This window comes from Metopolophium dirhodum, chromosome 1, assembly GCF_019925205.1.
Source record: "Metopolophium dirhodum isolate CAU chromosome 1, ASM1992520v1, whole genome shotgun sequence".
Taxonomy (NCBI): domain Eukaryota; kingdom Metazoa; phylum Arthropoda; class Insecta; order Hemiptera; family Aphididae; genus Metopolophium; species Metopolophium dirhodum.
This window is the reverse complement of record NC_083560.1, coordinates 72,803,915-72,937,624: the sequence shown is the minus strand read 5'-3', so window position 1 is coordinate 72,937,624 and position 133,710 is coordinate 72,803,915. Positions and strand designations below refer to the sequence as shown.

The window sequence follows — 133,710 nt, the reverse complement described above, 5'->3', positions numbered from 1 at the left end:
TATTGGATCTAGTATTTATTATACTTCGACTGTTATGACAAATTGTAAATGATGATGGATTAATATTAGTCACCAAACTGTTAAAATCAACATAACCTCATATCTCCTAAACCCATTACTATGGACCCATTATCTTTATTACACAGGACATTAACAGAAAAACTACAAGTTCGAATTTTTAATTAGTTACCGCTACCACTATTACCTTCATAAACATTTTCAGACAAATTATTCGCTAAATAATTAACAGTAGAAAAGGGAGGGGTTCTCATTTAAAAAAAAATAAAAGTTATCTCCACAAAACACTTTATAAGTAGCCCAAAAAATCTTAAGAATTTTAAAATATGGCCTCTAAATATATCAACAATTCTAAAATCTTATTTTGTATATTATCGAAAAACTAAAAGGGGATGAACATGCTTGATGAATCACTCAGTATATATATTAAGTAAAATATTAAAATATTAAATTTACAAATTAGTTGATCAAGTAAAAACAATAGTTTATTGTCAATTAAGTAAGATATAATATTGTGGAACACAGAAATGTAAATTGTTATTGGTGCATTTGTAATTTGGCTACATGTATAGGTAAGTACAATACTCACGTATAAACAATTATGCAAATAATAATCGTTTTGTAAATTTTTGGGTACAGGTTTGTTATTTCGCCGTCAATCAAATATATCACGTTATTAATCTAATATTTCAACGGAATAAAAAAAACGGACCATAGGTATTTTTTAAGGAAAAATTGAGCCACCATCTTAAATTTAATTTTGTTTGTATAATTATTATTATTAGATAAATTACCTACCTAATTTGTATTATTACATTTTTTATTAATTTACATATTATTATTATACAAATTAAAAAATGAATTATTATCACTTATATAATATTATGATAATTATTATTATTATAATACATATTAAAAAATTAACTATTGTCACTTGTATTTTATAATTTATACTACCTATAATACTATAATATTGTGTTATTATTATTATAATATTATGGATAGCGGAAAGATAACAAACCTGGCGTTAGGATTTCACGCGGCTGGGGGTGTTATAACAAACCAGTGAAACTACCTACCCATTTTTACTGCAAAAAATAATCTCTGTTATATGTTTGATTTTTTTTTTAAACGAACTTAGTTCCTTTCTCAATAACTATGATACTACCTCAGTGGGTAGCAGCAGAGCCCTACTTAGGGGAGCTAGGGGGCTGCAGCCCCGGGCCCTGACATAATTAGGGACCCCATATGAGACGACGACCGATAAACGAAATTCCGTACCGGGTTAAGCGTGCACTCGGTGGCGACGTACCGTGGCCGTAACTATATACAGTGGCACGATAGTTACACATGTGCATCGCACTGCAGGGGTCCTCGGAGTTTTATGATAAATTGTACTTACATAAAATATAAAATCAGAATTAAAATGATTGAAAATTGTTTAGTTAAAATCTTAAATCCACCTTATATACAATATTATATTATCCCCTTATGACCTTTATCAATTTCTCGATGCGTGTGAAATGGAAATTACCGATACTATAATCTTTATTGCGCACTTCGATACTACGCACAGCGCAATAATTATTGTATTATAATAAAACATATCACTTTACTTGTATTACAAGAAATCGTACTAACGATGTGAGCAGAAAAAAACTAATTTCACAAAACAACTTTGATACTGCAAGTACAATTATTATCCATTTACATTATAAGGGGGACCTTGGCACCTTGTCATTATAACAAATCGTTTACTAAACAATTTGAAAATACGAGTATTTTTAAATTTGTTTATTGTCTAATACCTAAACACTAAATAAAAGTATAATAATATATTACCTACTCGTATAAATCGTAGAGCTGTTAAGTTGGTATAATTATAGATTCTGAGCGGAGTGATGAATGCATTGGTTTTACAGTGATGTGTTGTTTTTGTGCCTGTCATCACCTTTTGAAGGAGTAAAAATGCTTCAATATTCATTGTTGAAGTACGAGGGTGGTTTCTGAGCAAATTGATTTGTTGATTATTGATATTGTTCAAAAACATGAAAAAGTAGGTACCTAAAACAATATTAAACTATTATGTATGAAAATTATGTATTAAATAAAACATCAACTAATATTTAACAAGTTTATTTTATTTAACAACAAATTGATATAATTAATAACACGATATGAAAAGATGAAAAAGTGAACACTATATGTTCGTTGGCTAGAATGGTGATGACTGATGATAAGTGTGTTATCACATCATCCCATTTTATCAAATACAATATCTACCTATATTCAGTGGCACCAAAATATATATTTACCTATGACAATTGTCATAGGCGATTTTAGTAGGTAGGGGGTCACCTTTGACGTTCTATAGTTATTATATGAAAATTTGTTTAATAGACAACATGAAAACTATACTTGGTGTATGGTAAGGTAATTATAAGAAATAACTGGGTGTCAAAATTTTATGTGGAGGTGTCTAATGTCATAGGTAAAATTTTGGACTTCGGCGCCACTGCCTATATTAATACATTACAGAAAATACATTGGCACAATAATTGTTTTCTAAATACATTTGAAATTCCAATTTTGACGACATTTGATAATTAAACGAAAAATAACGATTTAATAAGACTTTAATTATTATATTGTAATTCGAAAAATATTAATTACTAGTTTGAACAAGTAATTTTAGTAATATCACTAATATGAGAAAAAACGTTGAATATTTCTCCATCATATTTTTTTAAAACCATACAAATCGAAAGAGTTTCTCTTTGATTCTACCTTTCTTTATTGTTTATACTTGATAATTATTTAAAACTTGGCGAATCTTAGTTTCATTAAGTAATTACATATTATGCTAAAATTGCATGTGGCCAATAGTTTATAGTTACGCCACTATATTGCTGTAGGGCATGCGGATTAGATGGCTTCGCGAAATAGGCACGATACAACTATTTGACGTGTGGTTCATAGACGTATTGGCATATATGATATAATTATATGACTGTATAAGTAATAACATCAAATATTATCACCGATGTTTCACGTAATTTCCGTGGTCGAAGACTATTCGTCCGCTTTGCCATTTTCTTCGTTTTTCCCGTCTTTTTTCTCCAATCACGGTTATAGTAGTTTTCTTTTTCAAGAATACGAGTGTTCAATCCCCTTTCTGCACACTCCAAAAGCTGACGACACTTGGGTGAACCGTAGAGTCTTTATCTTCTGATAATAAATAAAATATCGGTACACGTGTCAAAGGCGGATCTTTGGTCTAGGCTGGCTCGGCCCATGTGTAATCCACATCGTAAAAAAATATATTTAATCATTTGTATGAATTATTTTATGAAATACAAATTAATTATAATTACTTAAATTTTCTGATCATTAAAGGTATTTTTGAATTTAGTTCCGATTAGATACAACGAAGCGTATTACTAATAAATCGCTAACTTATAGGTACTATAAAGTATATACCTACCTATATAATAAATACCTACCAACCTTGTTATGTGCTAAATATAAGATAAATCTTATTTTTTGAAATTCCATAAGTCATTGTATACATGTACTTAATTACACCATTATACAAACGTGTTTCACGTACAGTGTCTAAACTGTATAATTTGAATATTGTATAAATATAATGCAGTTATACTATTTGTCGTGTCTTGCAGAATTAATTATTTAATGTCCATCAACCAAAAATATGTCAAAATATAGGATAGCCCCTTCGGGAGGGTTATCTTGTGTGGATTTATTCACCATACAGTAAGCTACAAAGAAAACTTAATGGAACCAATTACTGCAAGTGAGTTTCCCTGGCACCTCAATGTTTTAAAATCTACATTTTTCCTGCACCATTAATTATACCAATTTGTACCACATAAGAGCTTGAATTTTTAATTTACTTAAATAATTAAACATTGTAACAGCTTAACGATGAAAAGACGACAAAATACCAAAAACCAGTTGTCCTGGATCAATTTTTAGAGTTGGCAAAACAAAGTTAGTACTTAGCCCCCCCCCCCCCCCCCTCCCCAATAAAAACCTCCTTGGTATGCCCCTGGAGGTATTGTTACCTTAATGTATTATGTAACAACATCATTAAAACATTATACTTACTAAAGTGTTAATACATAATATTATTATAATATTAAACTACATATTGTAATTTTTAACGGTTTTTAAACTCATAAGAAACCACTGTGACATATCACATATAATATATAATATATTATGTTATTTTGATTAGAGATTGTAAAATAATGAGAGCAAATCTAAAGATTTTAAACCTTAGATGTGTACTAAAAGAAAATATCCTAGAAAACCGCAAACCACACTGAATGAAAAAATAAACAAAATAAAATTATCCCATAACAGGAAATGTCAATTACAAAATCGATAATACACTATATAGGTATATAATATATAGATATTATAAGGAAGAGAAATGGTGAATTTATATATACTGTGCAAATTATATATTACTTATGTTTAAATATAAATATTTAAAAAAAAATTGTGTATATATAAGCATACATAAACATACCATGACAAGAAATAATTATATGGATATAATATTTTACATAAAACGATTTTGTAGGTAATTATAATTATCTGAATTAAAATTAGTTTGTCACTATTGACGATACACGAGAATCGTGTAATTTATTTTCAGTTGACCGTGTATCTAGTTAAGAATTATAATTGAAAAATTTATTTTGTATAAAAAAAATGTTGTATATAAATAATAATTGTTTATATAATATAGCTAAAAAAAATAATACTATTGTTTAAATATAACTAAACTATTATATTGTTGGTTTTATGTTTAACTTAACAACTTTTAATCCTTTTTCACAAAAATCCTCTGAAAAGGCTAAGGTACATATCCTGTCACTTCCTGGAAATCTCCGTCGCTGACTCAAAAGAAAATAGTGTTCTGAAAAAGGTTTAACTTAATCCTATAATAACGTAAATTCCACATTATGTGCTATTTTTAATTATAATATATACCTACAATTGTACCTAAGTAGGTACATAATTTATAATTATATTTTGAGATTTTCTTCAAAATGAAATTGTTGGCTGACGTATGTCGACTGTCTTATCGTTTATTGTTATAAATAATTATATTTTATATAGGTACTCATTTCTATATAAATTATAACTTATAACTTATGAGAAATTTTAATACAGTTACTAATGACTTATGAGTAACGATTAACATCGATACTCGATAACGATCACCAATTGGCAATGCACATTATACACATTAAAAATAATATATCTTAATTTCAATTATTTACATATCTCTGTAAATTATTGGAACTACAAAGGAGCGAAAAATTTTGTTATTTTTCCTTGAAAAAAAGAACTCGTTCATTTGCTCGTTCTTTTTTTTTAAAAAAGGAATTCGTTCCTTTTGGAATTTGTTCCTTTCAAATATTGTAGCAAACTCGCGTATTTGTCCTACCACTGCGCATGATGTGTGCCGTATAGATATATAGAACTACTTGATTAATATATCTATGGCATTTGTGTGCCTCAGACTTGTGATAAACGATAATTTAAATCTCAAATACTCATTTGGGACGTTGATATAAAGAACTCGTGATTAACTCGTTTATTCCATGTCTGGGGCACACTTTATGCGCAGAACAATTTTGCTGACACGCCTGTTTATTTAGTCATATGTGGCGTTACTCTGTGAAGCGACCCCAACAGTGCTATTTTTATTCCTTTTCTCGCATATACTTATTATGCTTAAATGTATGGATTGTATATTTCTTAAAAAAAAAACTGAACAACCCTTACAAATATATTATATAATATTTAATCATCAAAAGGTACATAGAAAAAAACAACCAAGACAAGTGTCAGCCGTGTCATATATAAATATAATATAACACTATCAACAACAACAATAATAATAATAATAATAATAATAATAACCTGGTATAATCGAGTGAATAATATGTTTTGTTAACAGTCAATAGACGCATTATTATTTGATCGTGAACATCACACATCTATGGCGGTACCTACCTATCTTTACAATGTACACTACCTATACAATATTACTGAACAATTTAAGCGTGAAATATCTATTAAAAAAGTGTGTTATACCTAATAGGCATGCTTCGCTACTTTCTAAGTCGGTACACGGAACTCTCCACTCATCTGAAGGTCAAACTTTAGAATGTTACAAAATATCTGTAATAATATTATTATGATTATTCCGATACACGAGTCGCGTGTGTACATCCTGGAGCATTTCTTAATTCAGGGGAAAGTTATAATGGATATGTAATAACAAGAATACCGGATTATTATCCTTTCCAGGTTACCACTGAGTTTAGATATTTTTTTTTAATCAATAGCAATACGATGATGTTATTATATATATCAAGTTACGTTTTCAATGTAGATACATTTTAAAAGATCGACGTGAAATTATAGGTTTAAATCTGTCTAGACAACCTGTATAGGTATAGGAGATGCTGTTTACAGTATTCGATTCGGATAAACGAATTATAATTGTTTAATATGTGCCAAAAATACCCTTCAAAATGCAAAACGAGTTAGGAAATGTTTCACTTTTTAAAAATGTAATAACACGTTACAATGTGATTATAATATGGAATAAAAAAATAGCAATATCATTATATTCAATGACATAAGCACTAGGCAGAACCTACAAATGGTTATTTATTTACAATACAGAAACAACGGTTCTGCATGGAAAAATACCTACGCAAATTAATTATTACTCTAGTTGAAATAACAATTTAATTATCTTATAATACCAACTTTCGTATTTAATACACATTCGAACAAATAGGAAGGTATCTATATTAAAATAATTAACATGTATCATATCGAACATTCAAACGTAATAGAATAGAAAAATATATTTAGTCACTTAACCGATAAGATTATCTAGTTGGGCAGTGACATGCCACAACAACAAGCCGTGAAATAATTTACCTAACTTTCAAAAAGAAAATTCTTATTAAATGGGTAAAAAAATAACGTACATTGAATACTGTTTGCCATAAAAACCCTATGATAAAAAATAAAGGCATCGGAAATACTTCACGAAATGAAGTAATTAATATAAGAACCATGTCAAATTTTATGATTCGTTACACGAGTATAATATCATATTATATTGATAATATACTGTAAATTAAAGTATTCATTTTTTTTTTTTTATGAAACACGTGCTGATAGTTTCTTCTTCTTCTTTCTAGTATTATTATTATAATTTATAAAAAAATAAATAATCAAAAATAAATTAAGATTTATAGAAAATAGAAAAAACATCTGGAACATTTTGACCTCAATGCAAAGTTCTAAATATTTATTACAGCACTTCAAATTTTAAAATATATTAGCATATAAACGTATAAAAATAAAGTAAAAATGTTTCAAAGGCTTTTAGTTTTAAATGTTACATTTTCAGTTTTGGCATATTTACGTTACCCCGAATCTAATACATTAATTGTAAGTAAACTTATTCCATGTATTTTAAATTACCTTAATAATATTATATTGTGTATCTTTGGTAATGAGACATATCATATTTTTTTTAAAGTACCTAATCATATTTAACAATAAAAATAATATAATATATACAATATTATTGTTAATACTTTCTGCAATCAAAATTAAACTTTAAATTGTGGTTATTTCCAAAAAAAAAAAAAAAATTTAGAATGATTAATGTTAAAAAATATGAAAATAAAGTCACGAACCGTCCCTACTATGTTATGATGCTAGCTATCCATGAACCTTAATAAATTACGTTGCTATTTTAAGATTTATGAAAATTTAAGGCTTGTACCAACACAACGTTGGGAATGATGATTCTTATAAGCTATATATTTTTCTAATTTAATTCTAAACAATTCGTGTATAGAATAAACTATGCTTATTCACTTACTGTGTAGTGTGTACAATTAATTTTAATTACAATAACTAATAATTGATTGTGCACTTTATTTTTACTAAGGATTTTCAAAAAATATTTAAATAATAAAGCATAACAAAGCTGGGCATTAATGTTATTCATATTTATATGTATATTGTATATACTACCTATGTAGTGTATCTACATATTAATTATTATTTATTAACTATATGGAATATACGTTTATAAGATTTTATAATAGTAATTTGCCTTAAAAACTGTTAAATTTCTTTATATTTTACAATTTATTAATAATCAGCAGTTTTGAAAGTGTGGATCTACATTAATTGTAGATAAACGATAGGTACATTTGTTGTGTACTACATTTTAAATAATGATTTGTATAATATAATAAATTATTGCCTATCGTACCTATAACCGGTATGTTATTTAATAAGAATAATAAAAATAAAAACGCTACGCAAATGTTTTGAAGCTGTTTTGATCAAACACGTGCAACAACACTCATAATAATTATTACGAATACGATGTTGATTTATTGTAAAGAATTACCTCCTGTATTAAAAAGTTAAAATTAATTATCTATGATTTTGACCCACATTTACAGTATAGGCTTCTTATTTAAACGATGTAATTAATTGTACGCCAAATAAATAATACGACCAATACGCTTGTCGCTTTGTGTGTATAAATATACAAAACTTTCATTTTATGTTTACATACAGACAGTAAGTTATTCACCTTGCATAATCGTGACGAACATAAATTCAATTCGACAAATCAATTAGTACATAATATCTGTGTGTTTAAAAGCTGTGCAGTGCAAGTGTGTAACACAATTTTACAGTAACGTATACAGACAAGTGACAATATAATATAATCGTCGTTTTTTTTATTACATAATATACTAAATTTGCCCAATGCAATCTAAATTTATCAATTGTATTAAATAAATAGAGCTTTGGTTTTTTTTTTTTATTATTATTGTTAAAAGTATATTTTATACCTTTAGTAAATTGCCCATTTGATAATATTCTTTTTTTCATTCGACGCCAAAATGGCTTTATGCCAAAATTTCCAATGTCGAAATGGCCTCGCCCAAATGACCCTTACTAATGAAATTGGATTAAAAATGACTAAAACTGTCTGATCAGAGTAAATTTCTTATACATTTAAACATTAAGTACTCAACGTACATTTATTAAATATAAAAAAATCGTAATACTTACAATAAATATATATTTTTTTTTTAATGTAATACAACGGCGAGAATGATTAATACATTATTTATAATTTCTGTTCATTTATTATTATTTTAATTATATTTTAAGGAGACTATGAAATAAACAAAGTAAATCTCTACGTTTTATTAATACATTTTGATATTTCGTCATTTATAAAACTTGATAAGACTAAATTTACGATATGATACTACTGAAAACCATTAATAATATTGTTCATACATTTTCCCGTAAATGAATCAACTAAAATTAAATTAAATTTAAAAATATTTAACCTCACAAATTTAAAGGCAAAATTAAGATCAATTAACAAAAATTCGGTGTACTCTCTTTGTTACAAAGTAAATTTCGAGGGTACTAACCTCGTCACTGTAAAGGATGTGCTAAATTTGAATTTAATGATAAATCATTGTAAAGAAAAAACCATTCTAAGCGGTGACGGTGTATCACCATAATTTATTTTTCTATTTATAATACAGTAAGTTGAACTTGAACTTATTTTTGACAAAATCATCGCATATATTATATTATGTATTAATTATTATATTATTAAATCATACAGTATTGTAATTGTTCATGAGACAAAAATCTTAAATTAGTTTAAATATTTTTAAATGCCATTGTGCATATAAAATAATAAAATATACATAATGGTTAAAATTTTCATGTCTAAACTAGTCTCAATTAACTAAAAATGTTTGAAGAAACATTTTTATTTTTTGTTTGTACAAAAAAAAATGTGCAAATGTGTTTTTGATATTTTTAGACCTCTATAGTTAAAATAATAACCTTGTATTAAATGTTCAATGCATTATTAAAATGTAAAATTATAGGATATTTTTAACTACAAAATAATTTGCATATTTTCGTGATTTTGACGAATATTTTCAAATATTAACTTCAATAGCTTATACAAATGTTGACCATGTATTTTATATATTTTTGAACCGATAGTGCAAGAAAACCAAATGAGGTATTTTATGTTGAATTTTCAAATGTTTTTACTATAAACAAAAATTTGATCAACATAATATAATAAATGGAAAAAAAACTAAAATAAGTAGACAATTTAAAATATGTACATATAGATTATAGATAGCTCAAAAGAAGTAAAATATTTTTATACTTAAGTGAAAATGGTAAAACAAATATTTGGTGAAAATTTTTAGTCTCTTCGGTTATTTCTTTTTTAATTACAATGAGAATAAAAAACATCGATTTGGTCGAAAACTAGTGTTGCGCAGACGGTTTCATCGATTTCGGTTACAAAAACCTACCAAATTTTTTACGATTTACGACCAACTGGCGTTCATGATAAATCGCTGTATTAAAAACATTATATTTAAGTGGAAATCATCAGCTCAAGCATCTCCACTTAAATTATTATGATATTATAAAAATATTATAAGATTAAAAACATATTAAGAAAACACCCACACATCGATTTATTATATCCAACATTCGTGCATCATAGACGTAACATTTAGCATATATTTACTGTTAGAGGATTACCACTGCTGGCTTTGGATCAATAAAAGAGTAAAAAGTCTACCAATTATTGTCAAATATTTAGATTGATAACTATAAGTGATAACGGACGATAACAATATGTTTCTTTGCAGTATAAAGCTCTCTTAAATATTTATTTTAATTTTAAAATGAGATACTCACTATCTATATCTCAATTTATTTCAAACATATTTTATTTACTTAATAGTATTTATAATTAAAACAGAAAATAATTATAGGTACTTTTACAATAAGTATTTAAGCTAATTTATACTTAAGACATTGGCACTGCTTGATCGAATGCCACCGATTGACAATACCTACCTACTTCGTCACTTGAGATGACCATAGGTACTAAAAATATAATTTGGAGAACCTCCGGTTATTTTATGTTACCGTTTTCCATATATATTTATATATATCCTGTTATCCTATTTCAATGAATATATTAGGTGCGTTTTAAAGTTTTGTAAGGGTTTTAGTAATGTGTTCTGTACCTCTGTAGATATTTCATACATGGACTTCAAAAATTATTTAAGAACTAGGAGAGGATCATAATTCATAATAATATATGAATGAAATGTCATTATTTGTATAATATCTGTGAGGAGATTGGCAGTGGCGTAGCCAGGTATTCTGTATTGAGCACCCCGGGTATATAGGGTCTATGTAAAATCATTTTTTTAACATGATACTATGATAAGTATTATAATATAGGCTTCAATAAATCCCTAATATTGATATTTTAAATTTGAATAGGAACTTAAATGATTTTCAATTTTAAAATATAGAAAAGCACTCTTTGCTATATCACAGATCATATTTTCATCTTTACATTTTTTTATTAAGTAGGTCAATAAACTTTAGTATTATATATTGACCCGAAGCCAACAGTATAATGATTATACGATAAGCATGTTTATTTTATCGTGCGTATGATAGATCAAAATACTCAAATTTAGTAACTATCGTATTTATTTTCGTTTTCCGGTTTTCAATTTTTTTTTTTCATATTATACACATATTTCATATTTATTACCCACTCGACAGTCCAACATCAATTCGATTTTCTATGAATTGGAGATATTGTTTATTTTATAATTTTTACATATTATATTATCCAGTGCTACAACAAGTTATATTATAGGCAAAATTAAATTAGGCAATAAATAGAGTTATTATACAGATAATAGATATACCTATCGTGTTTTCAATATTTCGATACCATAAAAATCAAAATTATATAAATATTGTTAAATATCACTAATAGTTAAATAACCTATGGATTGAAAGCTTCGCGTTTCTTGGCACATCATGAGTGTAGACAGTAGACACTGTATTATAACGTATAATGATGAAGCTAATATCAGCCACGAGGCTATTCATTTCTTTTTTTCTATGGACTATTATTAAATGATTCGGGTTTATTTATATAAAAAAAACTTTTGTTAATAGTATTTTTACAGTCGTCATTGTAGTCAAAATACTAAATGACGGCACTGAGACATACAATAATACCCATACATACAGATTTATAGAGGATATAATATTGGTAGGTATAAAGTATATTTGATTTTTAGTAATAATTGTTCTTTTGTATTTATATCGTATTATAAATTTTAACTTATTTAAGTTGTTTTGATTATTTTTAAATAATATATATTACATATTATATTTAATATTTTTCTTCTTAAACCTAAATTGATAGAACACTACGCATATTCAAAATATTAATATATATTAATATTAATATATGCCTACCTATAATAATGGATATGACTTTTCGTATACTTTTATAGTATATACCAACAATAATATTTTGATCTTAAAAAAAAAATCACATATTCTTCAAATTACGTAGGTATATTGTATTACATAACCACACGATGAGTAATATTATTCATTTATTCCATAGATATAGGTATAAAATATAAATTAAATGAACCTTAGATAATATTTTGCACGACCAAAAAGTACGTTATACAATTTTAATTATATGCTTTATTCGTGTCATACATTTTTAAACTGAATATATAATACCAATGTAAATATGTAATAAATATTTTCAAAATAATATAAAAAACATTTATAGGTTAGTGGTTGCAAACTATGTGTAACAATGGTAAGAAACCATTGGGACAGTTAAAGAAACAAAAAATTAGATTTTTTTTCAGTTTTAGTTGAATTAATTTTATTGACGCGATAAAAAACGCTTTATTTTACCTGTATTTGGGGAAGTGGGGCATATCAATGAAATGAAACTGAATTTCAGAATGAGAACAAAATGTGTGATTATCGAGCGTGAAACATCTGCCCTTATACAGTATTTCCAAAAACTTAGGCGATTCCCACAAAAAATTAATATTTGCTTGAATAGTCATACAATTTACAAAAATATAATTTTCGAATCATAACTTAGGTAATATGATGTGATACAGTAAAACATAGGTATATATAAATACCGACTAAGACCGTTTGATACTCATCTGCAGATCGAGTTGAAGGATCTTTTCACTTCTTGGCTTTGATCCATGTGTTTAGTGTCTCCTTTTCATATATATAGTATAGTTACTTTCTTCCTCTGATTACTCTAACGATTATCTTTTCTTTTGTTTAGCAACATACGATTATACAATATGAGCGTTATCATGCATGATATCATAAACTGGAATGAAAACATTATATAGTTAGACTTTGTGTACAAATGATTACCTACTACACCGTGTATATTATATATTATTGTTATCATTCATTACTAATACCTAGCCTACAAGTAAGGAAAAGAAAAATTAATCGAAATACAATTAAATGTACCTAATGCATTCATAATATGTTGAGTTATGATATTGAGAAATAAAAAATACTGACTTAAAAATCCAAGACCCAAGCCCTAAATATAAATGATAATAATATAAGAATAATATAATATTATGTGTGATATAATAAAATTGTAGGATTTCCGTGATAACTGGTGGTAGGGAGAAAATTAAAAGCTAAAACAGTCACAGTAGCGAAGATATAAAAATTTCTAGTAAAACGTTTTTTATAAAGTCTTTAAATAACATTCGAAATATATTATTATAACCAGTGATGCATTTAATGGTAGAGCAAGGGATCCCCACCCCGTCATTTACCATGTTTAATTAATAATTTATTTATGTTTTTTTTTTTTCACGAGCAATAAAATATATTACAAATATTATTATGATTATATTTCAATTTTGTAAAGTTGATGAAACTGATTGAAATTGTTTATAGTTTTCCTCCTCAAAATTTGCTATTTAATATTACAAAATGTAATTACAAATTACAATGAACTACTGAAATAAGAACAATAATAATATTTATTAAATATATACATAAATGTACCCATTTATTTATTAAATTTAATAAAAGTAAAAACGCTGTAATATAAATGACTGCAGCTGATTTAAAAAAAAACAATAAATACTCATCTAGTAAGTAGGTAACGTGAGAATATTATATATTTTTAAAATATATTAATCATTTAAATCTATTACAATTATTTATGATTGTTTTATTAGATACTCAAATGATTGAAGGAATTAAATATTGAAATAATGTGATTAAAATAACAGCGATTATTACATTTTACACTTTTAAAACATAATAATTTATAAGTACTATTTTAAGTTGCAGTATTAAAGGAGGTATATATAATATATATATATATATATATATATAAATGTTTCTTTTGAAGTTTAATGTCAAAACGTTCAAGTTCAGTTTTGTTAAAAAAAAAAAAAAAAAAAATCATAACCTCGACGAAAATAACAACTGCAGCCTATTTCAATATATTTTTGAATTTATGTTTGCCTACCACAACAATATAAAACGCACTTCACATGCCTATAATAAATAGTCAATAATAAATCAGTCAACACAGTTTAAAAAACAGTTTTAAACTTTTTTAATAATACGCATGTTGCGGGCGTGTTGATGTTTTACACGCATAATCCAGTCGCTTGGTGTCACTTGCACACTACACGCATGTGATGATACCACGACTGCCTTCAAGTATTTAATCTGGCGAGTTGTGGTGTGGAATCATTAAAAAAAAAAACACACAACCATGTATTATGACGTGTTCGTACAAGTATACGCTATTATTTAATTGGAACGTATTTATTAGTCGGACCATTGTTGTCGGACATATTATGAACGCAGAGATCTTCTCTCGCACACATCATCGCACTGACACGTCATTTATAAATATTATTATATTGCATTGAGCTGCTCTCGAGTGTAACGACGACGACGATGATGATGATGATGATGATGATGTGCTTAAGGTTAAATAATTTCGATTTGACGTCCGAATCAATATATTATGACGTGTTGACAGTGTCGTCTGCCACGGGCGCATCGTGTTAATAAAAAAATAAATCGTAGGTACGTCGTTACGATAATTTATTATCACTTTTATTATTATCACTATTATTATTACACTATACGTGCCCACAACCTGCCTACCTATGTGCGCTATAATATTATCATAATTATATTATTGTCGGACACTATACTCGGGCGCAATGGGTATTGAATTCGACATTTCGACGTGATACAACGCCTAATATTATTATAATTTTTACACGTCGCGAATGACGAGTTTTGATGTCGCATAATAGTAATGATTATGTGGAAAACCGTATCGTATTAAAAACTCGGAAAATACCTATGCTTCCTATTTTCTCGGTTGAAAATCGACTGGCGTCTATCGATTTCGTTCCTCATAAATTCGTCCGACACATCAAACGAAATAAACGTTTAGTAGTAAGTACCTAAGTGTTAGTAATAGTATTAGTATTAGTAGTAGTAGTAGTATTGGTAGTATTAGTAGTAGTAGTAGTAGTAGTAGTAGTAGTAATAGTATTAGTAGTAGTGTGGAAGAGGGAAAAAAGGATAAAAGAAGAAGACAGATGGTGGTACGCAAAATAGTGGCCAGTGTATCTATAAATATAATGGTATGCGTCGAGATGACGGTTCGGCTGGCGGATTGTTAGTAGTCAAGTGTGTGCACGTTTTAACGTCGTCGCGTAATGTGCCTAGTGTGCGCGTGATTGTGACGTCAACGTGTGTTCCAGCATCGTTTTCTGTACGTCGTCGTATACATAATAATATAATAATTGTTAAAACACATTACTTATTATTTTAACTGTTTCCTACCTTTGTCGTTACAATCGCTATTGTTGTTCTTGTGTGTGTGTGTATTCGTCCGAGTGCGGCGCAGTGTATGCGGAAAACAGTAAAACCGGTGAGAATAATAATTTTGAAAAACATTTTGTAACGCAATATTAATTTTATTTAGTTAAACAACGGATTTGAAAACGTTTTAGAGCTTCGTGAGTTTGAGCCGTTTGAGGTGTGCCGTCGTTTTATGAGTGTGCATTTCGATAATATATTATATTATATTATGCATTCGTTGAGTGTGCGTAACGACCAAAATGCAATGCTTTACGCCACGTCGCAATGACGTTTGTTATTCAAATATTATACTATATTATGTATTTGTTTTTTTTCCAAATTTTATTGCGAAATTACTAATTATTAATAATACTGACAACAAAATATTTTGTATTGCTTCCAATCGCCAAGCAGTCATTAACGGTGTGACAGATTCTGTACGGCAATGATGATACCCGGATGTTGTTTTCATATTTACGTGAGAATAAGCAATGCGGTTGTATGTTATGATAATAGCCAGGTACGTCACAGCCTTTTTAGTCGGTTAATTGTAGCCTGCTCTATTATTTTACACAATGACACAACAACGGACTGTTCTAAAAATATAATTAATTTCAAACATTAGACTTGAAGACCTCGAAATGATTTCATATAGCATAATATTCGTGTTATAATGTGACAATAATGACGTGTACTATGATCTAAACGTTTAGTAAAAAAGCATTTTTGGTGTATAGCAGCTTTGCCTAACCAGTTAGTGTAGGTACAAACCTGGAACCCGAATGGCGTTTTCGTAAGCTTTCGATCATCTCGATTATTCAAAAATAATTAAATTAAAATATATCCAACACCTGTGTACAATGAACCACTGTATGCGAATATCGCTAAACAGGAACTCTACTGGTCCCTATGACTATTTCTAAATAAATATTAAACGCATATAATGTATTGGGTACACTAGCACTTATAAAAAATACCAAGAAGAGAACACGCGTGCAGTACGTGTACTAATATAGTACAAATCCCTTATTCTATTTATTAAACTTAATTAACCGTTTATGTGTATATGAGTATATCATTTGACAGTTTAGCTTTTCTAAGACATGTTTCAAACTAATTCAGGTCGTTGCTCCCTGTTTTGATTATAATTGGCCTTGAGACAAAGTTTCTACTAACTATTTTAAATTTTTAATTGAGAGCTCCTTTGCTCAGGATTCTTTATTAAATTATGTCGTTTACATTGTACAATTTATCTTCAATTATTATAACCATCGTCGGGTGTACCCATATATTAATAATGGGGGGGGGGGGGGGGGGGGGTCGAATCTATTATAAAATGTTTGTATAACTAACTTCTTTTAATAGGTAATAACATATTATTTCATATAATGCGTTTTAGGATTACCATTTTTCATTGTGATACTTTTACAATAAAGGATTCTCTATAATACAAATTAAAAATTCTACAGGTGTTAAACTGTGAAATTTATATTTCATATTATGTTGTATAGGTCCTGGGTACATATTTATTTATATTTTATACACGTTTTTATTTAATTACTATTTCTGGTAACAAATTATTGCAATATTATTACAAATTAATAATATAATATTTATAAATTTAATTATTATGGACGATTAACGTTAATGTGAAAAGTATATAGGTACTTAAAGAAAATATCATTATTTTGTACTATTAAACCATAATAAACTGCAATAAAAGTCAAATATCTGTACAACAAATTGAATTGAAACGATTTATAGGTTCAATAACTAACTCAAGTTTATATTATGAAAATCAGAAAAAATGTGTTATTATTTTTATTTGCACTATATAGAAACACAATATTCAGTGAATTTTCGACCACAAATATTTATACATATAATCATAATATGTGTAATTTTACTGATCGTACACAAAAATTATAACAGCATATTAAGTATGAACAAACTTTTACCGTCGAAATTCATTTAAAATGAAGCGTATAACATATTATACATGGACCTATTATCCAATTTTTTTTTTACATATTTCAAACCTTAGACAGTATTATTACGACACTTTTATTTAGTTTTAAAAATAATATAACCTGTGTATTTTATATAATGGTAGGTATACCTATTATGTATAAGCTATTAAGTAAAGTTAACAAACCCAGTTAGAAATCACAAAATAAAATATGCAAATTTGCAAATATAATACAATCGGCAAACAAAATTTTTTATGTTTAAAAATAATACATAATCATTGAACAAAAAAATTTCTTTTAAAATTACCTATTTTAGATAAATTTAATTTAAATAATTCAATACAAAATATGGTCATTAAAAATTAGAAATCGCAGTTTTTTTTAATTAATATATATATATATATGAATCTATAATATAATATTATTATATAGTTATGTATTAAACAGGGTTTCCTTATATTAGTAGATAACCTTTTTAATTAATAACTTCGTAGAAATTAGAGATGTCTTTATAGAGAGAGTGCGATCTCTGCTTATTAATTTAAGTCCATTTATTACCTAACGGTAACGTTTGTACGTACAAATATTTCAGTACTTATTGGAGCCCCACAATACATCTATGGTTTGATCACAACAAAAATAACATTATCAATTTGAATAATATTTTCTACGATCCACCGTCAATGACGATAAAATATCACGTATTCAAATAATGTAACGTAGGTAGGTATTTAAATATTTTCTTTCTAAACATATTTTCTGTTCTTAATTCTTAGAACTATATAGTATTATATGTTTATGATGCTCTGAGCTAATGGTCGTCATAAATATAATGTTGAGAAATGGTTCATTAGTAGTTCATAAAAAATACACGATGTATGGTTTGGCGTTTTTATATTATCATTAATATTCATAAAGTAGAAATCCCGAAAAGAAATCTTTTTAGAAAATGAATGGCATTTTTTTTTATTTTTTTTTTTTACTAAAATCATATTGTACAATACACGCGGCTGTTTCTATCTGTTGACTTTATAATAGTTAACTTTAGTAACATTTGGACATATTTATAGAAAGACTACTAAATTGTTTTACTATTCTAATGTGTGTATAATATATATAGACAGTATTTAGATATCTAACAATGACGTCAGACCAATCCATCGTATACGTTTTTTTAATTTATTCTAGTGATTCGTAAACATTTAAAATGCCGTCTTGTGTGTTAAATATAAAACTCATATGAATAATTTTTTTGCAATAGGTCAGGTTAAATAACTTTAAACAGAATATACTAAAATATAAAATTATACGTCAGTATAAATTACACATTTTCAAACATAATATTTATAGAACTATTAACTATATATTATATGATATGTCTGAATAAAAAAATTGTGTTCCCGGGAAGGCTTACCACTATATGATGTACCCACCATTATATTTTTAAATTCAATCACGTGGTTTGATCGCAAATTGTATGGTTAATTTAAATAGCGATATTTTTTTTTTAGAGCATCCTTCATTTGGACGGCCATCAACTTGTCAATCGAACATTTATAATAGTCTTGCATATTGTCTTTGAACTAATTAATGAATGATCAAAGGAAATAACAGTCAGTCTCTGACGTTATTATTTCAATTCAAAAAGTTTTACACGTTTTTAATGTCGTTTAACGCATTAATAATATCAATAATGACTAAAATATTATCGTTATTAAATATTATGTATTATGTATGTACCTATACCTTATATTAAGTATACTGTATTTGAAACTACCTATCTAATTAAATCTATATAATTATGTACTATATTTTTCAATACTTAACTACTTAAGACATGAATTGAATTCAACAGCACTTACCTATAACAAGTATAGCTTTGGTATTTTAGGAAAACTGTTGATTTATTAAAGGTGCAGTTTTTACCTATATTTCTTTAAAATTATAACATACAATTTTAAAACACGAATAGTAGCAATTAGCTAAGCGTAATATATATGTAATGATTTTTGGATGACTTATGCTAATTTTAGTCTTATCAACAACTTAATATTTTTTATAATTATTATGCGAATTTAATTCAAAATTACGGTCGTGTTTATTTACAATATAAACATTACAAAATAAAAGTAATTTGTTTCTTATAAAATGTTTTGTGTGCTCGCTAGTGGATTTATACGTTGCACATTATGAAACAATAATGAAACGAAATGGCAGTTTAAAATATAATTTAAATCCTGAGTGGTATTTGGAAACAAAGATAGGTACTATTTCTTTTATACAACGATGTCTTTTGTTTATGGAATACATAATTTAGAGCTCAAAATTATTCAAAAGTTTTAAATAGAATTTTTTTTTAGAAATTAGTCATTAGATATAGATATTATAATGGTGCATGTATTTAGAATTGTAATAAGACAAAAAAAAGTGATAACTTTCATGTTTGAATACGCTGTTTAGGAAGTTATAAACATAAATAATATTAATAAACTAGTTAGATTTATCGCTCAACGTTTAGTATTAATTTGTTTCAAGATAAACGTTATTTTGTAAAACAAATCAAGATAAACATTATTTTGTAAGACAAATCTTAAAAATAATGAATGGTCAAATTGTTTATTAAATCGTTGTCCATCATAATATTATCCCAACTCTTATTAGGTATATTAATCGTTGTAAATCTATAATTATTAGTAGAAAATTGCCCGTTTGGAATCATTTTTATAATGAGTTCATAATAATTATTATTAATTAATTATTAATATACTACTTTTTTTCCAATTTATGGAGTTAAGTGCAACTGTACAATGATTATAATAATATAATATGCACCATATTACTCATCCAGTAAACCCAACCCGATTTATAAATATTGTTAAATTATTTGTGTTTTGTTGATAAAAACCTTTGATCACTATCTATAACTTAAAATGTTATTTACAAGTTTATGACTACTAATTTCCAATTTATCTCATAATATAGGTACTTATACATCACATTGAATTTAAATTAATCCTGTATTCATAATGATAGTATAATTTATCATATATACATTTAATTACCTATTGAATAATATCTATTGTATTTTCGAAAAAAAATTAATAATTTAAAATATAAATATTCAAGTATTTAATTTATTTTAAAAATTATAGTTTAGGTAATTTCACAAAAATTGATACAAGCGCCTTTAAGCGTTTTTCTAATTGTTTTTAAATATAAAATAGCTTTGGTCTATAACTATTAGCACAAAATAATAAAATATAGGTAACATATTATTATCTCACAGCCTCTCTAACCTATACATACCTAAATGAATGCACCCAATTGGTCCATTCAAAAACCAAGCATGTATCATCAAAATTGTGTTTAAGTGTGAAACATGAATGTAAATATAATGTGCCATAATGTATTATATTATATTAATATAGTTTGTTTATCTATTATAATATAGGTACAGATACAGCGGAATCACGATAAGTCGAACCTCGATAAGTCGAAAACCGGAAAACTAATTCAGACTTATTGAGGTTCCACTGTACTTAATAGTATAATAGGCATGGTTTATTTGTACATTTTAATGATATTATAGACCTTTTAAGATTAGTTTGTCATAGACTCGAACTAGGTACCTACCGGAATTTATTGGTATGCTTTGCATATCATTGTTTTCTAGTATCTACCTAAGTACTTGGTTTAAAAAAAGATTTGCTAACAATTTAAATTTTAATCTGAAGAATTAAGTGTAACATTTTGACTATGCATATTTTGCCAGTTTTGAAGTTTTATGCGTATTTATATTTTCTAATACTATAATAACATGCATGTTGTACAGCCATACAGGTAGGTGGTTTTGAATTGTATAATATGTTTAAGCATATTAAGTTTATTGCCAAACTTGTCAAGTTTATTTTCGACAGGCCCTATAGTTATATCAATGAAATTAATTTCAATTATAAAATAGTGATTTGCCTAAAGGCATCATTTGAAATTTAATAATCTTGTCTTAGTTTATTGTAATACGCCTATACTAACAAGTAGCAATACACCTAATAATGGAGATATACCCTATAGACCTATATAAAAATGTGCAATTCAATTGATCCACTACGTTCTTGCGAATTACGATATCTATAGTCATTGCTAATTTGGTATAAATTATTTTGTGACTAGGTATAAGTATAATAGGTCCTGTTTAATCAGTATTTCGTATTTACCCAAGTATATAAAGCACACAACGAGTTATTGCTGAGTTTATATAAATAAAAGCAAAATCTGTTCTTAAATTCCACGACCAATCACGAATGCATTTTTAGATAATAATATTCAAATACTTCAGTTTTTTTTTATAAAACTGTTTTACAGAATCGTGTCGATTTTGCGCCTCATTTCCGTATTTCAAACACCGATGCGTCGATTTTAAAAAGAACGTGAATGTGGTTATTTTGAAAAATTCGATTAATTTCGGGAAAAGAAACTGTAGACCGTCCAACAACGAAATAATATAGTTATATTTTACGTACGTGGAAAAAAATAAAAATCACGGTCGCCTGGTCGTCTCTGTCGGCTGATATATATATATGTATAAATATATGTACCTAATATACGTACTGTACTATACGGGCGAAATGGTGTTATTTAAAAAAAAAATATACATAGTCCGCAGTGTCTAATATACTATATAAAATATATCATGTAGGTACTTGATATATTTATTTTCATTAATAGTAATATTTTTGTGTACGATTTTTTTTTTTCCCCGCAGATATGGTTGACGTGTTAAACTGTACGCGTTGAAAGCGGTTCATTAAGGCGGCTGTGCGGCACAGTTGGTATATCTAAAATTAAATACGAATCTGACCCGTCTCCGTAATATACGCGCGCGAACTGTAAAAAACCATTGCAAACCACTACTAAAGAGTGCAAGAAAAACACATGCCACACGCCGCACGAGCGTACATCTTTTTTATATTTTCCTCTCCCACCCCTCCGCCACCGCGGCCGCCGCCGCCGCCGCCGCCACCGACACCGGCGCCCGCGTTTTATCATAACCCGCCTTTGGTCCGCCGCGCAACCACCATGAACAGACGGCCGGCCACCGACTGCTGTTGAACCCGCCTGTTTGGACGACCATGAAACGTCCGAAACCACTGACCGCACATTTCATGGATACGACACACCGCTGCAGCACTCAACGCCGCCGTCCGCTCGCCGTCGCGTCAACATTCAACGTCGCCCAACCGTCCGTCAGTAGGTAAGTTCCAGTGGGTCTCGACCGTCACGCCACTAAGCACGGGCGCCCGAGTAGAGTAGAACGGGTGCGGTGTGACGTCATAATAAGGCACCAGCGGGCATTGTGGCGCAGTGTTATAGAACGAGTCGGAAAACAATTACTTGACAAAACGATTTTCAAAACATACGCTGCACCATATTAGTCGCACCGCCGTAGACGGACACGTACGGACGTGTGTGTGGGGTTAGACGGGCCACATAAAGTATGACGTACCTATGTGCAAAACCAACTGTTTTGAAAACAATATATTATGATTTTGTTAATGTAATATAGTTTTTTTATAGTGTGTAGACCTATAACACAACTGGGCAATAATCGAGTAAAAACAATATTATTAGACGTTTGAGGTAAATTAAGCCGTTCAGAATATAGCCCATACGGCCCAAAGAGGGGTAATTTTATCAGTGGAGTGATTATGACGATGTTTGATATATTTAAACGTGTTGTAACGATTTCCCCCAAACGATTTTTGTAAAATATATTTGAATACCTGGTTGAAATGTTGACAAAATTGGATATTTAAGCGAAAAAACAGTGATTTTAGTTATTTTTTTGTAATTCAATAGATAGGTATACAAATATTCAGTACAATATGTCAAGGTTTCAGTATAGATTATCCTTATACGTCACGAACTCATAAGTATCATAATAATATCTAAGTTGATATGCTATGATCACGGAAGTAGAATAATAAATTGTAATTACAATTGCTAATTGCGATGCTATCCACAGTCGTGATTATGACCACCAGTACTATAGGATCCATGCTTATGACCACGGACTAAGATATATCTTAACATAGCGTAACATTGCAAAATCACGTTCACGTTTAGTTTTGTTAGCTCATTTTTTGTTTCCCAAATTATTTTGAAAACTACCCGGAACGTTATAATTTATACCTCCCAGTCTAGTGCCAACTAAATCAAATTATCTACCAGAAACCAGCCTCAGAGTTGAAGATTGAAGCATTAAACTGCTCCAAAAGCGTGTAATTCCCTTTGCTGTATAGTAGGCGTCGACTGTACCTCATCATTGAGTAGGTCACTATAATGGATGTGTTAAATTTGAATTCAATGATGAATCATCGCTTAAGATTTTAAGCGGAGACGGTCTATTAGTCTATATTTTTAAGACTTTATAATATATTTATATTTATATAATATGTATATAACTAATACAGTAAGTAGAACTTTTTGCAAAAAACAAATAGCATAATATAGCATAAAAGAGTAATTATTATACCTAATAATATTATGTTGTATCATATTACTAACTGTTATTATCTTATAACTTATAAGTCAATATCGACGTACCGCAGCCAAGTGTGAATAGAAAAATGCAAGGTTCATGGTAAAATAGCTTAAAATGTATACAAATATTTTGTAAATTTATAATAATACATTAATACCCACTATACGAAGTGGTGAAAAGTTGTAAGTTCCTATGAATAATAATATAATGGACTTACAACAAAATAATATTTTATCAAAATTAAAATTAAAATTGATTTTTAACTAAAAATAAATTGTACATTTTCGTAATTTTGATCAAATTTTTAAAAATTTGAACTTCAAACACTTATAAAAAACATGTTGCATAATATGTATTATTGATATTTTTAAATTTCCAAAGTTATAATTTATTGGGATCTTGTATTCAATTTTCAAAGTTTTAAACCAAACGCGAATAACAATTTAAATGGCTACTTAAAAAAAAAATTTAAGTGCTATAAAAAGCACAAAAATAAACAGAATATTTTTAAATTTATATCACATTTAGTAATTGCTAATATCAATATTTATTTTAAATGTCAAATCTGTGAAGTAATTAATTTTTGAATTAAAACAAAATTAATTTTGTCACTGCTTTATAATTTTTTTTTTTTTTTTTTTTTTTAATGGATGATTTTAAAACGTACTTGGAATTTTATTTTTTCTCCAAGTCCCAACTAGATCTTATTTTCTATCTGAAACCAACTCCAAAGCTAGAAAATAAATCGAAGAATTCCCTTGTTCTGTTGTTTTATTTTTGCAATGTTTATTTTGTAATTCTATGGATAAGTTTATTATATTTTAGTATACTTCATAATATTTTCCCTAGGCATTTTGCACAACCAGGCAGTAGCGTAATTTTAAGTATGTGAGGTCCCACCTCAACAATTTTTTCTACAATTCCCATTTGGATTCCTGCAGCCAGTGGCGTGTATCATAAAAAAAAATGGTAACTATTTCCTATTTGCTCTAATAGTTTTAGATGGTGTACCCCCTTATAATACTGTTATACCGACCTATAAAATATCCTATTTTTCTTCTATCAATTCCCACTCATCCACCCATGTTTATAATGATTAAATGATATTGAGCGTTCATATTATTATTATTATATAATTTTTTTTTTATTACGTGTTTTTTTTTTATATCACAGTTTCAACCGCTAAGGTTATTTGTTTACAAAAATAAATATTTATTAATGTTACAAAATAGTATATACACTATACAGTGTAGTGTCTAAATAGAGTTAAACATATTAATTGTTTTTAGAAAGGAAAGCATTTTGGATGTCAGCACAATATTTGTTTCCTCACCCAGACCCACGCACAACATAGATAAAATGCATTCATGTAAAATCGTTTTTTATGATTTTTGAATTATCTTGAAGTGAAATCCCTATATTACTATATTACTATAAAAATAATAGAGGATAATATTTTTGAGGTTTTGACATAACAATTTTATATTTTATTATTATTTGGCTTTAAGTTTAACTTCAATAATAAAATAAAAATTATTTAATTAAATTTAATTGTTTTTAGAAAATATTCAGCCAAATATATATGTTATACCCTCTTGTGTATGCGTTTGTAAATTGTTTCACATGGGCCAGATAGATGGAGCAAACAATTGGCTGACATAATCCTAAAGTTTTACTTCTTAGGGTTGTCTTCTTATGGATTCAGAGCTTCATAATATAGGTTGTCCGGAAATTGTAGGTTTGTTCTAGTTTCCGTGTGATTTTGTATTGGTTATTAGAAATAAATATATTACAGATGGTTATTAATAATAACTTATTATTTTTGTAATATTAACGTTTGTTGGAAGTACTTACAGATTCGAATTAATGATAATTTCGTCCAAGATATAGTTTGAATAAAAAAAAATAGATTTGAATTTGTCTTCATGTCTACTTGAGATCGACTTTCCCTTATTTTTGATTTTATCCTCTAAATCCTAAAAAAATCGTACTAATAAAGGAAATGGAATATTTAAACTTTTGGAGAAATTAAAAACAAAAAATTAAAAATCTAGGAAATTCGATCTCAAGTATTTTTGACTTCAAATCCAAATCTGTTTTTAGAATTTATATCGTTTCACTTAGAAAAGTAAGTTTGAAAATTTGAAAATTTTTTTTTTAATGAAATTTTCTGAAAATTTTGATTTCTAAGTTTATTTTTAAAAATAATTTATTTTGTAATAATTGTACAACAGTTAGTTACACTGACTCACACTTAAGTTGTCTAAAGCCTACAAAGGTACTGAGGTACCTAATATAAAATGTTAGGCTTGATGTTATAAACTTACTTGACAGCCATTAACTATGAAATTTTCAAGAAAATTTTCATCACTAGCTTCACTAGATCAATCGGTACGTTGGAATGAAAATTTATCTGAATTCCTCGTTAGACAAAGTCAGAAAATCACCACTTCCAATAAATTCCCTTAAATTAAATTATTTACAGTAGTCAGTAAGGATATGTTTATAATTAAAGTATTTATTATTCATTGATTTATTAACTATTTCATTGCTGGCCCGCATAATTTATACGCAAACTTTGCATTTTTTTACTTTAGATTCATGAAATGGAGATTGATGTCCAGTACCTATTTTTTTTCTATTCGTTTTTAGGTCAGATATCATTAAATATTTTTCAGCACTCGCATTATTTTCAAATTTAAAAAGTTATTTTTCATAGTACAATTTATATTACTCTTAGTATTTTAATATTTTAGCGCCATATTACATCTACAATATAAGCCAACTTAATACCTATATGGGTATATGTAATGCCTATAGTAATTTCTATTTCATTTGTGATTTGGGAAGAACGTAAAGAAAGTAAGGACGTATTAAAATATTTATACAAGGCAACATTAATAATTTATCTATTTAATAGTCTTTAACCAAATACAGTTGTGCTTCGTTTATCGGATGATATAATAATATGTAGGTAATTTGTTTGTGACATTGATTAAGTATTATCTAAAAAAATATAATTTTTGTTGGTATCATCAAATCCATCGTTGATTTTTTGAAAATATTTATTATTTATTTGATATATTTATGTTATATATTATCATATAAATGGGGGGGAGGAGAGAATTTGTCATAATTAAACAATTAAATATTGTTTTATTATTATTACTATTGATGTGTTTCATCAAAAAACTAAATAAAATAAATTTCTTTAGTTGATACTTACCTATTTATTATTTTGATGGTGTTTAGTCATAAAGTATTATAAATATAATTTTAGTTTCTAAACATAAGATACCCTACGGGCTATGACTTCATTCCCGTTGTGTCTGTCCGTCTGCAGTTACTGCCTACTGGTGCATAGTTACGCTTACGTTTGTTGATTTAGTTAAAAACAGGAGATAGATATTATTCGTATCATTGATATTAAATAATAATGTGGTATTACTATGGCACTTATTTTAAACGAAGCAAGATGAGTGAGTGTGACAAACAACCGGTCTCTACTATCTGGTAACTTATTTAGGTTTCTACGTTTAAGTATAGACTAGGATAGTAGGATTACTAAATTATATTAAAATTATAAATAGAATTATTGCTGATACGTTTAGAAACCCGGGAATTTAGAGCACTCCTAACTTATTTGAATTTAAAAAAAAAATTTGCATACGTCAAAATATGATCTGACTAAATAAAATAGATACCGAAATATTTTATTTGTATTTATCACTATCATAAGTCATAACTAATAACTCATCATTTATTATTTTAATTTAAATATGTGTTTACCGAGTTTAGGTGTGTGTTCAAGGAATGTGACATTGTGACTATGCACTTCCTAAGATTTTGAAATTGAGGCCTAAAAGTAAAGCCCCCGCCAAGTCAGGGAATCGTATTTGATCTGTTTTTAATAAATAAAAAACAATTTTCCCTAAAGTTTAATATGTGATTTAAAAAAATTTACAATACAATTTTTCCGTATTTTTAGTTTTTAGTTTTTACTTTTTACATACCTAAAGTATCATAGATAGGTCGTAAGTAGGTAGGTCCAAAATATTTTGATATTTGCATTTAAAACCCATCGTTTATAATGGGAGTAGTAGGTACCATGATCCAAAATTGTCCGGAATCATTATATTTATTATTTTGATATTTACAGCAGTAGAAATGATTTCAAATGTCGATTTAGATTCAAATATAATAGTTGTCTTATACCTACATTTCAATGTTATATTATTTATTTTGTATTATTATTATTATGATACTTATTGGGCTTGTATTATACTTATACTACACAATGTATACTGTATACAAATAAATTGAATTAATACCTATTCATATTATATATAACAACTGATTAACCTATCTTTTTAAGGGAAGAGGTTGAAAAATTCCATTGGCTGCATTCGGAATAATAAATACAAGTCTGCGCGCGAATGTGAACATATTTTATTATAGTTTTAAAACATTGGTGAAATTGTATTGCAGATTTGAAAATAAACATCCGAACAGGAAACCTACCTATAAAAGGCTATCATAATAATTTGAATGCTATTTTTAATATTTTTTACCATCCTAAAGATCATTGTTTAAGTTGCAATCACGTCATAACTCACTAGAACCAAGTACCTACCTATATATAATTGATATTTTTGCGACTTAATTTTATGATTTTTCGACGCAATGTGGCTGTGGAAGAAAAGCTCTGCCCGCCGAATGCGACTCAGTTCTCCAAAATATTATTAATGTTTTACTCACTATAAGAATACACACGGCGTTCGTTTTTCTTGGCAATTTTATAGTTTTATTTAACGCGAAGACAACTGTGTTGCCTATACTACATCATTCACGGCGTTACTGTTTTCGTCTGTGATGTACTAATATTATCAAATTAAAATACACCAAACAAAAATACATTTCGAACGCAAACGGTTCTTATGTTGCCTATATTAAAAACTCGCGGCGTTTCGGTTCAACAATATTAATAATATATTTTTTTTAATATTGTAAGGAATATTTTCGCAACTCACGGCGTTCTGGTTTGCATGAATTCATTTAATTTTGTAATAATAACGAATACTCTCGTTTAGCCTATCTATACTAATAATATATTAATTATAGTTGTGTATAATAAAATATGATTTATTTCAAATTCATTTTTATTAATGATGGTAATAATAATAATAATTTCTTTATTACGGGAAAATATATTCCAATTACAAATTTATCTTTTGTATACACGTGATACAACACAAGTGTATAATAATTTATGAATTTCCAGGGTTTGGAATCGAAATAAGATTTTTTGATTTTAATTGATATTTTCCTCATTGGTATTAGTTTTTATAATTTAAATTTAATAATAAAATATTGATTTTATGATTTTAATTTTTATAATATCACCTATTCACCTTGACATTTCTATGGTTCCAATATTGAAATGAATAGTCTGTAAGTATGTGTGTTTCCAAATTTTGTCTTATTATAACATTTATACTTTCTAGTTTATTTTGTCATGAGAAAAATTAACCAACTATAGTTGGACAATGTTCAGACTTCAGGGAAGGAAAATATTATGTAGTGACCAATTAATAAATGTACAAAGTTATGACAGTCATGATTTTATGATAATATATTATATTATATACTATATTATTATACCTACATAATAATATTATACGGAATGTCCGGTGTATCACATGATATGTTATATTTGAATACAATTTCAATTTCCAATGTAAAGATGTAAGGACTTATTGATACACCCTATATAACTGTTACTTGCTCTGCAGTATCATACAAAATGTCTGTATACAGAATACAATGTCGTGAACAATAATGGAAAAAATATTTTTCCGAGCATTTTACTCGTGTGTAATAATACAATAATTTCAAAACGATTGCTAATCGAACGCGCGGATTGCTTATCGCACCAGTAATCAGTATATATACCACATAGAGTAAGGTTATAGCTATTATTTAATAGGAGAAAAAGAATTACGAACTACGAAGGATAGCTGTCATAGACCTTATACCTGAAACGGATGTAAATGTATATGAAACCGATGATATACTTATGTATAAGGTCTATGATAACTGTCCACACTGCGGTGTCATCGCTGTCGAAACGGAACGGTTTTACAGCTGTGGTTTTTACGTAACCGTCTAAACAGCCGTTTTTAAATCGACTGAGCCATACTATGCGGAATTATCATTTTCCATCGATATTAATATTTTTTATCAATGATTATTATTATATTTATGTTTAATATACCTGTTGGATATTATTGTTGAATTAAAATTTTTTTTTTAATTTCAAATTGATATTGATCTAATGATCTGTTAATAATAACGGTTATTATTTTGATATAAATATTATCTTTTTACAATTTCGATATACATTTTGAATATCATAAAGAAAAATTTTGAAAATTATGAACTATTATTTTCAATTTATATATAAATATTATTAACAAACATTTTTGGTTTTGATATAACTTGATTTTTTAACGATAATAATTTAAAATCGATTTCAAGCACTGAATTTATTATTTAAACGCCCAATGGATACGCGGAATGGAAGAAAATGAAATCCAATGAACTCGTATATAGGCGTACATCGGTTAAGCGGTCGACGTTAAGTGCCGGAAAATTGCCTACATTTATGTGATACGATATTAAAATACAGATAAAAAATATTATCTGCGTGTGGCCTATCCTTCGGTCACTTTTAGTTAATCTAATTAATTACAACCATCAGTTATACAATTATTTGTATGATAATTAGGTATGCTTTTGAGTATTATTAGTTTTTCTCTTTTTCAATACTTCGGTATTTTTATAACGATTAGTAAATTAAATAAATAAGTTTACAGCCCGAATAGTATTTGAATATTTATTTTTGTAAAAATAAAATAAGATGATTACATTTTTCTTAAAAATGCCTGGCTTACGATATCATCCGAAGTCAATTTGTTAATTAGTTACATATTGACTATTACAGTTGATTAGATACATTTGTTTTTTTATAATATATACATTTAAGCGTAGGTACAGATGTTGTAAATAATATTCCAAAAAAAAATAACATTATAGGACTGGGGCGTAATAATTAATAGTTAAAACTAAAAATACAGACGATTATTTTTAAATGAGTAATGAGTTATAATTTATAACTTTACTAGGAACTCCAAGACACCTCTCTGTTTCTCGTTATAGAAATTATGAAAATACGATGTCCAATATAAGTAGAAAAGTACATTACTAAGCAGACCCTGCGTTATTTGTTTCAGAACAAAATCAAAAGCACAAAGTCAGCTGATGGGGCACTTGTTAAGGGCTAAAGTCTACCCATCGAAGCTGTATCTATTAGTACTGGATTAATTTTTATGATCCTGCATATGTTCGTCGATCATTTTACCGGGGAAAAAAATAAGGTGAAAGCATACATTGCGCATTGTGTGTGCTTTTCGTTTAAACGACATTTTGCTCATTAGACAAATAAATAGGTCTTAGACGTTTTAGTAATAGTATTATCACATATTATGTATATTGTATATAAACATTTTTTAAAAGTATTTTAACAATAGATATATTAATCAAAAGTATGATAATCGCATATTTATTTTAGTTACACTTATGAAAAAAAAATGTACATTACACGAAACTGCGAATCAATCGTACCATTCGTAATCAGTAGAACGCTTTCAATAAAAATTGAATTTTTACATAAATACAAAATAAATAGTATAAATATATAAATTTTTGTACCTATACATTTACCATATTATAAAGTTTTGCAGACACATTTTATATCTGAATTGGCTTTTGAAAAAAAAAATAATAACTCTAAGCTAATAATAAAACCTCTTTGATTCATCAATAAACATACGCAAACGCTATCGAGTAATATGTTAGCCAAAAGTGACAAACCTACGCATTCCGAATTTTACGATAATATACCTAGGTTTAAAAAATAATTTTAATACCCACAAATATCAACTAAAATAGGTTTTTAATCTTTAACAAAAAATTATTTTTAATCCGTTAATTTAAAATAATTTATATTGATCGTTAAATAAAATTCGTACGAACATAGCCAATATAATGCATATATAGGTTTTTTGTAACTAAAAATTAAAATGTATAAATAATTTCAATCTATATAATATGTACCTACGTCATGTACAGATGGTCTAGTAAAATGTGTAAAATATGTTCTATATAGCTGTTCAAACGCATTACGTACTAATAGTATACAACGTATATATAATAATATACTTGTTAAAAATACTTTTTTAAAGTATTGTAAATAAGTATTTAAGTGCTTGAACTCAAAATTATTTAAATACATTTTACATTATGTATTTATATACAAATACATTTAACAGATATGTATTTAAAATGTTTTAAATACTTAACAATTTTTTTTACATTTACCTACTTCATTCCTAGGCCTATTGTCTTGATTTAGTTATTTTTTAATGGGTAGGCATTGCATGTGAAAAACAAATATGGAGATCCTGATATTGATCTTGTACTCAGCGCGTGTCATACTCAAACAGCCCTATAAATAATATGATTGTTATTTATTTAAATAATATTTTTTTGACCTATGGACTATGTCTATGGATTTTTACATCACTGAATACCTATAGTGCCGGGTATGCATGAACAATCCCTAAACATTTATTGAATGAATAGTGAGGCGTAATGGTCCCTTAAATATGATTTGGTGGCCATGATTAATCTATTAAATTTAATTGAACAATTAAATTAATTAGTATTTTATGCAGCCCAGCTTTTGTATGGCAAGTACGTATAACCTCCTAAAAAAAAAACATTCGTTACAAACTACAAGAATTATATTTCATCAGTTATAATCCTTTTATGCCATACAAGAAAAGTATACTTAAAAAGCATCTAAGGTACGTGTAAAGGTGACCAGCCCGCTATACAATGTGATATAAATGCATATGTTTAGGAAGGTGTATGAAAATAGGAAATTATTACTGCACATATAATGTTCAAGGTTATGTGACATTTAGTAGGTACTACTGGTACTAGTTAACTATACCCAGAAAAATTTAGTCGCAAAATTGTATTAAGAGGACGCTACACGGCCATTTGTTGTCTCCGTCTTATAAGTGCATAACATACCAAATTTACGCTCAGCAGATTACGTTTAGCTTAATTAGTTTAAAAATTAGAATGAATCGACCTATTATGAAACTTCATGTTAACAACACTATCTGTGTTTGAATGTAGGTTTCTTACGAAAGTTCAATTTTTTAGCAAGTTATGCGTATATAATATAACGTAAATTAAAAATGCTCATAACTCACTTAAAAACTAAGTTAACGTAAAAAACCCAAGTACAAGCACAGAAAATGTTTTTACCATCAAGCTTCATAATAGGTCGATTCAATCTAATTTTTAAACTAATGGAGTTGAACGTGATCTGCTGAGCATAAATTCGGTATGTTACGTACTTGTAAGACGAAGACAATAAATATTTGTGTAGAGTTCTCTCAAGTTCCAAAATTAATAAAAAAAAACAACCACTTCGGACATGTCGCAGGGTATGCAAATTAAAAGCCACTTTTTCAGAACGGTAATTATCATGATATACCTTTTTAAGACCTTTTTGACTACTACGTTTGATAACGCTTAATTTTTATAATTCCATTCAGCGATGCAGCGTTAATCCAAGTATATATATAGTTATCAAAAATATATTGTATACATTATAGAAATCAAAACTTCGAGTTTAATGATTATTGATTACCATTTGATAATTTGAGATAACATATTACTCAATCCATCAATAATGATAATCTATATAAATTATAAATATAACAATAACGAATTGTTCGCAATGTTAATAATCGAAAAATACTCATTACTCAGTATACTTGGTTTCCCGTACTTGCCTTATTTCAAAAACAATACAATCGTATAATATTATATTAAGTAACTGTCAAAATAACTGTTCGGAAGGATTAGTAAAATATTTAACGTTTGTGGGGAACCTATATCGGGGGAATAAAATATAACTCATTTGTTTTTATCTATATTTAATTTTTGTACAAGTCTGTGTAATCATATTTATGTATGAGTTTTGACTTCAATTTTTAAATTTGAATTTTAGGATATGAAATACATACATACCACTTATACATGGAAACATTGCACATAAATTTGTTTTTTAATAGTACTGTGATTTGGGTCGGTGGTTATTTCATTTCTCCATTCCAAGAGTTCTCAATCGTATATTGTAACCATATTTTCGTAAACACCTAGATACCAGGTGGCAGGGTCACGTCACACAGTGTTCTAAAACGCTATTTTAGTGAATCAAAAGTCCCATTTCAAAATAAATTTAAAAAAAAAAATATCAAAACTCTTTTAGCATAAATTCTTTAAGTCAAATATAAAATTTCATAACCATACGTTTATTTTTAACTTGTTTATAACTATATCAACGTGGAAATTGTAAGTCTTATGACATTGTTTCCCGTAATTTTTATTGAAACTAACCTATACATTTTTTGAGGGAAATACGTTTTTACGAATTTTTTTTTTTAAATTGTTTATTTATGATATTAGGTAGATAAAAATATATTTATTATAATTTTTATTTTTGAACCATCTATAGTTATTCAAAAATATTTAAAATGTTAAAGATATTTTTTGTTTTTTAGCGTGTCAATGAAAATTGCTCAATTTTTCCCAAACTCATATATGCGTACATAAAATAAAGAAAGTTCCCAGGATTTTGAAAATTTTATTCTTTTTTGCGTCCATAAGGAAATATTGCGTACAGAAATTATTTCAGTTTAAAGTTTGTTGCAACAAAACAAGAATTTAGTTATTTCTTAATTTTTGTAAAATACATACCTGAAAAACAAATATGAATACAATATATCTAAATATACAAATTAAAATGTATATATATGCTTATATATAAAAACATAAATATTTTTAAATAATTAAATAATAATTATCGGTGATAAGAATAAGGAATAACTAAATTCATGTTTTGTTGGGATAGACCTTACAGAAATATTTTTTGTTCTCAATAATTTCCTATGGACGCAAATCAGTGTTTGGAAGGAACGAATTCCTTTTTATGAAAAGAAGAACGAGAAAATGAACAAGTTCTTTTTTTCAAGGAAAAATAACAAAGTTTTTCGGTCCTTTCTAGTTCCAATAATTTACACAGATATATAAATAATTGAAATTAAGATATATATATTTTAATGTGTATAATGTGCATCGCCAATTAGTGATCGTTATCGAGTATCAACGTTAATCATTACTCATTAGTCATTAGTAACTTTATTAATATTTCTCATAAGTTATAAGTTATAATTTATATAGAAATGAGTAAACATATAAAATATAATTATTTATAACAATAAACGATAAGACAGTCGACATACGTCGGCCAACAATTTCATTTTGAAGAAAATCTCAAAATATAATTATAAAATATGTACCTACTTGTAGGTATATATTATAATTAAAAATTAAAGAAGTATGCATATGAAAAAAAATCTTTATGATTCAATAAGAATTTGTATTTTATTTGGAACTAAAAAAGAATTCGTTCACTTTCCAAAGGAACAACAAAGGAATGAATTCTTTTTTTTAAGGAACAAGGAATGAAAATAATTCCTTTTTATAAGGAACTTGCCAAACACAAACGCAAATAAAAACAACGTTTTCAAAATCCTGGTAACTTGCATTATTTTATTTACACATATTATGAATTTGGATAAATTGACTAATTTTTATTTACGCGCTAAAGACAAAAGAAATCTTTAATAAGTATTTAAATAATTCTGAATAACTTTAGATGGTTTAAAAAAATTTTAATAAATATATTTTTATCTTCCTAATATCATTAATACACCTAAAATAAAATAATTTGAAAAAAAAAATTCTAAAACGTATTTCTGTAACAAGAAAAATATATAGTTTAACTAAAAATAACTGAAAAAACGTCATATTAAGACTTTTAATTTCAGCAATATAGTTTATTCGTTTTTTTACGGTAACCACTTAAAAGTACTGTAATATTCATATTTAAATGTTAAAATATAATTTTTAGATTTTGTCGATAAAGAAGGTAATTTTGGCGTGGGCCTTCCATTCTCAAAAATATTTTTTTTTATTAAAATTCAGTGAACTGGAAGGCTTTAAAAAATAGTTTTTCAATTACACACTCGCAGACTGTATTTTTAATATTTGTTATCAATGAGTTTATAGACGAAATAAATAAAAACTTAAAAATATGTAACCTGCAGAGAAACACTGATGTCATATTTAAATGATTGTTCTTTCAGACATACTTACATTTTTGGGGGAACCAGCTATTCACAATGTAACAATGGACGTTCTTAAAGTAAGTTCGTAAATGAAAAAATCTCTGAACTTTGTACTATGTGGAAGGATTTGTAAATAGTTAACGGTTAGAGTAATAATACAATTTTTAAAAATATAACACAAGAAAACAATTTGTTTTTATTTACTGTTAAAATTTCCCGGTCTGGACCCAATTCCGGTATTCCACATTCCCTTTAACATAATATATGTTATGTATTTATATATATTCGTAAATATGTGTAAATAATAAAAAATCATTTTTATTCTAATATTTTTTTTTCAAATCTATCTATAAGGAAATTATCAAAACCGAATTCAATTACAATAGAGGTACTCAATAATTTTAACATCATCTGTGCAGAAATTTTGTTTGTATTTTATACGTCATGTCTAATAGGTAAAAACTAAGGACAGTAGGGCATTGAGTAATAATATGACAAGCAAAGCCTTGCGCACGTACAACAACAACTCTCGAATATGTTTGATTTGAAACGACCTAAATATTATTAAACTGTCAACGAAATAAAAATTATAACGTCAGCTGATTTTAACTTTGGTAAAAAAAAATATTCAGATTCAGTAACCAGATACCTATGTTTACAAATCGTGCGTAAATACGAGTACTATTAAAAAATTGTATATTAATATTTATTATTTATAATGAATCATAAAAGTATAATAAATATATTTTTTTTACAATCAAGAAAATTTTTTTTTCCTTTATTGATAGAAAATGTGTATATGAATCTAAATATTTTTTCAGAATTACAATATTGGGTCATAGTTTTTCGGATAACAGTATACTTCGAATTTCGACGAGAGAACGAGTGAGTAACCACCATGCAAAACCATGTGAATGTATCTGCCTACGAAATAATAATAATTTAATTGAAATAAACTATTCTCATCGTACCTGCTAATGGCACAAGTGCAGCGATATGAGAACACACGACCGCATAATCGTACTAACACAAATATAAATCTATTAATATTTCGTACATCACACTGACACTGTTAATACAACACTATATTATATTATTATACTTGTAATGTTCGGTCATGATTAAAATCCAGCGGATATGATACAAGCGATAGCACTGGGCCCGTGAGATTATAATATTAGGTTTCCAAAAAAAATTACTTACACTTTCATCAGACTTAACATAAAGACAGGATAAAGTGTGTTAACTGTAGTCAACAATATTTAGACAATTATTCTTATTGGCATCAGGGTGTCGAGTGGTATAAATTAATAATACATTTATAAATAAGTTGTGTAATATTGGTTCCTAATCCACAACCACGGAATATCTATTCTGAGACATTTTTTTTTTAAATTATCTGTTTTTTGACTAAATACTAAATTGGATATCACAAATCCCAATAATTAAACCTTGGGACTTGTACCATATAGGATTATGCTATAGAAATACTATCTTAAATATTTTATGAAAAAATAGGTAGGTACCTACCTATATCTAAATATCCAACTTTGCAAAATAGCATTATCACATTAAGTTATTATGAGAATAATAATATATATTAACATAATATAATAATACAATTCAGTCATTCTTAGTAGTTTGTTATATAATATAACTTATAATTTTAATTATGATTTTGTGTAAATAATAAATATTGTGTAAAAATACTGAAATCGGAAAAACTAATCATAAGCTAAGCCGAGGGCTCCAAAATTTTAAATACGCCCCTAATTGGCATTGACATCTTCCACAGGTGTTTTGATTTTGTACGTTATGATATTATACAAGGATTGCGGTGGCAATAAATATAACAATAGTAAAATACACGCCCACAGATTTATATATTTTGGTTATTACTTACATTATTAATGATATCTTATTATATTAAAAAATATTACTATACCTAATGAACATTTAATACTGACGACGTATTATATTCTGCGAAGATAAAATATGTGCTGCAGTGACTTGTGAGTTACATTTGAAAATATAAGTAACGTACAAAAAAACGTTATACACAAAATTAAAAATAAACCGTACAAATGCGAATGTTTTCAATTAGTGTTAGAAATCAAACGATCAATACAAATTTCAAATGTAACGTTACAATAAATAATATTTGGGTGTTAAAGAGAAAACTTATTTTGAAGATAATATTTTTATGTTCCTTTACGTATTTCTATGGCATATTTTTAGGAGATTTTATTAATTATAAACAATATTTTTTTTTATGTTATGTATTAGACACCTATATTGGTCGGGCTATACTCTACGTAGGTACATTGTCGAACATTAGAGGGGGGGGGGGCTTAGGTCTCACAAATATCCTACAAGCCCCCCCCCCAAATAAAAATATGTATACAGTTTCTTATTAGTGTGGGATCGAAGATCCCCGCTCACAATGATGTTAATAATGTTAGCCCCTCTGAAATGTTAATAGATTTCCTCTTCTGCATATAGGTATGTACTATTTATACTGTATGGAGATTACTGATAATATATTGTACTCAATTAGTGTTTTAAGGAAGGTAACAGCGAACGACAAGTGGAAAATCTTGGCCATTTCATTGCCCAAGAATATTGTCATGTTATAATTATTTTATTTTTATTTTATGACCATCAATCAATTTATTTTGATAACTTACATGCATTTAATCGATAATTAAAATAATATCTATAACAGTCAAATTAAGTGTCTTTAAATAGTTAATTTCGTTTAAATAATTTGTTTACAATAAAAAAATTTAAATCGACATACGTTTATTATTAAGTACGCACATAATATATATTTTTTATTACATTATAAGTATTTCACATAAAATTATTATCTGTAGCTTCGTTTGTATTTTATAGAGTTACGGCTCATTTTTCGAGGTTTGTAGTTGCATTTTATGTCCTCAATACTTAAACTACGCCAAAAACAGCCTATTCAGAGAACTATAAAACTTGCCAATATTCTCTCCCTTCTTCTGATTTATACCAATCAAAGTTCATAAAAACGCATTTATTTTTTTTCTCTATTGTGTTCGACTTTATTTTATTATTTATAGAACGACTTGATTATTTTTATCTTAACAATTTTTTTTTATAGATTTCTAATATTAAATCCTTACAAACGTTGCATTTTTAATCGCACTCACACTTATGATTATTTTATACGATACATATTTTGTATCCATTACATACCTAGGTATTATTAAATATTGTGGTTTATAGGCGTTCAAAATTAAGTATTCTTTAAAATTAGTTCTTAAAACATGTGGATACAATTATTGAATACGTATTGTGAATATTTAAAAGCATTTTAAGCCATATGACGTTTTATTCATTATTCAATTTATTATAAATATTATATAGAAAAATGTTCAGTGTAAAATATCGTGGAAAAATTACTTTAAAAATAGTGGCTTACGTACAGTGAACTAATTTCTTAGATTATGGTTTCAATTTACAATTATTCTCCTGCACGTGTTTTATATTCAATAGTTTTCGGAGTGGAAAATATTAATATCCCTATCGATATAATTTTTTTAAGACAGACGATTTTTGGCAAATGAAATTATTCCTGTTTACCATCTTCATAAAAAAAAACCGGGCAAGTTGCCCTGATCACCCTGTATCTAAACTAGTAACTACTATTATATAAGGTGATGCAAAACTATATAAGACGAACGTGTGGGTGTTATATATTTTGGCACACTACTACTCCAACACCCGATCATTATCTTCTCCTTCCCACTCCCACTCCCACTATTTCCCTACACAACTCTTCCTATCATGAATTTACCTCACTAAGAAAATGCCCGCGGCTATTTTCGAGTCTAGTGCGAGTCGCGGTTACGACAAGACATTTTTATTGTATATAAAAATATGTTTTATCTCCATTCGCCGGCGGTTTTTTTTTCATTCCAGTGTATATGTGTAAATTAAATATTTAAACCTCATACGCAAGTAGAGATTTCTTTTTAAGATAGTGTATCAATTTTAAAATTAATTTCCGATCTAATTTGATAATATTGTTTTTAAATGCTTATCGATTTTAACTGGTAGTAATGTTAATGAATTTTAAACCAAGTGCTTATGTAATATTAGCTTAATGTGCGTTTGTATTTGTTGTGCTTGAATAAAACTATGTCTGAACCGTGCAGTTCGCGTGACGAAAATGAGGATAAACCCCGAAAATGTAGCTTCAAGTTAATTACGAGAAAGAAAAAAATTACAAAAAAAAGCTCACGAATCAGTATTGGAGAATGTAATGAAGCAATGGCTAAAACTTGGGAAAAAGAGTCATTCAAAGACAGAAAAAATAGAGGTTCCAAACGAGAACGATGGCTTTTAACACGAAAAACATGGAGATATATGGCAGATGCTGGTAGAAAATTAATACCGGAAAATGTTGGAAATCGACCCGAAGATGTACCCAAAATCGAAGCATACTTTCAAGACGTATGCCAAAAGGAACCTAGATTTTTATTATGGAGGAAACAATCATACCCTGGAGCTTTGGGATTTAGAAGTCGAGGTAGACCAAGAGGAAACAGATTTAAATTAGGTAGTGTCCGAGAAAACGCTAGTAGTGCGGACGAAGCCGAAAGTACAGTTAAGGTACCTAGTGTATCATTTTTGGCGCATCCTAGACCAGCAGGAAGATATGAACTACAACAACTCAGAAAGGAATTTTTATTTGGTTCAACTGAAAATAATAATACACTGTTATCAAATTATCAATATCCTGATTCCAAATCAGACTTAGTTCAATTTATTAACGATTATATTAGTAATCCCGAAGAAACAACGCCAGTTGAAGAATCTTCTTTCGATCATGAACAACTTTTGGAAAAACTAGAAGATTATATATCAAAAACAAATGATACGCGTACTTCAGAAAATAATAAGAAACCTTTGAGAACAAGTATATTGGAAAGTGACAACACACAAAAAAATCTATTGGAAACGTTAAGGAGGTACTATGCAAGGTCGACGAACAGAGAAAAAGTAATAGGAGATATTTTAATGGATAGAAAACTGTTAGAAAACTTGTACTTTGAATTAAGGAAAACAAGAGGATTTTTGGGCCGAAGAGTAATAGGTTCATCATCAAATTTAGGACTTAATTCTATGAATTATTTTAACTCCGCATGGAATGATAATCAAAGAAAATACGATAGAATAAATACATCGTCTGAATATCAAAATATATTTAATGATAAAAAAAATAAATTATTTTTATCAAATGACAAATCTTACAACCTCTCGTCTCCACCACCTGTTATAGAAATTGAAGACATGGAAGAAAAGTACATTGATGTTGGTATTCAAACTGTGCCCTTGGAACCAGCGATGTTAGGATTAATCGAAGATGAGAGTAGAAGAAAAGTCGATTCAAATGAAATATCTGATGTCGCATCGAAAGTGTCTTCGAAAGCTACACAACGCAAAGCTAGTATAGAAAATGACGATATATCACCATCTGTAAGTGACACAATAAAACGATATTTGAGAATGGCAAGAAAAAAAAGTGTTGAATCCGATAAAATTGATAGGTTTAAACGAGTTAACTATGATCGTAATATAAGAAATATTAAAGGTAAAGGAGAACCAGATATATGTGAAGGCGATGATACTAATAAATCAACACAAACAGACGATTCGTGGATTTCAATTTTAAAAAATATTGACGATAATTCTACTTCAAGGATAACAAGTTCTAGGAGCAGTATTGATACTGGCACGACCTTTAGTGGAGAAGAACTGTTATCACCTCCTTTATCCCCACCGAAGTCTCTTAACGGTAATAAGACAATTCTTTGAAATATTATGTAACTCAAATAATACTCATAAACATAAATAAAAATAAAAATGAACTATTTTTAATGATTTATATTCTGGAGTTAGTAATTTATTATGGCCTAGAATATTCTATTTATATATAATCAATTAACTAATAATAACCATATTATATACATATTATATTATACTATGTACCTACCTATGTTTTTTTTTTTTAGATTGAATTCTATATAGCTAAGCTTATTGTAAATAATAAATTTCATCTTGTTTTTTAGCCCCCGGAATGCAGAAATCAAGATCTTCAACAAATGTTCAGCAAGGGTTTATGTCCAAACGTATATGGAAAGGACGTTCAAAAAGTCAAACTAGAACAAATACTGTTGCATCTCCTTGGACGCCATTGGTAAGCATTTCTATTATTTTATTAAAACAAAATATGTTATGCAATATTTTCCAATTTAATAAGTTCTATAGTTATTAAACTAAAAGCTATATATCAGACAGTATTCATAAAATTAATTTTTTTTAAATTGTGATATTTAATCGCACATCAAAATAATAACAATCAAGTTTTTGGAAAAAAACTGTGGTCAAAACAATAATTATTTTGTTGTTGCAACTTTATGTGCAAGTGCATATTGTATTAATTTATAGTTTATATACGTAGGTATGTAAAAACATTAACATTCGCCTGCATATTTCATTCTCACACATTTCAAAATTGTATTATTGACTAAATACATATTTTAGACCAAAATCTATCTTGTCACCAAGTCAAGAAATACACTGGTTGTTGGCAGTCCCAAAATGATCTATAACAGAAATCAAGGTTATTAGTTATTACGTACGGTAAATTTCAGCAACAAAAATATAACATTTTGTAAATTTTTACCTAACCGTTAAGACTAGAAACAACTATTCTCAAGCTGTTGCAAAATATCACTATTGTCTATCTAGAATAAAAAAAAAATCGTAATATTTAACACCTTATCAATAAAAATATTTAAATTCATAAATACAAGAAACATGAAAAGTAAACAGAAGAAATATTGTAATGACGTAGGTAATACTTATAATTTAGTGCGTATATGATTTTCATAAATTGAGCCGTTGAAAAATGAAACGTTGACAATACCTTCAATTTCGTATCAGTACACATAAACAAATCACTGATTCTCGTGAATAAGCTAGAAGTAAAAATAGTAAATTTTATTTTCTACTCATATTTACCCATCTATTAAAAACCAACCTCGAACAGATTAATTTTTTAATGTCGTTAAACAAATATTATGTACATTAAAAAGTCATGGTGATGTGTGCATATAATATATGTTATATATTATAATGTATATATATATGATGTGTTTTGTGTTGATATAATAATATAAATAAACAGTTAGGGGTATACTAAACAATAATCCGAATAAAACCTATGCACTAAATAAACAGATTTTAGTTTCTTATTAATTACATTTCAACCTTTTGTTGAATTAAGTAATGTAACTAAATCAAAATTAAAATATGGTTAATGGGTAAGCTTATTTTGTCAAAAAATGTGTAGACATTTGAATAAACGCGGACAAGATCCAAATATAAAATAAAATAAATATATTATACTGTTATGAACTTGTTTCGTTGGTTCACTCGGATATAATATAATGTTAGATTATTACTGGCAGCCTTTACAAGACCTTTCACAATGTTAATACATATTATATTTTTTTCCATTTATAAATGTATGATATCTATAATTAATCCATAGCAAGGACCATTTAAGTTATTAACATAGCTGCGAATTTAATGATTTTACATAATTTAATTGACATATTTCATTCTGAAAAATAAATGAGATAAAAATTAAATACTTGACATCTAACCATTCTAAATACAAAATGAATACACATTTTAGACGTTAGTGCATAGAATTGCTTTTAACTATTTATTTGTATGTTTTTAATTGTTATTGCATATTGGGAGGGGGCGGGGGTAATGGTTTTGGTTATATTTTTATTGATAATATTTGTATATATGTTACCTGCAATTATGTGTATAATATGGGTATTTTATAAAATGCCTAGGAATTTTTTATAACACCAAATGCAGCCGGCAATCTATAAAATTGTTACCTAAGCATTGTATAAAATGCCAAACAATGTATAGGTAATGTATTAATTGGATCTTATCAGTTTTGTTATTTGACAATATTCCTTCATCAAATATAAAAACATTAGTAAAGAAGAAACTGGATCTGGACAAGGCTTTATTAAATGTACATTGTTCATGTTCAACAAGATGTCAAATAAACCAATGTAAGTGTTTAAAAAAAAATTGCATTGCAATTCAAAATGTCATCCTAATTTACAGTGTTGTAATAAATAAATTTAATTATTCTTTGTTGACCTAAACTTATTAAATATATATATTTGTATTATTTTTGTGATAATAGAATATTTTTAATAACATATATTTTTTCTAAACGAAATTGAAAAAAGTGTATTGTAATTTTTTTCCTTGTAATAAGTACTTACGTTCTACATACATTTTTGAATTTCCTGTAATAATATAACAGTAGAAATAATCAAGCCTGAGCATAAACAAGTTAAAAAGTTAAAGTTAAGTAAATTTTAACTTAATTTTTTTGAATTTAATTTTTAATTTAACTGATTTTTATTGATATGAACTTAATAAATAACGAGTTACTTTTAATCAAATTCAAGTTACATTAATTTATAAGTAATTAAATAATAAATATAATACAATTATTACTAATGGTCCATATTGCATAAACATTTCCTTTTTATTATTTTAAACCATATTACAAACTATGTATTTATTAAAAAATAAAAATAAATAACTTAACTTAAGTTAACAATTATTTTCCTTATAACTTTTAACTTACCTGAGTTAAAATAAAAACTAGGATAACTATTAACTTTAAACCTTTTGAAATGTTTTCTACCAACTTAACTTAACTCAATTAAAAATGATCATTGACTTGCCGGGCTCGGTAATAATTAATAAGTAATAACTGTGTACTAGGTACCATACAATTTTTTTTTTTGTTTCATTTTTATGAATGCATTATATTCTGTAATATTAAATTGATAGGTACTTTTTAATAAATATTTTCTTATAAACTAATAAAATTAATTGTTTTTGGTAGTATTATTATGATAAAAGGAAATGGATTTCTTACTGATTACTGATTTCTGCATATTGCCAATTTGTTATTTGTAATTGTATTAAATGCCTAGGTATTATTTAAAATACAAAGGAAATGTGTGTAAAAAAAAATATATTCCAAACTTCTTTAAAAATCACCCGGTATTATTTTTAATTCCTAGGCATTTTATAAAATACCAATATTATATTCATGGCCGCTAACATATATATAAATATTGTTGAGCATAACATTCTTAAAGAACGCATAATTTTTTTATAAGCTCATCTATTTTATTTTTTTGTTAAGTCCCTAAATTTAATTCATGTAAAATTATAATATTTTACGCATAATATTTATTATCTTTTAAACAATATACGTGGTTAAAAGTTAATTTTGTTAGTTTTCTAATATTTTGTAAATTTTTTTTTTAAAAAAACTCCTAATTTTAGAGAGTTTAAATGAATGCATATTTTATGTTGTTTTAGTGCATTGAATGCACAGCCCTAGTTATTTATAAATTTACAATATATACATATAATCAAAACATTTTTGACCTGCCTTTATTATTCAATTGCGTTTGGCTATAGTATATAGAGTATATACATAGCTACAATATGATATATGAAATAAATACTTGGTACAAAATTGATAATAATTATGGTTTAGTGTGATTTATTTATTTTTGACGTTAAAAACTACTATTAAATTGGAATTTTGCGGTCAGACTTTGAAGTGATGACAATTTTTAAGTTTGCCAATTGTATGGCATATTGTGTTAAGGATATTATAATATAGGCAATTGCGTGCACATAATATATTACGTCGGCAATGGTCACGGGTTAGGTACCAGACTGGCACTAGCACCGGACCCATATCCCATAGCTAATCCAGTTTATTATGATAATCGTAGTTAAATGGAACACCGCTGATAAGTCATAACTATCTGAAGTAGGTATACACTATAAAATACAAAAAACCGACTATTTTTTTTTGATTTTTGATTTTTATACTCTGATCTCTTAAATGCAAAACAATAACAATTGTACACGGATAATGGCTTACACAATCATCATAGTTATATAACGATAGTATTTTATCATAATATCCTACACGCGTAATACAATTTCAATTCTTAACAATCGATAGCTGTGATTACAACTGAAATTATCCTTTGATTTGCTATGAAAATACACGTTTGGTGAACAAAAGTACCTCCGTAAAATAATCACCAGAAGTGAAATTTGGATAAAATAATAGCGTAAACAAATTGAGCAACTCTGATATTATTAATTGATACGGTTTATAAACTTGTTGAGTATTAAACCACCGACCGGGATTCGAACTTTTATCCCCCATATACGACGAATGTCGAATCTTACTTTCCTATTTACCTACCTAGACAATTGAGAATTATATACACCGAAACTTTGTCCCTTAAGCAGTGTTAGCCTATTACCTACAGACTACGTATCAACTAAGCAAGTGACCACTGTGCGATAAATAATACAATGAGGAAAGTTTAACAAACTGATTTACATATAAGGCTCAGAAGTTTAGGACCTAAAAAATACAAATATATCCTAAAAATTATATCTATAAAATAAGAGATTTTTAAAGTTATAAAAATACCGAGATAAATAGTTTTATACATTATAATAATTATAAATATAACTGTATAATATATTTGATATTATTTATAGAATTATATACTTATCAAATAACCAAATAAAATAATAAAATACAAAAAATAATAATAGTGTGAATCTCTTTTCATGAAAAACGTTATTAACTTATGTTTAAAAAATACAAATATTTTGTCATTGGAAAAGTTTTCAAATAGATTAGGTAATTGAAATTATTTGATTTTGAAATTTTGAAATTTATTTTTATTGTAAATTCATTACAAAATTACCTTAGCAGTTAGCTTGACGAAAAATACAATATAAAAATTAGTTGATTTGAGTTCTATATTAGTGAAACATATTTTCAGCTAGGAAAACATTTCATCTAAGACGTTCCAAAAAAATAATTAAAAAGTCATTGACATCGAACCCCATAACAATAAATTAATATGTAACAATAAGTTGACACTCGACAGTACAAAACGTCGCATGATAGGAAAGTGAAATAGCCCTTCAGTATCACCTGTTTCGAGATACAATCTTAATACCGTACACGATTCACTCTTTTTTACTTAACAAGTATTATCATTATTCCGATATAGTAAAGTTATAGTGACCAGGTAGAGAGAGACGCCGCGCCGTATATGATGGGCAGTGCACCATGAATGCACTACGCACGGTGAAGCGAGAGAGAAGTCCTTTCATCCACATTATGGATTTCACAATCTTTAGATATTACTAAATCATTACTAGATCGATAATTGAAGTCAACAGTAACTCAAATCGCATTTGAACAACAATTTTAAGAAATACTCAACACACCCATATATTGAGTTTTTATATTAATTTACGATAATTATATAGGTAGGTATTTTGATAAAAATATATTTAGCTTTCTAATCTGAACGATATTAATAAGTTAAGTTAAAATACTGGTATGGTAAGTTGAACATTAAACTTTTGCAGCCTTGCAGTCTTAATACATAAAACGATAAAAAAAATTACATGTTATCATAGTAAATATTTAAATTTAATAGGCAACGTACTTACCTATCAATTAATAATTGATTTCTTCTTCACTACTAATTTGTACACAATTTTAATGCGGCACACCGTACAATTGTGAAATACTTTGACATTTTAATTATATAGAAAAAAATTTATGCACCGAAACGCGAAACTAACGAAACGATATATCAAATATTAAAGTATGTAGGTACCTACAGTAGTATTCGGGTTATTCGATGTTAAGTTATTTTATAGTTAACAATGATTTAAAACAAATCTAAATCGCATTTTTTCTAAAGACTGGTGATTTTGAAAATGTATTAAGTACTCATAATCTAAATCATTCAAATATTGTAAAAATTAAAATATTCACTACTTGATTGTAAAAAAAGAAGGAGAAAAATATTGAAAAATGTGGGGTATTTAGTAAAAAAACATTTTTTTTACATCAAGTAGGAAGTTTCTTTAGCCAAAGTTAATATTATTCTTGGCACAAATCACTCATAGGTTAATTTTGACCCCCTCTCATCGTGAAAAAAATTTGACAAACAATATACTCGAATAATACTAATTAGATGTTTCGTATAAACTGTCTAGGTGAATATTATACTATCTCAAGAGCTGTAACATGTTTTTGGCAATATTTATAATTGGCTAAGCATTGTAAAATAATTTAAAAGAGTTACAACTTGATGTCCTTATATCATTACCGGCAATAAGTATAAAAGGGTAAATAAATTAGAACATAAACTGAATATTGTAATGAATCTAGAATTAATAATTATTTTTTAGAATATTAAATTAATTAAATTAAAGTCTAAACTTTAATAAATTTAAAAAATGTAATATAATATCTCACCATAGACCTAACCATGTTCGTGAAGTACACACTTATGGGCTTAATGGCTTATAGCATACTATAGTTAGGTAGGTACTACAAAATATTTTTGACAATATTTAGTAGGTACTTGTTTGAGTTAAAGTAATTCTATATTATGTTAAATGCTGTTAAAAATATGTTATTTTCCCGATTGAACCCATGTGGTTCCAACTATAGCACCACATTATTAGTAAACTAATAGGTACACACCTTATATTATATGGATTTTCACAGTTAAAGTGTCATTCAAAATGTAATTTTTAGATAGAATGAAATTTAAATTGAACAATAAATATGTTAACTACAATATTCAATATAAAATGAATATATTATAATATCACTTATCAGACACAATTTTTAGGGTAATTGTTTATGGCTACACGCTAGTGGAAAATCAATTCTGTTAAAGGTAAATATAAAAGCTATTCAATTTTGTACATTAATTATTACAATAATTAAAATTAAAATGTCATTATTTCTAGGATTTATGTCTACTGGACCTAACCGATCTTGAAAAAGAAATACTATCGCTTGTGTCCCTAAATAAACTTCAGGAAATAAGTCTTGGAGTTCCAGTACGAATACCAACAGGTAAATATAACCATCTTAATCATTAAACAAAATTGAAAATTAATATTTAGGTAGGTATGCTTAAAGATATATACATAATTTAGAGTTTATACATAATATTAACATGATAATTTATTTAATAGTTATCATTTTAAAACGTTTATTTTGTAGAGACACAAAAACATAATAAAAAAAAATATTAGGTTTAATAGACAAGTGTCACACTCATACCGTGGGTGTTTCTGTCAGTAAATTTTTTTTCCAACAAATACTTTTAAGCAACAATTTTTTAAAAAATTATTTGGTACTAAATATAGAGAAATTTTAGTTTTTATGTTTTTTAAACAAAATTAAAATAGCCTGCAGAGCTAAACGATGTGAATATTTAAAAAATTAAGTAACGAATCTATATGAAAGATTTAAGTTGTAATGTAAATTGGGGATAGGTGGGCACGAGGTATATGTGAGTAATAGCACAAACACTTACTTCACTCTGTTAAATGTAACATGGAGTCATACTGTTGAAATTGCAATTGCTGAATATTTTTTCAATATTTTTGTTTTTTGCTTATACATAAAAAAACATAAAATGTGTTAACATTTAAAAAAATAACATCATCATTGTAAAAGCAATAATATATTCTTCGCTTCACTAAAAATCTAAAATTATTTTAATTTAGTGAATAATGAATAATGAGTTACAGATTTTACAATATGAAACACTTCATGCCATTTTATATATCGTATGTTAAATGCTAAACAAATAAATTTATGTTAGTTCTTGATTTACAATTTGTAATACATTATTAAATAATATTTAATTATTATTGTTCCTAATAATAATAATTAAATATTTTATTGAATTTTACTCAAAAAAAAATTTAATATTAACAAAAATTATATTTAAAATTATTATTTAACTGCCAAAACTATTACTTATAATAAGAATGTATTTATAAAAGGTTTTACTACTTAAAATATTTTAATATTATGCTTTCCGTTCTACACACAGTGGGTTAGCAATATGAATTATGAAATATTTCAATAATAAATAGGTATTCAAAGACTAAAATTTCAGAAACGAAAAAATTTGTTTACTTTTTATTTGGCAAAAGTCCATATCCACAACAAAATTTATGTCATTATGTACTGTATGCACTAAATAAGTGTCAATGTGGATTTTTCTTTACAATTTATAGCTTCTTCGTATTATTTAAAACCATTGTCGTTTTCGATCTTACTTAGTTTATTTTTTCGTATTCTCGTCTCATGATTGTACATTGATTACATAATATAATATACGCACAGTGTTAAAATACATTAACACATTTTATTCAAAATTAATATTCCTCGAATATTTGAACGCAAAGGTAGCTTACACTTAACATTTGGTTTATTTACAGGAAATGTTCTATCAGCTGGTCCTAAAAAGCGAAGGCCATATCTTTTGAAACGAAGAGCAAATACCACCGGCAACTTGAAAGATAAGGATGATAACGGTAAGATTTATAAATATATTTTCGTATTTATACTTTTAAAGTAGGTACCTATAAACATTAAAAATTGAGAAAACGATAAGGATTTAACATGGTTTTCTACTTTTTTGTGACATACGCACATAATAGTGCATTTTATCACCACTGTCCACCCGTGCCACTGTCCATACTCTATATATTTCATGTAACCTATTCTTTTTGGTTAAAAGCCAGATGAACATATAGATTTTTTGTGACAAGTCTGATAGAAATCCATTCCAAATGAAAATCTCGCGTACGCTACTAATAACTATTATACATAATAATATGTAGTTTGTTAAAATTTTTAAATCTTTCTTTATATATATAAAAATCTCGTGTCACAATGTTTGTCCGGGATAAACTCCGAAACTACTGGACCGATCTTGATGAAATTTTTTACACTGTGTGTAATTTGGTCCAACATAAAAAGATAGGCTAATTTAAAAAGGGAGAGGACCAACCCCGGGAGATGCTCAAACGGGAATTTTGATATTTCCGATGGACATTTTTGTTTATAATTGGTTGCCTTGGGTTTTTAATAATTGATTTAGGAATATTTATTTATTAATAATTAATTTTATTTATTAAATAATAAATAATAATGATAATAATAATAATAATAATAAAAACTATTTGCTTTACTTTTTAAATATAAATTATAATGCTCCCTTTCTCCTTTCTCTAATTAATTTTAAAGTTCCTACTCACTTAACTAGGTCTAATTCTTCCTTTGTTGTTCCATTCCACAGCACCAATTATGGTAGAAATAATCCTATTCACCGTATGATGCGCATTTGTAACGAGCACCTAGGCTTCTCTTAAATGTTTTATTAATAGTACTGCAATCTGATAATCCTATTTTTACCTTTTGTTTATTTTTTGTTAATATTTTATATATTTGCCATTTGTTTTTTTTGATCCATTGTATTGTTTGGCGTTTGCTTACTTAATTATTATGTTATATTATTCAAATTTATTATTATAAAATATTGTATTGTACTATTGGGGGCTCCTAGCTCGTTCATAAGTAATAAATATAATATCTAACTATAAAAATGTGAAATGAAAATCTCAGTACAGGCTAAACCCTGGAACTACTTATCAGATCTTCTTGATTTTTTTTTTTTAACGAAAGAGTATTTCACGGAGAAGGTTTATATGAAAGAAAATTTTAGGAAAATCTACCGGTGTATAATATATTGGTTGCTATTGGTTGATTGGGCAAATTTGTTGATTTGTATTGTTATCTTTTGTCAATATACATATAAGATCTGATAAGTAGTTCTAGAGTATAGTTATAGTCTGTGTATTTATATAGTTAGTGGGTAGATTAGACCTCTGGGAAGATAGGTTAATATTTACAAAGGGTTAAATTTGTTTTTTTTTGTTCATCGGATTTTAGTACGGTTAGGTTATAACCTATAGGATAGGATTTTGTGTAAATTGATCATATTAATCCACCGTAGGTCGAATTAAGTAAAAATGACAAACTTGGTATAACTTTGATACTTTAGAGTTAAATCATACACTTACGTACAAACAACACGGAGTCCGCGATCTACCGCAGGTAGATTGCCTACCTGATTATGTACTGCTGTGAATCAGAATTTTTATACCGGGCAACGGAAAAGTTAAGATAAATTTCGAACACCATACACCGAATATTAAATAACGAATTTAACAAAGTTTGAATCATATAGAGTTAATACATTCAACGGGCAACGAAGTGCACGGGATCAGCTAGTTGTTGTATAATAATACTTATAAATAGGTACCTAAGCGTAATTTCATTAAAATTTTAGCAGCAGCAAAACTAAAAAATCGTCACCTTCTAAATTATCGAGAAAGTATCTATCAATATTAACCTATCACTATTTGCTCGCAATTATACACAATTATTAATTATTCACGATGACCTTATTTCAACTTTTACCAAGATGGCTGATCGTAATTTCTACCACACAATATATTTTGTTCAAAATATATACCTATGTATATATATATATATATAGGTACTTAAATTCATATTTAAATTTAAAAAATAACTCTAGACATTGACTAACCAGATAACTGATGGAGGGCATTTAGCCGTGAGTGTTCGTTTAAAAAACAATATGACAAACTACCCATCCCTATTTAAAAATGTTTGCAGTGTCTTGCACCCCTGACTCTCGAGGTTATGCCTAATATTGCCTGTGTATATACAATTTAACTATACTAATTAGTATATTACACAATAAGGATGAACGATATCAAATAGGACCTTAAATCTAACATATTACTACAACTGTGAACCATTCATAAATTATTTATTAAGTATCGAAAATAATTTTATCTAAATTACTTCTTGGTACCTACTAAATAATATATCTTTGTAGATTTACTACCTATGTAATATTTAATATTACTATACCTACCTACGCATACCTACCTAAGTAAATTGTACTTCAAAACTCCATCAAATGTATTCTGTAGATCATCAAAAACCACTTTTAATTCTACACATATTAACTGTAAAAAAACTTTAATAACAAACTATAAAGAAAAACACCACAGTATTTATATTAACTTTTAAATAAATAAAATGTATAAATAGATTGAAAAACTATTACGGTTTTGAAAATTAAAAAATGCGGGAACAGTACATTCTATAGTCAGTATTATTATATTATTATATATAATCTATCATAAACGAATACGTTTGAAACGATATTGACAAATTAATTTCTATTGTGTATATCTATATAATTTGTTTAGGTATGCAATACAAAAGTAGATAGATATTATAGAGTATGCTACACTAGTATTAGTGTCTTTTTATATCCTTACGTTCGTTATTCCAAAAATAATCATTTATATATTTTGATCTAAGATAAAAAAAAACATAATATAAAAACGAAAGAAAAATGAAAGAAAATAAAACCCGCCATGGCTGACCGTCTAGATAACCTTGATATAGTATTATTAAACAATCAACAGAGTTTAAAAAAATGGTAATGTTCAAAAACGTTTATTGAGCTAATTTATTAAGTTGACAAAAATATACTAACTGTTGGACATAAAAAAGTTTTTAATGTTATTATTATACGATATATTTTCGTCTAAAATCAATTTTGGAGTATATTTTTTGGAATTGCAAACATGAACTGTATAGAACATAATATATTATAACATAAAAACAATAAATAAAAAATACTGTAATTTTATGTCACAGTCTAGTACCCTCTTATAAAGTTTTCAACAATAATTTTATAAACGTGATATGTCTGAAAACTATGATCATTTTTTAAAGTTATATATATTTTTAAAATTAAAAAAAATATGTAAGTAGGTACCTATTGTCTTTTAGTCAATTTCTTAAACACGTATAAAATCTAATTTGGATTTCGAATACCTTGAAATCGAACAATAATAAAGGTTTATATCAATATATTTTAACAACGTATTTATTCTAATTATATCTAAATATATTTTCTTTAAACGTTTTAATTAAATTGAAATTAATTAATTTTATCTGGATATGCTTAATATTGAATAACACTACACTCAGAATCGTGTTTTGAATGCGATTTGTTGCATTTAAATTTTAAACAAAAATACTTTCATGGCCATTTAGTGATATTTTGTAGCCAAGGATAGATTTATTTTTGAAGAACTTAAAGGGGAAATTGATTAGGTCATTACTCTTTTAAAAAAAAAAACCTATTAAATATTATAATACTTAATAACTTATAAGACGTATTTGTGTGCGCACTACATAGGCTTGAGTTTGAATCGAAATATGGCACAAAATATGTAAAATATAATCCATGCATCGGACGCAATCGTCATCACGTGGCCATTAATTTAATTTCCGTTTGGCGACCCACGTATCATTTATTTGACCAATAATAATAATAATATTATTGTAGTTCTAATATACGTACTCTTAACAATGATGGGGTCATTATGTCCACGCGTGGACCAAGAAATGTTAATAAATGTTTTATTGTAAAAAATAAACGATCTAAATAGTCTAAACCTAATAGTCTGCCGAAGTAACTGAGGCCAAGGTCAAATATCCTTGTTATTAATAACTAATTTACTCCAACTATTATAGTATTATGTACTGCAAGTTGAGATGACCAATACAGAAAACGTTGACCCGACAGCACGAAAACTACTTCGTAATACATTTTGTACGTTTCTATATTCATTTCAAAAGTAAATATAACGAGTACAATAAAATGTTTAGTTAATTTGTACTTAGAAACTTGTTTTATATTTTTATCAACCAAATATATTCAAATGATAATTAATCCAATATTATAGCTAACTGTAAAATGATTCGTAATTAAATTTGCCATAAAGCATAAAACATGAAACATGCACGTCCCGAGTAATATTATAATAGGCTGCCTAATAAAAATAATTACACAAGTGACGAGAATAATTAAGCAGCCACAAGTAGATAGTGCATAATTGCGTTTGTCGTCATTAATTTAAAAATTATTTTTCAAAACTAGGAAAATAAATAATAGTTTATTCTTTTTGTAAAACTCAATATCTCAGAGAAGTTTAGTCAAAGATGGTAATAAAATAGAAAAACGTTTGAAAAAAATGTATTTGTTATATATACAGTGAAATCCACGCGTAGTCTGGGTGTTTTTTCAGGCAAATAAGTTAAATTTAACTCTATTTTTTTGGCATAGGTTGTGACAAGATATTAAATCGTCATTACATTATGTACACTTGTGCATACTGTGACGTTCCTTCGGACTTCTGTCAATCCCACGGTTTTGTATCCAGGAGAGCATAAAAATCTTACGAAAATCTAGGTTGTTTATTTTTAAAAATTTCATCACGGCCTAGTTTACGTTATTTACAAAAAAAACAATATAACCATGACAATGAAAACATTCACACTCAAAATAAATATAATAAATTTAACATGATTATGAACTACCGATAAGACGTGATAACAGAAATAGTATGTACTTGGTTGTATGCGAATTTGTGCGTATCAAATTAATTTTCATTTAAGGCACCTACCTACCTATTATCTATACCTAATAATTACCTATGCTTACAGTTTTTTTTAATCTTTGAATTGTTATCAAATTTGATGTTCTTTATAACTAATTTAAAAAGTTTAAAGAATTAATTTTATACGGAAAATATTAAACAAATAAATACATCTATGTACCTATATGCATCTACATGAGTAAAAATTGAAAATTCCCAGTACTTTACAAAATAATTTAAAAGAACTAAAAAAAAAAAAAAATAATGGCAAAAACGAAATATATACGCTTTGCCAGTTTAACACTAGACAACACGATTTTTTAGTAATTCAAAATTAAATAACTGTAGATACTTAAAATGTTCACCTGATATTTATACTTAATACTTTTAAGACACAAAATACATTTTTAAAATAATTTGACTTTTGTTAAGCTATTGAGAGACATTTGGATTTTTTCTAGTTTTTTTTAAATTTATTTTTAATTTTGTTTCACTTACTTTAATGTTTGAAAATGTATACAAAGTTCCTCATAAAGTGTTATCAAGAAATAAATACAAAACAAAAATACATAGTCACAAATAATTTTATAAGCGTTTAAAGTTCAAAATTCGACAAAATTCATAAAATATTCAATTTTAATAAGTAACTAGACTAGAAAATGTAATACCATGTTCTTCATCATACGTTTTTCATACAGTCATCTAATAACAATATAGAAAATACATACCAACTGTTTTTTTTTATAGACATCTGAATATCTGATGCTCTTATTTTGATAAAAAAATAACAATTTTACTGTTTTTGATATAATTTGAAAAATATTAACCGTATGGACTTGAAACTTTTCACCATAATAATATATACCTATCATTATTTACTACATACATTTGAGTTTACAAAATATTTAAACAAAATTTAAATTAACAATTCACGCCGTTCAGTGGTACGTGGTATACTTATACTAACTACCTACGTAGTTGGAAATTGATTACCTACATTCAATACCTGTCATATAATATAATTATTAATTATTATGTAACATATTATGCGATATTTTTGGAAAAAATTAGATCTACCTAACTAAATAGAAAAATAAATTAAGTTATTTAAATAAATTATAAAATATTCTTAGAAATAGTTGCGGACTCTCTGATTAGAATCGTTTTTGTATACAATGATTTGTCATTGAATTCAAATTTAATTTATGTCATTACAATGACCTAGGTAGCAAAAAGTTTTTCTTTTCATAGCTAATAGACAAGAATATTAATAATAGAAGATTCTCCACAAATTATCCTACCCTTAACAAAAAAAAATTATTGGAAAGTTACGCTAAGACCATGAGATATTTTTGATTTTTACTATTTTTTTAAAAATTTTTAATTTGATTATTTGTACAAGTATGCTATACAATGTATTCGCTCAGAATAATTTTTCGTATCTAATTGATTATGATTGAATTCAAATATAACACATCCATTACAATGACATACTCGACAACTACTCCGCAGAAGAGCGTTACCTGTACAGCTTTTTTTACTTATTTGTTATTTTAATGACAATATGCATTTTTATTTTTATATTTTTTGTAGTACTTCTATATATAAACATTGAGTTTTGGATGAGTAGTGCGTAGTACATAGCAGTGGAGTGTATAGGTATTGTAAGGCTACTCCGCAAAATTATGGTTCACTATTCCAGTCTACTACTTCAAATACAAAGTCATTAATTATAACTAATGAATTACTTGTCCAAAATTTGAATTTTATAAATCAAAATACTCCGAATAATATTATGCTTTGTTCTATGAGATTAAAAATATATGTAACCATTTTAAAGAGTTAAGATTTAAACAAAATTATAACGATAAAAAATTTTCTAACGACTTAAATAATATATGTAAAATAAATATTTTCAAAAACGTTATTTTTTTGAAATAATTAATGTCTTACGTCAACTAGATCACCTACAATATACCTACAACTATATACTCTGATTATTCCTTAACTAATATATTAAAATAAAGCACATTGAAATATTTTTGGAAATAAAATCTGTACTTATATTCAACTACAATTTGCTTACCACCAATAGTATCTAATATGTTATTACTTATTAGGTAGGTAACTAATTGTTGTTACCTTTTAAAATACTAACGTTAAAAAAAAAAGAATAAAACTTGTTTTACGTCAGAAATTATTTTTACATGTAAGTAATCATCGTTGTATACTTAAGTGTGTTTGTATATGTTCTTAAACGATCCCAAATTGTATGAACATCAAAATGATTTATGACATCTGAACATCTCCAAACGCCCACCCGCGCAGTTATACAACTAAAAAATATGCAACAAATAACAATTATAACAAACACAATAAAATAATTATAAAGTATCATTTATTCTTATTTAAAGCAGAAGCATAATTAATTATATCATCTTTAAGGTGTCCTTATTATAGCTTGTTCCCTTAAATATGATATTTTCATATTATTTATATTAAGAATTCTCAATTGGATTATAAAACAATTATTATAGTTCACACAATTATGTAAGTAGTAAGCACCACTAATTTACATATTTTAATATAAATGATTCAATCACAAAAAGACGGAAAAGTACTCATGGTTCTTGTTTCTATAATAGTTGCCTAGTTTAATAAATTGGCGTAGTGTTTCTATAATTACTTACTGGATTAAACTTTATAACCAAATCCAATAGAATATTTTAATACTTGAAATTAAAATCTAAATAATATCTAATATAATGATATTATGCATACGCCTATCGACATAATATTTTATGATTAATCCATCGAATAATTAGATTATTACATTGAAAACAAAACTATTTGTAGGTAATGTTATCAACTTTAGGTGTTTATAATTATAAAGCACAAATTCATTTAATCATCTCGTTAATGTTTTCACGACATTCAAACATTTTTAAGCAAACCACCACAATTTATTACTTGTATTAGAGGGCAAATATTGTTGTAGAAAACCATACAATATTTTATATTATTTTCGTTGTTTTCGTAAATCGTAGTAATTCCTACGAACACTATAAGTTGAACATAATATGTATTAGTGTATACTGCTCGACAAATAATATATCATTGCTGTTGTTATTTTATTTTGTTTGTTTTTCTGCTAGTGATTATACCTATTAATAAACTATTTTTTTTATTCTACATCATTTTATTTTTGTCTGTGGTGTGTATAATGTCGTTAGCGTGCTTGTGTGGTCATCGTTTCCTATACATTTTAATATGCTGCTATACACCGTAATATTAATTTATTATACCAACAGTTAACAGTAGTAATATATTTAACGACATATTTTGTTTTATATTTTTTATGTTTGGGGGGTTAAGTTACATTATAAACATAAGACAAATTATGAGATTTTTCTTTCATTTTTGCTACAAATAACAATATTATTTTTTTTTTTTTTGAAATATTTTAATTTTTATTAACGATATTACATATTTCAATGTTTTATATGCAAAAAATATTTTAAAAGTCAATTTGAAAAAATCTAATCAAATTATACTTTTAGTATTAGATGGATTCTGTGAGATATTAGAATGCTCAGTCTTCATTTTTACCGATCAAAATACATAGTAATTTTTGTTGTTATTTTCAAACAACAATATAAAACTTAAAAACGAAATAGCATTAACTGATTTCCATATTATTGGCTCCCCTAGTATACAGGGTGTATCTTATGTCATTGTACGCGAGGTTTTTTTAATGATTATGGATCGATGACATGGAATTTCGTTAAAACGAAAAAAGACGTGTTTTTTTATTTTTAACAGGCAATTTTTTTATAACAATTTCAAAATTTTTTAAACACACAGGTGTACCAATAGCAAAATCGACTTTATTTTTTCAAATATGCGATACCTACCAATAACTATAACCTCTATATGGTTCAAATTTCAAGTTTATCCCACTACGAGAAGAGCACCACAAAACATTGCACTTTTTTCATTACACAATTTTTTTTAACCCCCATACATACCTAAGACATTAATGTCAACAATCGAATACCATTTACCAATTTACCATTATTACTTTAGCCACCTAATAAAGAATCCAAATTTATGATATTGTAAGAAAAGTAACTGTGAAGTAATTAATTACGATTACCTATAATATAACAAATTAAAATAATAATATTGATTTTGATGATTGTATGTTAAAATAAAAATAATAAACTATGTTTGCCAACAATTTTATTGATGTTTTTTTTTTTTGAGTGCCATTAGATTACCGATTACCGAAACTACTTGAGTGTATACAAAAGGTAGTTATAAGAAAACATTATTTAGATCTTCTAAATTAAACCTATACCAATTATTTCAATTAAAAGTATTAATACAGATTTTAAACTTTAGAGGACCATAGTTAATAAACTAGCGAACCAAAATTGATGATTTGACTATCAACATTTTCAGAAAAAAAAGCTTTACTAGAACCATTAAAAATATAGTAGTTGCCATTTGAAAAAATAAAGTTGATTTTGCTATTGGTACACCTGCGTGTTTAAACATTTTGAAATTAATATAAAAAAAATTGCCTGTTAAAAATAAAGAAACATTGCTTTTTTCGTTTTAACGAAATCCTATGTCATCGATCCATAATCGTTAAAAAACCCCGCGTACAATGACATAAGATACACCCTGTAGATTGATTAGGTACAATCGTCAATATAATATGTGAGGAACACAATTAATGTGGCCCCTTACATTTGACCATAGTTACCACTTCAGTTCAATTTCCAACCATTAAAAAATAACTCAAGGAAGCAGAATCAAACAAACAGCTCCCAATTGCTATCGCTTGAAGTCCTAAGCATAATAAAAAAACGTTTTAGTTGTATTATATGGAGAAAAATATGACGTGCGCCAGTTACATTTTACTATTTTGACGTTTTGACTTATGTATTGACATGCTTAGACCAAAGAAATGTCATTAGGGATCCGACTATAATGTATGGACAATTTCAAAACATTTGGATGCTGCCAGGTTATTTGTTCTACGATACTGCCGTATTAAATAGATGTTTTCTTTGCATGTACCTATATTATGTAAAATAAATTTAAAACTAATAATCAAAAATATATAAATTACAATTTTTTTTTAATATAATATTATAATAATATATAAATGCATCTTTTAGTTGAAAAAATAATAGTTACAATTTTTTTTTTAAATGTTTACACATGTGTTATGAAGAACGTACATTAAAATTATTATTGTTTAATCGTTTTGTTTTATATATACGATTCGTATACAATGTATAAATACTTTTTAAGATTTTATGTTTGTAAACAAAAATAAAAAGTTCTCAATTTAAGTTTTTAACATTGTTCACGGCTAAAGATTCACACAAGTCCTGAAGAACGTTTTTAAAATCTTAAATTTTTACGAACATAATTATGATAATATTTAATGAGGTGTTAAATAATTAAAAGTTGGCTGTTGTACGGTGTATATATAATTATATGTATTTATATATATTCTGTTCTCTCCTAAATTGATATTTACCACTAAATTATAAATAAATAATTTGCACTTTAGCACTGATCTATTTTTAGAATTTTCTTTAAATTTATATCTTCAAATTTCGTTATTTTTATTGAAGATATAATTATAGCAATAGGTAAAATGTTTAAAATATATCAATATAAACAAAATATTTTATTAAATAAGAAATAAAAACTATAGAAACCACTTAAATATAATCAGAGTATATTATAAATCAAAACCATGCCATTTTATATCAAAATTTAGAAAATTATTGTTTATATTAATCTACAATTTACCTAAATATTAAATATAGTTCTGAAATACCATAATATTATAGACTCTTAAGTGGAGAAAAAAATGTATCGCCATTTTACTATTCTCTGGTTAACTTTACTTAGACTTTTATTTTATCAAATTAAATTTTAATTTCGAAGATCGAACATTTGACGCAAATTGTTTTTATGCAATTTTGTAGTAGGTGTTAACAATGAAATTTGATTGCACAATTTTGTTGATTTATCACAAAACGTAATAGGGTAATACATACGCAGGTTACAAGTTAATTATTATTTTTAATTAAAACTAATAAAGTCCGAGGTTTTCTATGGTACTATGGTAAAAATAATATTTATTAATTTCTTGAATAAAAAACTTTATTTTTAAATAAATGTGTCATTTTAAGACCGGTGATTTTAAATACCAAATATAAATACATAGGTACATACTATATTATAATTGTATCTAAATTGTAATTTATCTCAAATTTTTATAACAATTTTTTATGTAAATAACATTCTTATATAGTTACAAATTACAACGAAATCACTGTTACCTATATTAAATTACATATTTAATACATATATGTTATTCATAATTAGCCATTTCGAATTAGTCAAATTGATTTTAATGCAATTTTTAGTTATGGTTTTAGCTATTCAATTGTAATACGTACTATATTCATTTAAGAGTATTTCATGAAATAAAAAAGACTTGATTTTCATAAAGTACTAATAATAGAATAATCAACAATATGTGCGTTACCTATGTAGTTTTTTCAAGAGTGTACAATACCAAAACTGTAAATTATTCTACCACAAAAAAAAGTTATAAGTGCACAGCATATTATTATAGTCATAGCAGTAAAACATTAACGTTTTTATAATAAAGTAAAAATTATATTAAATATTTTCGAAACTCGATTTCGTTTGAAACAAAAAAATAAATTTCGTGAGTGTTGATAATAAATGTAAGCATCCTAAGGTTAAACATTTATTTCAAAATCCACGTTATAATCAATATTATATCTTATTTTTAGAAAGTCTTTATCCACACACAATATTTGGAGTATCGTTAAACGATTGCTTAGAACAAGAGCGGTCATCAAGATCTCACTTAAAGGTTCCAACCGAGGCTCAATATGTCCCGAAATCCCCACGTGGGAGAAGCAGTTTTTCAAGTTACATTGAAGTTCCCAAAGATTCTAGTGAGGTAATTTTGTAAAACTAACTAAACTTGATTTGAAATAAAATAATGATGGCTTGAATATATACGTGAGTTAGTAAATCATATTATATTATTGTATTTTACACATGACATAATATTTTCTTTTTAGCGATCACATTCCTGTGACTCTACATCAAGCACACCTGTCAGTGAGTTGATTAAGACTTTCACAAGTTCTAGTTCAGATATTTTATCTGATGATAATGATAGTGACATTAAATCAAACAAAAATGGAGTTCCTAGTTTTGTCACATCATGCCTGAACTACTTAGAAGCATATGGGCTTCACAAAGTTGGAGTATTCCGGATAAGTAGTTCGAAAAAACGTTTAAGACAGGTATATTTTACTTATAAAAATTATGATGGTATAGACATAGACTGTGGGCCGTATTTAACAATTTTTACACACTCAATAGTCATTACTCATTACCTATGTGAAAACATAGAATTTGAATACTTAAGAAGACATCGTACCCACATGTGTTGTCTCCGTCTTACTGGCTCTTATATACCAAAATGTAAAATCTAATTTTGTGCAGTTAGCTATATTAGAGTGGATTGAACTATTATAAGACTTTAAGGCAAGACAGCACTATCTGTGTTCTGTGTTGGATTTTTATGATATTTTGGTTTAAAGCAAGTTATAAGTAGGTATGTAAAATATTAATATGTAAAAATGCTTATAACACGCTTAAAAATTTAAATATCGTGAAAACCAACGAAAGAACACGACTTACGTGAAACTGGCACTACAAAGTTGGCACAATAATCTAAAACCATTCCAACAAACTCTACTTGGACTTGTTGGACGTTGTTGGACAATTGTTGGAATTTGTTGGAAGCTACATTAAAAGTTATGCAATTTCAAAGTTTGTAGTGCCAACTACATGACCAGCACTACATATGCAAAAAAAACTTTAAACTTTTAACCTCTACCAACAATACTCATATAACATTGTTGGACATTGTTGGACACTTGTTGGAATTTGTTGGAACGTAATTCAAAAGTTATTCAAGTTAAAAGTTTTTAGCGCCAACTTCACAACCAGCACTACGAAACAAAAAAAAAACGCTGAAAACAGATCCAAAAATATACTAATACAGTTTTGAGACATTGTTGGACTTTTGTTTGACTTCGACTAAAAAAATATTCTGAATTTAAACAGTGTTAAGTGTTTAAGTTTGGTTCATAAAAAAAAATGATATCTCAATTAAAAATTGGTCCAACAAACATGTTGACACATCGTACAAGAAGAAAAATTATTCCATCAAATTTTCTAAGTGTTTAAATCACCATTTTCTTCTACCACTACAACTTTCATTTTTCACCTAATATTCATAGTAAAAAATTTTAACTTTTTAAAGTTGTTGGACACTATATTTCAATATAACGATGGTTAAACATTTTTATTATGAATATTAGGCGAAAAAAACGAAAAATTTAGTGCTAGAAGAAAATGGTGATTAAAAAACTTAGGAAAGTTGTTGGAGTAATTTTTCTTCTTGTACGATGTGTTAACAAGTTTGTTGGACCACTTTTTAAAGTTGTTGGACACTAGATTTTAATATAACGATAATTAAAAATTTTTAATTGAGATATCATTTTTTTTTGTGAACCAAACTTAATTACTTAACACTGTTTAAATTCAGAATATTTTTTTAGTCAATGTCAAACAAAAGTCCAACAATGTCTCAAAACTGTATTAGTATATTTTTGGATCTGTTTCCAGTGTTTTTTTTTTTTGTTTCGTAGTGCTGGTTGTGAAGTTGGCGCTAAAAACTTTTAACTTGAATAACTTTTGAATTACGTTCCAACAAATTCCAACAAGTGTCCAACAATGTCCAACAATATTATATGAGTATTGTTGGTAGAGGTTTAAAGTTTTTTTTGCATATGTAGTGCTGGTCATGTAGTTGGCACTACAAACTTTGAAATTGCATAACTTTTAATGTAGCTTCCAACAAATTCCAACAATTGTCCAACAACGTCCAACAAGTCCAAGTAGAGTTTGTTGGAATGGTTTTAGATTATTGTGCCAACTTTGTAGTGCCAGTTTCACGCAGGTAAGAACACGCAGATAATGTTCTTACCTTTAAATTTCGTAATAGGTAAATTTTAGCTAACAAAACACAATAATTTGAACTGCTGGTCGTATATTTTGTTAAGTTATGCGTCAGTAAGACGGAAACAACACAATATGAGGATTGCGGCTACGATGTCCTCGTGATAAATTTATTTTTATTTTCATTATAAAATGTTCTTAAAGCTTCGAGAAGATTTCGATCACGGGAAAACGTTAGAAGAAACATTATCAAAAAATGAAGACCACGTACACGATGTAGCTACTTTATTAAAAGAATATTTTAGAGCATTACCCGATGCATTACTCTGTAACGATCTTTATCAATGTTTCATACAAACTCAAAGTACGTATATTCATATAAACAAAACACATTTATGTATATTTTAACGAATAATCATAACTTGGCATTTTTTTTTTTAGAAATACGTAACAGGCATTTGCAACTGGATGCAATTAAACATCTTATACAATTGTTACCTGTGGTAAATCGTAATACACTCCACGCACTACTTATGTTTTTGAGTAATATGGCAAAATTTTCAGAAGATTCAAAAAATATAAATGGTAAGAGATGATTTTGTTTTTAATTATAACGTATGCCCAAAACAATAATAAACTATGTACCTACGTCCTACAGTAAAGTATAATATGTAGACGGTTAAAATTGTATTTTACTATAATATTTATGTTTATTATAATAAACTTTTAATAATTAAGTTATAACTTTTTAAAATATTTACGCAGATAATATATTTGAGTATAGTAACAATATCTATAAAATGTATTCAATTTTGACATTTTTAAAAACCAAGAAAACATTAAATGAATTGTTGCAGTTAAACTATAAAAATATTCAAATATTCATCGACATAACGTATACATATCGTTATATTTTAAAATCAATAGTTTTTATGCAATATTTATATTCAACATTATCGATTACCATTGACCAATTACTGTAAGAATTAATAAACATCTAGACCAAACAACAAGCGACAAACAAAAAAAATTGCTTAAAATAAACTGCGGACCTATATCTTATAGTCACGAATCTTGAAAATTGTTCGCTTTAATTACCTTAATAGAATGTTTAGCTCTTATTTACTAGGTTTGAAAACTTAACCAATTTTTATTCAAAGATTTAGATAATTAAGAAAATTGTTTGTTATTTTTAACAAGATTAACTTTGTTTTAGGTCATTTAGTAGAAGGTAATAAAATGGATGCAAGTAACTTAGCTACGCTATTTGCTCCAAACATCCTTCATAAGCCTATTAAAGAACTTAGTTCCAATGATTTAAGTGAAGAAATGACGATGGAAAGAAGATTAGCAATTGACGTAGTTACAGCTCTAATTGTAAATTACGAATATTTATTTAAGGTACAGTGAAATATACAATGTATATATTATATTTTAACTATAGGTACTTAATCCAATTTTCTTTAATAATTTACAAATACTATTAGCAGAATTTTAATATTTTTCAATATATTCTTACAAATGCGTAACAGAGCAAAATTACACTCAGCTTAGCACGTTTAACTCCGTGAGTTTAAAAATTTGAGTGAATCGACGATTAAAAATTATGAAACTTGATGATAAAAACATTATTTGTGTTTGTATTTTGGTTTTTTACGATAGTTCAATTTTTAAATGAATTATGAGCATTTTTAATTTACACTATATTATATACGCATAACTTGCTAAAAAATTGAACTTTCGTATATAACCCACATACAAACACAGATAATGTTCTTACCATCAAATTTAAACTAACGGAGCTAAACGTGATCTGCTGAGCTTAAATTTGTTATGCTATTCACTTGTAAGTGGATACAACAAATATATATGTGTAACGTCCTCTTAATTATAACTAATTATACCAAATACGTTATTACATTTATAAAAAAAACACCGCATTGGTCATTGGGTAATATAAGACATTATCATCTATAAGTTTTAAAATATTTAACTTTACTTTATACGTGAATTGTAAAGAAAAATTCGTACTATAATAACGTGATAAGACGTGTGTAAGACAGAAATGACAAATTTTAACTAGTATTGCGTAATATTGACACACATTATTTACTTAAATAAAATGTTTTTTAAGGTACCAGCTGACCTCCTCGATGAAGTATATGTCCATATGCTTGATACAAACCCAGAAGGTCTAGACAATGTGATGAGATTACGATTTTCGAACGTCGAGAAAACTATCCAGTAATTTTAATACTGTTGTGTGCGTTATTGTTTAAGATACTAAAAAAAAAATAAGTAATTTGAACAGTAAAATTTAATTTTTGTTTATTTTTAAAATGTTTTATTTATATTAAGTTACATTGTTCATTAGTTGATACGTTCATTAAACGTGTATATTATGTTTCGTGTAGGTATAAATACTGACACGCACTAATCTAATTTGATGATCGATAAAAAAATATGATTGAGAAAAAATTAAACAGATGTGAAGTAGAGCAAATTTTAAAGTCTAACAATCGTTTTTTATAGTTTGTATTATAAGAAATTAGCTATTATATTCAGTCAGTGGCACCAAACCATTTTTCCTTGATCATTTAACTATCTACTAGTAGTTCTAATTCTCGAATAGTTGAGAAACACACAACTAATTTAAACTGCAGATAACTGATTCGGATTACTATCGATTAATAATGATTAAATAAACAAAATTGTATTCTGTTTATATAGACTAATATACCTATACCCATAAATACACATCTTCAAATTTACACAGTTAAATCCAACGAGCTGGGCAACGCTGTTCGGTGCCACTGTTCAGAGTACACACATTTCGTAAACAGTTTTCAGACTAATTTTAATAAATTACTAGGGTTAAATTTGAAATAATATAGTATAACAATAAAAATTTTATCTTTATATTACGCACTAAAAGTTTGATATACTTACAGATTAATATAATATTCAACTTATTAATACAGTTAAATAACAGTCGTTTTAAAATTAATAATCTAAAAAAAAATAATAAACTAGGCATAAGGATTTTTATAACTAACAATTCTTTGCATTAACGTAATTTAAAAAATAATAAAATAATTTTTAATCTTTGTAATTAGCAGAAACCAGCAGATGCCACAATAAGTGGAATTTAAACATATGCTTTGCTACTTTAATTAACTTGATTTAACATGTAATACTAACACTAAGCATTCATTTAAAAATAGACCAAAAGTTTCACGGTGAACTGAATTATTTTAAGCGGTAAAGTTCTGATTTTTTTCTTCTTATAACTTATACTACAATATTAAGCTTAAAAACACCGTGGAATGTATGTCTTTAAATTTTGTGTTAAATATATGTAGGTAGTTATGACATTAAATCGTATAGTATTTACATTTATTTTTATTGTTAGAAATGGATCCACTCAAGAGTCAAAAGACACTTTGTTAAATGTACAAGATAAAACTGGAACAAGTGTTTCTCCAGAATTTGAGTCATCAAAACAATTGGAAAGTCAGGAAAAAAAAATTTGGACAAGAGGAGAATTCACACACCAAAATTCCGGAATAGGTGGATCGGACGATAATGAAGATTATAGATATAAGTAAGCTGCATTTTCAAAAACAACATTTTAGTTCATCCAATGATATTTTGCAAAAAAAAATCTATACCTTTTTCTGCATTTCTATGTTTCTGTATAGTTCTGTATAAACATGTCGTACATTTTTAAAATTTTTAAAATTTTTAAAATTATTTTTTCGTTATTTTAGGCCTAGAGAAAGAGAAACCAGAAGAAGCCGGAGTAAAGGAGTGACGGCTTTTTTTCCGGACGATGTTGAAGCATTTACTTACCCGGTATTTGAACGCATGCAAATGAGTAAAAAGCCTGAAAAAATGTCAAGTAACCAAATAAATGCCAACGGAAACCAAGTAAGTTGTATTAAAACTAAAGGAAATTAGAATATTTTGATTACGTATATTTATATCCACAAATAAAATATATATATTACTTACCTACGTTTATGGTCGGCTTAAATGAAAAAGTCTATCAGAATACTGACACCGGTCACTCGTTTATTCCTCTCCCATGGGTGCAGGATAGTAAAAAGTACCTATTGCTGAAGTATTAAATTTGAAAGCACTGATAAATCACAATAAATCACTGAGAAACACAATTATTCTGAGGTGAGCTCAGTTAATACTACGCTTATTGCTGATATAAATTAATTACGATTTTAACTTAATTGCGATTTTTCAATAGAAAAGAGAGAAAATTACCGGTAACGTAGAAAAATCATAATAACAATAATATCTAACAGATTTTGTACCATCTATAAAGCTGCTTTTTCAGCATTAATTCTGCACTAAAAAATTGTTTTAAAATATAATTTATAGCAAGATAATACGGTGATTGATAAGTGATAATTATTTATTTTTTAATACAAATTCAATAAAAAAAACCAACCTAACCGATTATATAGTGCTTGGAGCTTGCTAGCTGCATCGAGCATATAACTATATAAGCAATTCAAATACCTAAGTAATAACTAACTAATAAATTATGACTAAATAACCTAAATTATTTATTTAATGTTTGCTTTAAAGTTAGAAACGACGTATATAACATCGGGGGCAGCGGAAGTTGTTTATACATATCATTATTATTATATACCTACCTCCAGGGGTTAAAGAAGGGGTGACGCAGGGGGGTCAGACCCCTACCTCTGACAGTTGTTAAAAAGCGTCCCTTTTTAAAATGTTGTATTACATGTAATTTAAATTTGACATAAAAATAAATTACAAATTTGAATATTATTCAGGGTTAAAAGTGGGATGAGCATGCTTACACAATCACTGTTTATACATTACGTTTATACATTACACATTAGATATTATACATACAATTATATATGGTACGCTTAAAATTATATAGGTATACCCTGAAATGTTTTCCCACTTTAAGCCCTGCCTACCTCCTACATAATAAATTATATGTATTTTCTCCGACACATACATATACCTAATATAGGTGTAATAAGGCATTCAGATTCATTATAGGAAATGGTAATTGGATATTTTTTTGTTCACTCAGAATTGTAAAATTTCAATATTCTTTCAATATTATCGATTTTGATTTAGGCAAATGATTATGACGGAGTTATAACTGCCAGTTTAATGATACCCGTGCCAATTAAACAACTACCTAATTCGTCATACCCATTGAATGTAGAGGACACCGATATACCATTTATTGAAGACGAGAGCAGACAAAGTAATAGTAAGTTATAAATATTGTTGTAATATTATAATATAATATGCATTGTTGTATTAAATTAATAAAATCATAAAAAAATTGTTCTACCAAAATTGAGTAACTAATTGTTTAAAAACTAATTCCTCGTCACAAATTTATATATTATAGGTGTATATTATATACATTATTTTTATTCAATTTAAATATTATCACACGTAAAATTTTAAAAACATAAGTTTATTCATTTAAAGCAAAGGATAACAATTAAAAAGTTATTAGATAACGATGTTATTTTTTTAAAAGATTATCTTTTAGGCTTTTATAATAACTATATACAGCTGTTAAAATCAAAATTAATGATATACAGTAATTCTGTATAGTGTATATGATAATAATAAATTAATTTATAATCAATATCATCAATACCAAATTATAATTTATAATTATTTACCTGCTATATACAGTTCAAAATCTCTACCAATGAATGTATTATATTTTTGAATTTATATAAGTTGTATATAAATTATCTTATACTTTTTATCAATTGTGGAACTGCGGAATATTGAGATTGTTGATTTTTAGGTTCTACAACAAATTATCATCGTATGTTAAATACGGTATCTTCAGACAGTAGTTCCATATCCAGCCCACCGACTTCACCTGATAATGTCTCTGGAACAACAAATTATACTGCAGATTATTATCATAGAAAGACTACAAAATCTGACCAAAGAAGTATGCAATCCATTAAAGACTTATCGAAGGACATGGACTCCGATCACTATAAAGCAGAAAAAAAAGGAAAAGAAAAGGATATAAAATTTTATCAGAAAATATTATCCAGCACAGGTCTGGATAGACTGTCGAAAAGCGCTAGTTCTACTGGTGTAACTAAGACTTCTGTGTACAAAGATAAGTTAAAACACGGACCCGACGACACGACATTATCTCCAGTAAGTATTGAAACTCTGTGACGTTTATACAATTCCCCGCGAGTGCGAATTAAATGCATAGATCCCACACAGCATAAAAATATTTCCTAACTATGGTAAAAATATTTTCATGAAAATAATATTGTTGTAAAAATATTTTAAAAAGTTGCGTAAATAATTAGGAAATATTTTAGTTATATTCTTTGGCCAGAAGTTCATTTTTTTGAAAATATTTTATAAAACACACTTTTACGGAAACTTTATAAAAATATTAAGTCAACATTTTTATGCAATCATATAGTACAATATTTTGTTATCATAAGAAGAAAATACTTATAAAATATTATAAGTCAAATATTTATTTATTTATTTCAACCACTTTAAAACATTCACAAAATATTATCATTTCCCAAATGCTGTGTGGGATAGCTATTAATATTTGTTCAACTTTTTAATAACTTTTCTTACTACTTTTTACTATACATTTATAATAGATAGGTATATAATGATGTAACAGGACGGGGTATCTCTTATGAAAATATTCAGCCTACTACTTTATATTTTTTATAATATAATTGTGTTGATTATGCTAAATATGTTATAATTATGTTGATTTATCAAGCATGCGCTCATTTTTTTGTGTAAGTGAATTTATTCAATTTCTAATGTTTTGAATTTTTATATATTATATTCTGTATATAACATTATAACTCAATATAAGTACGATATATAATGCATTAGGTACTTGGTGCTGTAATTTATAATTATATTACCAAATTAGAAATACCAAATGGTATTTAAACTTAATAACATTTTTAATATAATTGGTCATGACTATTCAGACTGTTTTAAATTATACCTAGTGATGAAAATTGTATAATATTGTATTATACGTCATGTATAAAAAAAATAAAATACAAATTATATATAAAAAAAACCAGTGATAAATGGTAGGCCGATCATCTTTAATCGTGTTAAATCGTAGACTTCTAAGTTCTAAACGTTCTTTATAATCGTGTTTGTAAGTAATGACTAGGGCTTGGAAATTAATGCACTTGCAAAGTACTAAATATGCACTTGTGCACTTAAAAAATACCTAGGCACGAATATGCTCTAAAAATGTGCATTTATTTTTTTTTTACTCACAATTTTCATAAATGCAAATAGGTATTTTATTTGTTAAACTATTTTTACTAAACATTTTTTTTTTTTTTAATTTTTAAACGTAATGCACAATCTGTATCGACTAGACACAATAAGTATATATGATCAGAGTTACAAAGATTGACATGGAATTTTGATGAAAGAAACCACCCATCAATGGCACTTTCTATGGATATTTTTTTTTTATTTAATTTTTATTTTAAGCTTATCTTAAGAGATCATGACACAGCGTCAGGCGTCTAGGGGGATTACCAGGTATGGAATGAGTAGATAAGTTTTTTATGAGTTCGTTAGGGTGGTTAATTAGTTTGGAATAGAATCTTTTATTATATATTTTGCCTTCGTCGTTAATTGTTTTGAGTTTGGAGTCAGTATGAAGGGTGTAATTAGACACGTAGGGTGGTCCGTTCATTATTTTTCGGAGAGCAATATTTTGAAATGTTTGAATTTTCAGTATGTTAGCGTTTCCCCAAAGTTGGAGTCCGTATGTCCAAATGGGTTTGAGAAGTGTTTTGTAAATCAGAAGTTTGGTTTTAATGGCGGTGGAGTTATTATTGCTTATTAAGGGTTTGAGGATACGGAGACGATGATTCAGTGCTAATCTTTTGATTTTGATGTGATGAGCCCAGGTTAATCTTTGGTCGAGAGTGAGTCCGAGATATTTAATTTTTGGAGAGTAAGGGATAGGAATACCATAAAGAAAAACTGTAGGACAGGAAGCATGTTTGAGGGTGAAGGTAGTATGTACGGATTTGCTTTGGTTTACTTTGAATCGCCAGTTGGTAAACCATTTTTCCATGGAGTTAAGGTGAGTTTGGAAATTATATGACGCTATGAGTGGATCATTGTCAATAGATATTATTGCTTTATCGTCAGCGTAGTCTGCAACGGATGTGTTGGAGGTAGTTGGTTGGTGAGAAGCGAAGATATTGTACAGAATAGGAGACAAAATGCCCCCTTGGGGAACACCAGCATTGATAAATGCTACGTCAGATAACGCAGAACCGTAGCGTATTTGAAAAAACCTATCTGTTAGATAGGATTTAATAAGTAAGTAGTAGGTGGGAGACAGGAATTTCTTAATTTTATACAAAAGCCCGTCATGCCATACGTAGTCGAATGCTTGTGAGATATCTAGAAACATGCAATTGCAGAACAGTTTTTTTTACAGGGAATAAGAAATGGCGTTTACGACTCTGTGTGCTTGATGAATAGTCGTGTGAGAAGCGCGAAACCCAAATTGGGTATTTGGAAGAATATTTTTTTCAGTAATTATTGGGAGAATTCGTTTCAGAATTAACCGTACCAGTATTTTGGCGAAAAAAGGGAGAAGGCTGATTGGACGATGTGATGATGGTAGGTCAGATGGTTTGTTTGGTTTTGGAAATAATATTATGGATGCGAATTTCCATAGTAGGAGAAAATAGGAAAGTCTGAGTGAAGCATTAAATATATGATTGGTGTGAACTATGGCTCTAGTTGGAAGGGATCTGGCTACTTCCGCAGTAATGCAATCGTAGCCTGGTGATTTTTTTAGAGCATATTATTGTATAGAATATTTTACATCATTAGGTGTAAATGACTTGACAGGGAGAGACACTGAGAGGGGGAATTTAAGAACGTTTCGACTTAATTCATGTTTTCATCGTCTATGATATCGGCGTGTGGTTAAAAGGTATTAGCAGGATGATCCTTAAAGAGTTCAGCTTTTTCGATATCTGAAGTAGCTAAGCTACCATCTGGTTTTTTTATTGGTAGATTAGGAGATTTATAACGAAGTATTTGTTTTGGTTCTCTCCATAGGCTACCATCTAAGGGAGTGAGTTTCATTAAGTGATTTTGCCATATGTTTGACTTAAATTCAGTGAGCAGTTTTTTTAGTGAATTAGCTAGTTTGTTATAATTAAGTTTATGGGAAGGTAAACGCGTGCGCTGGTATAGAGCTCTTGCTCTTATTTTTTCTACAATTTTGTTACGTATATATTCAGGAAGTGGGCTTGCAGAAGAAGGTGCTGGCATTGTATTTGTAGCCGACCATGCTGCAGTTTGTATTATGTTGGTAAACTAAACATTTATAAAGAAAAACGGAACATTGTATGTCAACTAAGGATTTTAAAAACACAATATACTGTAATACCTAGATAAAACTCTCAAAATAAAAATATACATTATAATGTACCTATTACCTACCTAATTATTATTTTTTTATTGCCAAATTATCAAATTGTATTATAAACTTATAAAATATGCTCTAAAAATCAAAAATGGTAAAATAATGAAATATCCTCTTAAAATTACACAATCACTAAATATGCAAAAATATGCATTATAAACTTTTACCATTGTTTTCGTTGTGTCGTGAAAATGATTTCAAGCTTAACAATAAATCTAATAGCTTAAAAAATGCAACAACTTCCAAGCCCTAAAATATAACTATATACAATGGTGGATCCAGGGGGGTGGCATTTTACCCACCCCCCACCCCCCCACCCCAAAAAAAATTAAGCCCTGGATCCGCCACTGACTATAGATGACTGTAAACTTTGAAATGTTTTATCAAAATCAACTATCAAGTTTCATTATAATTTATAATTATCAGTCAGTTATCATTCTTACTACACTATAGTAGCTATATTTAACAATAATGTAAATACCATACAGTTTTTGTAAAATATAATATATGTATGGTAGGTATACACAAATAATACACGTACCTATTATAAGAATTAAAAATAAAATCTATTTTACACCACTGATTATACCTAAACTGGCTAAACGTATATACTTTGTGTAGTTATATAATAATAATACTATGCATAATGCATATAATAGTACAAAGTGTCCGCGTTCTATAGTCTTAAGTTTTACCCAAAAATACAAAGTGACTGCAGTCTTAATTTTTATCTGACCACGTTTGGCACTTTTAATGTTCGACCGTACAAACTGACATACAAAACCTTCATTAGTTCGGTATATATTTGTGTAAAATATTATAATTCCAATCAAAGTTAAATATTATTTTAAGTATTCACTCCTGGCATGTGTACTAACTCCCGTGTATTTTTTTTTCACAGGAACCCGTGAAAATATGTTCCAGCATAACGAACATAGGCGGCGCAGTCCTGCGGTCCAAGACGGCCGACATCGAACACATACTGCGGAAACAGGCAGCTCTGAAGCCGAGGAAGGTCAGCCAGTCGTCAGAACCGTCGTCGGCGGGCCACGAGAAACCCAAACGGAAGACTTCGGCCGAAGCCACGAGACATCCTCTGAGGATAGAGCCAGATCCGAACGTGGGCGAGAGGCTGGCCGGATGTTCGTCTTACCGGTCCCCGTCACCCACGAGGAACGTCTGGAGACGGAAGGACGTCATATCCAGCATGCCCAAGTACAAAAAACCGTACAACTGAATACACCGCGGTCGGATGTATAATAAATTAAAAAATTATCGTCCACAACCGACGACGTCATATTATGATCATATTATTATAAAAAATATAATATGACTATGTAAATAATGCACGATTATAATATTATCATTAGTATTTTACTATCACACGATATGCTTTTCTGTTTATTCGTTTTAGTCCAAGTGCAAAATGAAAATAAAATATAAAATATATGTACATAAAACAAACTGTAATCACTTTAAAAAAGAAGTCTTAATATCATATATAGATATATTTGTATTTGTGCTTACTAATTATTATACTTTTTATACTTTTGAATTTTTTTGTTTTAAATTTTTTTTCAATATTTTATTTAAATATTTTTTATAATTTCATCTTATTAAAAAAAAAATATTTTTAAGACTCAAGTCTTTTGAACTTATTAATCTTAATGTATGAATGTTATCGATTACATTATTATTATTATTATTATTATTATTATTATTATTATTATTATTATTATTATTATTATTATTATTATTATTATATTATATTATTATTATTATTATTATTATTATTATTATTATTATAAATTATATTAATTGTTATTATTAATTATTTTTTATTTTTTTTTTTAAGTCAGTAAAACGAAACATTGTATTTCGCTTTGTAATAATGGATGTGCATATTCACGGATAAACATATTATTATATTATATTTTCTCTGACTTACGTTTCATTTAGTTATTTTACCTATATACCTACTTCATTTTATCAAACACTCAAAACTATTAACACTTTATTTAAAATTGTTTAATGCTCGTCGACACATAATTAACACATAAAAAGCCGCCTATACTTACATTAACAGTATAATATAATATAGGTACTACAGTGTAAACTGTACTGCACTCTCGTGCAATTACAAATTGCAATTTCGGTTGCATCCAAAAACCGCACACTTATGATTTTGACTTCTAAAATGTAGATAGACAAAAACCGCAAACTTTGTATATTAAAACACCACACCCTTAGTGTGGATTAACATCACAACTATGAAAGTTAGTTGGACTATCTTCAGACCTACAGTAACATGTATATTCATGAATTTCAAAAACTTTTACCGAGTTTGCCAAGTTTGCCAAATTTTAAATTGTGATTTTCCATTATCACACAAAATGAAAAAAACGCATGTATGTGGGTAACACTCTGTTGTACATTAGGTGTCTAGAAAGTCACTTTAATGGATGTGTTAAATTTGAATTCAATGATATTAAATCATTGTAATGATAGCGAAGACGGTCTGTCATCCTATAATGTTACTAGTAAGGAATATTTTATGATATTATTTTGATTAAAGTGGTAATTGAAGTAATATAGTACCGCTGTACCCATGTAGGTTATATTCATTTTTGTCGAAAATATGTCATTGTGTGTATTAAATAAAATAACTTATATAGGTGGGTTGGTGGGTACTCTAAAAGTACTCAAAAGTTTCAAGTACCCGCGAATAATATTTTTAAATTACAACAAAATAACTAAAAGCGTTATTCTTGGTTTTAATATATTGTATAACTTCGACCAAATTCAAACTTATAATAACTATAAAAAAACGTGTTAATATATTTTTTAGATATTTTGGTTACAGAAGGCATTATTTACGTTGAACATTGTTTTAAATATTCAATCCTTAGCTATACAAATTTAATATTTTATACATTTTAACTACAAAATAATTTTCAATTTAATAAATTTGTCAACATTTGAACTTTAAATGATTATAAAAAAAATCTTGCCTATATTATATTTTTAAACTGATATTGTAACAACATGTTTTAATCAACATTAATTAAAAAAATTAATAGGTAGGTATACCTAATTAAATAGTTCAACATATTTTCAAAATTATATGATTAGGTTAGGTTAATATAAATATTTAATGAAAATGTCATGTATCTTCTGTAATTTTGTTTAAAGTTAATAAGGAAAAAAATATTAACCTTACTCAGTTTAAAAAAGTTTATCTATTTTTTTGAATTAGTATGTGGACCACACAAACAATGACTGCGTTCTTTCTAATTTACTAAATTATAATAAACAATTTTAATATAAGCTTGTTTGTATTATTATATAATTTTTAGATTCTGAGCGGAGCGATAAACGTATTAATTGGTTTTACAATGATGTGTTTTTTTCCATTTTTTTTTTTTGTGTTTGTGTATACAATAAGTAGGTAGTCGAAATAATGCTTCGATTTTCAACTTCTGCAGTATCTTTTTCGGTGCGGGAAAGTGAATATTGTTAGTACATTGAGGAGGTCAAAATTTAAAATTCCCAATAATTTTCAAAAGGACAGAGAAAAACAAAAAAAACATAAGGAAAACCAGGAATTTTTACGCAAAATTGGTTTTTGAAAAAATCTAAAACTCTAAAACGAATAACCGTAACCAATTGAGTAACTAGTTAAGTTAAAAAGTTTAAAAATATTAACTTGAACTATTTTGATAAATATTAATTTGAAAATGGGATTCCACCAATCAAAGGAAGTTGTTAAATACATACCACATTACACAGTAATGGCTTGCTCAAGAGACATGGTTCAAAATGGTGTTGTGAAAATTAAAATTATTCAACAAGTATAATCCAAAAAAGTACAGAAAATCTTTAACTTTTAATATTGTTTATGTAAACAATATACCAGTATTATATTATATCATATAATATATATTATATAAATATATTCATGTCTAATAAAATGTTTAAATGTTTACGGTATAAACTAGGACCGTGCGGTATACCGCGACTTTTGTATGTAATGATTGGCAACGCTTTTTGATTTTCGAACTGTTATCTATTCAGTCGTCCGGCTCCTTATCATTTTTCGGACAACTGCTGAATGCTGATTGCTGATCTGCCGCATTTAATAACAATATTTAATTTTACCGTTTAGTCTCTACTCTCTAGCCTCAGAATACCTCTACATAACAAATAATTATTTTGTCTTAGTGTATAGACGTATATGATTTACAAAAGTCCGAAGTTTAACATCTTGTGTAGTATAATTTAATATTTATCATTATTTTTTGAATACAGCAACTTGGATAATATGAGTTCGATATTGATGAAACAAACATTGTTTAATAGTAAGTTTTCTTTATAATGTACCAAATGACTGGCAGGGTAAATTATGAATTTGATATTGATGTTCATATAGAAATTAAAACAGTTTCATTTTTTTGTTTATTGTAGTATATCCGAGTTATAAGAACGTACAAACATTTAATGTAAATGTCGACACAAAAAGCATCCAGACAGTTCTACTATTAAAGCAGAATATATCAGTACACTATCATTGAGTATATATAGTACTATATCATATACTATCTATACTCAATGGTACTACACATTAAAATCGCTCATTCTATGATGGGCTCTATGTTCGTTTGTTACTATGGGAAATCATGGAGATACTCAAACACAATACTCTCTAATCGATTATTTTTTTTTTAGTCTACAAGAATTGAAATTGAACAATGTTAAATCAGAGATCAGAAATATAGATTGGATAACTAAAGAAAATCAATGGGAACCAAATCATCGATTCAAATTACGTAAGTTTTTTCTGTGTAACATCCAGGGACGGATTAGGATTTCAGAAAATTGAAAGTTACATTTTGAATTCCTTATTCCAAAGCAGAATACTTTGATGTATATAATTCAAATTATCAATGAGTAGTTGATGAATAATAAGTTATAAGTAAAGGAGCTGATTTTTAGGTTCTTAAAAGATTAAAGTATCCCTTGAACATTAAAAATATGCTAAAAATATGATTTTTTTTATTTTAAATAATTTATAAAATTGTTCACAAGTTACAATAAAAATCTGTATTGTCTATTTGTATATGCCTACATTACACTTTACAATATTTACATCTACCATTAATATTGCACCTAATGTTATAATAAACTCAAACTTGAAAATAAACTGTAAACCTCAACATATGCAATAACCTTGTTGTATAATTTCTTTGGTAAATTATTTAAACCCGGCTGTATTTAAAACAGTTAAAATATATTGAATACATTTAAATTAAATAAATATCTGTTGTACATAATAATTTTAAAAATGATTTATTATTAAATGAGTACATATGTATTTAATAAAAATAAAAATAAATATATTATTAAAATGTATACCTGCAAGTTAAAGTACAATTTTTATTATAAACTATATCTTTGGATAATTATTTAAATAAACTCTTTCACTGTTCCAGACATAGTATAACATTCCTGTATTTTATAATATTATCATTTGCCAGTAACCGTACAATTTTACGCACTATTTTTAACTAAAATATTTAGATCATATTATATATTTCAAAATTAAAATTAAAAAAAAAAATAAAAAATCTATTGTACTTTAGCAAGAAGTTAAATGCATACATGTAGTAACTTTTAAAACAATTTATTATAAAATTAAAATATAATACATGGGTATTTAATAAAATCAATATATTATTAAACCTTGTCAAGATAAAATAAATTTTTACCTAGTATAATTAAAAACAGTTAATAAATACATAAATATATAAAAATAACTGTTGTACCTACTTCAGAGTTTGTGTATTTTTTAATTTTTGAAAAAAAATACTATATTTTTGTTTTTTTCTGTTTAAAATGATAATTTAAACAAAATAAATTGTAGGAGTTTTAAACAGTTTAATATTTAAAATAATTTAATTTTAATTTAATATGCAATTTACTTATATGCCAATATGCCGTGTACTAGTATATGTTTCTCTGTTTATTCATTACTTATTTTAAATCTCAAAAGTATTTGAAATGTTTCTAAATAATATATTCTGAATGGATGTTTTATGTAGACATTTTATTATGTATATAATATATATTAATTATTAAGTAAAAACATTTTAAATTTGGTAATTTATTCAATAAAGTTTAAAAAAAAATTAAAATGAAGGATGGTAATAAATATAATTATTTAATACTTCAACTTTTTTTCTATTATTATTTATTATTAATAATAAACCAAAAAAAAAATAAACAGAATATTCCCTTGGATTTTACACTGTTTTAGTGTTTAAACATATGTTTTATTCGTTTTAAACAATGAACAAAACATTTAAAACATTGTGTTTTAAACATAACAACTGATCTACTTACACCATTTCTTTGGTAAATTATAATATTATTTTAATTAAAATGAATAATAAAATATATATTTAATAGATATTATAATGAAAGATCTAACTTAGCATAAACAGTTTACACAATTTAATTTATTGTTTATTGTGGTCAGGAATGTTCTTCTATCCGTTAAAACATTTGTATATAAACTGTAAATTAAATATAAATATTATAAATGTCAATAACATTTTATTTGTCGGGTAAAAATTATGAAAAATGAATACTAATTAATTATTAATTATTTTTTTATAAGCATTTAAAGTTTGAATTTTGACAAAATTTAAAAATTATTTTGCAGTTATAAATTTATAAAATGTTTAACTTTTATAACTGAGGATTAAAAATTTAAAACAAGGTTCTACGTAGTAATTATAATTAACTAAAATGTTTAGGTTTCTTGTTAGCAGCACGTCATAATTAAGTAAAGATATGCAAAAAATCAAAAATAAACATTTTTTTTTTAAATTGTTAAAAAAAAGCCCTTTCAAATTTTATAATTGAACATGTTATAACATGACATACATTTCCATAGCACTCTGCTAGATTTTATGTCAAACCATAAAAATAAATATAAAAATTGAATATCTACATTGAAAATACGACAAATTTAAGTGGCGGAGTGACTAAACCTGAGAGACTGCAGAATACGCGGGCTAGCGAGCATTAACTAAACCAGTACCATTTTATAATTTATAAGTAATTGTAACTTACATTTTGGATAATACTGATTATACATTTTTACTAGTTTTTTGTATACATTTTAATAATTTAGTATTTCCATTTTATTTTGAAAGGCACTATCACCCTTAAGTAGGTATGTAAGTTATCAAAAACTGTTGCTTTATTGACTATTTTACTAAATAACCATAAAAATGTATAATCAGTCTCATCCAAAATGTAAGTTACAGTTACTTTTAAATTATAATATTTATCTGGTAATAAGTATTAAATGAACACTGAGGAATTTATTAGAATAAAAATATGCAAAATTAAATGTTGAACACAGAGACGTATAATATCATAATTCACAATGAATATCTTAATATGTTATAAATAAAACGCAGTGCTTCATTATAATACAAATTACAAATACTCACATAGGTTTGAAAACAATTTGTAATTGTATAAAATAAACCGTACATTTGTTTTGTTTATGGTAGATCAAAATATGGAGTTTAATACCCGACATTTTACAGCTTCCATAAAACTAAATACAACAACATTTAATTTATGGATTGCTGATTTTGAAAATATTATGAATTACTGAAACTCAAGACTCATTAACTAATGGTTCTTTATATTTTTCTTTTTAGTCTTCATAAATATCAAATTCAAAATATTATAAGTCACTTAATAAAATACCCAATATTAGAAGAAATTGAAGTTTATTTTGAGGTTAAAAAACAATATTTAGATTTAAAAAAGCCATTATCTAAGTTATAATATTATTTAAAACAATAAAGATATGATAACAAAAATAGTAATAATTTTTTTTTTGCAAACATATTATATGATTACCTGGTTGTTGAGACGACACGTATGTATTAATTAAAAATGTTATATACTTTAACTAAAAATAAAAGTGGGTACATAAATAATCGCCCGATGGTAATGATTAATTACCTGAAAGTAGAAACCTCCAAAGGGTTCACCACCATGTGGCGAATACCACAAGAAAAAAAATCTGTCCCGGGGAATGTCTGATCTGTTGACCGTTTGTATTATCATTTTGTTAGTTTGGTGTGAATGTACATGTAAATGATGACAGTTTATAGCTAACTATTATAATAGTATAATATTATTAACTAAAAATTGTTATTATATAATAATAATGAATGCATTGTTATATTTATTTAAATAAATCATGAAAAAAATATACTACCAAAATAGAGTAACTAATAGTTTAAAAAATAATTTTGTACCGCATACAACTATATTAAATTTAAATATCTAATGTCAAATAATAAAACATAAGTTTAATTAATAAAACAGGTGAACTAAGCTCAGTTAATACTTAATACTATGCTTATTGCTGATATAAATTAAATACGATTTTAACTTAATTGTGTTTTTTCAATAGAGAAGAGAAAATTACCGGTAACGTAGAAAAATCATAATAATATATCTACCATATTTTGTACCCATCTATAAAGCTGCTTTTTGATCACTAATTATGCCCTAAAAAAATATTTAAAAAGATAATTTATAACAAGATTATACGGTAATTGATAAATGATAATTATTTATTTTTTTAAACAAATTCAATAAAAAAAACCCAACCTAACCAAATTATATTAGGAATTTAAAATGCAGTTATAACATTCTGTAATTATTGTTACATAAATTAATAACTTAACAATTTAACAACAAACAAAGTTTGTTTTCTCTGCAATATGAAAAAGAAAAATTCTTATTAAATTTATTATGAATTCAAGATCTTAATTTTTAACTTGTACGCAAATATTTTAATTATGATTCTGTAATTGCTTACAAGCATTTTAAACTGGTTTTTTTTTTCTACACGTTATTCTATTCAATAAACTATAAATCTAACTTAAATTTATTAATATTTATCAAACTTTTTTATTTTTTATTTGTTAGTATCCATTATTATTATACTTATTTATAACTTAACATTATATTATATACTTAATTAAATTTTACAGAAATCCATGTGCAGCCATTCTTTATAGTTGGCCAAATGCTGAATCGTCTATACGCCATGCAAGAAAGCAAACCCTCCCGCCATTGCCATCAGTGCTGCATGAATTAAGCAAATATTTTAACCTAAATGCTGAAAAGTATAATAAAAGAAAATTCAGTTAAAATAGCAACTTTTTATTGTATGATGTAACTACTATTGCCTACTGTTTACAGGTGTCAGTGTAATAACTCTCAGTTTTACCAAGAGTGGGTTGTTGTCTTGTTGACAATGCTGGCAAATACAATATTATGTATGCGTGTCAGCAGTTGATTAGTACTGTGGTTCATCAAGGAGCCACTGAACTACATGCAGATGCCACGTTTAAGGTAGTTCCATCTATACCTTATTGTTGACAACTTCTCATCAATCATTTAATTTTCTAAAACCATGTAAGCTAAATATGTAATTACTTTTAAGTATTAAATTTAAAAACACATTACAATTTAATGTATTTTTTAGTCCATACCTATATGTTTCGTGCTTGTGGAAGCAAAAACTGAGGCATCCTATAGAAAAGTTATGGAAATATTCAAAATTAAATTTCCTGAGGTTAAGCCTTTGATAATTATGATGGATATTGAATCAGCTCTCCGCAATGTTTTTCTTGATGTTTATCCTGAAGCTCAGGATCTTTCATGTTGGTTCCATTTTGTACAGCTATTTAAAATCCATTAAATATTAATTTATATTTTCAGCTTCAAATAACAATTAATAAACTTTTAACATTTAAAGTTTACTGAAAGACATAAAAAAATGGGTTATTCAGGATACATCAAGCAAAACCGTGAGGCAAAAATGTGTGAAAGAATGTGCTCAGTGTTGGCTCTATTGCCTGCTTATCATATTGAGCGAGGATTTCAAGAAGTGAAAAATTATGCCCAAACTCATGAAATATTTTTGCCAAGATTTCATTTCACTTACATTCAAGGTAAATTATTATGTTTGTAAAACCATAATTCATATTTAAGTGTTATATTCTTAATACTGTTTTTGTTGCATTTAGTTTTTGGCTTATAAGAAAAGGTCCGGAATATTTATCTGTGCACGGTCAACCACGTTGCACAATCAACAATGTAGAAAGCTTTCACTCAACAATGAAACAAACTTTTCAGGTGATGCACCCAAATTTGTTGACAATGTTGGGTGATTTATTTCAGTCTAAAAAATGTTGTAGATAATATTGATAATAATTAAGTATGATCTCAATTTAAAATTTCATAAAAAACAAATTAAGTGTTTTTGACTAAATAATTCAATCCATCATAAAGAACTGAAACCCACAAATCCTTATTAAAACCTATAAAATATTAAATACTATTTAAAATAAAAAACAATTTTTTATATTGTTACTCTAGTTAAACAAGGTCATAAAATATTAATTTGGAAGTTGCTTAATATCAAACCGAAAACCTGAAATATGTACATATCTGTTTGAATCTTTAAGAGTATGTAGAATGTAGAAAAAAATGCTTTTAAATACTTAGCATCATTAAATTTATAAATCATAATTTACTCAATACTTTTAATAATATATTATAAAAATATATGAATGCCGAACAATAAAATAAATAGAAATAAAAATAATTGCTGTTAATATTTAATACAAATTAAAATTCTTAAATCTAATAAGTTTTAATTTTATAACCAAACAATAAAATAATATAAAATATTAATTAAAAAATTACAAACATACGTTTTGTAAATATAATACTTTCTTAAACTTTAATTTTTAAAGTTTTTATATTATATATATATTGATGATCAATTGGTAAATTTTTATTTAAGAAAATCTCAACAATATTAGCAAAAAAATACATGTTGTCGTGGATCAGTTATCAGCCCTCGACAAGAAATGTGAAATTTAAATATATTTTAAATTCACAAGGCATCAAAAATTCAACTGCATATTTGAATACAGGAGCAATTTCTTATTCAGTGTTCATATAGTACCGACAGCCGATATGTATATAACGAGAGAGTTAAATTGGCACGTACAAATTGAAGGTACATATGTAGTATATTATTATACAATTATTGTTTGAAATGTACAATTATTTTGGTTGAGATAAATCTATTTACATACAATAAATACCAAAAAGGGTATTTACGTTCATAAAATATTGTTTTTCTTTTTATATTGTGCTAAAATAGAATCTGAAGAAGAAGTTGAACCAATTGTTATGCCTATAGTCGAATATGTAGAAACAATTTCAGAGGATAATGCAGATGTCATAAATATAGAAGGTATGTATTAACTGCCAAATAATACCTATGATTATTTTATAATTTGTACAATTTATTTGGAATTTAGTACCAGAAATGCCTGAAGTTGGTGAATACAATGAGGCTGACTTCATTATCCCTGAAGATGAAGAATGGACCATCTGGGAGGTAAATTATGATTATGAAGAAGTAGAAAAAGTGCTATATGCTCCAGTTACTGAAAATATAATGGCAAATCTTCCTCAGGGCAACAAAGATGAAACTTGTGTAGTTTGTAGAGATGACTCAAGGACCCACGCACTTATACCGTGTGGTCATAGAGTTCTATGTGTTTATTGTATATGGCAGTTAGAGCGACAATGTTATCCGTTATGCAACAGCAACTTTACATCATTTTTAAGAATCAAATAAAAATTAAATTAAAAAAACTATTGTATTAAACTGTATAATTTATTGTTTCTTAATATATACTCACTAGCTTTTGGACAATCAGCATAAAACGCCAGTCCAGTTAACAGTAAACACATGGACAGTATTAATGAATAATGCCTAATGAGTTAATATAACTTTGATTTGTGATGCTTGGTAATTAACAAAAATAACATTATAACTCGTGTAGGAACTAGAGTAATCTAGTTAAAACAATCACAATTTGTTTAAGAGTTGTAATTTTTTACGGGCCACAAAGTGTGCAGGATCAGCTATAGCCTATATTAAAATATATACGTTTGTGTGCAGATCTCTGTGAAGAAGATAGGCTAATTTAAAGAGTTAAATTTGGTTTTTATTCGTCGGAATTTAGTACGTTTAGGTTAGGTTAGGACTATGTATTAATTGATTACATTAATCCGCCATATTATATCAAAATAAACTTGGTATAACTATTATACTTTAGAGTTAAATCATACACTTACGTACAAACAACACGGAGTCCGCGATCTACCGCAGGTAGGCAATCTACCTGATTATGTACTGCTGTGAATCAGAATTTTTATACCGGGCAACGGAAATTTAAGATAAATTTTGAACACCGTACACCGAATATTAAATAACGAATTGAACAAAGTTTGAGTCATATAGAGTTGGTACATTTAACGGGCAATGAAGTGCACAGGATCAGCTAGTGAGTTAATATAACTTTGATTTGTGATGCTTGGTAATTAACAAAAATAACATTATAACTCGTGTAGGAACTAGAGTAATCTAGTGGACACTTTGTTAACTAGTTTTAGCTACATTTCTTGGAAAAAAATTCACGTATAATGAATACCTAGGTATATATTATTATTATTATAATATTAAATTGTAATAATTACAATGTAATTTAAACCAATACTAGAATTTAAAAACTAAATTGTATCATTACTTATTACTTATAACACTTAGCCCTTAGGATCTGTAAGAATTTATAACAATAAGTAAGTTTGCTGAAATATGAGTAACTTAAATCTATGTGCTAATGGAAAAAAAATTGCCTCGACTTGTGAGAAATTTTATAGATGTTTTCATTATATTTTACATTTATATATTTATACAATAACTGTCGAATGTTTACTTCCATTACAAACTACGATACACAACATAATAATTATCCCTACATTTTTTGAAATAGGTAAACATTACATTATAGGAGTTTTTTGGTTATTACCTACATGGAGGTTAGGATATGTCAAAAAGATGTATTTTTTGAATTTTTATGTAATATGTATAATACTTAATTAACTTAAAATAATATGTAAAAAATGTAAATAAATAATATAATTAAGTATTGAAATGTAAGAGAAAAAAATAACTTTATCTAACATAATATAGTAGGTACTTACTCATATAGGTATTAGGTATGTATGTATTATGTAGGTACTGGAATAATGGAAAATTCAATTCTTTATATTAATTGTTTTTAATAATTTCACCAATGGAGAAATATAAATAAATGAATAAGACTATATTTTTATAATCTTTGTCGCAAAATGTTTTATAGTCACAATGTGCAAGCATATTAATTAGGTTGGTAGATTATAATAATTGACTAATATGTACTTTATGTATAGACAGTATATAATATCATTGATTATATATTTATACATGTTATGAAATTTCTAAGTTTTTGTATTATGTAAGTACCTACAATATAAATATTATGCCAGCTATAAACACAATAGAAACAAAAATAAATCAATAAAAAGTTAAAAATATGGAGTTGTGTTCAAATCAGTTTTTGATTAAGCCAGTTAATTTTCTGAAACACACTTGTTTCCAAATATTTTATGTATTGTGGGAACTGAAACACATAGATCTAATAAATTTTAATATTCTTAACAATGATTGTATCTATATGACTTTTTTCTTTTAAGAAATGTTTAGTTCAAATTCAAACATTAACTTCGATATCTTGATTGTTATTTTTTCGATTTGTTTGGTGTATTAATTGTATTAGATTACTATTGCTAATTATTTAATTGATGTGCAACTAAGGTTTAAATTTTATGGGGAATGGATGACTATGGATGTGAATCTCCCCGACAGATTATCCCTATCCACCATCAAACAATTGAGTTCACATATTATGTATTAGTTTTTAAGCCTGGGCTGCTGGGCATCATTTCTAACTAGGTAAAATTAGAATATTTAAAAAAAAAACTTAGTGGTTATGTACTTTATGTCTTGAAATATAGTAACTTTGTTAAATTATATGTTTTTTTTATGAAAATGCCAATTAGGTTACTAAAAAATTATGTTAGTACTACAAAAACATTATTATTAGGTACCTATAGCTATATTATATATATTATTATTATATCAGAAAAAACCGGAATAAAATTATAATATATATGGCCCAAAGATAAAATATTTTGAATTTTTAAGTTATTAAATTATTTTACATAAAAATATTGATTACATTTTAATAAGTATAGTTTATTAAAAAACTTTTTTTAAATATTCTAATTTTAACTAGACTGTAAGCTAAAAGTTACCAACAAAAGTAACTTCTAACTAGTTAGAGACCAGAATTGTTGGTTTCACAAAAGTCGATGATCATTATACATTTGGTAAACGATTTGCCAATCTACGGTTCATGTGTGCTTCATCAAAATTAAAATCAAGGGGGAAATTTGAGTAAGTAGTACCTACATTTATGTGAAAAATCCAGTTATGAATACTTAAATTTCTTTAGTGCTGTTTTTAGTATGATATATAATGTTTGTTTGCTAAATAAATATGTATTATTATTGAAAATATATATTGTTTAAGGCCCACATGACGTGTAATCCGGATTATAGGGTTATTGACTACTACTATAATGAAATGAGGCTCACTTATGCGGAGATGCAACAAAGCTAATATATTAGAACTAAAAAATCATTAAGTGTATATCACAACATATACGGTGTCCACTCTGCCACTATCAATAAGTAATAAACATTTTTAAATCAGTATTAAAAAATTAATAAAAAAAATTATTTTTACTACCCATTTTTTAAAAAATTTAGGATTTCTTATAACAGTCGTCAATCATACCAAATAATTTAATATTTAGTTACAGATTACATTCTATTGTTTTAGAAAATTTGAATGTCTATAATTTTATGATTAATGACTAATAGATTATTATACATAATTGTTTCCATTCATTTTAGTCTATAGATTCTGAACGGAGCGATGAATGCAAGGCTAGGCATAACGAGTTAAAAAAATAAAGTTAAGTAAATACTAAATAGTTAATTTTATTTTAACTTTTCCAACTTCACTAGTTACTTTTGGCTTAACTTTACTGTTAACTTAGTAAATATCTTTTTTAAATAACGTGAAATTAAAGAAAAATTTTTTGTTATAAGAAGTAAGTTAAGTTAATTTATTTTGTTTTTAATTTTATTATATATCACTAGCTATTTCAGCCTATTTCATTTTCAATGTCAAAAAATATTTACCGTGAATTGTTTAAAGTTAAAAATGTATATCATTTGAATCTAACTTATATGGAAATCCTCCTAATATGTACTGTATAAAGTATAAACACTATCGTCTATAATTTAGTTTTGGAAAAAAATTAAGTACGCTAGCGTTGTATAAACAAATTAACTATAATAAAAAGTGTGTATTAACTTTTAACTTGACTGAGTCAATCTATAGTTAAATTAACTTTTAACTTTGTATTATTGGTGCATAATATTAACTTAACTGAGTTAAAAAAAATCATTAACTTGCCCAGCCTTGGATGAATGTTACCTAATGATTAACAGTGATGTAAATTTGTGTCTCTGTACTCGATAAGTAATCAAAATAATGCACAGATTTTCAACTTCAGTATCTTGTTCAATGGAAAAATGAATCTAGTTGGTGTATCAGGGAGGTCAACATTTAAAATTAATAGTTTTCAAATGCGCTGGAAAAAACAAAAAAAATTAAGTAAAATACTTGAATTTTTACACAAAATCAGTTTTTTACAAAATAAATTTTGTTTTATGGTGTAATTCCAAACCAAATTACAAATGACCGTAGATACATGCAATTGTGACTGAATATTTTTATTAGCATTTGTTATACTTATACATCATTAAATTGTCTAAATATTTTGATTTATTTTGAGCTGTTTACGGTCATTTTCAGTTTGCAATGGTTTTAGTTATTGTTTCTATAGATGTCAATAAAAATGTAATCGTTGAGTCAAAAAGCTTGAAAATTGGATAGGTACAAGGCTATATTAAATATACTATTTTAACGATAGCGGTTGAAAAACATTAAAAATATATACCTAGGCATATTTTTTTATCAGCATTTAAAGTTCGAATTTTGAATTATGAATTTTTCAAATTTCAAATTTAAAAATGATATTCTAGTTAAAAAATTAGAAAATATTCAACTTTTATAGCTATAAGGATTGACAATTTAAAACAAGGTTCAACATAAGTAGGTTGTTCTGTAACCCAGGTTTTTTTATAGTTATTCTAAGTTGTTACGAAATTACATATACATAACCAAGAATAATGATTTTAGTTATTTTATTTGTAATTTTATAACATTAATTCAACTTACCAGCTAGTGGCTACCGTATTAATAATAAGTAAAAACAATACAAGTACAATACAAAATATCCTAGACTGACAAACCGTCTCTGCTCAAAAATATAGATATACATTTTTGAGTAATAATTAAGTTTGCGGTTTTAACATATATGAGTGCATTCATTATTCATATGCGATTTAACCTAGATAGGTGCTAATTGCACATTTCAAACCCTTAAAACACGCATAAAATTCTATATTTCATACAAATGTGCATTTTCAAATTTTTTCTGGTATTATAATTTGCAGTTTGTATTACTATATTATATTCAGGGGTGGACTGACAGGGAGGGTAAGTGGCCATACCCACCTAGGCCCTCTAGAAATTTTATGTTTGGGCCTCGAGTAATATATTTGTTATTTTTAATAATTTTTCAATTCCACACCGTAATTATTACCGTGAAAACGAGGAATACAATATTACAACACTATTTACAAAAATAAAACAATTGGAACAGTCCGACTGCAGCCGCGAAGGCTATAAGAGTTATTTTAGGTTCATTTTTGGAATTTATTATGTAATGATACACGTCAATAGATGCTATTGGTAGAAGTTCTGGAACACTTAGTAATTTATTAATTGTTTTAACAATAATAGTAATTAGTATTAAAAATAGTATTTAAATTAAAAACATTTAATTATTTTTTGAAATTTGATATTTTGAGTGGAATGATGAATGTATTGATTTTACGATGATGGTGTGTTTTTATTTTGATGTCTGTATACACGATTAGTTGTCGAAATAATGCTTCGATTTTCAATTTCAGTATCTTGTTCGATGCGGGAAAGTGAATATTGTTAGTACATTAAGGAGGTCAAAATTTAAAATTCCTAGTAATTTTCAAAAGCGCAGAAAAAACAATAAATAACAAATATATAACTCGAGGCCCAAACATAAAATTTCTAGAGGGCCTGGGTGGGTATGGCCACTTACCCGCCCTGCCAGTCCGCCCCTGTATATAATATATTATAATAATATATAACTATATTATATATTATATATAGTTCAATACTTCAATGGCTATACCAGAGTGGCAGAGTATAAAGTTTTGATAAAAAAAATTAATTTTTAGAAAAAGTAAAATAAACATTATAAAACTTTATCCATGTATCCCGAATCGGAAGGCACGTTAACACATGAGCAATTTTAAAATAAAAATATGATGTAAATTTTCACATTATGGTTTTTCCTAATTGGAAGGTATCTAAAAAATCGTTCTATAGATACGGTCATACGATAGCAGTGTCGCGATATTATAAATAATAATTTATTGGCCAGCGTATTCCATGTCCTAATGGGAAGATAAATTTAAATATTTATATATGTTAGAAAATAACAAAGGCTATAAAATTATTAAAAATTTAAAACTTACTCTGAAGTTATGGCGGGATATCAAAATGTTAATTTGGATAATATAAATATATAATGCCAATATTTTTTAATTATTTTAAGTATGCACCGATCACAAGTGTAGAAACAACGTCGAAGTAATTTTTCACTATATAAACATAATATTTTAAGTAACAGACGATACAATTTTCAAAAATACACATATAGTCAAGCATTTTAATTCAGAAAAATAATATTCAGTGGAACCTCGGTTATCCGTGTTCGCGAGTGACCGTGCTCACTCTTCCGAAAATTTAAAAATAAGTATGGACTGTAGATAATATATATGTAGTTATAATCGAACATTTTATATTACATAATACACGATATCGACAAACGTATTAATACCATTTTTGACGATAACAATATGAAGATATGCAATATTGTAGGTACGTCGTACATAATTAAATAAAAATTTCAAAATTGCTTTATTATAATAAAATTGTAGGTATGTATGGAATAATTATAATTAAATTCAAATTTTCAATATTTCATTATTATAAAACTGTACCTATGTATTTCTAATTATAATTAAATAAAAAGTGTCATTATTATAAAAAGTCTCGATTAACCGTGGTTTTCATTTATCCGTGTGACCCCCTCCCCACCATTACCCCGGATAATCGAGGTTCCACAGTGTTTTAATTTTTAAATACTTTTTATGATATTTTTTTTATACTATTTTATAATTCTGTAATTTGTTAAGGTCCATCGTGTTATTCAAGTAAGTAATTTTATATTATATATATTTTTATATGATATTACATGATTTTATTATATACCTAGCTTTAATGTTTTCAACATATTCATGCAGCAATTTTGATATAATTTCATTGCAATGTGTACATATTTTAATCGCAATTAAATCCAGTCTTTAATTATTATATTCGTGTGACAACTCACTTCATAAAATTAATAATTTGATTTAGGTATCATTATAAATAATAATATTATATTAGATTTTTAAATTAATTGCTTGAACGATTCCTAGGAAAGATAAATATTATTTTATTTGGTCATTACCTCAAAATAACACTATATAATATATATAGTAAATAGTAATACCTCGTCGTCTTGTATTCGATTTCAGTTTGAAAAAAATCAATCGAAATGTAAGTGCATTACAGTTAAATAGCAGTTACAACTTATAGAAGCAGCATTTGCTGTTTTGAAAGAACGCGTACGTTGTGTTCACGTTCACATTAATTAATCATTTCATTCTAATGAACGACACAAACGTGAACAAAATTCACATTTTTAGAAAACTTGACAGGCCGTTCAAATTAAATTCATTATTTCATTTTTCTCATCTAGTGAATTGCACATTTGTATCAACATCATACGCCATATAAATATTAAAACAATTTTAATAGTACTTTTTAATTTTTATCATATAGATTTTCATAATATTTTATATTCTATGGATAGTATGTATACTGTGTATATACGCGTGGTGTCTCATTTCTGTAGATAATAATTATACGAATGGCCCAAAGAACGTGTTTTTTTGAAAACATAATGAATGTGAACATGGACTAATTCAGTTTTTAAGTGACATTTCCAAACACTGGTCATAAAATACTCATTACTTATAGGTACCTACCTATATTATATACTTGATTTATTTATATAAATTTATGTACAGCATTTTACTCTAATAAATACATTTTAGACGATTTATTATTACTAAGCAATAATGCCGTAAAATTTACTTACGGCGTTTATCCTTAATACATAAAAGTATTAACAGCTTAAATTGCTAAGTAATAACATAAAAGTAACTTTTATTCGTATAATAAGCGAATAACACTTTTAAATTATTATTTCATTGCATTCCTCGTCAAAAAAACTATAAATGTGGATATGTTTTATACTAAATCAAATAGACTAACAAATAGTAAAGGTATAATAAAATCAAAACCAATAATTTGGTTTTTACGGCACTTTTGCTTATCAGGGTAGTATATTGGTCACATACTCGTGTTAAATACTTTATTTTTACTTCAGGTTATTTTATTTTGATTTTATAATTATTTTGTATTTCAAAATTATAGTGTTACTATTAGGTATCCATAAAGCCGATATGACGGATCCTAGATGGACAATTAATACTCAAAGTGTAACAAATAACAATGATTATAATGACTTGTTTAAAATTAATATTATATACAAAATATATAAATTGAAATTAATGTTTATTCGTACATTTGAAATGCTTTTAAGAACTAAATAGTAATTGAGTACCCTACGGGCTATAATACTTCAATATATTTTCAAAGTTATCTTCAGTACATTTTTTAATTGCAGACGTCTATTATTTGTAAAATCTTAAATAACAGGTATCCTTAACTTCACACCAGAAAATTATAAAATGTAGATGGGAGGAGATTTCATTAAGTTATATAGGAGGTATTTACTCCCGAAAACAGGGTATAAACAAACGGTAAATTAATTGTTTTCGTCGATTTAGCCCAACTCCCAAAGTACCTATAAAATCTTGTCATTTTTTTATTTTTTTCATTTTCCAAAATAGAAAATATTTTGGTATTAAATAAACTACTAATACAATGCGATTGAAGATGAGAATATTCTTTAGTAATAATAATCTCGTTCATCATGATAATAATATATTCTCTCTGGCAATAATATCCACAATAATTAATATTCTTTAAAGTGAAATGAATATACGTCCGCATATCCACGATAGCTAGTGGTACACGCTAACACGTATAATTTAGCGCACATAATAATACACATCACAATTAGATACGTTAAGTGCATCTCTTTACTCTATAAATATCCGAAATTAGTATTTAAAAAAATTAATATTATTTTGTATCAAACCAAATTTCACATAAATCCATGGATTACAGCATTTTGTTTTATGTTAGAATCATTAAAATCATTCTTACCCAAATTTTAAAAACAAGGCCGATGGTTATATTTTTTTTCACAGGCATTTATTTAGAAAAACACTGAACACATCTTATATTTCATGTCGTATATATATATTTTTTTTATCGGTAATAACTGCCCCGGTGACTTAGGCCATTGGCTACAATATTTAATTATTGTTACCTTAAGGGGATTCCACCCGGTGATTTTCTGTCTTTGTCTAACACTCGCGCGACATAGGATTTTAGACGGATTCTTTGCCAAACATACCAATTGATCTAATGAAGCGATAAGAATTCTGAAAACAGATTTTAATTCGTCGTCAAGTCTACTTGAAATCTACTTTCCCTCAATTTTGCTTTTTTGATTTTAACATTTCCGAAAATTGAAATAAAACAATTTTTGGAAATGTTAAAATTACTTGACGACGAATTAAAATCTGTTTTCAGAATTCTTATCGCTTCATTAGATCAATTGGTATGTTTGGCAAAGAATCCGCCTAAAATCCTATGTCGTGTGTGTGTTAGACAAAAACAGAAAATCACGGTATCGAATCCCTTTTAGGGGTAAATTATTACAATATGTACAAGCTTATAACCATAATTATGTAGAAAGATTAAAAAGAAAACAAAGAGAGATATATAAACTTAATGGTAATACATTATAGGTGTTTGTATTCTACATTTCTACATTTGTAATAAACATTATATGAACACATCATTACTAAATTTTATTAAGAGGATGTCAACGCACTATTTGTTTTCTGTCTCTAGCCCACGCGCAACATATTGCATTTGCGTGACAAAATGCATTTACGCAGAATCGTTTTTCTATGTTTTTAAGTAATCTTAGAGTAAAATCACTCATTACAAAAAAGATAGAGAATAATATTTTTGACGGAATGACATACCGATTTCTCAAAATATTGTTTCAAAACTATTTAAACATAATTTTTTTTTTTATTCATTTAAGTAATTTACAATCTATACAACATTATGTACAATGAGCAAATAGGATATTTAATATAATATTATAAAGTAGCAGAATTTAACATTTTTGGGCAGGAACATAATTTAAATTTACAACATTTTTTTTGTTTATTTTGAAAGTCGAAACAAAGTCAAATAACAATAAAATATAAAATCGATATGTCATTCCGTCTAAAATATTATTCTCTATCTTTTTTGTGATGGGTGATTTTACTTTGAAATGACTTCTTGAAATGGTTTCTAGGTATCCACTCATTTTTTGTCTAATATAAAAATACAAATTGGATTTTATTAGTTTATGCATATAAATTTAGATTTCTAACAAGACTTTCTAACAAGTTTATAAATAATTATATAAAAATAAAGCAAGTCCGCGAGAAAATAAAATAAATATAATGGGGCCCCGCAAAATTCTGCACCAGGCCCCGAAATCCATTAGAACGGCACTGTACGCGTGTCTCGTGGCAAACTATTGTAAAAATAGATAGAAATACCTATCAAATACGGCCAATTAGTAATTTTGTATTAGACATTTGTTCATTTTTCACATTTTTATCTAAATAGCTGCGGCTCGACCGTACATATACTACATGGTTGCTGACACTCAAACGACAATAATAATATTATTGATAATAATATACGTATTAATAATAATATACTTGCGCTTATTGGCTGTACGCGCGTTGTAGACAACGAAAAAAAAATTTAATTTTCGTTCCGATTACTGATTAGACATTGCATCGTAGGTAGTTTAGCTTAATGTTTCCGAGACGAACGTCTACTACTCCACTCACCGCACCGCGATGGCTCACAAACGCACAAGACCGCCGGGATTCCGAAATCTATTATTCGGCTCGCCGTCGATTTTGTTCGCTAAATTTTTTTCAACACAATTTTTCTGTTCGTCCAGGAAACGTTTCCGAAAAGAATTTCCCGAAAACACCGAACGCGCGCACACGGCATTATTATGTTATGCGAGCCGGATGGGCATTATACTCATGCCTACGCGTTTGTACGCACAATACTAAGTGAGTACCACATTATAATAGTATACTAATAAATTATGCGTCATATATTATCCACATATTATTATATTGTTACAACATTGTTATCGACGTAGAAATAATAATTATTGAACAATGACAGTGATGACACTGTATTATATTTTATCATATAGGTACGTGTATGCCATTGCGTTAATTTCGGTTTAGGTGCCGAGCGGTTTAAAATAATAATATAATGAAGTCGAGCGGGGAAATAATAACGTGTTGGTACGGTATTACTACTATAGTTGTAAATTTATAGAACAATTAATTTGACATTCGAAATGCAAAATATTTATTCTGCAATTTGATTTGATTTTTCTAACCCCGAACAACCAGATCAGAATCCATCCTCAATTGTATTATCTTTAAGGCTCCTTGTACAGACAATTTTGAATATTGGCAATTTACTGTACGTCAAGGATTGTCACGGATATTTTGTAATATTTTACATACATTACTTACATTTTACATTATTGTAAGTGAGCTAAGATCTCTTAACATTTTAAAATATTTCATATTATGCACGCTGAATCTACAAAATTACTATAAAAGAGAAAGATTTTTCAAGTAGGTACCTTACAGACCAGTGGTCTGATTAAAATGTTGTCAAAATATATTTTGTATTCATTAATCTTTTTACTTGGTTGTATAGGAAAAATATTTAACGTTTACGACTTAATATACTTATGTACCTATATAGAATCTCTAATAAATTCATACAAAAACATTGAAAACAGTACACTATATAAGCGTTCACTTATGGGTTTATAACACGACATAAAATCTAGGATGTAATAACATTTTTTAAGCCGTAACAGGCACGTCCGATAAGGGGGCAAATGAAAATGCAAATGCACCACCTGAGAATTTAAATAATTTGGATTTTTCAAATAAAAAATAAAATATATAAATTCCTTCTCTGTTAATTTATAATTTATGTCCATGATTCAGCCCAATATAGTAAATACCTATTCTAAGAAATCGCCGTCTGTCGAACTCTATTATAGGGTACAGTGATGAAAGAACGGTAATACCACGTGTATATTAATACATTTATTTTGGTCACTAATGATATTATTGTTAATTTCGTTAAGGGGCCTCGCTACGGCTATTATTTAAGGGGCAACATTTAGGCAATTTTTAATCAATTTCATTTTTAAATAATTAAATACAGTTTACAATAGTATGAGTTTTCATTTTTATAAAGTGTTCCGTACGATCTATAGACAATTTTCTGGCAAGTTCGGGATTTTCAGAATAAAAATCGGACAACGTATACTAACTTTAATTTTGTTAAGACTTTTAAGGCCTTTTAAACTAAAATTCAGCTGTGGCATCAATGCGTCATCTTAACTTATTAGTATAATATATTAATATGCAATAATACAATCAACACTAATAATCTTTAAATTATGTATTTATAATATAATAAAATATTTAACTAATCAAATTAAATTGACTTGAATTAGCAGTCTTGGTAATTTTCATCTAATAATTATATTTTCTTTAGCATAATATAGTAAAACCAATGCTTGAATTAAAAAATAAATGCACTGATTTGAACTAGTAAAAGATTTAGTTTGGATTCTTCCAGTCGTGTTTTATGATCATAGCTTCTTGTTCAATTAATAATTTCTAATATTTAATAATATATCAGTTAATAAGTTTGAAAAGTTTTAACTTGAAGGGCATAAGTGCGCAATCAGGGATGGGCAAATTATCAAAAAAAAGTAATTAATTACAAATTACTCAAAATACCAGTAATTAATTACAAATTACAAATTACATAATTGAATTACTTACAATTACCAATTACATTTAAAAATTGTATTACAATTATATTAGTTATTAATATTATTGTATAAAAAAGTGTATAAATTAAATCAAAAAAACAAAAAAAACATTAAAAAAATATAGGTTCATAGAAAAATTAGATAATCCCGTAATTTTGATTACCTTTTAAAAATACAAGTTTTTCGAATCGTTCGTCAGACAACCGGGAACGAGTAGGTGCCATTACAAAGCCAGCAAATGAAAACCATCTCTCTACCGGTGCTGACGAACAAATATTAGTATTATAATTAATAAATAATTGGATGGTTGATATTTTTTTGAGAAAATTCATCGGCGTTTATTTTAGTAATATTTAACTTATTAATAAATAAGGAAAAAGTAAAATAATTATCAATTTTAAAGACGTTATCCAGTGACGGATGACAATTGAGATGGTTACTAAAGCCTGTAGACACGAAGTGTACAATTTGTACATCGTACAGTACGATTGTCGATTTATACATATAACATGGACAATTAAGATAATGTATAATATTATATCTGTCTACATGTCTATATTATCTGTATTTTGTAGTAATGTTCATCATAAAATTATCTTTTAGTATCGGTGCCGAATGTTCGATAACTTATGCTGTATAATTTATATATATATTATATATTTTACATTGTAGAAAAACCTAAATTCTAAATTTTTATCATTGAAAAATTGTGATTCTTTATACCAATTACAAATTACTTAAGTAATTGAATTACTGTAATTGAAAAGTGCCCAACCCTGTGCACAACAATATTATCACACTATCATATAATATATTTATATTATAATTTATTAAAACGTTATGATTATGGGTGCATGTAAGTGATAGGTAATACAAAAATATTGTTTAACCTCCTTGATAATATGACAAAGAAAGTTGTGAATTCTTAGCATTTACTTAGTAATTAGTATTATTTTCTTAAGTTAATACTTAGAATTTGCTTTGTTGTTAAGAGGATTCCTTACCCGCATGTGTTGTATAGGTAGGCGTTAAATATTTCTCTAAAGCTCACAGAGTAATTTTGATCATTAAACCGATATAACTATATATGAAATTCTAAATGCGAATGACGGTGATCTAAACGGTTCTCCATTTGCAAGATACCTACGACTTAGGGCGGGCAAAGCATTGCGGATGCAGTGCGAAACGGGTGAAAAACTGAAAAGGTTATTGCAATTTTCAGTGTGCATGCAGCTGTGGCAGTTTTTTTCACTGCATTAGTATTTAGTGTGCACTTGGCATTACATAAAATAAACTTAAATTTGAAATTGTATACTTGATATTTAGAAACATACCTAGGTGTAAATAATGAAGGTATGGATAATAACTTAATTGTTTGTAACTAGGTACTATTATTATAAGAGTACGGCATTTTATAACAACAAACTATTTTGAAGTATACAATTTATTTTTATATTCAAATAGTAATAAAAGTATTCCATAAATTGAAAATAAGTTACACGTTAAAATTATTATAAGTATAAAGTATTTACCTCAAATTAACTGCTAATTTTTCGTCAGGTGTTATTTGTTTTTTACTCGATTGGAATACTTACTTATGTAAAATATTACAATTTTAAAATGGTCATAAGTTAAAAATTTAAATATGGTAAAATAACAGAATACCTACACACATAGATAGTCAATGTGATAATAACAGGTCAATCCATTCTGATATTAAAGCTAACAAGATAAAATTAGTTATGCTGAACGAAAATGTTGCACGTTATAAAACGTAGGCAACATTAAGTAAATAATAATTAGTATTTTCTATGAATACATTACCACTTGAAAATTTGGTTCAAAATGCACTGAAAAAAATTTAAACCTAAGTGTATTCAACGGATAACTAACTGCTCTAAGTAATATTAAATAAAAATAAAGGTACGTATAATGTTTGAACTTGGTCGTATGAAATAAGATCTTACTTACTAAGTTATAAATTATAATGTACGATTTATTATGTTAGAAATAGGTACTAAAAACCAACAGCAGATTTGATTATGTGTTATAGAAAAATATATTTTTGTCACGCCAGTTGGGACTATTTTAAAATTAAAAGGTTTTTCTGACACACCCAAAATACGTTGCCTCTGAATTACATCATTACATATTATTTACATTGCTGAACTGCGCTTCGCACGCTGTAGAAGCGTACAGTTTAAAAAAAAATTGTAATTTCTCGTTAGGTTAGTGTGAACACGGTTTTAAAAAACTAAGTTTTAAACTCAAAATAGATTAATTTTGACACCGCCAATAGTCTAGATTCTGAGCGAAGCGATGAATGTATTGATTTCACAATGATGTGTGTTTTTTTTTTTAGTTTTTTTTTTTTTGTGTCTGTCATCACCTTTTAGGACAGTAAAAGTGCTTGGATTTTCTTCAACAGTAACTTTTCTGATAGGAAAGTGAATCTAGTTGGTACTTTGGGAGGTCAAAAGTTTACATTTCTCAGTAGTTTTCTAAAGCGACGTGAAAAACAAAAGAAAAATTAGGGAAACACGGGAATTTTTACGCAAAATCTGTTTTTGAGAAAATCGATTTTGGTTTTTGTTGCAACTCTAAAACAAATGACCGTAGGTAAATGAAATTTTGACTGAATATTTATATTAGCATTTTCTATACACCATAACATTTTCAAAATATTTTGACTTATTTTGAGCTGTTTACGGGCATTTTCAGTTTCCATTTTTTTTAGTTTTTTTTTCTATGTATGTCAATAAAACTTTATTTGTTGGGTAAAAAAGCTTGGAAATTTAATACAAGGCTCCTACTATATTGTTACTATGATATTTAAAAAATATTAATAAATCCTTAGTCACAGTTTTTATTTATAAGCATTTAAAGTTCAAATCTTGACAAAATACGGAAAAATCACAAAATAAGTAAATTATTTTGAGTTGAGAATTCATAAAAAATTTTCTTTTTAAATCTAAGATTTGAAAATGTAATACAAGATTATCCATAAGTTTGTCTACTTTTATCAAAAAAAAAAAATGTCTACAAGAAAGTCAAATTAAATTTTTATGAGCGTTTGAAATTCATATTTTTACAACATTTGATATTCACTCGATATCCTATGTAACGAATTTCTTATTTTGTTGTAATTTAAAAACGTATGACTGTAGATACTTTAAAATTTCACTGAATGTTTGTATTAGTATTTTCTATACACGATAAAATTTAAAAAATAATTTGACTCTTTTTGAGCTGTTTACGGACATGGTCAGTTTTCAATTTTTTTAGTTTTTTTTTTCTATAAATATCAATAAAATTTTATTTGTTGGGTAAAAAAGCGAGAAAATTTAAAATATTAAATATTAATAATACGAAAAATGAAAAATATTAAAAATACATAGGCACAATTTTTTTTTTATAAGTATTTAAAGTTCAAATGTTGACAAAATTTATCAAATTTATAATTTAATAATTATTTTGTACTTAAAAATGTATAAAATGTTCAACTTTTATAGCTAAGGATTGAAAATTGAAAACAAGGCTCCACGTAAATAGGTTATATATGAATTACTATATTCACAATAATATCAAATATACTTGGTAATATCATAGCAGGCTGACGTTTTTCTTATACAATGATATTATATCATTGAATTAAAATTTAACACCATCCATTACAGTGACCCACTTGTAACCTACTGTACAGCAGAGCGACATCCACTTACCCAACTTTTTCACATTTGATTTAACCAATAACAAGTGTCAATTCATGTCATAAAACGTGATATACTTTTTCTTAATTAGTGAAAATTTTGATTTTTGGCAATACCACGTTTTGGATTATCGCTCTCCAATTAACATTATTATTATAGTAATTCATAAACCTTGGTTGATAAGTCATTCATTATCGATATTTTCTGTGTGTAATCAAAAATCATGCTTATCCTATGACCAAATATGTTTAAAAAAGAAAAAATAAATATTTTTTATAATTTCGAAAAGAATAGTTCTCTATTGAAAAATGTTACTTATTTCACTGTAACATTTTATAATAATATTATGTTCAAGCTTAATTTGTCATGCCTTTATTTTACTTAAATATTAAAGAACACTTCTACAGCCATGGTTGTAAAATTAATTTTAGCACACCCGGTAGTGCGACACTGGATAATAGATATACACATTATTCTGCAATATTTTTATATTCTATTACAAGTCATGAGGTAATTTCTAATGACAAATAATATTGATTTATTTGAAGACTATTAACATTTAATTAATCCTAGCTTATTATTTTTATTCGAAAAAGCATTTAACATTTGCAATCTATTTCTGTTAACCGATGGCGAGAAATATTCAAACATAAATAAAACCTTTATAATAATATAACCATAGGTATATTTGAGCCATGAACCTAGGTATTTCAGATTCATTATTATTATTAATTATAAGTTTTCGTAGAACCACAGTATAAATTAAAATTAAATTATTAAACCCTACAATTAAATTTTTCTCGAAAATATCAAAATGTGTCCCGAAATATTCTGCTGATTTTGAAACTAATCGTGTATTAATTTTTCCATATTAGACTCGCAGAAATAAACATACTTACTGTACGATTTTAACTCATTCCCAGACATGCCGTCTTGTAAATTATAAGTTATTGAATATTATTATATAAAAATAACCTATTTCGACAGAAAGGAAGTACCAACATAAAATAGGTAGGTACATCATTGTAAACTATTTCAGTATGAATAAAATATTAAATTCAACAACTATTATTTTCAATCAAATTTATTTATTGGTATTTTAAACACAATCGCTTCAATACACGTGTCAAATATACAATTTACAAATGTCTGTTTTAAATACAATTCATATAATATTACACAATTTTTAACTTAGAACAATGGTCTTGTTTTCAACTACAAATTTATAAGTAACTCGAGTCTGCCGAGCATAGTGTGTGTGTGTGTATTTCTATATTAGGTAAGATTGTATGCTTTTCACGAGTCACACCTTTTAAAACTAACCAGTCATATAACAATATTATAAAATAGATAATCATAACATAAAAACAATTTTATTACAATACATTCGATATTTATTCACAAGTACTAAGTATATTATACTTTAAATTGCAGGTGCGGTTATGCTTTTCATTTTCAAGTCTGGTCATGGAAACACAATATAATATTTTACTAAGTCTCGAAGACTGCGTCTAATAATTGGTTAAACCGAACAATTTGAGGGGCGTGTGTTTTGAAGAACGGGCTGTTATCTATTTCAAACATTTCGTGGGAAAATATCTAAAGTACGCGACTTTTTTAGTTTCTTTTTTTTACACAGCTGGTAATTTTTTAATGTATCCGATTATTATTTTTTACAGAGTTCGACCGAACTGTTCGTACTTATTTTGGTATCGCATAAAAAGAGGTTCCATTCGCAATGGAGTAAAAATCAAACGCTTCAACCAACCAACAGGTACACGTAGTCAAAGTATCGAAAAAAAAAACTATCGGCCATGTACGTATTATAAAGAACTTTCATTCAATAAGCGATGTAATAATAAGAATAATAATAAGAATAAGAATAAGAATAAGAATAAAAAAAGCCAGTTATCCTTTTGACAAAAATAAAAACCAACAAAAAAAAAAAAAAAAATAGAAAAGACAAATAGTGAACAATTTTTTACAAACAGGTAATAATATAGTTATCTTAAATTAATTTTATCATGAAAATCGGACCGTTAAAGGGAAAATTAAAATATGTTTCGTAGTAGGTACGTATAATATGACGACGTTGTACCCGTTATTTAGTGACGTTTACAGGTCAATAAGAATTATCAAATTATTAACAATCCATCACCTTTGGATTAAATGCGTTAACTATAAAAAAGAAAATTAATAAAAAAGAAAAAAAAAAGTTAAAGTACAATTAATAAACTGAGAATGAAAAAAAAATAAATTACTGCTTAAATTCCTAATATTACTAACATTTCACAAAATTTCACGCTCTCAAACAAATTAATTACAAAATACATCTTTTTTTTTTATATACATTTATATACATACAGCGGTACACACCATGTGACGAAGGTTCAAAATATGAAATTTCTTCGCCATTCGCTCAATGCATAGTATTCGTATGTACAGTCGTATAGTGGCGTCGGTGAATTCATTGCGACCAATGGATGTCGGCGGCGTTCAGTTGGAATTCGTTGAACGCGGCTGCGGCCGTGTGGTCGTTGTCGTTGTTATTGTTGGTCTCCGTTCCGCCGCTGCCACAGTAAGCGTCCATGTAAAAGTTGTTGTTGGTCAACAACAGCTTGGTGGGATCGAGGACCATGTAGTCGACTTGCTGCGAACCGGAGACGTCGGCCGGCATCGTCCCGTCGACGCCGATAAAGTCCATCGACCCGTCGTTGTGCATGCCGACCGTTGCGTTGCCCTTGTGGCACGCAGCGTCCGCCGACGACGAAGAGGACGACAGCTGTGCGTAGTAATCCACGTCCTGCACCGCCATCGGGTACATCAAATCCAAAGATTCCGGGCCGTCCTCGGTCTTGATGGTGGCGTACTGCATCTGCTGCCCGGCATGGTGGTGATAGCCGACGCCGTCGCAACTCTGCTGCATCTGGAAGCACTGTTGCTGCTGCTGGTGGTCGTGATGATGGTGCACCGCGGCCGGATGATGGTAGTCGGCGGGCTGGTAGTGTTGCCAACCGACGCCGCCGTTGTCGCCGCTGCACTGCCCCGGGCTCTTGTGTATGGTGCCGCTGCCCAAATCCAACACGGTCGTCGGCGAACACTTGTGGTAAGTCGAAGAAGCGTCCTGTCCTGGTGGCCGCTGGTCGACCCGCTGCTGTTGAAACACGTCGTCGCCGTCGGTGGTGGGCTGCTGCATCGGTTGACAGTAGACGGCCGACGCCGGTTGCGGCCCGGTCATGAACCCCCCGAAGTCAGCGGCGGACATGTTTTGAACGATCGCCGACGTCGGCGGAGGTTCGGACTGAAGCTGTTGCAGAACGTGATAGTTTTGCAGCCCAGCCGCCGTCGCCCAGTCTTGAGGGTTGTGATGTTGATCGTCTTCACTGCTACTACTGCTGCTGCTGTTATTGTGGTGGTGGTGACGATGGTGGTGATGATGATGGTGGTGTTGGCCAGGGTATGAGGCTTGCTGATGCTGGAGCATGGCGGTCGCGGGTTCTGGCCCGGGTGCTGTCAGGCGGCTGTTGTTGCAAACGCAATAGTAAGGAAGACACGAGCAACCGGAATCTATAAAGTAATAAAATAAAAAAATTGTTAGTCACTATAGTGATTTATATATCATTATCGATAAATTATAATAATATTATTATAGGCGTTTAAAATAAAAAGAAAAATCGGCAAAATTTTAATTTTTTAATAAATCAAAAGTAACTAATTGTGAATTTCAGTTTGCAGTTTTAGAGAAAAATGTTTTTTTTTTTTCATTGAAAATTTAATATTATTTTTTACTATATACGATATCAACTTGTGCCGTAAACATATTCTTGCAAAAACCACATAACATAAAATATTATATTGTCTCAATATTACTTAAAATTAAAGTTGAGAGCACTAATAAAAAAAACAATTATTATATTTCTACCTTGTCTTAAACATTGTCAATTTTTTTTACTCAAAAACAAAAATTGAAGAAAAACTTAAAAAAGGTAGTTTTTGGACTAGGTATTTAAAATTTACGACACAAAAAGAGTATATAAAATATATTTTGAAAATTAAATATGTATAGACAATTATAATTTAAATATTTTGTGGAAAATTGAAATCCAGTTTTATTTATTCATTTTATAATAATAATAATCATCTGGTTTTCAGGCAACATTCCCGTTTTTCCTAATTATTGTATTTGTTTTTCCCAATTATTTTAAAAAGTACTATACAGGCAGCTTCTACTTTTAACCTCCCAATTTACTAATAATATAAAATTTGCAATAAGCACTACTCTCTGTTCCTACTGTATAAAGAGATGACAGTCACAAAAAAAAACACATATTACTGAAGCACCAATACATATTACTCGCTCAGAATCTAAAACACAGTATATATTACAAGTTTTCCTGCAGGTTTCTCTATACGTGAACAATCGTGTTTTGCTACCTAGTCCGAAATATTAAACATAATTTAGTATTGTTGTCTGAATAATAAATGCAAATAAAATACATTCTTTTAAATGCATTCTGCATCGCTAATCGTTGTATGTATATTTTAATCTAGTTTTCGAAAGTGATGAAGTTTCTCTAAAACACTATATTTATCGAATCATTACATTATTTTGTTTATATAAGAAAAAACTAGAAAAATCAATGATATAAAAATGTTGGAATTGATTATTGATTTATGATATCGACTAAATCAAGTCCCGCCGATAAAATTATTCTAAATCCACAACTTAAAATTTAAATATACTTCCCGTGTCGTTTAAAAACATACTTGACGAATAAAATAATTTTATATTTTTATACTTTACTACTTTAGGTTAAGTCTTAAATAGTGTACAATATAGTCTACAAATCACACTTTGTATCGTGTACCTACAAAAAAAAAATATTATCACCGACTTACTTATACTTCGGTTCTCGGAAATCAGCTCTTGAGTTAGTTGTGTACTTAAATACTGTTGTTTGCGATTTACATTACTGATGGCTTTCTGCTTTTGATTTTTTAAATTTAATACCTGAAAAAAAAATTTTAATTAATTTCATTGAAAAAATACGATTGTTTAAATTATCAGATTCTACAAAAACTAAATTAAAATCTAAGTTTTTTATTATCAGTGGTTCTTTTTTATTATATAAATTATAGATTATAATAGTATGTTACTATTAATTATTATTATATTATATGTTTAAGATACTATTAGATTATAATGTCACTGGATATATTCATATACAAAGTCTGTTAGTAGTTAATTAAACTAATAATGTGTATCCATACCAAATATCTTTTTTTATAAGTAATTCAAATGTCTGTCATATAGTTTCAACGTTGAACACTATATCTTATCTATGTAAACACAGTTGACGAATTAAATTTTTTACAGTTTACATTTTCAATAATTATTATTACTGTATTCAAAGTTATACCTGAATATTGTGCACTTTATTTGAGTTAAATAAGTTTATGTTAAGTTGTTAAATATTTAATTTAAGGATTAAGATTTGTATTTTGTTCAGACAATACGTCTATACGTCTTTAATAACTTATATTATTATGAAAACGTATATCCATGCGTACATGTGTAATAAAAATATCCATATGTCCACGAAAACGAATTATGTTGTTTGCTAATAAGAATTATGTACAGATATGTTCGTATAGCTTCTAAATTTTTGGTTCTATATTTTTACTCACGCAAACGAAAAAGTGTAAATTAAAAAAAAAGAACCAATCCAAGATATAGAATAATAAATTATCGTTCTTATACAAATGACAATATCGTATTTAAAACACATATTTGTATCTATAATATAACGAATTACATCGTGTTGTTGTTTAATATTACAGTAACCAACGTTTTGGTATACAGTCTAAAATAAAATATTATTTCCAAAAAGTTTTTGGTTTTGGGTTTAAGAGTTTAGGATTTTTGACATCGGCTTGGTATTTTTTTGTCCGGACTGATGCCGGCAATATGTCTCCTCCTCCTGCCACGTCAACCGCCTCCGTCAACTTGGGAAGGGACTTTGATGGGAATGTAGGCCGTTTCAGTGGTTTTTTCTTTGACACTTTCTGTTCAATAACGCTCTTCTCATACACCTTGTGTTCCTCGTGCCAAATTTTTCCATACGACATCGTCATGAGAGAGTAAATGTCAGGTTTAGGTTCAGTCATGTACGAAGGAACAAACTGTTTAACATCCCCAAACTTTGAGGAAACAATTTGATCTTTTAAAGCGGCCTTCTTGGAGGCCAATGGATTTTTATTTTTATTCGACGAACAACTCGAGTTCAAAGACTTCAAAGACTTCAAAGACGTGTAACTTGGCGCGGAAGACATAATATTATTATCAGATTGTTACGTTCTATTCGAAATTGTTATTTTCATCGTTTAAATCATTATACAATACACAAGTAACTAATAAGAAAAATATTAGACGTAAAAAAATTAAAACTGACCGAGGAATAATAATTAGTTGTTTGCGTTTCCATTTCATATAATATTAATATAGGTACCGTATATATAAATACATACTTTTTCAGTCAATAAACAACTAATGGCCAGATGTACTTCTTAAACCATTATCATCTGTAAATCATAATTAAAACGAGAGAAAAAGAAAATAATTTGTTAACCAAAATGTACAGTAATCGTTAAATGCTAAATCCCCGACGTACGCCAATCCAACAGCATTCACCATAATATTAAAATTATGTTGCGCGTCGTACACAATTACATTTATAGGTAGGTATTGTATTATAATACGGCAATACTATATTAATATATTATCATTATTATTATAATGTAAAACTAGTGATTAAAAGTCAAACTTGTGAATTCCGTCGAACGTTTTTTGCCTCGGGTTTGTTTGTATAAGAATGTACAATCAACAGAGAAATCGAGTTTTAGTATTTATGATTTGACCTACAATATGTTGTCAAAATCCATTCACGTTGTTGTCCGTACCATTCATATTCATATAATATATTTTATGATTCATGGGCAACAGACTAGGCGTTCTTTAATTTTTTTTTTGTATGTGTGCCAGTGTTTATTATCTATGAAAACCTACAATTAAAGGTTTTTTTTTTAAAGACAATACCAAACGGATTTAATTATTATAATTCGTATACATCGTACGGGCAGGGCTGACCAAAGTATAATACAACACGGTACGCAATAATTTATGTCTGTTTTTTTTTTCTTTTAAAAGGTGTACATCTCACTCGTATCTCGTTGCTCTAAATGATCGAGTATAAAGTATATATAATATTATGTATGCCCGTTACGTTTTACGGTCTGACGCCTTTGTGAATTTACCATAGTTTTCTAGTCCAGAAGAGACTTCAAAGATCGAGTCGATCGAGTACGTTTAGATTTTTATAATATTAATAAAAATAATAATCGTCGCGTTCTTGGCACAATTTGTTGCACCACCGTTATGAATATAATATTATCTAGAGCGCGTTCGAGTTGAATATAAATTTAAAGAAACGACACCGACATATTTTAAAAACGAAGTATAAATAAAACAATTTTTCTAGTCTTTGCGAATAAAGACTACCGAAAAAACAATATTTGAAACCATATACCTACCGTATAGTGTAGGTAAGTAAAACCATTTTATTATTGCAAATATAATTCTATCCGTCACGTCGATTATTATTATTATTATTATTCTAGTCAGTCGGTCGTCTCAAGTTATCTATTTATAGTTATCGAAATATATAAATTATAAATTAATTGTTAATAGTAATTATTCTTACTGTTTACCGGCCCCGCGGGGTGCCAATTAGGTGCTCTATCGCCGGCCACGTCAAGTCAGGTCCCGGCCGCGGTGTGTGTGTACAGCCAGCGAGGGACGGCCGTCCGCGTTCGACACCCACCACCCACCCGTAATCACGGGCGGGTCGCGTAAATAATAATAAATTAATATTATCGGTGTCGATGTGACGACGCGATAACATTGTCACGAACAATATTATTGATATTATAATATAATAATTTGAGGTAAACTTTAAATAATATTTTAAACAGCGGCGGCGATGCGTTTTTGCGATAATCGCGTTACCACCGCACACACGCGGCGCGATGGAGGGTGAGAGATTAGCGCGACTCTTTGCTCAAGACGACGGTGAGCCTCGCTCGTAAGCGCATTTGTTTGAACACTGTTCGCATGCTCTACACACTACACCGTCCGTCCGTCTTTACACACGACATATTATTATTATTATTAAAATCATCCGTATAAATAAACGTACGTTTCGCTACTCTTTGAAAAACCGTTTACGTGCGCTCCCGAAATAAATATATAATAATATATATGGGCCGAAAACTCGGCGTCGCTCGTGTTGTTAAAATGGTATAAATATTGTAAAAGTTATAACCGGGTATTATTACGGGCGGCGGCCTCTCGGGAATACGATTATTCCGGTTCGACGGAATAATAATAATATGTATTATTTTGTAACCGATGACGATCGTGTCGTATACCTATGCGCGGTAAACACCTGGGCCGTTTTCAAAATACCGGTAAGCGCGCGACTAATTCACACTCCACCGTGATTTTTGAAAAACAATTTGGCGCTGTTGTCGGCTGAATATTTTGATTAGTAGTAAGCGGTACATTAAATTATTATTAATATTATACCATACCGGCATACCAGAGAACAGTTGTACTCGATGGATATACACGTCGTTAATAACCGTAGTTACCATTACTTTTGTCCATCACTAAAAACGCACCAGTCTCTATGACTTGAGAAAAATTACTATAAATATGATGTTTTTCGGGAAATCACGGAATTCGCATCGATAAAGACAACTGCGGTATAGTGCCCGACTGCATATTATTACGATGTAATAATATTTGAATCATTGTCACTACGCCTGTTACTATAAACATAATAATATAGTGATGACGGGTTAACGTCGAATTTTTTTCCGGTATATTGGATTGTACTTGGAATTTTTAATTTTAATTAGTTAAGCCCATAAATAATAATAACTAATATTATTTACGACACACATAATTCTATTCATGATTATAAATAAAAATAATTATATTAAGCAATAATAATTTACAGTCAGTTAATATAAGAATATAATGTACCCATTTTAATATAGGTATCATTAATTTATTAATTTAATATTATTATTTTTGTATACCTATTTTAATCGTTTAATTTCAATATAGAAACCACAAATTAATGTAAAAATAATAACGAAATAAAAATAGACTACTAAAGGTAACTAAACAGTTAATACTAATAATGACTGAAGCCTCTCAGAGTATTATTCACATATTCGCCATTGATAGTAGATAGGTACATAATATTATAACACGCGACGACAACGACGTTTCACCGACGAAATCGTGACATTATTCCATCACCGCGACATTCTGTATAGTACAACATCGTTACCATAATATTATTGCATCAGTGGAATAAACAACAACATTTCAATAAAATACGTTTTGTTGTACTATATTTTTTCCACACCTATATATATTATAATATTATATAGGTACACCACATGGGTTTACTAGACGAGATCTTAAAATGGGAAAAAAACACAAAACTTTGAGTTTACAACATTACGCGCGACCTAATACATAGACGCTCATGGTCCGACGTTGTATTCAATAAATTTAATAAATATTAATATCCGGCGAGCATCGGTTACGGCACGAGACGATTGTATCGGGGACTTATCGGAAACGTATCGTTTGGTTAGAAAACCGATCTGTCTATAACAGTACATAGAATAATTTATTATTTAAATGCATCTCAAAACGTGCACTTAGAACAATGCACAAACACAAAAATTATTCAACAGTACGGGACAACGTAATTTTCAATTCCCCTTGCACGGCGGCGTACGACAACGAATGCAACTGCATCGCGCTCTCACGGCCAATATCCGATTCACTAGAAAACACATATTATATTTTCGAAACGGTCAGCCCAAATGAATATAATATTATTACCAATAACATGCTGCGAGATCATCGTGCGGAGCCGTTCGTTTTAAATGTCTCAATTTTTTCTTCAACCATTTTGAAATCAAAATTAAAACTAAAACGCAGCATCCTAGCTCGAAAACGGAAAGCATTCCCCAGTTAGGTAATGTTAACGAAATTATGGCTCACACAGTCACGCCACTACGCCGCAATCGCCGACACCGAACAAAATATTATTATTTTTAACTTTATATTAATACTCGTTGTGTACCAGGCGTACCTGCGTTATTTCGTTAATTTAGTATATTAAATTATAGATTGTCGTCTCAAAACCCACAGCAAACGTAGAAGAAAATCAGTATAAAAATGTAATTTCGTTTATTGCACACCACCGCTCCCCTTCCTCGCGCTCTGTGCTTTAAATCATCTACGCTCTACAGGTATCAGCGACGCTTGTTTAGGCAAACGCACACGTTGGCCACGCGAATTCGTATTATTACACTATTACGTACAAAACAATACAATTTTATAATTTGCCACCGATCGGATGCCATCACTCTGCGCCGGTTCCATTTATTAAACATTTAAAACGATTGCGCACAGTACAAATATACGTACGCAACAATAATAATTAGCCGGCCGACAACATGATTAGACCTCCCTCGGGCGGACTGCCGACAATTATCATCCAAAGTTATAACTTATAAATAACAATATAATATTATTATATTGTGTACATTTTATTTGTGTAACGATATTCTCTATGTCGTATAAATAACACACACACACACTAAACATTATTATTGCCTTTCTGCATATAACTCGGCCACCCCGCCCCGCACGACCGACATAGGTTTTCGCCAAAATGATTTATACGGCACATACAATTGAATTAACATACCTACTACGCGTGCGTTCGCCCTATAATTACACACAACAACAATAATAATAATAATAATAATAATATTATATTATTCCATCACTGCAGCGGCAGTCGTTTAGCGTGGCCGCAAAAGGTCGACGAGCGATATAGTATCAAAACCCGTTCGCAAGATTCACTAAAAAGCCCATCCAAATACGTGAACCGCATGGCGAGCATTATCGACGACAACTTGTGATAACAGTGTTCCGTAAACAGACGGAGAGAATTGTTTTCGAACGAGTGCGAACGGGTCAGGATAACGACGTCAGACTGTAATAATATATACTGTTAATATATTATTCCAAGTTTCCGAAAAATTATAACTACGAAAATGTCTATAATATTAACCGATTCCAGAGAATTACTTAATTTAATTTAATACGAATGAATATAGTAATGTACATTATTATTAATAACCTCAACGGACGTGTATTTCCAATTAATTTGTGCAAAACGTTAATAGGTTATACGGAGACGAATTTCCAGAATGTCGTCAATTATAATAATTTTAACTTTCAAGCATCAGCATTTATTTTTATATAATAATAATACAATTTATAGAAATAAACGAGCGTTCCGAAAAGGGGAAGAAAATTCGGTTGACCAGTGCATAAACCTCTCCAACGCGACGTAGAACGTAACAACCAACAACCCAGCCAGAATATTATATTTTGTGAACACTGGTTTCGCTTTCGTCATTGTGTATATCATTGATTTACAACGCGTCTCAACACTACCACACACACACACACACACAGCCTGAAATGATAATGATCAAGCTATCGAATAGACAGATTATGCTGTCCGTGCCCAGTGTATATCGTATAATTATTGTTATTTTATGTTATTGATGACCGCTGTACATGTTTGCAGACCTACTATATAATATTATTATTATACAGTATACACTATAGACACTGTAGGTATCTCATTTATTTGGTTTTCATTACTACCTTTTTTTTTTTTACTGTCAATAGGTATTCTTAAATCTCAGGCACACTAAACATATTATTTTGTTATTTCATTAATCAAAAGGCTAGCTATTTGTTATCGATAATATGATCAATATACCATAATACGGAATTCAGAGATTTGTTTAAACATATATATTATCGAGAGCAATAAAATCATACTCAAAATATAATAACACCACCAATGTAATTACTATACAAGATATTGCACAAGTTTGATCGACTTGAATTAATTTTGTTTAATGTTTTTATTACCCAACTCATATTTACTTTTTAAATATTGTATGATCATTAAACACAATATGCTTGTATTTTATAATATATTGAACGCAAACTAAAATGTAGACTAAGTCATATTAAGCCACTATTATTTAATGATTTTTTTTAAATATGAATGAACCATTTTCATATTTTCATGATATTAATTTAAAATACATTCAAATTTACTTTGAGAGGTTTTGAATATTTATCTAACTTTGTTTTAATATTATAAGATAAATTATTTATATTATTAATTAGTTGGTACCTAATACCTATATTATTTTTGTTAAATACAAAATAATATGAGTAGTATTGTACTAACGTTATGTATACGCCACAATATAACAAAATAATACATATTATTACATTTATTGAACGATGTACCGAAGATCATTATAATCATTATATTCTATTGCTAAGTATTGGTAGTTAAATATTTTTAATTCTAAATTGTAATTTATAATAAGGTCTTACTTTATTATTGAAAGGAACATCACGAGTTAGGAGCATGCCGAAGTTTCGTATTTTGCGACTGGTGCCAAAACTTCTTCGTGCTTCTGAAGTAGACTTAGCTTCAGGTCTCAGGTGGTCGTGTACACCCTTAGCTTGAAAAAATATTGCATACTCTGTATGCCTCCAAAAATGTGTGACAGGGTAACCACAATGTCCTCTACAGGGCATTATTTCTAAGTGACCGTGGCACTGTCTATTTGGGCACGGTTTACCTACAAATAATTAATAATTATTAGTGGTAAATACTAAATAATTATACAAACATACATAGAATTTGTCACGATACAGTGGCACAACCAGTAGGGGGTACCCGGATCTTGACTCCCCCCTTCCCTCTTATGACCTCATTTGAGAATTTATATCAAGTGATGAATTGTATTTGTTATTAATTTTAATTGTAATTCGAAACAATAATATATAATATCATATTATGGACCCCTCCCTCCCACAGAAATTCTCGGGCTGTGCCACAATTACGGGACTCTTTAAGTTAACAAAATAGATAGGTATACTAAAAAGTAAAAAGTGTGTTTGATGATACCGGTCGTAACTTGGCACAAGTAATGATTTAAGTTTTTATCGTCGGACAACTGTCAACCAAGCGAAGTAACATTATTATTATAATTATTGATTTACAATATTAATTTTGGAAACTAAATTAAATTAAACTTCATTGTTAAAATGTACTGTTGTAAATAAAATACAATTAAAATCTGTACCATCGAACAATGGAAAATATTAATTTAAATACTTGAGCATACATACATAATTAGTGGTCTAATTTGTCGTAGAATGACCTAGGCACATAAATAAATAATATACATTTCGTATTAGAATGTCATCGAAATATTTTATAAATATAACATAAAATATTATGCATGGACATTTATTGTCAAATTATATAATTCAAAATATGGTTTCCATGCGAATTAAAAAAATTTAAAAAGCCCGTTTAAAGATAATTTTCTCATTATTAATTTGTGTTAACTGTTAAGTACTCTCTTTATGCATAGCCACAAAATAGGGGAGGGATATATTCAAACAGAGACAAAATATTATTACTGTATTAGATAATGATGGACTAGCATCCTAAAATGAAAATATAATATTATCAACAGTTTAAAAATCAATCATATTATATTCAATTATTATTCAAATGTATATTTCTAAAAATGTTAGTAGGTATAATACCTATGTTTATTCAGAAATCGACTCCGTGAACATTCTAATCCTCTGGCTTCCAATAATCTCCCTGAAAATCCACCTCGTCGACTAAAATGGAAACGGTGCACTAACTTCATAACTTAAAACTAAACTAGTCACGGGAGGTTCAAGTAGTCAATGGACGTGAAACATTGTTAAATTATTAATATTTTTTTTTCTTTCAAAACATGTGCTTTATTGTACCGAATTTTTTGTGTAAATTGTACATTTTTTCTTTTCTAATAAAAGTTACATTGTACATTTGGAACAGTTATTTGTGATGCTCTGTGTTGATCCGTAGACATTTCAATGAAAAAATATTGTCGTATATACTCAAACCCTTTAAATACCAATAAGTGCATACAATATGTACATGCATCTTAACCCTACCGAACTTAATAATTATACCAATTAATTAATCATTCATTTGAACAATAACCTACACTTATTACTCAGTTGTTAATGTTCTTCTAGGTGTTTATTAATGCGTACGTCGTACATACTATAAATTAAATATTTTGTGAACTTAAAAACAATTAACTAACAATGGCCGTGAAAAAAAAAAGTATAGAAGTGAAGGTTTCAAGTAAGTTAGTTTCTTAGATATTTGTTTTATATTATTTACTAACATAATAATAATTTACCTTGTTGCTTTTTTCGAGCCTTGTCGCATATAGCTGGTCTAAGGTGAACAGTGTCTCCCGAAGGAAGAACACACCTTCTCGAGCATAGTAGAACACCCAGACACGATTTCTTTAATATGTGCACATTGTGATTGTTGGTATTTCTCATTGCCCATCCAGAAGCGTGTCGCTTTGCTTCTTCGCAATTGGGTGGGTATACCAAGCGACAATGCCCATCGGCCCATTCTTCCCATAAGTTGAAGTTACTCACCTACAAATGAAAAATATAAAACAATGACAATATTGACAACACATAAGGAGGATCAGAAAAGAAGCAATCTAAAAAATGTTTACAAATTCAAATGTACTAAAAGCAGTAATAGAATTGGAGAATAATATAAAGGGGGAAACAGAATTAGAAAAAATGTGTGTACCTTTTATATGTTTTATGATTAAGATATAACTAGAATGGATACCTTCATTATATTATTATATTTTTAAAAGCACTACTCTGCGGGTAATAAAATTACAATTAATATTAGTTAAATTATAATTTATAAACGTTACGTTAAAAATTACAAATAGCCGAAGGTAAAATAAAATAAATGATACCTATTAATTAATTGTTATAATATAGTAACTCTAAGTTATAACTGATTTCAAAATAATAATAAAATATACAATTGTCATGTGCCTAGGTATAATATAAGATAAAGGTGACCATTTGTGTCAACATAAAAAAATTTCAGCTATCAAAATGAATTAACAATAAAAACTAATTAGTAATTATTTGTAAAATCCTATTCGGTTACCGTATTACAATGCAAATATTAACATAAATAATTTAAAAATACATAGATGCCTATCAATCTTTTTATTTTTATCTACAAAGCCACATGCCATTTATGCAAACGTACCGTTTTTGTTGGATAATAATTAATATTGAACACGGTGGTGTAATAGCTACAAGTATATTATTCATATGAATAACTACGGGTCACTAAAGACTATTTTAGTGCTTTTACTTCTTCGGTAGGTATTAGGTTCCTGTATGTTAATGAAGAATTTTTGTTACCTAGGTAGAACATTAGGTATTTTAAACAAAATATTCTACTAATTTATACTTGTTTATGATCATGTTAATTTTATTTTAGGATTACCAAAAAATATGTAAGTACGATATATTATGCATTATACACGGTCATACAATACACACAACACATGTGTATGATGTTAGTAGTATGTTTTATGTATGTAGTTTCAAGGAGTACCTAAAGCTCTGGAACCTGTGGTTTTCGTACAACAAGGGCACCCTCAAAGTCAATGCTACCGATAGAACATGAAAATATAATTTTCCCAAATATTTTAATCCCGATTGTCGACCAAATAAATATTTTATTAGTTATTAAGATAAAACTATTAATAAATATGATTTTGATACAATACCTTCGTTTACAATTATAATATTTATAATAATCATATAAATTAAAATCATTTTACAACACACGGGTACCTATCGTATTATGTCTATATTTTAGCCTATAACATCTATTTTTAATTTAAATCTAATTTTAACATAGTAAATTTCTTACGTACCTACATAATGTAAATTTTATATTAGAATGCAAATATCCAATATTTAATTATAACCTAACGATAGACAGAATATAAAAATATATTAATATATTAATAATTCATTAATATCGTTGTTTTGAAATGTATATTAACACTATGCCTATATAATTAATTGTCAAAGTACTATTTAAAATTTGTTTCAGTTTAAATTGTGTAACATTTCTGATAGTATGCTATTATAGTACGTTACCCATGCGTTTGTTGTCTTCGCCTTACAAACGTATGTGTCATGGAAAATGTTCGTTCACTGGATTCAATAGTGTGCTGTTAGTTTTGATATTTATGTGAATTATTGTCAAACTTTTAGATATTTTAACATATAATTTATCTGTGCTTAAGCATCGACGATTTTTTTGATATTTTAATTTCCAAGCAAGATATGGGTATGTGAAATGACGCAAATTAAAAATGCTCATATCTCGCTTGAAAATGTATATATCAAATAAAATCCGAAGCTTAAGCACAGATAAATTAAATGTTTAAATATCTAAAAGTTTGACAATAGGTAAATTCACACAAATATCAAAATTAACAGCACACTATTCAAACTAGTGAACGAAAATGTGCTATGTCGTACGTGTGTAAGACCGAGACAACAAATGTATGGGTAAAGTTCTCTTAAAAGATGATACAACAATAATTTCTTTAAGACAAGTAAAATTAAATTAAAATTGAATAAAATATTTAAAAAGTGATGTCTGTATCAAAACAAATTTGTTTGAATACATATATCTCATAATATTACATTTATTCATAGAAACATCATGCATTCTTAAAACTTAAAATATCAGATTTAATATAAATATGTATTATAGGCACCTGTATGAATAATAACAGAAATAATAATAAGCATCTCATATTATATAGACTTTGTAATGTATGGCCAACAGTTTATTTAAAAGCATGCAAATAATAAATAACGCTAAACATTATTTTTAACTAATAACTACCAAAAAAATATATATCAAAATTTACCCTTGGAATAATCGAATCGTTAATGTCCCAGTCTGCAATTCGAGAAATAGATTCTGCAGGAGGTCTTCCACGTGAGTAACTATATTCATTGCTCATGCTTTGATTTTCGTACTCTTGTTTACTAAAATATCACAAATAAAACTTTATAATAATTTATTATATAATTAATATAGAGATTTATGAAATTTTATGAAACATTTTGTACAAATGTACAATATAAGTTATAACCTTTGAACATTATAGGTAATAACATTGATCTATGGTTTTCAAAATATTTATAGAACTTCGTAGAATATTATAGTTTATTGACTTGTTAGGTATTACCTATTTACACTTTTAAAGAAATGCGTTTTCGTACGGACAATATTTAATTTAGATTTCATAAAACTAGTGTGATGATAAATTTCTGAGTTGTATAGGTTCTGGATAAACAGTTTAATTATATAAACATTATAGTGGAAAATATGTCCAGCTGCACGCAACAAAAATGTGCCGATTGTTATAATTTTGCTTATATATTTATAATATTATATCATAAGTGATTTAATAAATAACAAATTAGACAGAGGAAGTTTCTTTAAGTGTTTATATTGGATTTCATACTTCATTACGTAGTTTATTTTCTTTGTTAAAAATTGATACAAAACATTAAAAATAAAAACGAAGAAAAAATTCATGGTTCTTGAGGTACCTATGGAATAGTAACGGTTATAAGCAGTCTAATAGGTTTTAAATATTGTAAAATAATACAGTCCATTAAAAATCAAATTCAAGCGAATTAACGTAAATTATTTATATCTAGGTACTTATCTAGGTAGCTTATATATATTATTTCATGAAGATCATTTTTAAACATAGCATATCATTTAAAACAATAGACAAGTACCTATAGTGAGTAGGTAATATTATTTAGACGTAGATAACAACGCATTGCGCATAGAGTTGCCTACCTACACGAAAACTATAGTATAGTGTGTTCATATAATTTTCAAAATGATTATAATTTACAAGCAAACGTTTATTGCGAACGTCTCTATATAATTGTACTAGACGTATGACGATATATTTGTATATACAATTAATAGAGCTACGATATTATATGATAATCGATAATAATAATAATAATAATAATAATAATAATAATAATAATACACAGGTAAACAATTATTATTACGATAAAAAATCTTATTATATACCTACCTATTTACTTATTGCATAGGTTTACTGCATAATAATATTACTCATACCTAGGTAATATAAATATCCTCAGGACACTTGAGGTGCCAATAACACTGCGACCTGAGCATATCTTTATAATAATATTATTGTCTACAGACGAATAGGACATACTACCTAGGTACTTGATAACATGACAATAAGAGAAGACACAAAACAGCACTTTTTACCATATCGTCTTTAATCGCCGCCGTCACACGACACAAAATCAAAGATGCACAATAAAATAATAAGGCACGTCACGTGTCCTGACAGACAGAAAAATAATAACATAATGGTTCACTCACAAAATGACGACCATAATCGAAGTCCGGCCTCTGTCCTCCGTCGGCGGTCTCGGATCCGCACGTGCTGCTAGTCGCGGCGGCGGCTGTGCCCGCAATACTTATCCCGTCGGGTAGGATTTTCGACGGCGGTGGTTCCCCGGTACAGTATTATTATTATGTTTAGGTATTTAAAACTACGATGATTGACGTTATCGACAGAGTCATAAAGAGTCGTTACACCGATAAAACGTCGACGGGTTAGGTACCTGCGCCGGATATCGTTATCAAGTAATTATTGAGAGTTTGCGGGTCGCGGCAATGACTATTTTAATAACACTATGTTATCTTTTTTCTAGTCGACCTTATAATATTATGTCGGTCGATCGGTGGTAGCTGATGAGAAAACGGGACGAAAAAAAATGACGAGCGACAGCGTGAGAGAAGAAAACGCCTGTGGACGGCGCAAACAGGCGGACAACGAACGGACGCGATGCGTGCGAAACGATCACTGATCGACGACGACGTCGATCCTGTTGCTGGTCCGGACGGAGTTACACCGAACCGACGGCGGCGACGACGGCTGCACCGGCGGCGGCCCTCGGGTTTCGCATTTTGGGCCGTACGCCCGTCGGCCAATGGGAACGCAGACCGAACCCACCGATTTTAAAACGGTAGTTACACACGCGGCCCCGCTAATCCGTTACCGCCGCCGCCACCGCCACCGCCACCGCCGACACGTCGCACGGGTCATAATACTCGTAATATTATAGTCGTATCTATATCGTGTTTAGTATTTGCCTCCATAATAATTATATTATGTAAAATATCGCTTATAGATTTATATTAAATTGTAAATCGTAATAATAATAATTTGGGATGTATGTGGACGAGTTGGGTCATCTCTGTACGATACATGACATCTTAATGTACAAATTGATATTTGATGCCCTGCAGACGACTCGCAGCAAAGTTATGTGATAATATTGTGTATCTGGTATACCTGTATAATATAGCTGCCCTTACTATACCTTACCCTCCGTGTTATTTATTATACCCACACAGCGCTATGATGGGTGTACTTTTGTGATGTCTATAATATATTATTATTTTGTTATAATACGGACGCTGGTTACTGGCACAAGCGTATTAATTGTCGTATTGCTGAATGTTATATTATATTGTTTGGATAATGGGACGTGTGCAGCTTCTTGGTGGGTCTTTTATTTTTTTTTACATAATATGTACCTATGTACACCGTCATTGATTATATTATTATTATTACAGCCATACAGGTTGAGCGACGATTAAAAAGACTTGTAGTTGAAACAATTGTTTCTTCATATTGTATACTTATGGAGTAATGGGGTATATAGGCTATAACATGGAACGGATAATCTCGAAAAAATAATTCGATCGCAATCACAGCGCCACGCGCCAATTTGGTAGGTAAGTACTTAACCGTAAACAAACATGATGCGTTATTTTATTTCGATTCGCTGTAGTAGAAAATGTGATCACAATTATTATTGTGGTCTATGAACAGTGCCAAAGTGAACACACATTTAGACCCCTGCATATTTATAGTAACATCTGTTTACATAATATTAGTTTTTTTCCATATTACCTATACCTAGATTGATAATTTAGTGTAGGTAAGTACTACTTCACCAAATTGTAAGCTATAGACTATATCAGCGAGTAGCTGGTATCAGCTACAGTTATTTAATTTTATTACAACTACATTAATTCACACTACACCCATAATCAAATGATTGACCTTCCCCGTTCTCGCCTTAAGGAAAATATACCTACCTCCGCACATATAAACAATACAAAAATAGAATAATAGTATTAATACAATTATTGTTGAATTGTGATATCGTTCATCACACTACCCCTGAGATATTGCTGCACCTATAAATAATCTACTCGGTTAACGATTTTATTTGTCCCAAGTATAAGGTACCTATTATTAGATGTATACCTAGTCTAACCTATGGATTATGTTTATATAAATGATCCACTATAATAAGTCTATAACGTATTTTCTTATATTACTTATATCAATGAATTCAGAAGTAAGTTATCATTATTAATAATTAAGTTTATAAACACTTATCGTAACAGTAGAACAGGCAATTGTAGTTGATTTCAGTAAATGATTTATATCATGCAAATTTTATAGATACTTTTTTCTACTAGAAAAAAAATGTCCATTCCACCGGTATGTTTTGTAAATTGTTGACATGAAATACTCGTAAACTCCACCGATGGTTTACATTTACAGATTAGGTACAACTGTTTTTAGTATAGCTATACATACATATCAACTGTTGACTGACTTATTTTTTTACTAATTTAATATTTATTATATTAATTGAACCATTATTAATTATTATATGATTTTTTTAAATTTTTGTATTTAAATATAATATAAATATAATAATAAATCTATACATAAATTATGTAAGTGTCTATTACCTGTATAATGTTTATAGTTTACATAATAATTTTATTTCTGGTAAGAAAAACCAGTGACATTTACATATTTTTTTAGGTGAAAAAATGTAGGTACCGGTGGAATTTACATGCGCCCAGAAGAACAATATAATATTACAAACTACAATCTAAATTATTATAATGAATATGTTTCACCATAATATAATATATAACTATATGTCTATACATTGTATATTATGATGCGTTAATCCATATCACAAGTTTTATTTATTATATTTTTTCGGATATTAATTTTGAAACTTAATAAGTACTTATACTTTTAAAAGTTACAACAAATAAAATATATTTAATGTACCTACATAATAAACTTATTTTATGACAGTAACTTTAGTTTTGTTTTTTAATGTTCTTTATTTTGTACACCTGAGTTGTTCCTTAACAAAAGAGTCTAGTTTTGATAATCATTGTCGATTATTTCAGATAAAGTATGTTACCCCTTTGATTACAAGTAACTTACACGTGAAATTGATATCTTATTGGTAGAAATAAAAACCTGATACCACCAAGTGTTCATAAAGTTGTCTACAGGGTAACAATGTGGCGCCAAAGTGAGAACTTCATCTTCCTGTGATCACCCGCATACCGATGTTTATCATTGCGTAATAATATGGATTGTGAAGTTTTTTTTGTCGAAACATTATTGTTTATAAGCCCTTTTGCACATACATTATCAATAGATTACACTATTTTTTCTTACGTGTTTAAAACACCTACATTTTATTTAGATCTTGAACGACTGCAATAACGAAGACATAGTTATATAGATGCTTTGATAAGTAGGTGCCTATAGGGTTATTTCGTTATTTCTTTTTTCTATTTTTCTGTTCAATCGTAAGTCATATTATAGTATTTCAATAAACCAAATTATATGGTCCAGTTTTTGAATTGAAGGAAATACCTCTAATTTTTTTTAAAAATCATTTAATATCTATTATTTTAAAAAAGGTTTTAAGTCTAAACAAATTAAGTTACTGAATACTTATAGGTATGCAAATACATCTTTATGCACAATTTAATTACTGTGTTATAATATATTAGGTCGTTAAATGAGTAGATCCCTATAATTAATTTGCTTATTTACTGACAATCAATTGGTTATTTATGGCGCGTGGTTCAATAATAAATTACATTTCACAGTTAAATATTATTAGCACACCAACGGAACATAATAAAATTATTTGCGGTCGTTTAAACCATATAGGTATTTAAACCAGTATAATTTCACTGCAACAGCACTCAGCAGTCTACCTCGAACGGCTGAAACAAACCGCAGGCGGTGGAGGCCAGTGAAGTCACCAGAAATCAAACCATATAAACCGAATATAATATTATACCGTGGTGTACCTCCGTGTATAATACCTTTCGTCCTATCGTATACTTCAACTAAACAAGCATTGTCAGACTGACCGTTATTGTTGACAACATTCCCTCGATGAACGAAGTAGTATGTATAAAAATGTATTAGTTTATAATATTGTATATAGACAAATTGTTATTTGTTATGTTCCTTTTTGGTTAACTCCGTCAGACACTCAGATGTCGATACCGGGATTTGTTATTGAGATGATAATATGAAATAACCGATAAATCACAACACGGGCAATTAATAATAAAATACACATTTTATATACTGTACTAACTACTAAACTCACTTTCTTACAAGAAAAGATGAAAAGTAGAAAATCGAACTAATTGAAGCATTTTACTGCTCCTTAAAAGATGATGACCCAAGTTCAATTCAGTACAGTAAGTACCTACAATACATTCATCGATCCGCTTAGAATCTAAAAAAAACAAATTGAAAATGATTTGTCAAATGATGTAAATTGTATTTGTTAATCTTACTTTAGAAAACACTAATGAATATTATCTATAGGTTAAAAAGTAAAACAAATTGCGTCCTGGACGTAATTTATTCAAATAGGTACGTTTACCTAACTTAGTACGCAATTCGTGTGCGCCCAAATATTCACCATAATTAATTGCATATTATTGTTATTGTTGTAAGATCTATTACGTACATTCGACAGAAAGTCGGAAACCGGATAAACCTATACCTATATAAAATAACTAAATATACATAAATACATCATTATTGAGTAAGACATTAATTTTATGTGGGTTGGAAGCTTACGAAAAAAGTTAAAATAGTGTTATTGCTGAGATAATTGAAAGTTTGAAACTAACAAGTTTGGGTGAGATTGTAATATGGAAATATTAAATTTATATAAAGTTATTTTCAGACAGGTTATTTGTATCCCAATTAAAGTTGTGTGTTATAGAATTTAGTATTTACAACACATAATATCATTGTATTACCTATAAATAATATTTAGGATTATTCATTTATTATTATGTTTTATATATAAAAATTATAACTTTACAAAACAAAATATATTTTAAACCAATTAAAATCTATTAATTTAATGTGCGACTAATATACAATTATTAATTAAGTTAGTACTAACTGCGTATGATGGAACGATTTTTAACTTTAAAAATAAGTAACTTGAGTATGTGCAACTCGTTACTTTTTAACTCGTTAATGCCCAGCCAAAAAAAAATAGATGGGACACTGCAGTGTATAGATTGCTTTCAGTTATCGGAGTTACGATCGTATACATAAACAATTAAGTATATACAAAATAATATATTTTTATCAATACAATATTATGAATTATGATTTGTGCTGCAGAAAATCCGGTTGTTGATGATACGTCTGACACCATGATGACACATTGTGTCCGTCAACCAGCTCAATCGTCATCCGTGGTGGTAGACGTATTATCAACCGATTATATACCTATCAATAGTGTAATACCTATTTAATGTTGAACTTAAAATGTTATATTTATTATTATTCTAAAAACAATTTTTGAAATCAAATTGTATTACCTATCTTATGTATATATATTATTATCACCAATCTTATAGTAACTAAAAAATACCCACGAAGTTAAATAGGTAATAACTAATAACCAGGCAAAACTTTTTCTAATTATTCTTTTTTAAATTAGCCATATTGTATTATTATTTTTTAATTGTTATACATTTATAATCAAGTGATTATTATTAATATAATATGATAAAACAATTGTGACAAAATAAGATATACGAAAATTAGATACTTATTTATTTTTTATGATATAGATATGCTATAAATTTTAATATTTAATTTATATAATATTATGTGTATCATACCTATGTTATATTGTATTAATGTATAGGCCTTACCTTTTTCTGTTGTTAAAAAATTATTACAACTTGTGGAATAAAGTATAAACTACCTCAGCTATCTTGTTTCAACATAATTTTGTATTAAGTCCTTAACTCTATATTCTTTAGAACTCATGTCCAATAAACAAGGATAGTTCTAGACTTCCGCAATTCTCCGTTGAATACATATTAAGGTATAAATCAATACAGTTAAAAACAAAACAATATAATATTATAAATTTGAAAAAAATTATAATTTATATTATGAGCTATATAAACCACAACCAATAATCCGTACGCGTGGTTAGCTCGATATTAAATAATGCGTTTTGGGGTACTTTCCGAAATGAATTGGTAAAGTCAACCGCAACATGTCGCGGCTGGTTCCCGAAAACTTTAAATTGGTTCGCCGAATCGGTCAGTCAGGCCCCGATAACTCGGTTTATATGTTAATTATAGCTACAATTGGAGGAACCCATTGAGAGTGAGTATCGATTTCAGGGACAATTAAATTTCTTTAAAATTATACAAGCCACGCATGATAATAACACGTTGATGGTCGGTTGAAACTCGAAAGTTTAAGGAGGTGATAAGGATTGTCATTTGCAATCCCGTTATAAAATATGTAATAATAGTAAGTAGGAGGTCTCAGGTACCTACTACCTATGCAATTTGAGCGGAAGAAGACAATTTTTTTAGTCGTTTATATCCCCCTCATAGAAATCTCTTATAAACTAGCCACTGTGGTCTATGTTATAATTTATAGTATTAATTTATTGAAGCGCACGATATAAAATCAATTGATTTAGAACGTAAAAGTAGAGTATTAATGGTTGATGTATATGGTATATACTATACGCCTACAAGTATTGTATGGCTGAATATTATCACATTTATTCTGTAGGTTTTATTTTTACGACTTAAGTACCCGGTTTACCTGTTTACGCTTATAGGTATTATTTATACTATAATTATACCGGTGCGCGTGTTATATTCGTAAATTACGTACCTATACTATTTAACAACAATTAGCGGTGACTACCTACTATCATAATAAAAATTATACAGTACTCGAGTAGGCACTATAATATTTGTTTAGTAACGCAAACAGTCCGTCCGGTCCGTCGGTCGCCTTGTCTGTAGGTAACTATTTTTATATTCATATATCAAAAATGATGTGTGCATACAACCGGTTGCCGAGTGTGTGTGTGAGAGAGAGAGAATGGGAGAGTGAGAGAGAGTGAGAGAGAGTGATAAAGAGGGTGAAAGGGATCAAGGCTTATAGGGTGGTAAATGATTTCAATAGCGCAGTAGTTATATACAGTACCACACATTGTATATATGTTTAATAAGTATAATATGTACGCATATATAAGTATGCATGTATGTACGTATATATATATGCGTACGGTATTAACACACGCGCGAGTTTGATTACGTCATTGTAATGCATTTTTTTGCCAATGAAAACACATCGGCCATGGCGCATTAAGCAAACACAAAATAAACGTTAAAACCATGACGTAGGTATGGGTTATACATTTTTAATATATACCTATCTTCGGTGGTATATTACTATACTATACGTAATAATAATAATAATAATAATAGTAATAATAATGATGATGATGATGTGTGTGTGTGTGTGTGTATAGGTATATGCAGTGTTTAGCGAGAGGGCTCGTGCTCAGGCACCCGTGGATAACATCTGCCTAATTGACATAGGATAGTAATAGTTGAGTGTGCGCGCGGAATAGTGATAGGTGTTATTGTGGCGTAGGTAGAGATATAATGTGTATAATATACGAAACACACACACAACATACGCATATATTGTATTGAAACTAGAGCCTGTGTAAAATAAAATTAAAAAAAACCGGTGTGGCGCGTGCGTATATGTTTTTTACGTGTCTTTATGGTCCGAAGGTGATATGCAAATTCTACTCACGCCATTTCGATTGTTATATAAAATAACATTACACATACGCGTGCATATACTTATGTCTATAATGACATTATATTATGATACATGGCAGAAGTATCAATTTTTTTCCTTTTGTCGACGAAACGATTATTTAAGAGTAGTACGACTAGCCCGATCATCGATCACACTCCGCGTCCAAACGGGCAACGGCTATCCAAATATTTAGTGTATTTCTATTATGGTGCATTCTACAGGTGACATTGTATATTAGCGCAAAGTTTGAAGCCAAAACATAACTGTACCGAAAGTCACTTGTATAAATAAAAATTATAATATTGTATGTCAATAATGATCTATACGATACAAATATCAAATCACGACACGTTTATTCGTGAATATATTGTATTCGTAATTGTATCGTGGCGCGCTTGAGGGACTGACGCGTAGTGTAGGTATAATTGTTATAGAATTCGCATAGAACACGATTAAACATTGAAACCAATAAAACCTATAAACCGTGTATAATATTTTAATGTTTTCATTTGGATAATGTTATATTTTGCTATGTGTACATCAGTGTAGACTGCAATAATAATACAATAATATGTGTCACATACAAAATATTGAATATAATATAATATATTTTGAACGTAAAAATTATAAATGTCCAGTATCCAAATTAAATAAATGTTAACCCCCCCCCCTTCTAAATTGTTTTTCAGTTACGGCCTTATGTTATAGGTAGATAGGTATTATATTATAATAATAGTTATAATATAATATATTATAATTTAACTGCGGTAATCGTTTGGAAATAGTTATAAACAATATAATGCAAAATAAGCTATGATAATAGGAATTAATATACCTTTATACTAAGACAATAAGACGTAAGAAAGGGTAGGTAACCTAAAATATATATTATAATTATTTATTTTCCTAATTTTCTCAATCAGTCTAAATTTAAAAAAAGTGTAGGTATATTATAAAATAAATTAAACTCAAATTTAATGCAAATGTTTGAAACAAAATGATAAAAATATAATACAATATACTATAGAGGTGAGGTGTGACATATCACATATTATATTATTATGAATCATTAATTTGCTATGGCGCTATCGTTAAAATGTCCAATATTGGCATCGGCATGTCGGCGTAACTTTATCTAGTTTATGTATAATATAATTAGAGACTATAAATGGGCTTCATCCGGAATCATTTTGAAAATTCTATGATCTTATACCTAGGTATTACTATGACTTTTTAATTTAATAATAACATTATATAGTTTCTATTTTACCATCTATCGATGAGGCAGTAAGGCAAGTTCCTATAACACGAAGTATATTTTGTATCCTGACATCCTGCAATATACGTATATACATGTTTGAAATAAATTTTTACATTGAATTAATGATCCATATTTTATGGTTTATACTTAAGCAATTTAACTTTCCCCCCTAAACTTATAATTTATATTACACTGGACACTTTACAATTCAATCACTTTATGCCGGTGACCCGGTGTCTGTATTTGATATACACGGGGTTGTTGATATCATTAGTTCAAAATTCAATTAGGACGCAACGTGCTCGATGATATTTTGCACCGATTATATGTGTATGTTTTTTTTAGCCTTTTCAATAACTAAATTCCTGTTTAAGTTAATACCGTCGGGCAGATGGCCATATGGACAAAATCCAGAGTGACAAGCTGACCGTCCGGGCGATTATTGCGGTCCCTAATTTGTATACTGACCCCTATTTATAACAATATCAGGACGATAAATGCTGCAGGTCCTATTATTATTACTGTTATTAGCATTCGACAATATCGGGCAGTGGCATTTTGTAAAAGCAGTGCACTGCATAATGACTTTAGTGTAACTACACCAGTGGTACCCGGGTAGTTTATTGGATTACCGTGAAGAGAATATTATATTAAAAATATTTTAACTTATTGTTCGGCAAACGGCAGAGCTATTAATACCAGTATTTTAAATTTTTAAATTGAGATTTCATAATATGTATTTAAGCTGCAAGTGATTTGACACGATGTATTTTTTTTGATTTGAAAGTTAAAATGTATTTTAATAAAAAAAAATATTAATAATACATCTTATAGGTACTAGTATACAGTAATACTGTATACATTATACATCATACTTAATTCGTATAAGCAATATGATACTTTAAATATATATTTAGATTTAGATTTACTGTAGTCCTTTCATTTATATGCATAATGATCGTAACATTGCGTTAGAATGTACATTATTTCATATTTATCCCTCCCAATGAAAATATCTGCGTACGCCCCTGGCCACTGAGTAGGTATATTACATATTTTATACACAATTCTTGTTTGTATAAATAAATATATTAACAATGAGCAATAAGCATAATATCATGTGCAATTATAATATTTGATATGACACAACATGAAAAAAATCAAATTCATTAATACGTTATAATTTTACTAGTCTTGATATGATTTGGTCTTCTCAAAATTACGCGGGTTACGATTTGAATCTTTGCACCGCTTTCTACTACGTGCCTAATATAATTTTATAATTTTAAAAATGGGAAAACAATCGTAATCAAATCGTACAAAACATACCTACTTGATAATATACTAGGTACCTATATTATAATCGTCAAATTTGGTTTCCCTTTTATATCGATTATTATTATTTATTTTTCTACATAATATCACAATCGCTGTATTGCAGTCTCCCGCGGCTCGACCCTCTGGCGTACGATTTCTTATCTGCGCCGAACGGATGTCAGGGGGTGGAATAATAATATTAAACGGTCGTTGAAAATACGTATTATGAAAGTGCCGGGGCCGAGAGTAAAAAGTTTTGTTGTAAACTCTTCAAAGAGGCCCTCGTTACTGGCTAATTAGTGATTATTGGAGCGAAGTATAGCCGAGGAATCTCTCCGGTTTATTTGGACACTGACAAAACACAGCGAAGGCAAATTGCATACGACGTTTTTCCCATGAACCGCGCGTGCGTGTTCTCTTTTCAAAAGCAATCAAACAAAATCAAACAACCGTGTACACTGTATGTATATACATATCAACGTGTATTATGTATATATGTATACACCTATACACGAAATTCCCCTCGTAACAAAAGACATTAAAAAAGGAACGCGAGTCAGCTGTGTTAAAACTCACATTCGCTTCTTCTGTCGTTCTGCAAGACTCTGTCGTTCAAACAATGTTGTTTGTTTGCTCAGTCTCTCGTGTTGACAAGATTATTAGCTATGACACAATTAATCTGGAAGACGACAACAGGTACCAATGTACATTGTACAACTACTGTACGCCGGGTAAATTAACTCGTAAATCTTTGTTTTTATTTTTTACCCTTAACGAGTATAACTGCAAAGTCGCACGCGTGGAATGTGTAAATGCATACACATTAATGTGTTATAATTTATAGAGTTCTTAAAAATACCGAACAAGACAAGCCAACAGTATATAATAATATGATTAAACGAGTAATGACTATTGCAGTAGTTAGGTGTTGTAAAATCATTTTGCTGTAGAACTGAGTACTTACCTATACTTTTAAAGTGCGTATAAAATATAATATATAAATCCAAACTAATTATTCAGACCCTGTCCTAATTTTTGAAACTGTTATTACTTATTAATTATCATGATCTATCCGGTGACTTGGTAGAGACGAGTGGAACAGCAGGCCATAGGTACACCACAACGAACAGGAATAAACTAGACACAGTGAGATGCCTATGAATCGAGCTTGGCGTCCGTCCGGACTGTCCTCGACCTTAAGAACGCCACTTCTCCGATTCGCGTATGGACAATATAGTAATTCTCACGCTGGGATTATTCATAAAACCGACATGAACACATTCCAATTTGGTGAGTGTAAAAAGTATCTCACATAACGTTTTTTTGTGCGAGAAAGTCCAACAGCTTAAATGTTTTTGAAAATTACTTTGGACTTTGGAGCACGCGACGTGCGTCGACAAGTTCATGTAGGCAGTGGGTGTTATTTTGATGAAATCTTAGAAATGTTTTTTTTATAGTATATGATATATTTTTGTCATGTTTCTGATCAGTTTCTTCTCTATTTTCTACTATGTCAACGTTTTGTTGGCAATATTCTCAATCAAACAATTAAGACACTTAGAACGACCATCCGACTTGAAGTGGTTACTCATATAATCCAATTACTCCAAAAAATATTCTGATTTGGAATAAAGAATTAAAATGCATATTATCATTA

At 27.9% G+C, this 133,710-nt stretch overlaps 2 protein-coding genes and 2 long non-coding RNA genes across 8 annotated transcripts; 3 read left to right on the top strand and 1 right to left on the bottom strand.

The window, feature by feature from the left end:
• Window positions 1-39,968: 39,968 nt before the first annotated feature.
• On the top strand, window positions 39,969-76,618 carry LOC132934578 (uncharacterized). Its single transcript, XM_061000899.1, has 16 exons — window positions 39,969-42,591; window positions 42,866-42,993; window positions 49,625-49,672; window positions 49,746-49,854; window positions 51,237-51,332; window positions 63,209-63,381; window positions 63,506-63,733; window positions 65,664-65,823; window positions 65,901-66,044; window positions 66,676-66,860; window positions 67,594-67,703; window positions 68,872-69,063; window positions 69,230-69,389; window positions 70,599-70,737; window positions 71,296-71,666; window positions 75,884-76,618. Exons 1-16 carry the CDS (start codon window positions 40,932-40,934, stop codon window positions 76,217-76,219), a joined length of 4,239 nt encoding a protein of 1,412 aa, XP_060856882.1. The 5' UTR covers window positions 39,969-40,931; the 3' UTR covers window positions 76,220-76,618.
• A 2,483-nt stretch (window positions 76,619-79,101) lies between these two features.
• Window positions 79,102-86,059, top strand: LOC132935309 (uncharacterized). Of its 3 annotated transcripts, none has more exons than XR_009663207.1 (9): window positions 79,102-79,340; window positions 79,447-79,634; window positions 79,708-79,808; window positions 84,072-84,206; window positions 84,283-84,498; window positions 84,569-84,746; window positions 84,876-85,037; window positions 85,113-85,221; window positions 85,895-86,059. It is a non-coding gene; the product is annotated as an uncharacterized LOC132935309 (long non-coding RNA). The 3 variants fall into 3 exon arrangements; XR_009663205.1 differs by having other exon boundaries at window positions 84,805-85,037; XR_009663206.1 differs by having other exon boundaries at window positions 79,424-79,634; window positions 84,805-85,037.
• A 704-nt stretch (window positions 86,060-86,763) lies between these two features.
• LOC132935310 (uncharacterized) lies at window positions 86,764-105,036 on the top strand. Of its 2 annotated transcripts, none has more exons than XR_009663209.1 (3): window positions 86,764-87,455; window positions 104,654-104,823; window positions 104,899-105,036. It is a non-coding gene; the product is annotated as an uncharacterized LOC132935310 (long non-coding RNA). The 2 variants fall into 2 exon arrangements; XR_009663208.1 differs by lacking the exon at window positions 86,764-87,455 and adding an exon at window positions 97,393-97,698.
• LOC132935308 (transcription factor glial cells missing-like) lies at window positions 104,286-122,342 on the bottom strand. Of its 2 annotated transcripts, none has more exons than XM_061001810.1 (6): window positions 121,804-122,342; window positions 120,281-120,401; window positions 117,692-117,941; window positions 115,806-116,056; window positions 108,119-108,230; window positions 104,286-106,786 (listed from the first exon to the last, which is right to left on the bottom strand). In XM_061001810.1, exons 1-6 carry the CDS (start codon window positions 121,815-121,817, stop codon window positions 105,687-105,689), a joined length of 1,848 nt encoding a protein of 615 aa, XP_060857793.1. In that variant the 5' UTR covers window positions 121,818-122,342; the 3' UTR covers window positions 104,286-105,686. The 2 variants fall into 2 exon arrangements, with proteins under 2 accessions (XP_060857793.1, XP_060857794.1); XM_061001811.1 differs by lacking the exon at window positions 121,804-122,342 and adding an exon at window positions 121,481-121,677.
• Window positions 122,343-133,710: the final 11,368 nt, after the last annotated feature.

Excerpts from the sequence above, each read along its gene's own strand:
- LOC132935308 (XM_061001810.1), bottom strand. Across the intron at positions 117,942-120,280 it reads ACGATTCGATTATTCCAAGG|GTGAGTAACTTCAACTTATG; the intron begins GTAAATTTTGAT and ends TTTCATTTGTAG. Across the intron at positions 116,057-117,691 it reads GGCTCGAAAAAAGCAACAAG|GTAAACCGTGCCCAAATAGA; the intron begins GTAAATTATTAT and ends AATTATTTGTAG.
- LOC132934578 (XM_061000899.1), top strand. The coding sequence starts at position 40,932 with ATGTCTGAACCGTGCAGTTCGCGTGACGAAAATGAGGATAAACCCCGA. Across the intron at positions 67,704-68,871 it reads AACGTCGAGAAAACTATCCA|AAATGGATCCACTCAAGAGT; the intron begins GTAATTTTAATA and ends TTTTATTGTTAG. Across the intron at positions 71,667-75,883 it reads ACGACACGACATTATCTCCA|GAACCCGTGAAAATATGTTC; the intron begins GTAAGTATTGAA and ends TTTTTTTCACAG.